The sequence below is a fragment of the Lithobates pipiens genome, unplaced genomic scaffold, assembly GCF_037356315.1.
Source record: "Lithobates pipiens isolate NorthernLeopardFrog02 unplaced genomic scaffold, aLitPip1_a1.2 Scaffold_13, whole genome shotgun sequence".
Taxonomy (NCBI): domain Eukaryota; kingdom Metazoa; phylum Chordata; class Amphibia; order Anura; family Ranidae; genus Lithobates; species Lithobates pipiens.
The window spans coordinates 340,718,953-340,863,131 of record NW_027507718.1 but is presented as its reverse complement, the minus strand read 5'-3'; positions in this window follow the sequence as shown (position 1 = coordinate 340,863,131).

Below are 144,179 nucleotides of genomic sequence, written 5' to 3'. Positions count from 1 at the left end.
GTAACACTGATCCTCCTCCCGGCCAATCAGGAAGCGGATTTTGACTCCAGTCACCCGATTGGCTGAAAGGACAGGCAATCTTATTGGAACCCTAGGAGGAGGAGGGAAGGAGCTGGAAGCCGCCATGGCATAGAGGACACGGAGCCGAGGTGCTGCACAATGCTACCTGCCACCCACCATGATGGGGTAAGTGCCAGACTAACCAAAAAACAGCGGGGATGACTGCCACGTGAGGGGGGCAGTGGATGTTTGCTGCCCGCTCCAAAAAAAACCCCCACCAGCCGCCAATGGTTTAATGACGGATTACAAGCTACTTAGGACTAAGATGCAGAGTTGATAGGTTGACTGAGTTCCGGTGCCATGCCATGGTTTCGGCTAGTGAGAATCTGCATCTCAGGCTGGTTAGGCAAAGGTTGGAGGATCTACACATCACCACTGATCTTGCCTTCAGGTCTCCAACACAAAGATGGGTGACACATTGTAATCATCCTCAGGATCTCATGCAACTTTTCTGCAACTGGAAATGTTTTTATTAATAACTACTGTATATGTGCACAATTCCACCAGGACTCTTGTTGGGCCCTTTGCTGAAAATACCTGTTTGTACATTGTATGTATTATTAGTAATGTTTTCTTAGATAACCCTAATTTCCAAGGGAGAGAATCCCCTCTGTTCAGGGGTCCTGTTCTGGGTGTCAACTTTATTATCAAACCCACTCTTCCAGTTAGCAAAGATTTTGGTTCTCTTATTAACCTACAGGTTTAGCGCAATATCCTGTTTGATGAGTGCCATTTCTCATAACCTCCCCACCTCCTAAATTAGGGCTACACTATTTAACAATAACTCTGCATAGAGGCCATTGTAAGCTATTTATTGCTCCCTCTCTCCTGTCACAGCTCTCTTTCAATCCTCAAACAGCAGGTAGGTCATAGCTTGAGTGTATCATAGTTGTTGGTTTCTCTGCCTAACAGAGAGACAGTAGGTAAACGTATGTGCTGTCTTCTCAACAGAGGCTTTGATTGTTAGGCTGGATTCCCACCTATGCAGTTTTAGTGCTTTCTGCATTTTGCAGATTTGCACTACAGTCCATTTAACATGGTTTCCTATGGAACATGTGTAGTGCAAATCTGCAAAATGCAAAAAGCACTAAAACTGCATAGGTGTAAATCAAGCCGAAGGCTGGATTCACACCTATGCATTTTTTGTGCTTTTTACATTTTTCAGATTTGCACTACAGAACGTGTTCCATAGAAAACCATGTTAAATGGACTGTATTGCAAATATGCAAAAAGCACTAAAAATGCATAGGTGTGAATCCAGCCTTAGGCAGCGTCTGCTCAGTGTGCACTGTTGCTGCTCATGCTGTCTTATGCCGCGTACACACGAGCGGACTGTATGGCGTACTTAGTCCATCGAAACACATTTCAGCGGACAATCCGCTCGTGTGTGGGCTTCAGCGGACTTTTTCAGCGTGCAGTCTGGCGTACTAAGTATTTCGGTTTTTTCGAAATTCTGTCCGTCGTACTTTGGTTTCAGCGGACAGTACGGTCGTCAGTATGCTAGTTCGACGGACTAAGAATGGCGCATGCCCAGAAAGGATTTACACGGCGGAAGGGTGCTTTGCTGTGTCTTGGACTTCCTATTTCTAGTCCCGTCGTACGTGCTGTACACGTCATCGCGCAAGCTTTCGACGGACTGTTTGTGCATCCGTGTGTGGTCAAGTCCGTTCAGTGGAAAGTACGACGGACTGTCCTTCGGATTGTATGACAAACTAAGTATGCCATACAGTCCACTCGTGTGTACGCGGCATTAAAGTTTCACACTGGTCTAGCAGCTATGGAATGTGCTGGACAGTGGATGAAAACCATGCAGATGAGAGCATGAATATCCATATATCCCTAGCCAATTATTATTATTATTATTATTATTATTCAGGATTTATATAGCGCCAGCAATTTACGCAGCGCTTTACAATATAAAAAGGGAGACAATACAGTTACAATACAATTAAATACAAGAGGATTAAGAGGACCCTGCTCAGAAGAGCTTACAATCTAAAAGGGTGGGGCAGGTGGTACAGAAGGTTATAATTGTTGGGAATGAGTTTATGGAAGTGGTAGGAGATTAGTTTGAGACGTGATAGGCTTCCCTGAATAAATGAGTTTTCAGGGATCGTCTGAAGGTAGCAAGAGTAGGGGATAGCCGGACCGGTGGAGGTAGCGAGTTCCAGAGGATTGGAGAGGCTCTGGAGAAATCCTGGAGACGAGTGTGGGAGGAGGAGACAAGAGAGCTTGAGAGTAAAAGGGTAATTAAAAGGGTAAGGTGCTACTAACCATGCTGTGGGCCTGTATTTATATTTGATGAGCACATGGGCTCTGGGTCTACAGAGAGAGGTTCAGGTGGGGAGGGGGCCTGCTGCCCCTCCTCAGCATAGGCTCCCATGCGGTCTCAGGTGGGCAACCTGAGGGCCTAAAGCATTGAAGCTAAAACCCATGGTTTTCCTAAGGGCTTAGGCTGGATTCACACCTATGCATTTTTAGTGCTTTTTGCATTTTGTAGATTTGCACTACAGATAGTGTTCCATAGGAAACCATGGTCAATGGACCGTAGTGCAAATCTGCAAAATGCAAAAAGCACAAAAAATGCATAGATGTGAATCCACCCTTACTGAGGGAAGATGCCCACAGATCCTGTCTGGTATCAAGAAGGAAGGTGGCCTGTGGCCAGGGCCTTGCGAGTACAGACTCCTTAAAGGGATCCTAGATACTGGTGCTACTAATTCCCCCCCTGGGTGGTAAAAGTCAGGTACTGTGTTTAGCTAAAAGGGACTCCGGCTGGTGTCTTTAAAAAGCAAGGTCCACTAAATTCTTCCTACTACAAAGGGACTTGCTGTATTTTGTACAGCCTGCTGCATATTTCTAATGACAGTCTGCTTCACAGTTCCATTGAGAAAGCTGGCCTAACTTGTGAATAGTTAATTTCGGGTATCCTACAAAATCCTTTCTCCTATCCAAGTTCTCCAAATAAAACAAAAAACACATCCCCTAGACTGGTTATTGGAGACAATGAGCAGAAGAGTGCATACACCTGGCTGTGTGAAAAAAAAACTGTGCTTGTCTGTGGATTATACAGAGGGAGGCCCAGGCAAACAAAAATTCAAGTGGCTCCTGGGAGGGTAGAGCAACAGCAGCTATGAAACTCTGTGCAAAAACTGACTATACAGAGGTGTGCCCAGATACAATGACTCTTCTTTGCAATTTCCACTAATTAGGTCTAATGCACACTGAGCTTTTAGACCATGTGTGTCAAATCATTTAAGGGGCTTACTTATGCATTGGTTCAATTACGCAGGATAAAATAAGGATTAATAAACAATGGGAATTTAGCCCATGTCTGTCAAAACCAGGTGTTTTCGGGCACCTGGGAGGCAAGGTGCATCATATGTCCTTGAATGTAAGGTGACAACAACCCCCATGCACAGTTACTTTTAGATAAGATAGCAAAGGTAATAGCAAGGGTAATTTTTACACTTTACATCTGTAGTAATAACCAAGTTATTGGGGGGTTAAACTTTGGGAATGAACTCTCCTAGAATAGAAATGTAGAAACTATTAAGTTAAAGCCCCCGTAGACACTATCAGATTTTATGCTGAGCTTTTCCTTCAGATTTACCAAAACCATGTAGTAGAAGGGCCTGCCTGATTGCATACACATTGAAACTCCTAGGGTTTGACCTCATATTATATGGTTTTGGTAAATCTGAAGGAAAAACTCAGCAGAAAATCTGATCGTGTGTATGGGGCTTTAGAGTTAGGCTCCTTTCACATGGGCTTTTCGATCAGTCCAACCTGATGGGACACTCAATTCACCAGTATGGAGCAGCAGTGACATGTCCACTGACACCCGCTGCTATCCTAACTGATCCTGTCTGTGAAATTCAGATGGATGGTGACCCTATTTTCTATCCATCTGGTGGATTGGATCAGATGAAAACAGACAAACGGTGGTCTGTTTTCATCCGATCTCCCGATAGAGGAGAGCAGGGCTCTGACATGTCCGTCTTGGCACAGTGAGTAGAGAGGGGCCAATCATCCACCTGCGGGGATCAGTGGAGCAATCCCCTACTGAGCAAAGCGGAGTCCGCCTGTGTGAAAGGACCCTAAGGGACTTTTCTGATGTTAAGGAAGTTAAGATTCGGGATTTGAGTTTGAGTAGATTGTCTACACTAAGAAATGCATGCTTGATTATTGCCAAAGATAATGACTAGTGCCATGCATAATAGTAAAAGCCTATTCTATCTTTGCGACCATGTTTCATTAAACACCCATATTTGGGATGTAAAACATGGTTGCATTCCCCAACCTCCCTACCCTCATACTGCCCTTGTTACCTGAATCATGGGGTGCTTCTCCATGCTGCATCCAGGTCCATCCATTGCAGTGCAAAGTGTCAAGGTCCATACAGAGGTATTCCAATGCAAAAACTTGTACATAACATTGTACCCATGATGTACTGATTATTGTGGGTACCTTTTTTCAAAAGGTGGAATATCCATTAAAGAAAAAAAAATTGTATACAGTTTTTTTTTTTGTAAAAATCGATGTGCTGAAAAGTTTTGTATCTATGCTACCACACAAAAAACAACCTTTACAGGTTTTAGAAAAGGAAAATCATCATGCTACAGCTATATAAAGTAGTCTGAAATTGTGTGCTTGAAAGGTTTTATGGGCTGATAGTATTACTAGCTTGTTACTTACAGGGATGAAAGATTTACGTTATATCAAAAAATTTCAGAAACAGACAATATTTACTTTAGAAAAAAAAAAAAGCCTTAAGCCGCGTACACACGGGCGGACTGTCTGGCCAACTAAGTCCGTCAGACAATCCGACAGACAGTCCGTCCAACTTTTGAATGAACGAACTTGACCACACACGATGAACAGACAGTCCGCTGAAAGCTTGCACGATGACGTGTACAGCACGTACGACGGGACTAGAAATACGACGTCCAATACACTGCAATGCAACCTTCGGCCCTGTAAATCCTTTCTGAGCATGCGCCATACTTAGTCCGTCCAACTTGCCTACTCACGAGCGGACTGTCCGCTGAAACCAAAGTTGGACGGACAATATTACGGAAATTCCGAAAGACTTAGTCCGCCAGACTGTCCGCTGAAAAAGTCAGCTGAAGCCCACACACGAGCGGACTGTCCGCTGAAATGTGTTTCAGCGGACTAAGTTGGACAGACAGTCCGCCCGTGTGTACGCGGCCTTAGGGTATATAATACATACCGTATATACTCGAGTATAAGCCGAGATTTTCAGCCTCTTTTTTGAGGCTGAAAGTGCCCCCCTCGGCTTATACTCGAGTCATCGCTGTCTGCCCGCTCGATCAGCGTGTCGAGCAGACAGACAGCGGCCATTCTATTCAAAAGCCGCGCCTCCGGCTCCGCCTTCGCCTGTGATAGGCGGAACACTGAATTTCCCAGCAGCCTGTGTTCCGCCTATCACGGACATCGTATCATCCTCGTACTACGGACGAGGATGATACGACGTCAGTGATAGGCGGAACACAGGCTGCTGGGAAATTCAGTGTTCCGCCTATCACAGGCGAAGGAGGAGGCGCGGCTTTTGAATTTTACAATGGCCGCCGAAGAGGGCACGGGACGGAGGCAAGGCAAGGCAAGGCAAGGCACGGCACGGCACGGGACGGGACGGGATGGGACGGAGGCAAGGCAAGGCACGACACGACGGCAAGGCACGGCACGGCACGGGACGGCACGGGACGGAACGGAACGGAGGCAAGGAGGCAAGGCACGGGACGGAACGGAGGCAAGGAGGCAAGGCACGGGACGGAGGCTCGGGACAAAGGTAGGCTGGACACACACACACACACACACACACACACACACACACACACACACACACACACACACACACACACACACACACACACATGGATACACACACACACAGGGATGGGTGGATGGATGGAGACACACACAGGGATGGGTGGATGGATGGAGACACACACAGGGATGGATGGATGGATGGAGACACACACACACAGGGATGGATGGATGGATGGATGGAGACACACACACACAGGGATGGATGGATGGATGGACACACACACACACAGGGATGGATGGACGGACACACAGGGATGGATGGACGGACACACAGGGATGGACGGACACACAGGGATGGACGGACACACAGGGATGGACGGACACACAGGGATGGACGGACACACACACAGGGATGGACAGGCATGTCTCACCCTCGGCTTATACACGAGTCAATAAGTTTGCCAGTTTTTTTGGGGGTAAATTGGGGGCCTCGGCTTATATTCGGGTCGGCCTATACTCGAGTATATACGGTATAGTTGTCCCACTGAAAATGACAGGCGGTACTCACTTTCTTCTAAGACTTGCTGTAGTTTTTTTTTTTTTTTTCAATTCACTTTTAATTTCAATTTGTATGAAAAAATATTGGCAATTGGTCTCAAGAAGTTCAATACTTTCCCAAAATATGGAATCTTAAAACTAACAGAAGGCTAATTATTAAATTGTATTTAATTGTAAATTCACATACATACTAGATTTCCCCTAAAGTGTTCCTAACCAAACTTACTGATGTAAGGATATATTATTCTATAAACATCAAATCAAGAGGAAGGAAAAAAACATAGGCCTCTTTCACATGGGCATTCTGTTTGTCCATTTTTCATCAAACCGTTGATGGATAAAAAACAGACATCAATGCCTATTCCTATGGACAAACGAATATCAATGGATGCGCATCTGCTTACCTTCAGTTCAGGTTTTTCAAATTGAGCAGCCTGCGTCCAGATCCATTGAAGCAGAACAGAACGGATGAGTGGATGTAAACAGTCTGTTTGCATCCATTCCGAAAGATCTGTTTTTTGCCAGATATTTAGTTTTGACCAATTATTAATGATTTTATGAAAACAAAAGTCAACCTATGACCCATCAAAGGAAGTGACATGCACCTTATTTTTACCTTTGGAAACATGGCTTGAGATGTTCCTCATGAGACTCTCATCAACCTTGTGCATGCCAGGCCTGGCCTGTGTGACGACACGTAGAGAATACAGTGGCATGTTGGCAAAGCATTAGTTGCGGAATGAGATATTTGAAGCTGTGACACCAAATTGGGCAACCATAAAGCAGAGGCACTAGGATAAATGTGATAAGCTTTAAAAAGCATAGCATCATGTTATCTCACCTGTCATCGTTTTTGCATTTCTGTTATGTATTGTGACTTTATGGGGTTAGGGTTAGGATTATGGATAAGGTTATGCCGCGTACACACGACCAGACTTTTCAACAGCAAAGGTCTGATAGAATATGAATCACGGACCTTTGCTGTCCAAAAATCTGACGGACTTTAGAAATAGAACATGTTTCAAATTTTTCTGCCGGAACTCCGCTGGACTCAGTTCCTATGGAGAAATCCGCTCGTCTGTATGCTAGTCCGATGGATGAAAACCATCGGTAGGGCAGCTATTGGCTACTGGCTATTAACTTCCTTATTCTAGTCCGGTCGTACGTCATCACATTCAAATCCATCAGATTTAGGTGTGATTGTGTGTGGCCAAGTTTGTTCATTCGGAAAGTCCGTCTGAACTCCGCAGAAAGTCAGTTGGACCTAGTCTGCTGGAAAGTCTGGTCATGTGTACGCGGAATTAGGAGTAGGGATAGGAATAGGGTTAGTGGACTCCGTAGACATTATCAAATATACAGTAACGTTTTTATTTTGTTGTGATTTACAGTCAAAGAAATTCACACAATGGCGATCTGTACATGATTGCTTTCGAGACCTAATTTATGAGGCTATGGAGAGTCACAGTGGTGCAGGAAGTTCCATAAAAAGAAAAGCATATACCTTGAAATGCTGCCATTCTTAAAAAGGGTCATGGATTTGAGAGCGCAAGTTTCACACTCTGAAATCCAGCACAACCTGAACTAAATTTGTACGTTCTGTTGTGAAATGACCAAATTTGTATCCATCTATGGTCAACTTAACATATGGATATCATATATCTACCATTCTTTTTTTATAGTAACACATCAAACATCTCAGAAGGAGAGGAAGAACATGAAGAAGGCACTCAGCTAGAAGCAGTGGAGGGAGTTGGAAAATCTGTGGAGGAAGATGGTCAGTCTGTTCCAGCACAGCAGCAGGAACCCCGTGCAGGGAGTTCACAGGTAACAGGCATGGAAAGGCTTCAAGTGCAATTAAGAATTCTAGAAAACAAGCCTAGGTCTTGTTCCAAATTCCCCAAATTTGAAAAAACGTTTGGACAGTGCTGTTGGCATTGAGTACTTCAGAGGAGTTCTCCAGAAAAAAAAAATAGGAAGCCATAAACACAGTAGAAGGGAATTATTTCTGTGAAAGAGGGGGAGCAGTTGTTGTAAGCAAACTGGGCACAGGGTAAGGCTGATGATCATTGAAGTTGTTTGAATGAAACAATCAGCAGAGATATGCCTTTAGTGACTTGTATGTCTGCTTAGTCTGCCCATTAGTCTGAGGGTGGTGGTAAGAAGAAAGGGACAGGCTGGTGTTGATCATGGTACAACATGCTCTCTACAAAACCTTGATGCAAACTGTATTTCTCCATCGATTTGAGAGAAGTAACCTGCCGCAGTATCAAGTAACAATGGCATGCTTCCATCCCGGGTAAATTATATACAAAAAATTGGGCAAGTGGGACTTTAAATGAAGCATGTCAATTGAAAATAAAAATAATAAATACACGTGAGTAGATAAAATGATTTGGATTTAATTTATAATCAATAACCCCTAGGGGTAGTCCATGATCTGAATGCATACAATAGTAATACAGTAATATAAATACAGATATAAACTTAATATATTTGCATAATAATAATCACAAAATCTGGAGTACAGACAAATCAATGGACATACATGGATGCAGTTCATATCAGAAATACATAAATTACTATATCAAAATCATAAAATCACATGAATGAGTACAAACTCTATAGGACAAAATTGATATTATCAAGGATTAAAATAAGCTTAATTGGGCATCCTTAGTTTGAGAACCCAATGCGTTTCTTCACTTCTTGCCAGTCATCAGGAGTGGGATGCATGTTTTTACTAAAAAAGCAAATGAATATGACAAATATTAATATATGTGGAACCTCAGTTAAATAGAGAGAGAGTATCAAATTGATCCACTTAATTGAAAAAATTACTTTCAATATAGCCCAAAAATTGGGCAGAACTTCCAGCAATGGGAACTGTTAGAGCTGAGATATAACCGCCTCATCCGGGGTTGAGGCAGGGTTCCAGCCATCCCCCCAACAATGTCAGGGGGCAGGCCAGGGGAAACAGAAGCTGACCGACCCAGACGCCCTCAACACTAGTCCACTAGGTACTGAATGTATATGTATTACCCACATCTGTGAAAAATAATAAAGAGAAGTGTAATGTGTCACAAAAAAAACAATAAGTTCCCATTGCTGGAAGTTCTGCCCAATTTTGGGCTATATTGTAAGTCATTTTTATAATTAAGTGGATCAATTTGATACTCTCGCTCTATTTAACTGAGGTTCCACATGTATTAATATTTGTCATATTCATTTGCTTTTTTAATAAAAACATGCATTCCACCCCTGATGACTGGCAAGAAGCCAATAAACGCACCGGTTTCCAAACGAAGGATGCAGAATTAAGCTTATTTTAATCCTTGATAATATCAATTTTGTCCTATAGAGTTGGTACTCATTCATGCAATTTTATCATTTTGATTGGTAATTTATGTATTTTTGATATGAACTGCATCCATGTATGTCCATTGATTTGTCTGTACTCCAGATTTTCTGATTATTATTATAAAAATATATTACGTTTATATCTGTATTTATATTACTGTATCACTATTGTATGCATTCAGATCATGGACTACCCCTAGGGTTTATTGATTATAAATTAAATCCAAATCATTTTATCTACTCGTTATCCACATGTTTTGTATTATTTTTATTTTCAATTGACATGCTTCATTTAAAGTCCCACTTGCCCACTTTTTTTGTATTGTATTTCTCCACCCTAGACAATGTTATGGGGCACCCTGTAAAGTTAAAGTACCTTCCCCACAAACAGGCATTGCAGCAGCATAAATGAGGGAAGCTTAGCAAGTAAGTGCAATGAGCCATTTTACTTTAGCAATCAACAGTGATCCAGAAGACTATGTGTCAAAGATCCACAATAAAGTCCACAGCCACACAAGTCCAGGGGTACTTAGGCACAGGTAAAGAAACCAGTCCAGGGGTGCCAAAGATTGGAGTTGGCACAAGTCTTGCAGGTTTTGACATAAGAGAGTAAATATATCAAAAAGATATGGAGCAATATATGAATGTAAATGGTATAATCTCCCCAAAAAGTCCACATAATCATAAAGCCATGAAGTCCAAAATGTCCACAAGATAATCCATCAGCTGTCTGTACAGAATATAGGACCAAGAAAGCACATATAGTGGGCAACTCTACCAAAGAGACTGAAATCAATCTCTGAAATATAGTAGGACATAGGGGGCACCAGCTAAGTGCAGTAATAATAGTAAGCTTTAGTAAAATAGCAAAATGGGAACTCACATAAACCAGAGGTAATGCGCTTGTCAGTAGATGTAGAGAAATGTAACAGGGAACAATCAACTCGGGAAGACACTTCAGTAGTGGCTGGCGTGGTGGAGAAAACAGTGGGACCACTTAACAGCCAAAACTGGAAGTCTCTGAAACCAGTGTGGAGCATGGAACCAGAAGTGATGTCACATTGGGGGTTACAGTGTCCTCCATTGTGACTTGAGTTTGAAAAGGCTAAGATGATCTCCGAAGGCTAAAGAGCAGGGTTAGCTCCCTTTTTGTTTAGGGCAGTAATGGGCACAACTACGTATGATGGAATAATTTACTATAAAAGTTTGCAAAGCCCAGGAAGCATTGGAATGATTTTAGATCTTTAGCCCAGATAGCAAGCAATTGAGCTGTAAGTTTGAAAATGACTTGCTAAGCTGTTGCTAGACTTGCCGAGCCTCACAAATGTGTTTGCACAATTGCAGCAAGACTCCAGATCAACTTTCTTTGCAAACGTTCTGCTGCAAATTCTGGTTCAGTTAAGTTGTGCAATAATCATTCCACCACAGGGTTCACTGTGATTTGCAGAGCTCTTGCTGTAGACTCACCACTGCAACTTTGCTCTTGCTAGAGACTTGCCACGCACATTTTCTACAAATTGGAAAAGTGGCAACTAGAGCTTGTGCGAATGTCTACAAATGCTTATTGATGTTTTAAATAAGTTGAAAGTAGGACATATAAAATGATTACCTTTTTTATCATCACAGTGTGAAGGAATGTAATGTACATACTGATAATCAGAAAATGTCTATTTGCTTATGTGTATATATGTTTCTATGCAACTCCTTACTTATTATGTAGTATAAAGATTGGCTCTCTGTTTGGAACTAAAGATGGCGTCTACACCCTCATTCCCACGCATTAGAAGAATGCAGATGTGATGATAGAACCAGCTTCAATCAACCTTAACCACTTAAGGACCGCCGTATTGCCATTATACGTCATCAGAATGGCACAGGCAGGCACAAGCACGTAGATGTACGTGCCTGCCTTCCAGCGGGTGGGGGGTCTGGTCCCTTTCGGTGCGGGAGCGATCCGCGATGAGGGGATGGCCGTTGGTTTCTGGCCATCCCCTCTGGATCGCTCCTGGCCAGTGACGAACTTCCTCCCCTGTGAAAATGTAAACACAGGAGGAGGAAGTGATGTCACACTCCTCGTGGCGGTCTTTTTGAACCGGACAGCGAGGAGTGAAGACATCAAAATAAGTGCACCAACAGTCCACTGACACATAGGTACACATAGGCACACATTTCACCCCAGGCACCCGCCATTTATTACCTAATAAAGGTTTAACCCCCTGATCACCCGGCGGGTGATATAAATTTGGTTTTAGGGTCAGAAAGGGTCTGCGTCACCCCAGGCAGTGCTAGGTTAGTGCCAGTACCGCTAACACCCACGCGCAAAGCATACACCTCCCTTAGTGGTATAGTATCCGAACAGATCAATATCTGATCTGATCAGATCTATACTAGCGTGCCCAGCAATTTAGGGTTCTAAAAAAACGCATTGTTAGCAGGATCAATCCAGATACCTGCTAGCACCTGCGTTTTGCCCCTCTGCCCAGCCCAGCCCAGCCCAGCCCACCCAAGTGCAGAATCGATCGATAACTGTCACTTACAAAACAAAACACACATAACTGCAGCGTTCGCAGAGTCAGGCCTGATCCCTGCGATCGCTAACAGTTTTTTTTGTAGAGTTTTATACAGTCGCTGACAGGCTAGGTGCTTTTTTACCTGTGAGTCTCACTACTGTACCCCTAAATTTAGAGCCCAAAATGGCAAAGCGAAGGTACACTAGTGAAGAGGCCTACACGTTTCTGAGCATGACAGATAGTGAAGAGGAAGACACTGATCTGTCAGATTCAGGCTCAGAATACGAACCTGTAGAGGACAGCGCCTCCATGTCAGATAGCTCTGACGACGAAGAAGAGGTCCCTGCTAACGTCAGGCGTACCCGACCCCGATTTTCTGATGTTGTTGAGGTGCAGGAACCGCAAGTCCCTCGTATGGAGTATAGAGCCAGTACTAGCGCCGCTCATCCTTTTGGTGAACTGGCAAGCACCAGCGGCCTAGTACACCCTGGACGTACATCCAGCACTGCAGTATCACGTGGTGACGTGGCGAGTCCCATAAGTGCAGTTCAAGCTGGCGAGGTGGCAAGCACAAGTAGTGTCCCGCTGCCACCAAGAAGACGAAGACAGGCCCGTCGTTCCCATAGTGCCCTTCCTGCAGAATTCGCCAATCCTGATTGGGTGCCCACCACTTCTGCAGCACCAGTACTTCCCCCATTCACTGCCCAACCAGGTATTCAGGTGGATACAGATGATTTTACGCCACTCGATTTTTATTCTCTGTATTTCACGGAAGATCTCTATAGATCTATTGTGGACCAAACCAATTTATATGCTGGTCAACACATCGCCGCTAATCCCCAGTTGCCGTCTCTTGCCAGAGATTGGAAACCAGTTACGGTTTCTGAATTTAAGACCTTTCTGGGCCTTTCCCTCAACATGGGCACACATAAATTCATGTGGATGCGGGCTTATTGGTCCACGCATCCGGCTGACCACATGCCCGTGTTCTCTAACTCCATGTCCAGGAAACAATACGAGCAGATCTTGCAGTTCTTGCACTTCAGTGACAATAAACTTTGTCGTCCACGTGGAGACCCTGAATACGATCGGCTCTTCAAAATTCGACCCCTCATAAACCACTTCAACCAACGTTTTGCAGACTTGTTTACTCCCCAAAAAGTTGTCTGCGTTGATGAGTCCCTGGTTAAGTTTACTGGTCGCTTGTCATTCAAACAGTACATTCCCAACAAGCGTACCAGATACGGGGTCAAGCCCTATAAGTGCTGTGACAGGGCCACAGGCTATGCATGGAGCTTTATGGTTTATGAGGGTAAAGATAGTTACGTAGAGCCGGAGAACTGCCCTGATTACATAGGAAGCGCTGGCAAGATAGTGTGGAAATTGGTGTCACCCTTATTCGGAAAGGGGTACCACTTGTACGTGGGCAACTATTACACCAGCGTGCCACTGTTTAGTCATTTATTTGATCATCAGATTGGAGCATGTGGCACCGTGCGACCTAATCGCCGGGGCTTTCCCCAGCGGCTTGTAGATTCCCGTCTTAGGCTGGGGGAGAGAGCCTGCTATCGGTGTAATAATTTGCTCGCTATGAAGTGGAGGGATAATAAGAATGTTTTCCTTCTTACCTCCCTTCATGCAGACACGACGGTCCAAATTTCTACGGCGACTGGTATTGTGGAGAAACCCCTCTGTGTCCACGAATATAACAAAAATATGGGAGGGGTGGACCTCAATGACCAGATGTTGGCGCCGTATCTAGCCAGACGCTGGTACAAAAAAGTGTCTGCCTACTTATTTCAATTGGCTTTGCTGAATGCTTTTGTGCTATACAAAACTTCAGGCGGGACATTAACCTTTCTTTTCTTCCAAAGAGAGGTTGTCACAGAGCTTCTGTATCCAGAGGGTTCTGCACCTCACCATTCCCAACCAAATGCAGTAAGCCGGCTGCATGAGAGGCATTATTCTTATGTCCTCCCGAGTACCCCTACCCAACGAACCCCCCAAAAAAGATGTCGTGTCTGTACCAATCGCGGATTTAGGCGTGACACCTGTTCTTATTGTCCACGCTGTCCTGGCAATCCTGGTCTTTGTCAGGGTGAGTGTTTTGAACGCTACCACACACTAGTGAAGTATTAGCGTAAGGTACAGCATTTCACAGGCTAGGCACACTAACACAGAGTCTCCCAAGATGCCATCGCATTTTGAGAGACCCGAACCGTTACAGTTTACAGTTAAAAAAAAAGTGTATAAAAAAAAAGTCAAATAAAAAAACCAAAAAAAATATGAAATATAAAAACCAAAAATAGTTGTCGTTTTATTGTTCTCTCTCTCTCTCTCTCTCTCTTCTCTCTAATTTTTTATACCTTACTGTTTACTGTGTTATTGTTAACCATTTTTCATGTTTTCAGGTACGCCATTCAGCTGCAGCGTGGATTTATTTATCTTGACAGCAACAGCGTTTGCTCCCACGATACAGGTTGTGTTAAAAAATGTTTTATTTTTTACTGTTTTTTTTTGGCAATTGCTTTGCAGGTATGGTATGGTAAGATTTTACTGTTATACTGGGATGTTACTTTGTTTTAACGTTAACCATAATTTGCTTAGCAGGTACGCCATTCAGCTGCAGCGTGGATTTATTTATCTTATTTAACAGCAACAGCGTTTGCTCCCACGATACATAAAGCCGTGACTCCAGTGCTGTAAGCGGTGATTTCACCACCACAGTTAAAAAAGAGCATATATGCCGAAGCATGGGGGCATAAGGGGTGGAGGAGCGATTTTGCTCCTAATGCCACGTACATATGGTCAAAATTCCGACGGAGGGCTTGCCCGTGGAAAAGTTTGAACGTATGTACGCGGCATAACTTTTTTGCGGGAGGATGCCCCCATGCTTCGGCATATATATATTTTAGGCACAGGTTGTGTTAAAAAATGTTTTATTTTTTACTGTTTTTTTTGGCATTTGCTTTGCAGGTATGGTATGGTAAGGTTTTCCTGTGATGTTACTTTGTTTTAACGTTAACCATAATTTGCTTAGCAGGTACGCCATTCAGCTGCAGCGCGGATTTATTTATCTTGACAGCAACAGCGTTTGCTCCCACGATACATAAAGCCGTGACTCCAGTGCTGTAGGAGGTGATTTCACCACCACAGTTAAAAAAGAGCATATATGCCGAAGCATGGGGGCATAAGGGGTGGAGGAGCGATTTTGCTCCTAATGCCGCGTACATACGGTCAAAATTCCAACGGAGGGCTTGCCCATGGAAAAGTTTGAACGTATGTACGCGGCATAACTTTTTTGCGGGAGGATGCCCCCATGCTTCGGCATATATAAATGGTGCATGTATGCCCATCATTAGAAGTGGGTGGATGAAGGGAGGTATCTAATGGTGGGCATACCCACCGATCAATCTCTTTTTTTTCGTTCAGACAACATGACTCTCAGTAAATAGCTTGGGGTGTCTACTTTCCAAAATGGGGTAATTTGGGGGGGGGGGTTGTGCTATTTTGGCATTTTATGGCCTGCGAAACTGTAATAGGTAGTGAGGAGTGAAATAAAAAATGTGCGCCCTTAGAAATCCAGAAGGTGGCGATTGGTTTTTGGGGCCCCGTACGCAGCTAGGCTCCCAAAAAGTCCCACACATGTGGTATCCCCGTACTCAGGAGAAGCAGCAAAATGTATTTTGGGGTGCAATTCCACATATAACCATGGCATGTGTGAGCAATATATAATTTAGTGACAACTTTTTGTAAAAAAAAAAAAATATTTTTATTTTTTGTCATTATTCAATCCCTTGGAACAAAAAAAAAAAATATTCAATGGTCTCAACATGCCACTCAGCAAATAGCTTGGGGTGTCTACTTTCCAAAATGGGGTCATTTGGGGGGGTTTTGTGCCATCTTGGCATTTTATGGCCTTCAAAACTGTGATAGGTAGTGAGGAGTGAAATAAAAAAAGTAATGCCCTTAGAAATCCTGAAGGCGGTGCTTGGATTTCGGGGTCCCGTACGCGGCTAGGCTCCCAAAAAGTCCCACACATGTGGTATCCCTGTACTCAGGAGAAGCAGCAGAATGTATTTTGGGGTGTCATTTCACATATGCCCATAGCATGTGTGAGCAATATATCATTTAGTGACAACTTTGTGCAAAAAAAAAAGTTTGTAATATTCCCGCAACTTGTGGCAAAATATAAAATATTCCATGGACTCAACATGCCTCTCAGTAAATAGCTTGGGGTGTCTACTTTCCAAAATGGGGTCATTTTGGGGGGTTTTGTGCTATTTTGGCTTTTTATGGCCTTCGAAACTGTGATAGGTAGTGAGGGGTGAAATCAAAAATTTGCACCCTTAGAAATCCTGAAGGTGGTGATTGGTTTTCGGGGTGCCGTACGCGACTAGACTCCCAAAAAGTCCCACACATGTGGTATCCCCATACTCGGGAGAAGTGGCTGAATATATTTTGGGGTGCAATTCCACATATAACCATGGCATGTGTGAGCAATATATCATTTAGTGACAACTTTTTGTAAAAAAAAATTTTTATTTTTTTTTGTCATTATTCAATCCCTTGGGACAAAAAAAAAATATTCAATAGTCTCAAGATGGCCCTCGGCAAATAGCTTGGGGTGTCTACTTTCCAAAATGGGGTCATTTGGGGGGGTTTTGTGCCATCTTGGCATTTTATGGCCGTCAAAACTGTGATAGGTAGTGATAGGTAGTGAGGAGTAAAATAAAAAAATTATGCCCTTAGAAATCCTGAAGGTGGTGCTTGGATTTCGGGGTCCCGTACGCGGCTAGGCTCCCAAAAAGTCCCACACATGTGGTATCCCTGTACTCAGGAGAAGCAGCAGAATGTATTTTGGGGTGTCATTTCACATATGCCCATAGCATGTGTGAGCAATATATCATTTAGTGACAACTTTGTGCAAAAAAAAAAAGTTTGTAATATTCCCGCAACTTGTGGCAAAATATAAAATATTCCATGGACTCAACATGCCTCTCAGTAAATAGCTTGGGGTGTCTACTTTCCAAAATGGGGTCATTTTGGGGGGTTTTGTGCTATTTTGGCATTTTATGGCCTTCGAAACTGTGATAGGTAGTGAGGGGTGAAATCAAAAATTTGCACCCTTAGAAATCCTGAAGGTGGTGATTGGTTTTCGGGGTGCCGTGCGCGACTAGACTCCCAAAAAGTCCCACACATGTGGTATCCCTGTACTCGGGAGAAGTAGCGGAATATATTTTGGGGTTCAATTCCACATATAACTATGGCATGTGTGAGCAATATATCATTTAGTGACAACTTTTTGTAATTTTTTTTTGTCATTATTCAATCCCTTAGGACAAAAAAAAAAAATATTCAATGGGCTCAACATACCCATCAGCAGTTTCCTTGGGGTGTCTACTTTCCAAAATGGGGTCATTTGGGGGGGGTTTGTACTGCCCTGCCATTTTAGCACCTCAAGAAATGAGATAGGCAGTCATAAATTAAAAGCTGTTTAATTTCCACAAAATGTACTCTAGTTTGTAGACGCTATAACTTTTGCGCAAACCAAAAAATATATGCTTATTGACATTTTTTTTACTAAAGACATGTGGCTGAATACATTTTGCCCTCAATGTATGACTAAAATTTTGTTTATTCGATTTTTCTTATAACAAAAAGAAGAAAATATAATTTTTTTTCAAAATTTTCGCTCTTTTTCCATTTATATCGCAAAAAATAAAAATCGAAGAGGCAATCAAATACCATCAAAAGAAAGCTCTATTTGTGGGAAGAAAAGGACGCAAATTTCATTTGGGTACAATATTGCATGACTGCGCAATTACCAGTTAAAGCAGCGCAGTGCAAAATTGTAAAAAGACCTCTGGTCCTAAAGGTGTTTATTGGTCCGAGGCTGAAGTGGTTAAAGCATCAAGTTTCTCCATTTCTCTTGTATTTCAACCAATGAGATGTATCTATTAGACTGACATAGCAATGACGTATCTTTGTGTATAAAACATTAACACCGCCCAGGAATAAACCAGAAGTGTAAGAAGTAACCGATCTGAACGCTATGTCAGTGAGGTTTGCTTCTAGAATGCATGCATGTACACACTTTTTAATTAGAAACAGCAGCAGATAACCTTGAACTAGATTGTAGTTCTTATTTATTACAACAGGAACATCTGCAATAACACATTTGGCTTATATGTATGAGTTTATATACACTTTAATATTATGGCAAACATCAAGAGGACGTGTAGTGTGGATATGTGATTCAACCTAATCTTTGACAGATGTCTTGTAAGGCATACAGGTAAACCATTTTTGTCAGTGATATATGATTGAATCAAATGTACTAACTGATTATTCCACTTTACTAAACCTGACAAAAACATCTGTTATTGTCACACTTAGACTGTCTATATCTGTCACATTGCTGAAGCATCTAAATAGCTTATTCAAAAAAATAAATAATAATAATGTATTTTTAATGGCAACAGATGTTATTTTCTTATACCAGCTTGGGTTCCATTGATTATACACAGTCAACGTTCATTAAACAATTCCCTACAGAAACTCCATTTATGTCACCACCTATTGGCTTAATCCTGAGTTATATTGTCCTTCTGTGTTTCTCTGTCACACATTGTTGCTGAGACTTCACGTTCCAAGGTGGGCAAGGGAAAATACAGTAAATATTTTTGAGCTGTATGCATGACAGCAACTGGCCTGTTTGTTAACTGCATTAGGTACTATATAGCTTGGCAACTATCCCACTTGCAAATATGGCACATATGAGAAAAATTAGATCATGGTGTTATTTTGACGTGGCAGTGCTATGATTGTCCACCATACTATCATAGCACATATTCAATTACAAATACCAGATTCTTAGATCTGTACTGTCCTGGCCATTAAAATGGCCATTTTACGATGTACCCATAAAACACTGGGGGATGATACTGGTTATGTAGAATGGTATGGAATCTAGATTGATAGCAAGGAAATGCAGAATAAACCTATTAGTGTTTCTAATGCTGTAGAGAAGCCTAAATATCCGCACCTTAGACTTTACTTGCTTGTATTCCAAAAATATTGAATATGTCCTCAGGCAAGAAATGCCCACATAAAAAGATGCCCATGCCCATGCTTTTTGGGGATAAATACAGTATATAGATCATAAAAAGTTCATCTAATTCAACAAAAGCCCCTCCTGTGATATTTCCTTTTTGCCACCTTGAACCAGTAGCCAAGCTAAGAAAATCATGAGAAAATTGAACTTTGAAAAAAAATTTGAAGAATTTGTGACATACAATTAGTAAATGATTCTGTTGTAGATTTGATGCTGATATAATGAAGTGGCAAGCCCCCCAGGCTTATAAATAGACACTCACCAGACACTTTATTAAGTACACCTTGCTAGTACCAAGTTTGACCCCCTTTTGCCTTCAGAATTGCCTTAATTCTTCATGGCATAGATTCAACAATGTGTTGGAAATATTCCTTAGAGATTTTGATCCATATTGACATGATACCATCAGACAGCATCTGCAGATTTGTCAGCTGCACATCCATTATGCAAATTTCCCATTCCACCATATCCCAAAAATGTTCTGGTGACCGTGGAGGCCATTGTAATACAATAAACTCATTGGGGCTGATTTTCTAACATGAATGCGCTGCGCCGGTTCATACCTCCATTTGTGTGCCAGATAAATTATCAAGTGAGCGTATGAACCGGGCACGCATAAGCACAACACATAATTTGCCAGCGCAATTGATAATAGTGCACGCCGTATCATTAACGGTCTATTCACACAGGGGCAACACGACTTCTAGTGCGACTTTGGGAGGCAACTTGGACACAACTTGAGTGTGAATCACAGCGTGACTTGGGGCGACTTACAACACGACTTGAAATCGCCCCCAGGCCAGGCAATTTTAATTTAAAAAAAAAAAAAAAACGCAAGGGTTCCCCTCCAAGAGCATACCAGGCCCTTAAGGTCTGGTATGGATATTAAGGGGAACCCCTCGCCAAAAAAAAAAAAAAATGGCGCAGGGGTCCCCCTCAAAATCCATACCAGGCCTTTCAGGTCTGGTATGGATTTTAAGGGGAACCCCGCACCAAAAAAAATGGCATGGGGGTCCCCCTCAAAATCCATACTAGACCCTTATCCGAGCACGCAACCTGGCCGGCCACAGGAAAAGAGGGGGGACGAGAGAGCACCCCCTCTCCTGAACCATACCAGGCCACATGCCCTCAACATTGGGAGGATGCTTTGGGGTCCCCTCAAAGCACCTTGTCCCCATGTTGATGAGGACCACCCTGGCCGGTGGTTGTGGGGGTCTGCGGGCGGGGGGCTTATCAGAATCTGGAAGCCCCCTTTAACAAGGGGACCCCCAGATCCTGGCCTCCTCCCCTGTGTGAAAGGGTAAGGAGTACCCCTACCATTTCATCAAAAAAGTGACAAAAGTTTTAAAAATGACAAGAGACAATTTTTGATAATTCCTTTATTAAAGTCTTCTTCTTTCATCTTCTTTCTTCTGGTCTTCTTCCTTCTTCCTTTCTTCATCCTTCGGTTTCTTCCTCCATCTTCTTCTTCCTCCGATCAGCTTCTTCTTGCTCCGGTGTTCTCGTCCGGCATCTTCCTCCACGGCGTCTCTTCTTTGTTCTCGGCCGCTACGCGCAATGGGAGGCTCCCGCTGTGTGACACTTCTCTTCTTCTGACAGGTCTATATAATGAAGGGCGGGGCCATCTGGTGACCCTGCCCCCTCTGACGCACGGTTCTGTTATATAAGTGTGTGTGCAAATAGCCTTAAAAAAAACATAGAAGTGAACCAGAGCAAAAAAAAGTCAAGTTGAAAGGTGCGCCTGTTCAACTTATGCAAATGATTTGTGAATACGAAAACGGCCGTTGCACGTCAGCGTGCGCCACAACTCATGTCGCAAACTTTTTGTAAATCAGCCCCTTTGTCATGTTCAAGAAACCAGTTTGAGATGATTTGAGCTTTGCTACATGCTGGCTACTTCCTGTTGTACCCATCAGAAAATGGGTACACTGTAGTCATAAAGGGATGGATATGATCAGCAACAATACTCAGGTAGGCCATGGCATTTAAACAATGCTCAATAGGTACTAAGGGACCCAATGTGTGTCAAAAACATATCTCCCACACCATTACACCACCACCAGCCTGAACGGTTGATAAAAGGCAGGATGGATCCATGCTTTCATGTTTACGACAAATTCTGACCCTACCATCTGAATGTCGCAACTGAAATCGAGACTCATCAGACCAGTCAACATTTTTCCAATCTTCTATTGCCCATTTTTGGTGAGCCTGTGTGACTTGTAGCCTCAGTTTCCTGTTCTTAGCTGACAGGAGTGGCACCCAGTGTGGTCTTCTGCTGCTGTAGCCCATCTGCTTCAAGGTTTGCTGTGTTGTGCATTCAGAGATGGTATTCTGCATTCCTTAGTTGTAACAAGTGGCTATTTGAATTTCTGTTGCCTATCATCTCGAACCAGTCTGCTAATTTGGGATGAGCTCGATTTTCGTCAATTAGCGAACATTATGGGAAATTCGAGTGCCGCAGAATGCCCTATAATGCACTGCGAGATCGCAGTGCATTAGCATTTGATGATTGGCCAAAACATGCACCTGACTCAATAATGGCTCAGGAGGGCTAAGTCCACTCCCTACACTACATAAGGCTGCTTATATAGCGGCTGTATGTAGTTTTGTTGGTGTGGACAGAGAGATAGCCTGAGCTAGATTAGGCAGGCAGGTTATTTAGTTAGTGGCAGTGTATTTGATATATATATTCACACAGTATCTCAGAAAAGTGAGTACACCCCTCACATTTTTATAAATATTTTATTACATCTTTTCATGTGAAAACACTGAAGAAATGACACTTTGCTACAATGTAAAGTAGTGAGTGTACAGCTTGTATAACAGTGTAAATTTGCTGTCCCCTCAAAATAACTCAACACACAGCTATTAATGTCTAAACCACTGGCAACAAAAGTGAGTACACCCTTAAGTGAAAATCTCCAAATTGGGCCATAATGTGTCAATATTTTGTCTGGCCACCATTATTTTCCAGCACTGCTTTAACCCTCTTGTTTTCTAATGGGGGCCATGTTGAGCTCCTGTGGAGACGGGGGTGATTTTTGCTGGTCGGGTTTTTGGGTGGCACCGCCGACTGGGATCCAGCCCTGCCCTTTTATGCCCTGGGGTCTGTGTGCGGGCATTGAGGATCATATGGCACATTGCCATGGCTCTCGACACCTCCCTGTGGGTGTGCCCCTCACAGAGTTGTCGCATCCCTGGTTCCCTGCCTGCTTCCAGTGGTGTGGAGCAATGGTTGCCTCCCACTTCCACAGCCTCATCCTACAGCATCCGATTGGCGTCTGGGCGACGTAACTTCATGCATCGCGCTCGCCAACACATCTGGAAGGAGTATAAATAGCTCCACGCAGCATTGAAGAAGCTGCTGGAGTTTCTGGGAGACATGATGTCCACACAGCTGCATACAGGTACAATCTTATCCAGGGAGCTTATTGATGTTATGCATTGGTCCAACCTAAAGAGGTACTATGTCTCAGTTCTTTTTATTTTTGGAGGGTAATGTTTTTACTCTATCATTTGTGTGTATTTGCAAATTAGATCATCTTGGTCACCCTAGTGCTCTGTCTTGCCTAAGACTTCTCAACATACGTACTTGATAAACACTTACAGGCCAGCAATTTTTCTTTTACCTAGGCTGGGTCAGCACAAACAAGCCCCCCCCCCCCCCCCGTTTTTGCAAATTATATGTAGATTACTCTTCATATCTTTGCAGAACAATTGGCGTAGATTTCTTAAACCTGGATGTAGTCACACAGTTGCAGCTGTGTGTTTTGGTTGGACACCTAGGCTCCCAGATTGTTCATTTAAAAGTAATCCTTCATGTAAGCCTATCCTATATATTATATTTTATATGTGCTAATGAGTTGTTTATATACTTAGACTTAGTCATTAAGTCTATTTAATGACATGTATTGTCATCGACATACCATAAATCATTATGTTTTGATCACCCTTGGGTAATAATAATTTACAACAGTATTCAAGTCAACCAATGATACTCCTCTCAGTGGGTCAACAGGCATTGATTGGTGTTTCTTCCCGAGAGGATTTTGGTGCCCAATGGTCTGCCTTGACATCACTCAGTATAGCATGATTTATGATTCTCCTAAACATTGGAGTCCACCCGCAGAGAGTTTTAAGCCACACTTCCTGGATGCACCTCTGTATATATTTATGTTACATAGTTACATAGTTAGTCAGGTTGAAAAAAGACACATCCAGTTCAACCACAAAAAATAAATAAAAAAATAATAATAATATCATACAATCCCATATACCCAATAGGAATGGCCGAACGGTTCGCCCGGCGGTCGTTTCGGCTGTTCGCGGTCCGCCCGATCGGCGGACTATTGCCGCCGTTCGCCCGGCGGACTTCCGTGTTTACTGTGTAAAAGAATTTTGACCTATGATGACACATCCATCATGGGGTACAGGACAGCCAATTGAGACATTACAGCAGATGGACACTTGGACATTCCCCCTAACTTATAAATAGACCCAATCCGGCGGCCATTTTACATTCTTTCGTATGTCACTATAGGGAGAGGTTGCTGTTTGGAGCAGGGAGAGACTGCAGTGACCCAAATCGCTAGCTATTAGGTCCACAAAAGTTCTTTTCAGGACTGGTATGGTATAGGTGTTAGGTGTAGTTCAGGATAAAGGTTTGAGGCACTGCTGTGCTAGTGATTGTTGCAGCAGCCTGTCTTTTGTCAGTGTAGAGAGAGGAACAGGACACTGTGTGCAGCAGGGACAGTCAGTTTAATCATTAGCTGTTACTATTAGGTCCACAAAAGTCCTTTTCAGGACTGGTATGGTAAAGTAGTAAAGGATATAGTTTTCAGTGCTATTCAAGTTATTGTTCCAGCAGCCTGTGTTTTGTCAGTTTAAATAGGGACAGGCAGGAAGCTGTGTGTGGCAGTGAGGGACAGTCAGTTTAATCAGTAGCTGTTACTATTAGGTCCACAAAGGTTCTTTTCAGGACGGGTATGGTAATAGGCTTGTACACGTATAATATTCTTTCTTCCAAATATAGAAAGAATATTATACTTGACTGCTGCCCTTTTGCTGCAGTAGTCCTTTATGAGCATAGGGACTGAGGTACAGTCTGCTAATCATTCACAACCTGCTAGTTCCACAAAGGTCCTTATAAGGACTGGTAAGGTATAGGGTACTACAGTACATGGGGTTGAGTGAGGTACAGTCTGCTATTCCTTAAGGACTGGTATAGGTCCACAATATATAGGGTTGAGCTGCACTACTGTTGACTGCTGCCCTATACTGCAGCAGTCCTTTATCAGTATAGGGACTGAGGTACAGTCTGCTAATCATTCTCAACCTACTAGTTCCACAAAGGTCCTTATAAGGACTGGTAAGGTATAGGGTACTACAGTACATAGGGTTGAGTGAGGTACAGTCTGCTATTCCTTAAGGACTGGTATAGGTCCACAATATATAGGGTTGAGGTGCACTACTGCTGACTGCTGCCCTATACTGCAGCAGTCCTTTATCAGTATAGGGACTGAGGTACAGTCTGCTAATCATTTACAACCTACTAGTTCCACAAAGGTCCTTATAAGGACTGGTAAGGTATAGTGTACTACAGTACATAGGGTTGAGTGTGGTACAGTCTGCTATTCCTTAAGGACTGGTATAGGTCCACAATATATAGGGTTGAGGTGCACTACTGCTGACTGCTGCCCTATACTGCAGCAGTCCTTTATCAGTATAGGGACTGAGGTACAGTCTGCTAATCACAACCTACTAGTTCCACAAAGGTCCTTATAAGGACTGGTAAGGTATAGTGTACTACAGTACGTAGGGTTGAGTGAGGTACAGTCTGCTATTCCTTAAGGACTGGTATAGGTCCACAATATATAGGGTTGAGGTGCACTACTGCTGACTGCTGCCCTTCTGCTGCAGTAATCCTTTATGAGTATAGGGACTGAGGTACAGTCTGCTAATCATTCACAACCTACTAGTTCCACAAAGGTCCTTATAAGGACGGGTAAGGTATAGTGTACTACAGTACATAGGGTTGAGTGAGGTACAGTCTGCTATTCCTTAAGGACTGGTATAGGTCCACAATATATAGGGTTGAGGTGCACTACTGCTGACTGCTGCCCTTCTGCTGCAGTAGTCCTTTATGAGTATAGGGACTGAGGTAGAGTCTGCTAATCATTCACAACCTACTAGTTCCACAAAGGTCCTTATGAGGACTGGTAAGGTATAGGGTACTACAGTACATAGGGTTGAGTGTGGTACAGTCTGCTATTCTTTAAGGACTGGTATAGGTCCACAATATATAGGGTTGAGGTGCACTACTGCTGACTGCTGCCCTATACTGCAGCAGTCCTTTAAGAGTATAGGGACTGAGGTACAGTCTGCTAATCATTCACAACCTACTAGTTCCACAAAGGTCCTTATAAGGACTGGTAAGGTATAGGGTACTACAGTACATAGGGTTAAATGAGGTACAGTCTGCTATTCCTTAACCACTTCCCACCCGGCCAATGTATATATACGGCGGGTGGGAGCCGCCTGCTCCTGATAGGACGTTCAGGAACGTCATTCAGGAGCAGCGGGATCGCGCGCGCGCGCGCCCGCGCAGCGGCGCGATCCCGATGTGCTCGTGTCACCCGGACACGGCACATCTCAGATCGGCAGGAGGGCTCTGTGATTGGCCCTCCTGATCACATGACGGCCGTGTCCAATCACGGCCGTCATGTGATGTAAACAAACAGCCGGTTGCTAGGCAATCGGCTCTCCTCTCCTCACACGGAAGTCACCGCTGAGAAGAGGAGAGCAGAACGCTGCAGCCGGCTGATGATCAGTGAGTATGGGCTGCTTTTCACAGCTTTTTACTCACTGATCATCAGTGTAGTGTAAACACACAACACACCACACAGTGAAAACACAGTCCCCACATATGTCCCCAAAACACACATGTCCCCAAAACATACATGTCCCCAAATAATAAAAACACATGTCCCTAATAATAAAAACATGTCCCCCACATATGTCCCACTAAAATCACATGTCCCAATGATTATCTGCACACATATGTACGTGATCACCTGCACACATATGTACATGATCATTTGCGTACATATGTCCGTGATCACACAAACCAATTATTATACACTTAACGGAATTTTTTTTACCAAAAACATGTAGCAGAATACATTTTGGCTTAAATTTATGACAAAATTAGATTTTATTGGATTTCTTTTCAAATAGAAAAAAGAAAATATTGTTTTTTTCCCAAATTTCCGCTTTTTTTGCGCTTATATCGCAAAAAAAAAAAACGGAGTCGTGAATAAATAACACCAAAATAAAGCTCTATTTGTGCGAACAAAATGATAACAATTTCATTTGGGTACAGTGTAGCATGACCGCGCAATTGTCACTGAAAGCGCTAGAGCGCTGAAAGCTGAAAATTGGGCTGGGAAGGAAGGGGGTGAAAGTGCCCTGTATTGAAGTGGTTAAGGACTGGTATAGGTCCACAATATATAGGGTTTAGGTGCACTACTGCTGACTGCTGCCCTATACAGCAGCAGTCCTTTATCAGTATAGGGACTGAGAGTTTTGTCACAGGGTCATTTAAAAAATGACAGGCAGAGGAAGAGGCAGGCCCTTCCGCAGGGGTGGTAGGGGTAGGGCAGGAGCAACAGGCTTGAGCCAAAGTGGGAAGTTGCAGAAGGTGCGTTCAATTACTTTAAAGGACGCACCAGACTTGTTTGAGTGGCTCACTCAGCCTTACTCTTCTGCACCCTCCTCATCCTCTCGATCTGCACCCTCTTCTTCACTCTCTGCTATGTGCACCCCCAAAGACACTACCACCAACAATACCACCACCACCACCACCACATACCTTCCGCTGGAGTCACTGGACTTATTTTCCGATCCATATCAAGACATTTCTGATGCGCAGCCACTCTTGGCATTGGATCAGGAAGAGGATGTAGCAAGAACCGCCACTCAGCAGTCTGACGACAGTACCCAGATCAGCCCAAGGAGGAGGTTGGTCCCAGGTGTTGCTGCCTACTCCGAGATCTCTACTTATAGCGGTGGGGAAGGTGACGCTGATGATGACGTGTCTAGTGATGTCACGTGGATGCCCACAAGAGAGGAAGAGGAGGGGAGTTCAGAGGGAGATATGGACCAGCAAATAGGGAGGAGAAGCAGGAATAACTTACATTGCACAGGAGGGACAAAGCAGACTGCTAATGTATCAGGAGCGAGGCATCGACCATGTACGGTCATATCTGGCGCTCCCAGGACGCCGGCACATGGCTCCACAGTGTGGGCTTTTTTTAACGTGTCCGCTGCTGACAATAGTGTTGCCATCTGCAATCTTTGCAGTCAACGCATTAGTCGCGGTAAGCCCAACACTCACCTAGGGACGACCGCCTTAAGAAGGCACATGAGCAGCCATCACCGAGCCCAGTGGGAGCAATGGAACACACAAAGCCACACTCCAGGCTCTCATCGTCCAGCCTCGTCTTCTACTTCTCCTTCTCCTCTCTCCTCACAATTGTCCTCCACTCCACCTTCCATCACGCCAAGCTCACGTTTTTCTGCAAAAAGGCAGGCTTCCGTGGGCCTAATGTTCGAGCGTAAAAAAATTATGACGCCGGATAACCCTCTTGCCCAACGGTTGACGGCTGGCTTGTCAGAACTGATAGCCCGCCAACTACTGCCATATAAACTGGTGGAATCGGAGTCCTTTCGCAAATTTGTGGCCATTGGAACACCACAATGGAAAGTCCCAGGAAGGAAGTATTTCTCAGAGAAGGGCATCCCAGAGCTACAGTGCCTTGCGAAAGTATTCGGCCCCCTTGCATTAATACTTTGTAGAGCCACCTTTTGCTGCGATTACAGCTGCAAGTCGCTTGGGGTATGTCTCTATCAGTTTTGCACATCAAGAGACTGAAATTCTTGCCCATTCTTCCTTGCAAAACAGCTCTAGCTCAGTGAGGTTGGATGGAGAGCGTTTGTGAACAGCAGTTTTCAGCTCTTTCCACAGATTCTCAATTGGATTCAGATCTGGACTTTGACTTGGCCATTCTAACACCTGGATACATTTATTTGTGAACCATTCCTCTGTAGATTTTGCTGTATGTTTGGAATCATTGTCTTGTTGGAAGATAAATCTCCGTCCCAGTTTCAGGTCTTTTGCAGACTCCAACAGGTTTTCATCCAGAATGGTCCTGTATTTGGCTGCATCCATCTTCCCCTCAATTTTAACCATCTTCCCTGTCCCTGCTGAAGAAAAGCAGGCCCAAACCATGATGCTGCCACCACCATGTTTGACAGTGGGAATGGTGTGTTGAGGGTGATGAGCTGTGTTGCTTTTACGCCAAACATATAGTTTTGCATTGTGGGCAAAAAGTTCGATTTTGGTTTCATCTGACCAGAGCACCTTCTTCCACATGTTTGGTGTGTCTCCCAGGTGACTTGTGGCAAACTTTAGACGAGTCTTTTTATGGATATCTTTGAGAACTGACTTTCTTCTTGCCACTCTTCCATACAGGCCAGATTTGTGCAGTGTACGACTGATTGTTGTCCTATGGACAGATTCTCCCACCCCAGCTGTAGTTCTCTGCAGTTCATCCAGAGTGATCATGGGCCTCTTGGCTGCATCTCTGATCAGTCTTCTCCTTGTCTGAGCTGAAAGTTTAGAGGGACGGCCAGGTCTTGGTAGATTTGCAGTGGTCTGATACTCTTTCCAATTCAAAATGATCGCTTGCACAGTGCTTCTTGGGATGTTTAAAGCTTGGGAAATCTTTTTGTATCCAAATCCGGCTTTAAACTTCTCCACAACAGTATTACGGACCTGCCTGGTGTGTTCCTTGATCTTCATGATGCTCTCTGCGCTTTCAACAGAACCCTGAGACTATCACAGAGCAGGTGCATTTATACAGACTCTTGATTACACACAGGTGGATTCTATTTATCACCATCAGTCATTTAGGACAACATTGGCTCATTCAGATATCCTCGCTGAACTTCTGGAGTGAGTTTGCTGCACTGAAAGTAAAGGGGCCGAATAATTTTGCACGCACCACTTTTCAGTTTTTTATTTGCTAAAAAAGTTTAAATTAGATTTCGTTCCACTACACAATTGTGTCCCACTTGTTGGTGATTCTTCACAAAAAATTTAAATTTTATATCTTTATGTTTGAAGCCTGAAATGTGGCAAAAGGTTGAAAAGTATAAGGGGGCCGAATACTTTCGCAAGGCACTGTATATGGCCATGTTCAGCGGCAAGTGAATGTATCTCTGGCACACAGTGTCGGTGCCAAGATACATCTGACCACAGCCACGTGGTCTAGCAAACACGGGCAGGGAAGGTATATCACTTTTACTGCCCACTGGGTGAACCTTCTGACGGCCGTCAAGCATGTAACCCGTGGCACCCGTGTAGATTTGGTTTTACCGCCATGGATTGCATGCAGGCCTGGCTCTTCTTCTCCTCCTCCTCCTACTCCATCCTCCTCCCTCTCCTCCTCGGCTGACTCCTCCTTTTCCGCTGCTAGTGTCTCTTCCACTGCGCCGCCCAAGCTCCCCAGAACCTATTTGACATGCCAGGTGAGACGTTGCCATGCCGTGCTGCGTCTGTTTTGCCTGGAAGCCAAGAGCCACACTGGCCCTGCACTCCTTTCAGCTTTGCGTTCACAGGCAGATCAGTGGCTAAAACCGCTCAATTTGACAGTTGGTAAAGTGGTGTGTGACAACGGTGCCAATCTGCTTAGCGCATTGAAACATGGCAAAATTACGCACGTGCCATGCATGGCACAGGTCTTAAACTTGGTCGTGCAGCGATTCGTTGTCAAATACCCTGGGGTCCAGGACATCTTGAGGCAGGCAAGGAAAATAGCGGCCCATTTCAGAAGATCTTACACGGCCATGGCTCGCCTTGCTGACATTCAGCAGCGGCACAATCTGCCGGTCAGACATCTTATTTGCGATTGCCTGACGCATTTGAACTCAACCTTCTATATGCTTGATAGGCTTCTCCAGCAGAAACGTGCAGTTAACGTCTACCTGTATGAACTCTGCGGCAGAACAGGTTCTGGGGAGCTGGCTTTTTTCTCACCGCGCCAGTGGCTGCTCATGCGCGACGCATGCAGACTTCTGCGGCCATTTGAGGAGATCACCAAACTGGTCAGTCGCAGCCATGGCGCCATCAGTGACATGGTACCTTATGCCTTCTTTATGGAGCGGGCATTGCGTTGTGTCATTGATCAAGCTGTGGAGGAGCAGGAGCGGGAAGATGAGGAAGTCGCAATGCTGGATGAATTCCCAGGGGGGGCTACTCAATCTGAGACAAGTGAACAACAGGAGTCTGAAGAGGAGTCAGAAGAGGATGTTGCCGGGGCGGATGAGGAGGAGCAAGAAGAGCATGCTTTAAACCTTTCTGGGATCCCTGTTGTTGTGCGTGGATGGGGAGAGGAGAATGAAGAGGACGACATTATCCTGGATGATGAGCAGGAGCCAGGCAACCACACCGATTCCAGTTTAGTGCAAATGGGGGCCTTCATGCTCCAGTGTTTTAATAGGGACCCCCGTATAAAAAGCATAAGGGTCAAGGACCAGTACTGGCTACGTACTTAGACCCCCGGTACAAACACAAAATGGTGGAAATGTTACCGCCGTCACAGAGGGCTGTCAGAATGGAACACTTCTAGGCCTTGCTTCGAGAAATGCTGCATTCTGCTTTTGCGTGCGCCGGCAGAGGAGCAATTCCCACTCCCAGAGAAGGAGTTGCGGGTACCAATCCAACAGCGCCTGCAAGAAGAGGCCGGTTTGAAGATGTGTTGGTGACTTCGGATATGAGGTCATTCTTTCAGCCGACCCATCGACAGGTGTTATCCGGATCCAGCATCAGGGAATGCCTAGACCGTCAGGTGTCCGACTACATCGGGTTAACGGCCGATGTGGATGCTCTGAGGAGTGATGAACCCCTGGACTATTGGGTGGGCATGCTTGACCTCTGGCCAGAGCTTGCCCAATTTGCAATCGAACTGTTGGCTTGCCCCTCGTCCAGTGTCCTGTCCGAAAGGACGTTCAGCGCAGCAGGGGGGGTCGTGACCGATAAGCGTACTCGCCTAGCTCACGACAGTGTTAACTACCTCACATTTATAAAAATGAATGAGGCATGGATCTCGGAGGAATTCAACACATGTGACCAGTAGACCATGTATATGTCTAGAAACAATTTTTTTAATCGAGCACATAGACCTTCTTTCTTCATTTGGCTCACTTCCTTGTCCAAAAAAAGCACACCGTACTATATGCCCGTACCCTCCTGTTTGAAGAGGTTGAGCGGTGTCATATTTCTAATGGGGCTGCTTATTATGAGGGGCTCCCACCATCCCTGTGCTGTGCTGACTTCCTCCTGGGGCTGCTTATTATGAGGGGCTCCCACTATCCCTGTGCTGTGCTGACTTCCTCCTGGGGCTGTACCTCTGCTGTGCATATTATGAGGGGCTCCCACCATCCCTGTGCTATGCTCATTATGAGGGGCTCCCACCATCTCTGTGCTGTGTTGACTTCCTCCTGGGGCTGCTTATTATGAGGGGCTCCCACCATCCCTGTGCTATGCTGACATCCTCCTGGGGCTGCTTATTATGAGGGGCTCCCACCATCCCTGTGCTGTGCTTACTTCCTCCTGGGGCTGCTTATTATGAGGGGCTCCCACCATCCCTGTGCTATGCTGACATCCTTCTGGGGCTGCTTATTATGAGGGGCTCCCACCATCCCTGTGCTGTGCTGACTTCCATCTGGGGCTGCTTATTATGAGGGGCTCCCACCATCTTTATGCTATGCTGACATCCTCCTGGGGCTGCTTATTATGAGGGGCTCCCACCATCCCTGTGCTATGCTGACATCCTCCTGGGGCTGCTTATTATGAGGGGCTCCCACCATCCCTGTGCTGTGCTGACTTCCTCCTGGGGCTGCTTATTATGAGGGGCTCCCACCATCCCTGTGCTATGCTGACATCCTTCTGGGGCTGCTTATTATGAGGGGCTCCCACCATCCCTGTGCTGTGCTGACTTCCTCCTGGGGCTGCTTATTATGAGGGGCTCCCACCATCCCTGTGCTATGCTGACATCCTCCTGGGGCTGCTTATTATGAGGGACTCCCACCATCCCTGTGCTATGCTGACATCCTCCCGGGGCTGCTTATTATGAGGGGCTCCCACCATCCCTGTGCTGTGCTGACTTCCTCCTGGGGCTGTACCTCTGCTGTGCATATTATGAGGGGCTCCCACCATCCCTGTGCTATGCTCATTATGAGGGGCTCCCACCATCCCAGTGCTATGCTGACTTCCTCCTGGGGCTGCTTACGGCGCAGGTGTCAGTGCTGTATATCACGGTGCTGGTGTCAGTGCTGTATATCATGGTGCTGGTGTCAGTGCTTTATGTCACGCTGCTGATGTCAGTGCTCTCTATCACGGTGCTGGTGTCAGATCACTCTATCATGGTGCAGGTGTCATCGCTGTATGTCACGCTGCTGATGTCAGTGCTCTCTATCACGGTGCTGGTGTCAGATCACTCTATCACGGTGCAGGTGTCATTGCTGTATGTCACGCTGCTGATGTCAGTGCTGTATATCACGGTGCTGGTGTCAGTGCTGTATATCACGGTGCTGGTGTCAGTGCTTTATGTCACGCTCCTGATGTCAGTGCTCTCTATCACGGTGCTGGTGTCAGATCACTCTATCACGGTGCAGGTGTCATTGCTGTATGTCACGCTGCTGATGTCAGTGCTCTCTATCACAGTGCTGGTGTCAGATCACTCTATCGCGGTGCAGGTGTCATTGCTGTATGTCACGCTGCTGATGTCAGTGCTGTATATCACGGTGCTGGTGTCAGTGCTTTATGTCACGCTGCTGATGTCAGTGCTCTCTATCATGGTGCTGGTGTCAGATCACTCTATCACGGTGCAGGTGTCATTGCTGTATGTCACGCTGCTGATGTCAGTGCTCTATATCACGGTGCTGGTGTCAGATCACTATCACGGTGCAGGTGCCATTGCTGTATGTCACGCTGCTGATGTCAGTGCTCTCTATCACAGTGCTGGTGTCAGTGCTGTATATCACGGTGCTGGTGTCAGTGCTTTATGTCACGCTGCTGATGTCAGTGCTCTCTATCACGGTGCTGGTGTCAGATCACTCTATCACGGTGCAGGTGTCATTGCTGTATGTCACGCTGCTGATGTCAGTGCTCTCTATCACGGTGCTGGTGTCAGATCACTCTATCACAGTGCAGGTGACATTGCTGTATGTCACGCTGCTGGTGATCATCTCCTGCACCCTCTTCTTTGCCTAACCTGACCTTCCCTCTCCTCCATTGCCTTCATGCGCTCCACAGTCCTGAATTGTCACAATTTCACATATAAAAAAAGAATGCTTGTAGTTGTCGATCCCAGATTCACCTCATACATGTGTTATGTCATTGGCCATGTGGTGGGACTATGTTTGCACAGCTAGTAATTATTTTGTGGCTGCAAATTTGACCTGTAGGTTTGCAAAGTTCGCCTCCCATTGAAGTCAATGGGGCCCGCCACGAACGTTACGGTTCGCGAACTATCGGCCGCGTTCGCGGTCCACGTTAGCGAAATGTCCCGTCGGAAGTTCGTCCATCACTAATACCCAATTCTATACCCACAGTTGATCCAGAGGAAGGCAAAAAACCCCAGCAGAGCATGATCCAATTGGCTAAAGCAGGGGAAAAAATTCCTTCCTGATCCCCCCGAGAGGCAATCGGATTTTTCCCAGATCAACTTTACCTATAAATGTTAGTACCCAGTTATATTATGTACACTTAGGAAATAATCCAGGCCCTTCTTAAAGCAATCCACTGAGCTGGCCAGAACCACCTCTGCAGGGAGTCTATTCCACATTTTCACATCTCTTACTGTGAAGAAACCTTTCCGTATTTGGAGATGAAATCTCTTTTCCTCTAGACATAAAGAGTGCCCCCTTTCCTCTTTGTTGACTGTAAAGTGAATAACTCGACACCAAGTTCACTATATGGACCCCTTATATATTTGTACATGTTGATCATATCCCCCCTTAATCTCCTCTTATCAAGAGTGAATAAATTCAGTTCCTCTAATCTTTCCTCATAGCTGAGCTCCTCCATGCCTCTTATCAGTTTGGTTGCCCATCTCTGCACTTTCTCCAGTTCCCCCATATCCTTTTTGAGAACTGGTGCCTAAAACTGAACTGCATATTCCAGATGACCACTGTGATTGTCTCCCTTTTTCATGTTGTTGTAATAAAAAAAATGTTTTCCTACTTTGTCATACTTTGTTACAGTATATATATATATATATATATATATATATATATATATATATATATATATATACTCTGCATTTAACGTACACTATATATTCAGTGTATAGTCTATATTCAGTCAGTGCAGGCAGTGTATTTGAGAATATATATATATATATTCTGCATTCAGTGTAGCCTATATATACAGTGCTTTTGGGGGTGTACAGTTTCTAATACACTTCAGGTGATGTACACAGTATATAATACAGTGTGTACAGTTTCTAATACACTTCAGATGGTGTACACAGTATAAAATACAGTGCAGCTGGTGTACAGTTTCAAATACAGTGCAGGCGGGGTACATAGTATATAACACAGTGTAGTGCAGTGTTAAAAAAAAAACATCATATCCATAAAGCCACCATGGAGAGGCAGACGCTCACAGGCCATTAAAAGAGGGCAAGCAGCCTCTGTGTCTACAGTCAACAGTGCTGGTCATGGACATGGTGCATCCTCTGCAGGTGGCCGTGAGACACGCTTGTCCTTTTTTTCTGCTGCTGGCCATGTTATTGAGCCACAACATGCAGAGGAGTTGATGGAGTGGTTAACAAAGCCGTCCTCATCCTCCTCATCTTCTGTCACCCAGGCTCATAGTAATTTTCCTTCCAGCACAACTGCCAAAGCAGACTATTCCACCGGCTCCTTGTTCCCAGTTACTCCTTCCATAGCCCCACCATCAAGCACGAAGGAGTCACCAGAATTATTTGACCATAGTGTCGGTTACATGCTGCTGGAATTTGAAGGCTTCCATGTTGGTTCCCAGGTTGAGGAAGGGAGTAACATGAGTTACTAGAGGGGGGGTGCCATAGAAGGACCAGAAACTGGCAGTCATGTTCCCCCAGCTATAGCATTCTGCCAAGTTTGCCTATAGTCTTCTTGCTGGAGCATGCGCTTCGTGGAATCAGGGACTGGACACTCGAGGCAGAAATGTGGGAGGAAGAGGAGGACTTCCTTTCTTCTCAAGGCCCCCTTTATGCAGATAGCAATCCTGCTGCCAAACACACAGAAAGAAGAGGAGGAGGAGGGAGATTGTGTCAAAATGGATGTAGAGGACAGCAGTCTTTAAGGGATGGTTTTCAGTTTCCAGAAACCCAAGGAGTTGTACGTGGCTGGGAGGAGTTAGTTCCGGATAATGTCATCCTTAGTGACCCAGAGGACTCAAAATTCAATGCTTCTGCAAACTTACACTGTATGGTCTCCCTGATTCTGCAAAGCTTGTGAAAGGACCCTAGGATTTGTGGTATCAAGGAGAGAGATCATTACTGTCTGGCAACCCTTCTTGATCCACATTACAAGGGTAAAATTGCAGAACTCGGGGTGTGGTCTGGACATGGCTGAGTAGAGACGTGCCTGCACAGAGCTCCCGGCTACCTTCCACCTAACCTGGCACAAACTGCTCCTTTCATACAGAATGCTCTTGGCCAAGAAGAGAAATTACAGGCGGAACAAAAAGAGAACTAGCCCTGCCACTAACACTAACAAAAGACCATGCTGAGTCAGCGGTGGCGCTCCAATTGTACATGGAAGAAATGGAGGATTGGAGTCGGAGGAACAACCTGCGCCTCCGGGGCCTTGCGGAGGCTACATGTCCAACAGATCTTCTGGACACAGTCACTGACATATTCAAGAGAGTGGCGGGGGAACAGCTACCGGAGCAAATAGAAGTGGATCAGATCCCTGGGCCCTTTATCACCCAACCCTTCCAGGCCCCAGGATGTGATCTGCCGGCTGCATCATTACATATATAAAGAAGCCATAGCCAATAGAGCCTGGGAAGTGGGCGAACTGGAGTTTGATGGTGCAACGATGAAGCTCCTACCGGATATCTCCAGATCTACATGGCAACACCGTGCCATCTTGAAACCGCTTCTGGATCTGGCAAGGAGATGTAACACAACTTACCGCTGGGGTTTCCCCCTCTTGGTTACCTTCCACAAGGACCAGAGGTAATTTCTGCTGAGATCACCAGAGTCCCTGCGTGCTCTCTTTACCTTTATGAAGAGGACCCGATTGTCATCCCCAACTGGCTGGGCTACTTGCCGCGTGCTCCGAGTAGACCGAGTATACCAAGAGCTAATGTTCCTCAACCACAGAGGCCGCAAAGAAATGGTCACCAGCCCCGCACTTTGTCCCAGGACAAGGCCCGGGAAGTGTGAGTATCTCTGCTTTCCCCTTGAGCACAGCTTTATTGACTCTTGTTGACATGTTTGCCCCACCCTGCCCCCGGCTCCTCCTCCTGTCATACTAATGTTGCCTGGTGACTGTCATCCTTCTGCTGCATTCTGACACTGTAGGCCCCCCACAGCCTCTCATACCTGAGTCAGCTTATCTCAATCTCTGATCAACATTCCCGAGGCCACAAGCCCCCTGTGAGGCAGGACTGGACCACAATGCAGTGGATCGGAGTCTATTCTCCCACTCATGCCTGCGGGTGGCGGTTCACAGACAGGCTGTACTGATGGTACAAGTGACTTGAGGAGCACTACTGTGACTGTACATTGCATTGTCTATTGAGCTCCTTAATAAGATGGTCATGGGGGAGGTAACAGAGGGATCAAAGTGCCCCATTGATGCTTTACACTGCCTAGGTTGGAAGGGAGGGTACATGAACCTGACGCTGAGCGGGGTAAAGAGTAGAGACCAAAACATGATCCTACCCAACAGTGAAAAATGACTCAGTATTTTACCTTGGGGGGGGGGGGAGACTCCAGTTACTTGGAGGGCCCGTGGGAGTCCTCCGCCTGCGGGGGGCTGTGAGGTCTCTGAGCACATGGAGGAGGTGACACGGGTCGGGGGTAGCCCCCATTCACCAGTGGCCCTGTGAGCCTGGAAATCTAATCTAGGGAGAAACCCACCTGTTGATCTACAAAACTTATATATGTTCATTGATGTGTAAGAACAATCCCTTCACCCTTATTTTCCACACTGGGGCCCTGGCTGGGGATTTTCCTCTCCTCGCTGGCCTCAGAGTTTGTCGCCGAAGCACTCTATGCTGCAGATGTTATATCATGGTGGGAGCGGAGGAGGGGGATGGCTTGCCATTTGAAAGAGTTAATGATGTTTTCAGTCAGTGCTCCGTGCTTTTGGGGTGCGAACCAAGGGCTCAGTGTGCTGTACAGAGCACCCTGAGAATGTTCTGTCTGATGGGGAAGAAATGTATACTGTATACTGCTTAGCTGGAGGATTACATGTTCATTTAGTTATGCTGTGTTTTTTCTTGCTTCTGAAAAATTTTATTTGTTATTTTTCTTTATATGCTGCCAGGTTGGGTGGGAAGCCTGGGTCAGCTCTTACCGGTTATTGTCCACTCATACCGGATATTGCCTTCATACAGGAGACACATTTTAAAAACGACAGACTTCCTTTGCTCCAGAATAGATCCTTCCCTCGAGTATATCATTCTACTAACCTAACAAACAAGTCTAGGGGGGTATCCATACTGATTTCCGGAAGATTGCAATGGCAGTGTCAGATGGTGTCAGCTGACCCAGAGGGGTGCTACTTATTCCTCAAAGGGCTAGTAGGTGGGAACCACTTCACACTAGCAACACTATACGCTCCTAACGAACATCAAGACAGATTTCTCAGACAGATATTGGACAAGATGATAGAATACAGGGAAGGCCAACTGATTCTAGGGGGAAACTTTAATATTCCACTGATCCCCTCCTCTAACCCTCTTCGGGTAGCTCCTTGGTACCCCCGCACACAGAAAACGGATTGTGCAAACCCTTCACAATTATCAGCTGGTTGATGTGCGGCGCCACTCAGGTGAGAAGGATTACACCTTCTATCCCCCCCCCACACAGGTTATATTCTAGGATAGACCTTTTTCTGATACCCCATGACCAACTACACCTTGTGAGTTCCACCACAATTGGTCAAATCACATGGTCCGACCATGCTCCTATCTCCCTTACATACACTCTCACCGAGAGACCCTCACCCAGATCCCTATTTTGGCATCTGAACGAGAGCCTTCTCAAAATTCCAGAAGTACTAGCAGATGTGACCAGGGAATTAGAACTTTACTTTCAAGAAAACGACACGCAGAATTGTGATCCAGGTATTCTGTGGGAGGCCCACAAATATGTTGTCCGAGGGGTCCTTATTAAACATGGGGCGATCATCAAAAGGAAAAGAAACAAGCAACTCACCAGTTTACTCCAAACTAGCCTCAGTAGAAGCCCAACACAAACATGACCCCTCACTTGACTCTAGAGACAGAGTTGAGGATGTTACACAGACAAATAACGGATGTGTTACATTACAAAGCCAAGGCGGCTCTGCAATTTTGTCTCAAGATGACTTATGAATCAGGAGACAAGTGTGGGAAAATGCTAGCCAGGTTGGTTAGAGAAATCAAATCTGCATCATACATCCCACAGATATCCTGCCCAGATGGCCAAAAGGCTTCAACCCTGACGCAAATATCACAAAGATTTGGCAATTTCTACTCAGATCTTTACAATCTCCCGAGCTGCTCCTTCAGCCAGATGAATATAGACAACTATATCTCAGACTTTCAACTTCCATCCCTTCCATTAGAGACTCAGGAAATGTTAGGGGAACCGATCACTATAGAGGAATTGCAAATTGAGGTTGGCTCTATGAAAGTAGGTAAAGCCCCAGGCACAGACGGTTTCACCACCCAATATTAAAAGACCTTCCTTCCAATCTTAGGCCCACGTTTTGTAACATTCTTCAATGCCCTGGGATCAGAAACCACCTTTCTTAGGGATTTTCTGAGAGCCCATATCTCTCTGATACCCAAAGAGGGGAAGGACCCAAGTCTTTGCGGACACTATCCGCCCATCTCTCTCTTAAACACGGACTTGAAGCTGTTTTCGAAAATAATAGGCTAGACTAGACCTAGACCTAGACTGGCACAACATCTCCAGGCCCTAATTCATCTGGACCAGGTCGGGTTTATACCTTCTAGAGAGGCAAGAAACAATAACATTAAAGTACTCAACTTCCTCCAAGCAGCAAACTCCACTAAGTCCCCCTGTGTATTTGTGAACACTGACGCCGAAAAGGCTTTTGACAGGGTGAACTGGAACTACATGTTCCCCGTTCTCCGCCATATCAGTCTAGGAGATAAAATGCTGAAGTAGATAGGCAACATATATTCAAATCCCTCGGCCCAGGTAAAGGTGAACGGGGTGGTCTCAAACGCATTCCCTATTAGAAATGGAACAAGGCAGGGGTGTCCATTATCCCCCCTCCTCTTTGCCCTTTCCCTAGAGCCATTCCTTTGCACAATCAGATTAAACCCTGATATAGTGGGCTTTACGGTGGGGAATTCTTGCTGTAAAATATCTGCATATGCAGATGACCTTTTGTTCTCCCTAACTCTAGAATCACTTTACCAAACCTCCTTCGAGAATTTAAGTAATATGGGACAATCTACCATCTTAAGATACATTTCTCAAAGTCTGAAGCTATGGGAGTAGCAATCCACCCACACACCCTGCGTGACCTACAGGACAGCTTTAGTTTTAAATGGACTACCACAGCCCTAAAATATTTAGGCACGAAGATTCCACCCGACATATCAAGCACGTTTGACCTCAATTTCCCCCTCTATTGACCAAGACTCGCATTCTTCTAGCGAGGTAGCATTCAAGTTTGCATTCCTGGTTTGGAAGATGCAACCTCATTAAAATTAGCATGTTACTCAAATTCATTTACCTCATTCAAGCCCTGCCTATCCAGATCCCACCATCCTTTTTCAAGTGCATAACGCCCTCTTCACCAGATTCGTGTGGGCGCATAAAAAATCCAGACTGCGTTGATCACAAATTACACTCCTTAAACATTGTGGGGGTCTAGCATTACCCGATATACGGCAATACTATTTAGTCTCTCACCTGGGGCATATTGTTGACTGAAAACAGAATAAGACGTACAAATTATGGGTACAAGTTGAACAGTCCCAAACCCACATACCATTAAAAAGCGCATTGTGGTGCTATGGAGATTTACCTTCAGAACTAAAATCACACCCGCTAATGGGCACTACTCTGAGGCATAGCCACCTAGTCTCCATCCACGCATCCCTCACGTCTAAAAACTCCCCACTGTTCCCAATACTTGGCATTTTAGTTGACACAACTGGCGCTCACTGTATAGTTTCTCTTTTTCGGACCATCTTCTGTAAACCCTAGGGATGGTTGTATGCGAAAATACCAGTAGATCAGCAGTTTTTGAAATACTCAGACCAGCCAGTCTGGCACCAACAACCATGCCACGTTCAAAGTCATGTAAATCCCTTTTGCTCCCCATTCTGATGCTTGTTTTGAATTTCAGCAAGTCGTCATCATGTCTACATGCCTAAATGTATTGAGTTACTGCCATGTTATTGGCTGATTAGCACTTTGTGTTACCAAACAATTGAACGGGTGTAATATGTACACACACGCAAACTTTTGTACTGTAAATATCCATTTCTTGTTTTTTTTCTCCACTTTGGCTACTTTATAAACATATACATATACAGAAATACAAGACTCTTGCATTTATATTATGAGTAAAAATATTTAAATGCTTGCAAGACTTTTACACACTAACATTGCTTTTTTTCAGGTCATTGTTTTGTTTGTTGCTGATTGAAATAACAGTTTTAATTATTGCTATTCAATAAGTGTTCGCTGTCTGCTCAATTGACATTACTCGGTTGAGTACACTGCCTGCATACCAATAGTTGTAAAGCAAACAACTATCAGACTCAAACCCTGCTGTTTTAAAGGCCTCATCAAGAGCTACTGATATTTCCTTTTTGATGGTCTCCCCTCAGGTATAGCTATAAAGCTCTTTCAAATATCCATGATGCCTAAATCATGTCAGCTACAGTATTCATAAAGCCATTTAGGTAATTTCATTTTGGAGATTTTTTTTTCTATTTTTATATCTGGTATATGTTGATAGCTGGTAAAGAAACCAGAAGTTTATAAAAAAATTAGCACAGGGCTCCTAATCCTCCCTGTCTTCCTTGTTTTATTTAAATACATTTATTTTTGCTGGATAGACTGAATCTCCTTAACTGTATTGAAATAGTAATAAGAACAATTCACATGGCATTATCAATAATTTTGTGCCTACTCACCTTTCTAACATCTTAATAGGCATTTTGTTTATCTGGAATGAAATATATAACATAATTTCCTTTATATTTATATGCTGCTGATAAACAAATTTAAAGTCCAGCTTCAGACAATTTTTTTATTTCTTTTTTGGGGATAAACCAGGAAAGGGTAAGAGCATCCGTCAAATTTTTGCTGCTATGTAGATCCATTTCGGAGTAATTTTTCTTCCACCTCATGTCAGGATAGGAGGTGATGAGAAATGTTTCTAGTTGGGACACAGACAGAAATGCATTTTTAACAAAGTGAGTAAAGCATAGTACACATGGGGTGAATCTTAGGTGGCATTGGCCGGTTCAATAGAAACCAGAAAACAATCGACATATGTATGGAAGCCAGCCCGACATTAGCCATTCAACCAGCTCCTGACGAAAGGGCATGACTGAAGCAATTCTGCCGATCAGCTTCCAATCAGCGCCAATGGCTAAGAGTGCTGGCCGAGTGTCAGAATACAATAGAACAGCAAGGGAGAACCATGTGTACCAAGTTTAAGAGTTTTCACTTTGACAATGTTTTTATTCTTTGCAGTTCCTCCTTGTCCCTGTAACACCCACACTGCACATTTTTTATGTGATTTCACAAGGATAGTAAGTAGGGAAACACCTCCAAAATGGGGGCACAGAAAGTAGCAAGAGCCTAAAAGAAATTTTTAACTTCTTCCAACTGTAACGGGAACTAGAGCAACAGCCCTCAGCAGGGATACAACATGTCTGGATGGCTGTGAGTTCAACGTCTACTGCCACAAGTTTTCTAGATCCCTTAGAAAAACGGCAATGGCATACAGTATGCAAACATCATTTATTTCAATTGACAGGTTGTACTGGAGATTACCTGTCTGACTGACTAAATGTGATCCTCACTGAAAGGCCTGCATGGTCAGCGTACTGTATAGTGGACAGCTATAATAGCAAAAATAAGTGCATGGATAATAACCACATAAATATTTTGGGTGTTAGATTTTTGGTGTTGTACTAAAAACACGCTGAAAATGAATCATGAAGAACATAATTCTAACAATATAATTTCCAGTTTAACTTTCAATATCTTGTCCTCAGTCAAAAACAGTTCCTTACAAAGGCCCAGTCTAAAACTGGTTATAGATTGATTGATATTCAGCCATTCAGCAGGGACTGGCTGAATTTTGATCCATCTATGGCCGTTCCAGTTCATGAAATATCAATCTAAAGATCGAATTCTCTTGAACGGGCTTGTTGGAAAATTCTGCTTCAGTCCATTGGCTGCAGCACTGATCACTGTATTCTGACAGTGGGGGAATACAATGACACAGCAGGGAGTATCGCTTCATCCACCTCAAATGTGTTGATGGGAGAATCAATTCCATTTTTTTTTCATTCAGCCTGCTGTGTGAAATACTTCTTAGCTACAATAAATTACATTTTTGTTTGTTGAGTTTAGATATCTTTTAAAGATGTATGTGATGTTATAGAAGAGCATGATTTTTATGGACAGTGTAATTGACAGAATAAACTGGCAAGACATATTTGGCCATTAAGTTGATTTTATTTTTGGCTTTTACGCTTAGCTAAATTTACATACAGATTATTTTTATCTTAAAAAAAGGCATGTTTTAAGTACCTTTAGTAGCAACACATACTTCTTTATCAAGCAGTAATAGGCCCAATAGGCCCAATTTGGCAAGGATTGATAAGTAGTTTGCCAAGGCTGTCCTTGTTCTCGCTGTTGCAAAACTGACCGGTTGCTTGGGCAGACCTTAAAACCTCCATGGGTCCACTTCGTAGCATTTGTCTGGCCCCGATGCTGTTCTCCTTGGAAATCTGGAGGAAATGCCTAAAGTTGTTTCCTCTGGCTTCCCAATGCCCTCCTTTGCTAAACATACTGTTTAATCCAGATATCCCAGACAGCCTAGCATATGATAGAGTGATTCCGTGGTCTGAAGCTGGTTTGTTTCAACTCCGCAATATAGTGCACCCGCTCACCAGGAGGCTTCTATCATTCGCGGACTTGCAGAAACAGCACCAAATTCCCAAACAACTCTTCCACTCCTATCTGCAAATCAGACACTACTTTGCTTCTAAATCCCCCACTCTCTGTCTTGATAAGCCAACTCCATTTGAATTTTTATGTGCTCAGGGCCCATACCAGGCCCATTTAATCACTGACATTTATAGAATACTCCATGAATCGGTGCCCATTACGGAATCTTCTCATTCATATATGCGTAAGTGGTCGCAAGTGTTAGAACATCCCATCCTACTCCCACAATGGCAGAGAATCTGGGAGGCCGTCTCTAAGACATCCCGCTGTGTGGAACAGAAGGAAACGGCTTACAAGATTCTGCTCTTTTGGTATAGAACGCCTGAAATTTTAAATAAATATGATCCCAAGACCCCTGCGATGTGCTGGAGATGTCGGGGAGATATAGGTTCCCATTTCCATATCTTCTGGGCATGCCCATTGATCCGTCCATTTTGGATTACAATACAATCCTTCGTCCAAGACTTGTTGGAGATTTCCCTCCCATTAGACCCTCTGTATTTCTTACTAGGGTTTCCGATTCCTGGACTCTCTAGACATGCTCAGAAGCTTGCCACCTTTATTTTGTTAGCAGCTAAGAGAGCTATCCCTATACGGTGGCTATCACGTACCCCGCCCACTTTCCCCCAAGTCTTGCAGAACCTAGAACATATCGGCCGTATGGAAAAGCTTACAGCCATAGTCCATGACACTATGCCTCAGTTCTCAATGATTTGGGATCTGTGGTATCGCTCTAAACTATATACTGCTACTTAATATAGTCTTCTGAGTTTGGACCTCCTACGCTGAGTTTAAGGCTCAAATTGCACGTTCACACTGTTCCATGCCCTTCTAAAGGAATGAAGTTTCCACATTTCCTGCTCACTGTCCTATGCCTATTTGATTGTGACGATTGCTGTTTTGTACCACAAATAATTGTTAATTTATGTGAGGATATACTGAATGTGCTGAAATATCCTACCCCCCCCCCTCCTCTTTCTTCCCTCCCCTCTCCTCCCTCCCCTCTCCTCCCTCCCCCCTCTCTGTTTCTGATTTGTTTTATATGATGGACTTACTGTTTACCTGTGCATTTATGCAAACACTTTGTCATTGTTATCTTTATATTTTCAATAAAAATACAATTTAAAAAAAAAACTGACCGGTTGCTGGCCAATTTCTATCCTACTCTCATCAAGAATTGTGAGACTGCAGATAATATCACAGTGTAAAATTGGCCAGCAGCAGGAAAAAGTCAGGGATAACGGTCTGAAATGTACTAGAGACAAAAACTACAGGCAAAGGTTTTATTACAAGGATTAAGATACTGCAAAGAATACAGAACAAACAGCAAACATAACTAAGACAAAATCTATAACACTAGAACACATCCCCTAAAAACTTGGTATGCTCGGACCACCTATGCAGTTTGAATCATATCTGCTTCACTGGTTAAACCTCAGAATCTAGCTCACTATGAAGATAGATTCCCTCTCAGACCTTAGTTACCTGTGAGATTTCTGACTAGTGCAACAAGTATTCAAAGTTCCGTTACCTAGGAATGGTTGAATTGTTGTACTGATATTTACCAGTCATCTACAGAGTCTGCATTTGTAGATGGGGCTTCCACCCATATGTCCCACATTTTATGAAATTTCTTAGCACATCCTTTGAATGAGTAAGTGGCCTTATACAACGGATGGGCAGAATTAATCAGCCATTTCCAGATATTGACAGATGGTGCAGTAAAAGATTTCCACCAGAGTACAATGGCCTTGCATGCATAGTAAACTAATAATCCCAGGAGGGTTCTGACTGCTCGACTATGAGCCAGTTGGTCGACAATACCCATCAGGCACACCTCCACTGGCAGTGGGATCTGGATAGTAGCGACAGTGGAGATAACGTATCTACCTCCCTCCAAAAATGTTTAATTTGAGGACAGGTCAAAAATACATGAATAAAACCCACCGCCAGCATGAAGCTGGGATAGATGGGTATATTTTATGTAGACGTGAGGGTGTGTGATACTCTCTATGCATGATCTTAAATTGGATTGCAGTTCCACATGGTACACCCATAGCTGGTGCAATGCTCCATCATGTCAAATCTGACTCTTCTTTGTCATCATCTGTTTCTCATTCAGCAGGCTCTTGATCCATGGACCATTCCACCTATAAATCTGCACGTAAACGCAATCGTCACAGAGGCGGCACTTCTCCTGCAGCCCCCAGTAACGGTAAAAATACATCCACTAGGCGCAAATCAGCACATGTAGTGGGAGATCCATCTCCTCCATCTTCACAACCGGCTGGTGCAGCCGGATCTTCCACATTACACAGCGTTATCTCCAAGGTTCTTGGGACGATGTCTGGCAATTAAAAAAAACCTTTGATTGATATTGATTTTTTAGACCTAACTTCACCAGATCTAAGGAAACAACAACAGACCAAACCAGACGCATTCGTCTGGAAACCTCCTCCCACTCCCCTACCCAGCACCTCCAGTCAACACACCTAAACATTATTAACTTGGCATTGTGCCCTTTATCTCCAGAGGAGTCATTTGTTTTACAATTGGGTTTGGGCTTTTGTCCACTCAAATTTATACACGTCACGGAAACTATCAAAGACCTTTACTTATTTGCGAGAAACGTAACTTTTAAATATGTTTTTGATACTAATCGCCAAAATGCTAATTTGGAGCGAGAGCTCATTGAACGAACAAGACATTTTTCAATGGATGAATTTCGTGCGCTGTGCGATTAAATGCTTCTATATGATGAAGGTATGATGGGTGATGCTACGGATTCACAAACTGAGCCATTGTTGGTCCCCCCTGATACCTCCACACTCTCAACTACGGTTGTGTCCACACCTTGTAAATTCAAAGTCAAGTCGCAGAAATTTCCTGATCTTATGACGTGCCCATCAATTTGGGCCTTTCTTCATCAGTGTATAAAAGACTTGAAAAGTAAAAGTTGTCAGGAATCCACACCCGATTTAACTCCTAATCAACAGCGAGCTCTTAAATGCCTAAAGAAACGTGGTGACATTGTCATCAAACCATCAGACAAGGGCGGGAACATCATGCCAAGTGCACTTTACTCGAGCTTCCCCCACGAGAGGGGTTTTGCGATGGCCAGAATGTTCCTGATGGAACAGGAACATACATCCTGGCCACTTAATGAGTTCATCCTCAAGTTATTAACCTTTATTCTCACACGCAACATCTTTGTAGATCGACACTACTTACAAACACAAGGCGTTGCCATGGGCAATGCATGTGAGCCATCTTATGCAAATCTTTACCTTGGAGCATGGGAAAGATACATCTTTTCCAATGACTAATACTTGCCTTACCTTGATCCTTTGTTGCTATAGGTTTATTTATGATCTATTTGTGGTGTGGACCCATTTCTTTGTTGAATCAGTTCATTGAGGCTATTAATTTGAATGACATGAATCTCCTCTTTACTGTAACATCAGATCAAGCGCAGATTTCCTTTCTTGATGTGCTTATTGTTAAAAACCCGGGTGGCTCCCTTTGTACCGATTTATATCGTAAATCAATGGCTGGCAACACATTATTGCATGCCTCTAGTACTCACCCGAAGCCCCTAGTGCACAGTATCCCTTATGCGCAATACCTTCGACTCCGCCGGAACTGTGCACTGGATGAGGATTTTTATACACAATCTGCTGCCCTTCCTGAACAACTTCTTCTGAGGGGTTATTCCAAAACCAATCTACGCAAGACCTTTAATAAATCTTTGGGCCGCACCAGAACTTCCTTGCCCACGGGCCTCCAATACCAACACGGTGAAAATCATTACACAGTACTCGGCCCACCATGGCCAACTCAGAAATATACTGGCCAAGCATTGGCATCTTCTCATTGTTCATCACATATTAACACACTATGTACGTAATACACCCGAAGTAGTCTTTCGCATGGCTAGATCCTTAAGGGACTGCCTCACCAGCAGTCATTACAGAGCTGAAACGACAAATTCACTGAATCGCAGGGGTACATTCCCCTGTGGCCAATTCCCCCTTTGTCCCTGGATCCTCTCTGGCACCACTGTTAAACTCCCAAGCGGGGAGCTCTATACACCTCACTTTTCAGCTAACTGTGGCACCGCGGGTGTTGTTTACCCGATGCTCTGCAGTTGCGGAGCATTCTACGTGGGCAAGACCATTAGAGAGCTCAGACAGAGAGTGGGCGATCAGGTATATTATTCTACAAGTGGGAAACTGACCACCATTGGCTGACACATTGGCCTTTACCACAAATTTACCACAAATTTGACCTACAGACGGTCAAGTTTGTGGTATTAGAAATGGTGCCACCTGACGTCAGGGGAGGTAACCGAGACAAAATTATATTACAAAGGGAAGCCCTTTGGATTGAAAGGTTAGATGCTTTGATGCCACCTGGCCTCAACAAGACTAATTCTTTCAAATCCTTTTTATAAACTCAATACCTCTCTGTCTGGGCTACCTATCGTCTTGCCCACGCTCTTCAAGTTAAAATTATATTTATACTTGTCAGTTCTTTTGACCTGATGGGTTGGCTCGAGGTATAACCTTGGTTTTAATCCTGAGATAATTTTCTAGAATGTGAGGTTTTGTAGGATGTTCAGTTCATCCATAGAATTCTATCTTTTTTTAAAAGATAGAATGTAAAATCATTCTTATACAGTTTATATTATTTGCAACATGTATTTAATTATTGATGTATACAATGTCTCCTTTAATTTTGTGCCTTCATTGTTTCCAGGCTCGTGGGGATTACCTTTGCGGCAATTGGTAGGGTCCCTGGGGGATAAGGAGACATCGATATGCTTTCAATAGGGGTGGTGTCTCCCCTGCCCTTGCACACATCCTGGCTGAGGTTCCCTTGGCTGTGGGACCTGTGCGCAGGTGCGTGCATGTTGGTTCCGCTCATGCACACGGTGGGTCCCCATATGCGCAGGCGCGTGTCTGGTGTGTCACCGCGTGCGCTCTATGGGACCCTTGACCCGGTGACGCGGCACCAGCGTTCATTAGCGGGGTTGGGAGGTATTTATAAGCAGGCTTCTCCCGCTTCTCAGACAGGTCTGTGGTGACCCGGGGGACATCTATGATAGCCTGTGGTAGAAGGTAAGCCTTGTGCTATTGCCTTGCTACTTCTTATCGGATTGTGACCTAATTATGGAGCATCCATTTAGCTAGATATTAAAACAGCATTTGTATGTATTACTATTTCAGGCTGCAACTCTTATTACCAATTTTTTCTGTGCCTTGGCTTTTGGACTACCAGTCCTGTGTATGACCCAGGCTATTGGGTTTAGATTTTATCCAATACCTCTTGGGATACTCTCATTAACTCTCTCCTCCGAGTCCAAGTTTTACTTATACCATCTTTGCCCAATAGATATGTTTTATTTATATTGACCCACATAGGTTGGCCTTATCTCTTTCACTCATCACCATTGCACCATTAATATTTCTCTCATTCTACACCTTTCCTGCACGTTTGTAGCTTTGTTTTTATTGTTCACTATCTGCACTATGTTTTTGGTTTGATTCTATTGTGGATCTATAATACTCTTTTGTCACCATTCACATACCCACACTATGACACTTTTTTCTTTTTTCAGATTTGATTCTTATCTTATATTTTCACTATCTTTTTCTCCTTTCCCTCCCCCTCTTTCCCCCCCTCTCCCCCTTTCCTTCCCCCTCACCTCCTGTCCCCCCCCTCCTCCCTCTCCCCTGTTTTCCCCTCCCCTTCCCTCCCCTTCCCCCTTCCCCCCTCCCATCTTGGTTTTCCCCGCCCCCTTCCTCTTTCCATCCTTTTTTTTCCCATCCTGTTTCCTTTTTCCCTTTTTTCCCTCTTTTCCCCTTCCCTTCTCTTTCCTCTCCTTCTTCCCTCTTTCTCTTCTCCCCCCCCCCCCTCCCCTCCCCTTCTGCCACCTTATTCTCTTTCCTTCTCAGAATTCTCATGTCACCTTGCTCTGGTCACTCAAATTCTTTTTCACCCTTCACTGATTATTATCCTTATTCACGTTTTCTTTACCCTAAGGGGTGTATGTCTTGCAACTAGGTTTGTTCTGCACATTTTTAATCTAATCTTACACATGTGGTTCATAGCCAGTTATGGCGTTTGGATCCTGCCACTTAGCATCTCGGCGGGACCTATGGTCAATTTATTACTCCTTGTTTTCTAAGGAAAGTCAATATATTATCTTTTTATACAGACACTGGCCTGTTGTTTAGTGAATATCTCCCCCAATCGCCGGGGGAGGCCCTCCCGGATGTCCTGTATAACTTGATGGTACTATAAGTGGGGTAAGAACCTATGGCTTATGAATTGTGTTAACCTTCCCCCCTTCTCCCTTTCTCCATGTTCATTTAATAAATATATGTCTTTCTCTATGTTATTATTTGTTTATATTTTTTTCAGATGTATATATTTCCTGAAGAAGCTAAGATATAGCGAAACTAGTTTAAATAGTTCACCACTTGTACCTGTTCTTTATTGTCAATTGATTTTATTGTATAAATAAATTGATGTATATTTTTTATATAATTGTGTACCTAATCATTTCTACTTTATTTTTAACATGTACTGTGATAGTTCACTAGCTCCCGTTTCTCTGGTGGTCCTGGTCGGGGACCAGACTTCCAAATTGCTATCCTGAAATCGGATTAGTCTGTCTCTTGCTGAGACCAATTGCATGAAGGACCATTCCCATGCCCCTTCCCAATCCTCCGTGTCCATTTCAGGGAAGTAGTCCACCCACTTGGCCCTAAGAGTTTCAAGTCCTGTGTGTATATTAGGTGACAAAGTTTTGTATATGTTGGATAGAGGCTTGGTTATAGATCTGTCTCTGAGTAGATTTTCCAGAGATTAAATATTTAAAGCCACTTGAGAATTTTCGAATTGAGCATTAAAAGCATGCCTAAGCTGAAAGAACCTACACAAGTATGAGTTAGGCAGTTCGTATATCCTTATCAATCCATCAAAGGTAAGCAGTCAACCCCCAGTACAAATCTGATCCACGTATTTAATTCCCTTAATTGCCCAGATATTGGGATCCGGAATTGACATAAACTCCAACAGTGACGGATTAAACCAAAGGGGAGTATGTGGTGATATATGTCCAGAAGGCATGGGGCACAGAGAAAGAGCTGCTGACCACGTCCTCAGGACAGTTCACATAGCCACTGTCAGGTGAAAAGGTGCAGAGGATCCACGGTAGATTAGGTTCCGCAACGCCTCATAAGAGCCCAGACATGCTGCCTCCAGAACCACTGCCGCGTTGGACTCATCAGAGACTAACCAATTGTGTGTGTGTGACAATTGAGCTGCCAATAAGTATTTATGTAGGTTGGGATAAGCCAATCCCCCCTCCTTCCAAGGTCTCTGCAACACCGCCAACTTAAATCTTGGCTGGCCTGTGCCCCAGAGAAAAGCAAGCAGGGTAGTATTCATTAGACAGAACACCTTCTTGGGTATCCACACTGAGAATGCCTAAGAACATAGAGAAAAGCAGGCAAGAGCTTCATCTTGAAAACATTAATTCACCCAATCAGTGAGAGGGGGAGCTTAGCCCAGGCTTTCAGTTTAGCCTTCATCTTTTGTATCAACTGAGCTATGTTTAATGTATAATAGTCAGCAGTAGATTAGGAAATGTAGATACCCAGTGTCAGAAACCATGAATCAGACTGAGACAGAAGTACAATTAAATCACACTTGTTCATTAATAAAAATAAAAAGGAAAATAGAAAAAGTGTAGTCAAGCATAGCCAGAGTCCAGTAACCAGATCAGGTAGTCAGCCAGGCCAGAAGTCAGGGATCCAAGTAGGGCAACATCAAGCAGGATAAGGAGCCAGAAGGGATGTCAACAAGCCTGTCTTTAAACAAACCGCAGGAGATGATTTCTAGTGACGTGAACAAGGCGAAGGCCGAGGTGAAGTGAGCTGGAAGGGTTTAAGTAGGCAGGTCAGACGAGCATCATCAGGAACATGGTAACTGTGGAGAGAGAAGAGAGCTGGCAATTAGCCGCCAGCTGAGCAGCCAGCCCAGAGAAAGAAGAGCTAAGCCAGCCCTGACAGTACCCCCTCAGCACCCAGATACTTAATTTTGTTGGCCCATATTAATGGGAGATTAGGGTCTTGTAAAGATTTTTCTGCAGTGTCAATCAGCAATATTTGGGATTTGTCCAAGTTGATTTTGAGCCCTGAGCAGTCAGTGAAACTGGAGAGGATGCTTAGAGCCACTTGAGGGGAAGGATCTGGGTCATTTAGGAATAAAATGAGATCGTCCACATACATGGCTAGTTTTTCATGTATGGAGCCGGCCTGTATGCCCCTAACCATGTTTGCTTGTCTAAGGGCTGAGGCAAGTGGCTCCATCACCAGAGAAAAGAGTGCCGGTGATAAGGGGCAACCCTACCTTGTACCTCTGCCTGTTGTGAAGGAGGGCAAGAGTGCCCCACCTAGCTTCACCCGTGCTGTCGGGCACCTATATAGAATCTCAATCCACCTGCAGCATTCAATCCCAAATCCCATGACCTCCAGAACTGAGGACATATATGACCAAGCCACAGAGTGAAATGCCTTCTCTATAACCAATGTTACTATGAACCTAGTGGAGTTTTCAGATGGCGCTAATTGCAAGTGGGTGAAGACTCTGCGCAAGTTTCTGTCCGTCGATTTCCCTGGTATAAACCCAGTTTGATCTATGTTGACCAGAGATGGGAGAATCATCTGTAATCGAGTTGCCAACATTTTGGTTAATATCGTTAAGCCATAATTCAGTAAAGAGATCGGCCTGTATGAGGTACATTGGGTACTTGTCCTTACCTGGTTTAGGAAGTAAGACAATATAAGCTTGGTACATAGTAGGGGATTTTTACACACAGCGAATACCTGTAACAGTTTAAGTGCAATTAATACGTCATATGTTTTTTACCAATTACCAGGAAGGCCGTCTGGGCCCGGAGTTATGTTGCCTGGGAGGGATGAGCTTCGTATTCGAGTCGAACATACGTTCGACTCGAACATCGGCTGTTCGCCCGTTTGGCGAATTCCAAACGTTATGGCCCGTTCGCGCCAAATTCGTGTGGCGCTCACGGCCCACAATGCACTGCGCCATCGCAGTGCATTGCTGGCTCATGATTGGCCAAGCATGCACTGTGACCCCGCATGCTTGGCCAATCACAGCGCCGGCAGCGAGGAGAGCCATGATTGGCCACAGGCAGGATGCCTGTGGCCAATCATAGCTCAGGCTGTGTAGTACATGCCCCACACTATATAAGGCCGCCAGCGCGGCGGCCTTGTGTAGTGTGTTCGCGTCTGTAGGAGTTAGTGGGTGTTCTGTGTACCTTCAACACAGTATACACAGATTGTTATCGGCCGATTTTTCATTCTTGCTCTTCTGTAGTGGTTGTTGTCTGCGTGCTCTGAACCCAGTATACACCGCTATATCCACCTATATAGCTAGCTATCTTGCTCGTTTTAAATAGAGCTTGCAGTCAGTGGTAGGAGATTGTGCGTGCTGTCTGCGTGCTCTGAACCCAGTATACACCTCTATATCCATCTATATAGCTAGCTATCTTGCTCATTTTAAATAGAGCTTGCAGTCAGTGGTAGGAGATTGTGCGTGCTGTCTGCATGCTCTGAACCCAGTATACACCACTATATCCATCTATATAGCTAGCTATCTTGCTCGTTTTAAATAGAGCTTGCAGTCAGTGGTAGGAGATTGTGCGTGCTGTCTGCGTGCTCTGAACCCAGTATACACCGCTATATCCAGCTATATAGCTAACTATCTTGCTCGTTTTAAATAGAGCTTGCAGTCAGTGGTAGGAGATTGTACGTGCTGTCTGCGTGCTCTGAACCCAGTATACACCGTTATATCCACCTACATAGCTCTTCTCTAATTGAGCCATCTGCCATCTGCAAGAGTTAGTGGATGTTGTGTGTGCCTCCAGCACAATATACACTACCCAATTGCTGGTTTTCCCAACTCCCTTCAGGCCATTACCATGTCTGGAAGGCCAGCAAGGAGAGGCAGACAGGCGCGAGCCGATAAAAGAGGGCAAGCAGGCTCTGTGTCTAGAGACAACAGTGCTGGTCGTGGACGCGGTGCATCGTGATCATCAGCACGTGGCCATGGGACACGCTTGTCCTTCTTTTCGGCAGCTGGACATGTTGAGCCGCAACATGCCAACGACTTGGTAGAGTGGATGACCAAGCCCTCTTCATCCTCCTCATCCTCTCTAACCCAGGCTCAGGGTACTAGCAAAGCAGCTGCCAACGCATCGTCTTCCCTCCTCTCAATGTCATCATCAGTGACTCCTTCCCTAGACCAACCACGTCCTCCTGAGGAGTCTCCTGAACTCTTTGAGCACAGTGTTGGGTACATGCTCCAGGAGGATGCCCAGTGTTTTGTAGGCTCTGATGATGATACTCAGCTAGAGGAAGGCAGTAGCGTGAATGCAGAGAGAGGGGATGCTCAAGAAGGACAGCAATCTGGCAGTCATGTTCCACAAGCTGCAGCATACTGCCAGGTTTGCTCCAGCGATGAAGAGGGAGGGGATGATGAGGGCACTGACTCCACGTGGGTGCCTGGTAGGAGAGAGGAGGAGGAGGAGGCACATGTCCAACGAGGCAGGATGCCCTCCGGGGGCCAGCTTAGGGGCAGCACACCGACTGAATCACACCGAAGAGCTCCGCCTGTGCAGGCAAAACAATGCCATGCCGTGCTTGCGCTGGTTTGTTTGGGGGACAGGAGCCACACTGTTGAACTTGCCCAAGAACCGCCTTATATGTGACATGCCCACCAGGTGGAACTCAACGTTGGCCATGCTGCAGTGGCTGCACACGCAGCAGAGGGCCATCAATGAGTACCTGTGCGACTACGGCACCAGGACAGGGTCAGGGGAGCTCGGTTTTTTCTCACAACGCCAGTGGGGCATGATCAGGGATGCATGCACTGTCCTGTCACCGTTTGAGGAGGCCACAAGGATGGTGAGCAGTGACAGTGCATGCATCAGTGACACTGTACCTCTTGTCCACCTCTTGGAGCATATGCTGCGTGGAATAATGGACAGGGCACTTGAGGCAGAACAGAGGCAGGAAGAGGGGGACTTCCTTGCCTCTCAAGGCCCCCTTTATCCAGACAGTGTTCCTGCTGTACCACCCATCACACAGGAACAGGAGGAGGAGGAGGAGGAGGAGGAGGATGATTGTGTCAGCATGGAGGTGGAGGCTGGCACTCAGCATCAGCAGCAGCAGCAGTCTTGTAGGGATGATTTACAGTCCCAAGAAACCCGTGGACTTGTACGTGGCTGGGAGGAGGTAGCTGCGGATCATGTTGTCCTTAGTGACCCAGAGGACTCCGGACCGAATGCCTCAGCTAACCTACGCTGCATGGCCTCCCTGATCCTGCAAAGCCTGCGGAAGGATCCTCGTATTCTTCGGATCAAGGAGAGGGACCATTACTGGCTGGCCACTCTCCTTGATCCACGGTACAAGGGTAAGGTTGCCGACCTTATCTTGCCGTCACAGAGGGAGCAGAGGATGAGACATCCCCGGGAGGCCTTGCAGAAAGGTCTGTGCAACGCGTTCCCAGAGACTGGGAGGTTACAAACTCCTGGTCCTGGACAACGTGTTGCTGAGGCATTGGTCAGAAGGAGCAGTGGAGAAGGTGGCCGTCTGACCGATGCTTTCAGCCAATTTTTTAGTCCGCAGCCCCAAGGTATGATCGGTTCCAGCAACCATCGCCAGCATCTGATTTACATGGTGTAGGAATACCTAGGGGCAAGGTCAAACTTGGACATCTTTCCCACCAAAAATCCTCTGGCTTACTGGGTCTTGTGGATGGATCACTGGCCAGAGCTTGCACAGTATGCAATTGAGCTACTGGCCTGTCCTGCATCCAGCGTTCTTTCGGAACGCACCTTCAGTGCTGCTGGTGGCTTTGTTACCGATCACAGGGTGCCCCTGTTCACCGAATCAGTTGATCGACTGACCTTCATCGAGATGAATCAGTCTTGGATCACCCACAGCTACCAAGCACCTGAAGCTGATGTAACCGAATATTTTTTTTTTAAATATCACATCCCTTCAAGACTGCCTATGCTGATGCTGAGTGACTGTCCTGTTATGTTGATTGTCTATCCTCTTCCTCCTCCGCTGATGTATTGGAAGAACATTTTTGGTTCTGGGTGATGCCATCAGCCCAATGTTTCTGCCCCTGTTTAACAGGGGCGTTTAATTAAAATTTTTGATGCAATGCTTTGCAGGGCTAATTCCTGCATTAAAACTAGAGTATATGGGAGAGGTTGCAGTGTCGTGGCACCAGCACCAGTGCCTAAGGCCCAATTTTTCTGCCCCTGTTTAACAGGGACATGTAATTACAATTCTTGATATAATATTTCACAGGAGGGCCCGTTCCTTTGCCCACCCAGAGTAACTGTGAGGACTTATAGTGTTGTGGCACCAGCACCACAACCACCAAAGGTCAATTTTTCTACCACTGTTCAACAATGGCATGTAATTACAATTCTTGATATAATCGTTCACAGCAGGGCGCTCCAGCGCCCACCAAGAGTCACTTTGAGGGCTTACAATGTTGTGGCAAAACCAACACCTTGTTCCGCCATTTCTGCAGAGCATATAGGGCAGGCCCCTACTTTCAAACATCCAACTTACAAACATCTCCTACTTGCAAACAGAAGGAGACAACAGCAAGTGAGATGAAAAAAGACGGACGGCAAAACAAATTATACAGGGGTGAGAACCCTTCCCTATGTTTTCCAAAAAGCTTAAAAATAGTTTTTTTGACTGGAGCTACACTTTAAAAATGTACCCGTTGAAAATTACAAACAGATTCAACTTAACACAAAAAATCTACACAGTCCCTGTCTTGTTTGCACCGCCTGTATACTGCTGTTCTGAGTATATAGGGCCTGGGGGCCACACATATTTCCTTTCTTTAATATGGGACGTTTTTAAAACTTTTTTTTGCATTGACCCATGTCCCCTGGGGCAGGAGCCAGGTCCCCAAACCCTTTTTAGGACAGTATCTTGCATATTAGCCATTAAAATTAGCACTTTTAATTTCGAACGTTCGAGTCCCATAGATTTCAATGGGGTTCTAATGTTCGTACAAATTTGGGGTCTGTTCGAAAGTTCTGGTGCGAACCGAACCGGGGGGGGGTGTTTGGCTCATCCCTATTGCCTGGGAAAGAGCGAATCGCTACTTTTACTTCCTCAACAGTATACTTCCTATGCAGAGATGCACAGTCCTCCTGTGACAGAATGGGTAAACTTAAGGACTGTAGATAGTCCGTAATCTGCTCAGCTGGCCAATTAGGGGGTGCTGTGTATAGATTTTCACAAAAAACTTTACATTAATTCAGGATTTGATCGGAATCAGAAACGACTCTGCCATCTGGACAACAAATCTTGGACACTAATGTTTGCATTTTAGATTCGGCAACCAGATTTACTAGAAGCTTGCTATTCTTGTCTCCGGACTCAAAGATCCTTCCAGCCAGAGAACCTAGGTCTAGGTGTGTGGCCAAAGTCAGATGAAGAGACTAGGCTCTCTCGTCTCTGCCAATTGGCTGAAGTGATCAGGAGTCGGAGAGTCGGAAAAAGCCTTGGCAGCCTCAGTTTCTCTGGACTCAAGCTTCTGCAATTGAGAGGACATTTCAGATCTGACTGTCTTGATAGCTGAGATGTACTCTCCCCTAGTGTTGGCCTTAAAATCCTCCCAGGCCACATGAGTTGAGGCGAAGCCCTTATTAAGGTCCCAGTATTGTTTTAGTTTAGGGGACACCATCTCCTCAACCTTAGGATTCTGCAACCATTTAGAAGACAGACGCCAGCATCTCTCTCTCTTGTTCTCCGATTAACATCAGCTTAATTTCCAAAGGGGCATGGTCAGAGAGGCCCACAGGTAGGTATGAGACCTCCCCCATCACTGGCAAAGCACAGGTGCGTCTAAAGATGGGTCTAAAGTGAAATGAAAGTCTCCTGCTATATAGAGTCTGAATTGCAGTGTGGACATTTTTTCGTATACTTTGTACAAGACCCGCTAGTTGAAAGGAGGGGGAACATGTATGTTGGCCAGAGCATATACCATCGCCTTAATTTCCAGTAAGATAATAATATATCGCTCCTCCTGGTCAGTGATCAACTGAATAACCTTATATGCAAGGGGCTTGGCCACTGATATAGCCAATCCCCTCGCATAGCTAGAGTACGCATGAAATAACTGCTGCACCCAGGGCTACAGAATTTATGTTGCCCAGGAGATGCGTCTCCTGTAGAAACAAAACCTGCAGTTTGTGAGGATTTATGAATTTGAATATCAAAGATCTCTTAATCTTATCATTTACACCCCGTTTAACATTCCAAGATATCAGTTTTAGTTCCTTAGCCATCTAGGTCAATTTACCTGTAAACGTATTCAGAACCCCCTACTGGCCGGAACCCCAACAAAATATCCAGTCAGTTTTATACCCTGAATTCAACTTAAACTATGGCTATTATAAAGTCCCTCCAGGTGACTGGAGAATAGCAGTTCAATAACTTCTCAAAATTCTTGGGGTGACCCTAGCTCGTGTTCAACTTATAACAGTAGGCAAAGGTGGGGGGACATGCATCTCATCACAGTGAAAAGGACTGGGCAGTCTGGAACTGTAGTGTAATTTTTCCAGCTGTTGGAGGACCTCCAAGAATATGGAGAGCACCAGGGCTATCTCTTCTCAGAAAACTGTGAGGGTAAAATGTGAGTTACATGTAGAAGTACATTTGGGGTGGTTCCAGTATTTGCTGAAGGTTGAGTAGGATGAAGCAAACAAGGATATGTATGATCCGTGCATCAGGTAGATTTGTAAGAAGAATCCTTTATTGTAGGGTGATCAGCCAGTCTTCCACAAGGTTGTCAAAAAACTGATTGCCCCATTATGTTGGACCCGCAGGTGGCTGGGGTAAAGCATGCTGTATTTAATGATCTTATCTATGAGTCGTTTGCGAACATCATTGATGGTTTTCTTCTTTCTCTACAAATCAGCCAAAAAGTCAGGGAAAAGAAGAACCATTGCCGTATCTGAGAGTGGGATGTTTCCAGGCTTCAGAAAGGATCCTGTGCCTATAGTGGAGGAAGTGAACCAGAAATGGGCGGGGATGATTCCCTGGGATGGCACGGCCCATGGGCACCCGATGAGCCCTTTCAACCATGTAAGTCGGGGGGACATCTGTAAGGCCCAGGAGAGTTTTAAAGAACTCCTCCACAAACTCAGCAGGGCAATCCCCCTCTTCTGTCTCAGGCAGGTCCAGGACTCTGATATTATTGCGCCTCAGTCTGTTTTCAGCATCGTCAGATTTTGCAACAAGGGACTGTACTGTGTGCTGCAACTCAGCAATGGAGGCGGCATGGGTGGCTGTAAGATCTTCAGTGGCTGACACTCTGGTCTAAGTTTCAGGCATTCTCCCCCTTATTTTTCTAGGTCGTTCTGTATTAAGTTGCACTCCTTAGCAAGATGGTCTATGCGCACCAGCAGCGAGGTCCTACTTTGCTCAATTGCAACAATGATTATGGCTGTTCTGTCTTGAGACTGTGAGGCTAATGCTTCTGCCATCTGAGTTTCTCTAGGCTCCATTTTGAGATCGGCCAGCAGGGCCCGAAGCTGGCCGATCAGAATGGGATCCGTTTGCAGCGAAGCGGGCGCTGACGGCTGGACCAAAGTGTTGTTCTTATTGGTTTTAGATTACCTCTTCCCCTTTTTGGAGGAGGAGGACATCTGGTATTTCACCCATGGAGACCCCTATAGAGAACGATCGTTCGTGCCCACAGGGATATCCAGTGGGTGGCTAGATGTGGCCCAAGCTGGCCTTGGGTCTCAAGTTCCAGGCGTTCACAAGGTGGACAGCCAGTCAGTGCTCACCAGCAGCCTCCCCCCTCACAGCAGATACACAGGCAGGGGCAAGGTAGTGAGGATGAGGGGCTGGGAGTGCCAGTGTGGGGAAGGCCCAGAGCAGTGTGTCAGAGGCAGCAGCAGACTGGGGACACTAGGCTACGCAATTACCCAGCTCATACAGGCTGTACTTAGCAGCACATAAGACCATGGCAGGGACTTGGAGGGGTGACAGGGCGGATGCAGAGAGGAGACCCGCACCTCTGAGGTTGGGCCGGACCAGCCGTAGTGCACTCCAGTGGGACAGCAGCCTCAGGAAACAGCGGGGATTCTCAGGCCGCAGTAGGGTGGACCAGGCTGGATGCCCCCAAGACTCAGCCCGGCGTCCGGACTGCACCAGACAGGTGGATGTGTGGCAGGTGGGGACGGATGATGATCCTTTACCTCCAAATCTGTTAGGATAAAGTCTCCCCAGGAGGTCTCAGGCTGGCAAGAGGGCGGTGGCCGTGGGTGTCTAGAGGCAATGTTTACGGGTATCCACGGGCAGAACCGCTCCGAAATAGTGGCACAGGACACTGCAGGGGACTGAGTTGAGCAGGTTGGCAGGTTTTCAGCTCTTTATTGGTAAGTAGATGCATGGATGGCGGCGGATTCGATTCAGGATTCCTGGAGATCCTTGCAAAATGTCCGCCACGGATCACATCAGGACACACCCTGAAAAAATACACTTTAAAGAATTTTAGTGCACACAAACAAAATATAATAGCCATTTTTTGTAAAATGTAAAAGAGTGTGTATGCAAGACAAGTTTGAGCCAACATCCGTCAGAAAAAATCCATGAATTTTGTTGTCGGAATGTGTGATCGTGTGTACGCGGCATAAGGGTGGAAGGTAAAAATGAAAAGACGGGGGCGTGGCTTGCCGCGAGTGAAGATGGCAGCATAACTCCTGAGCTCCTTCACACCACAGCCTATAATCAGCCCTACGAGAGCAAACAACTCTTTTACTATCACTTCGGATGATGGGTACTGCATCCAGGGGCACTTCTACCTCCAGATCGAGATCCCCGAGGGAGACAAACAGCCGAGGAACACGGAACATCTCTGAATTGTTCAGAACACAGAGAACAAACATGGCGACAACTACCTCAGCTTCCTCACAAGACGGGATACTACTAACCCCCAATCCTTCACCTCCCTCAACTGCCACAACCCCGCCGGAGGCTCTGCAATCACCAAGCCTGCTAGATCTACGCACAGTAGCGGCTGACATTAAAGATACGCTTTTCGCAGCCATCACAGATCTTAGACATGAGGTACAAGCCATAGCGGGAAGAGTACATGAAGTAGAGAAAACTACCGCCATTCATCAAGCGGCAATCTCCACGATGCACTGCTCTATAGACACCCACACTGCCCAGTTGTGGGACGTTCAGAGACACGTCGAGGACCTGGACAAAAGGGGAAGGAGACATAACCTTCGGGTGAGAGGACTCCCCGAAAGTGTTGACAACGATCACCTCACTCCAGTGATTACAGCACTCTTCAATGAGCTCCTCGACAAACCCAGTCAATCAAACATAGCGCTGGAACGCATCCATCATGCACTCAGACCCCGCGGCCGTGATACAGACCCACCCAGAGATGTTGTTTGCTGTCAAAGAAATGATTCTGAAGCAGGCCAGACTCAAAAGAAATCTACAATACGAGGGTCAACACATCTCTATTTACCAGGATCTCTCAGCCATAACACTCCGTAATAGGAGGGATTTGCGCCTCCTCTTAGAAGTCTTAAAAAGCAATGGTATCCCTTACCGCTGGAGATTTCCATTTGGACTCCCGGCCACTCATCAAGGACGATCGGCCATCTTGAGAGTTCCTGAGGAGCTGAAAGCGCTCTGTCGCACACTGGACATACCCTTGGTATCACTCCCCGACTGGTATGCGAAATTCGCTGGATCTTCATCCCGATCTGGCCAAAGATCTAATGACCAGATGGAAACTCAGCCTTCACCATACCGGAGACAACGCTCCCCGTCGCTCCGACGACTCTCTCCGGGGTCCTATGATCTGCATCATCTGCACAGCCCCACGGCTGCACCAACCTCTCGCAGAGCCCGCCATGACCGTTAAAGAAGAACCTCTGCTACAACCACCGGGCTGATCTTCTTCATTGCCAGCCACCCGTCGGTTCAATGGATATTTCTCCTCTTCCCCCCTCCCCCCATCACTTACCCCGTATTTTCCCTAACACCCTTTCTTGAGCTTTATCCCGCAACCACTCTGCATATTATCTGACCACAGGTTTGCGCTACCCTCGCACCGACTGCACTGTCCTGGAAGACTCTACCGGCGAGGATAACGGACTCAGCACCTACCATCGGACCCTGCACACCAGAATCTTCTTTCCACTCCGCTCCGCAGTCTTTCACGTTTAATATTGTATTGTTCCAGGTATGTTCCACAATCTACTGACTCACTGACTCTTAACTCTTTAATAGTTCAAACCTCTTCTTGTATGAATCTCCCTATTTCAGAGTGGATACTGTGATACTGTTCCCCTATCTAATGATCCCTCATCTCTCCTCATTGACTCACTAGCTACTATACCTCTCATTTGAGAAGCTGAACTGTATTTTACAACCCGACTACTATGATCCTAGCACGGACTGCATACTCTCTCTACCACTGATTCGCTTGCTACCTCTATAGAGATCTCTCTATAGCAAGGCAATCAGATAACGCTGTGGACTTTCGCATCGAACCCTCCCTTATAGACGTTGCCGCTCCATTACCTGAGCAATTACTTCTTAGGCCGCGTACACACGGGCGGACTGTTCGCCCAACTTTGTCCGCTGAACAGTGTTTCAGCGGACAGTCCGCTCGTGTGTGGGCTTCAGCGGACAGTTTCAGCGGACAGTCTGACGAACAAAGTTTTTCGGAATTTCCGTAAGACAGTCCGCTGAAACTTGGTTTGAGCGGACAGTCCGCTCGTGTGTAGGCTTGTTCGTCAAACTAAGTTCCGCGCATGCTCAGAAAGGATTTACAGGGCGGACAGGGCGGAAGCGCTCGGTCTTGTAAAACTAGTGTTCGTATTGAAGCTAGCATATTCGTCATGCTGCTAATTTTGTGGTTTTTTAATATAGCCCGTTCTTTTCTTCTTCGTAATGCAAGAAAAGTGAAGTAGCTTTGCTGCTTATATTCACACAGAGTTATACCACATGTTTTTATTCATCCTCATCCTATGATTAATCTTCCAATTATAGAAAAAATTTATTAAATTTTTTTTTTTTTTTTTTTTAAACCCCCAAAAAAAAAAAATTATATATATATATATATATATATATATATATATATATATATGTATATATATATATATATATATATATATATCTTAAAAAAATAAAAAAATAACCCCCCCCAAAAAAAAAATATATATATATATATATATATATATATATGTATATATATATATGTATATATATATATATATATGTGTATATATATATATATATATATATATATATATATATATATATATTTTTTTTTATTAAAAAAAAATATATAGAATTTATCTACTACTATATATTTTTGGAACTACTATTGTCATTTTTTTTTTTTTTTTTTTTTGTGGGGGGGGGGGGGGGGGGGGGGGGGTTGAAACAAGATGGACTTGCATTTTTTTTGGCCAAGCAGGACTATGCAAGTAGAGATAGATAGATAGATAGATAGATAGATAGATAGATAGATAGATAGATAGATAGATAGATAGATAGATAGATAGATAGATAGATACCCAAACCAGCATTTTAGCTTACACATGATTGCATGTTCAAAATCAGCAGAGCTTCCCCTCATTTCAAATGTTAAGCCTCAAATTTACAGCGACTGCACTTCCAAGTGCACTTGCAGTGCTTTAAAAATTGCACTTGAAGTTAGCATATTTACATGAACGTGTGTTTTGTAAATAACCCCCAGAGTCTTTTGACATGTATCTGCCTACTCACAAATAAACTTTGTTTTTTAAGCCAAAATTAAAAAACAAAATAAAAAAAATAAAAAAAAAACATACAAGATTTTTTGGAAATAATAAATTTTTATTTTTCCTCAGAACCAAAATAAATCAAGAGGGAGGCAACACTGGAGACAATTTTGACGTTTGTGAAGCCTTTTGTCCCCCAGGCACACATCAAGTGAGTGGACACCAAAATTCCGAACCTGCGTAGCATGTACATAGGGAGCACAACCAGGTCCTAGAATCCCAAAGACCAGGAACAGCAGCAGATGAGATCTATGTCCCCAGACTGTGGTACTACAACAGCCTGCGTCTTCTTTCAGAGCAGACTGAAGCCAGGCAGTCACTTGCGACTCTTCCGTCTAGCCTTCCCTCCACGCGTCGCTGGAGGCTGTGCCTCTGGTGGTGGACATGTGGTAGGAGGAGGAGGAGGAGGAGGAGGAGGAGGAGGAGCAGTAGGGTCTGCGTTATAAAGCTTGGTGGTGGGTGTGAGCTCACCCTTCAGACCCCGTTGGATGGCATCAAAAAATATTGCTTCACACAAGTTTCGCTGTGGTTTGTCCATTTCAAGTAGCTTACTAGCCAGATAAGTGGCATAGGCCTCCTCCGGATTGGGGGGTTTGGACAGAACTTGTGTGGCTTGGTGTATAAGCGCCAAGGACTCCTCCTCTGTACGGGTCATCCTCCTGGGCCTTTTGCTGGCTAGGCGGAGGGGAGACCTGGCTTTCAGTCCGACTCCTGCTGGGCCCAGCTAGCTCTTGTGTGTGGCTGGTCCCGGCCTCCTCCTCCATACCACTGGTCCCGGCCTCCTCCTGGGTGAGCTCATCCTGTGTAAAAAACAAAGAAATCAATAAATAAAATATGTCTATATTTTGAAATCATCAATCACTAACTATTTTACAGTTCTCACTTGCAAATACATTTGTCTTGAAATACAAAAGGCTATCATTTTGACACCATCATTTTTCCATCAGTTCACCAAGATTTGAGCCACATTTGTGTAAACTACTGTATCCTTCTATCTAATTTAATTTGTGATGAAATCCTAGATTTGGAAGCAATTCAAACATTGAACTTTACATCATTAATATTTGAGCAATCCAAACTTTAGAAAATAAAATATACCTGGCTCCAGCTGGGCGCATCAACTTCGTCCAGCAAGGAAGGGTCTGGATCTTCCAGGGATGGCTCACCTGAGGCGGAGGGAAGGGTGGAGGGACGGGTAGACGGAAGAGTCGAAAGTGACTGCCTGGCTTCTGACGTGTCATCCAGAAAACGCAGCCTGTCATAATACCACAGCTTAGGTACATAGACCTGACCTGCTGCTGATCCTGATGTTTGGGACTCTAGGATCTTTCTGCGCTCCCGCCTATACACGCTACGCAGGTTCTTAATTTTGGCGTTCACAAAGTCAGTGTCTGCCTGGGGGAGTCGGGTTTTCACAAACGCCAAAACTGTCTCCAGTGTCTTCTTCCGGGCAGCACGGCTTGAATATTGGGGGTGTTTTGAATCCCAAAGACTACTGTGCGACTCAATTAAGTCCAGAAATGTTGAGAGGAAGGCCTCCTCCTTAAAGGGATCTGGGGTATACCTTTGCATTTTCTGAAAAACAAAAACAAAAACAAAAACAAAAAGTCAGACCAAATGCACACTATATTGTGACAATGTAGGCGAGACACACACTACCACACACGCTACCCCCCCACACACACACTACCCCTCCCACACACACAAACACTACCCCCCCCACACACACACGCTACCCCCCCCCACACACACACACGCTACCCCCCCCCCCCCCCCCCACACACACACACACACACACACACACACACACACACTACCCCTCCCACACACACAAACACTACCCCCCCACACACACACACTACACACACTACTGCCCCATACACATACACACACACACACACACACACACACACACACACTACCCCTCCCACACACACAAACACTACCCCCACACACACACTACCCCTCCCACACACACAAACACTACCCCCCCCCCCCCCCACACACACACACACACACTACACACACTACTGCCCCATACACATACACACACACACACACACACACACACACACACACACACACACTACACACACTACTGCCCCATACACATACACACACACACACACACACACACACACACTACCCCTCCCACACACACAAACACTACCCCCCCCCCCACACACACACACACACACGCTACCCCCCTCACAAACACACACACTACCCCCCACACACACACACACACTACCCCTCTCACACACTTACAAACACTACCACCCCCCCCCCCCCCCACACACACACACACACACTACCCCCACCCCCCTATACACCCACCTCCACCCCCACACTACCACACAAAACACCAACCCCACTCAACCACCAACCCACATAAAAATCAATTAAATATCAATAAGATTAAATTTCAATATGCACATTCCTAACGCAGGCTTTAAATTAAACGAAAATAAAACGATAACTATCTTACCGTCGCGTGTAGAACTCGCTGCTTCCGTTCGGACAAGCGTACGGCCTCGCGGTAACGCTTTATATACAGCGCATGCGCTCAGGCTCCGCCTGCGTCGCCCGCCCCTGACGTTCCTTGTGACCGTATTTCCCCGCCCCTTTTACCCTCGTTCCGCTGTGGGTGAATGGTAGGTGAAAATGGCGGACGCAAATTCAATTAGCAGCGTGAGCAGCGCGGAGGAAAGCCATGGACCCCATGCTTCCGGAGCAAGGAGGAGATATAAGGCCACCAATATGGCCTTTGAAGAGATGGTGGAGATGGTGGCTATATTAAGAAGGGAGGACTATGATGGGGAACATGGCCCATACCCCAAACCTAATGTCCGGAAAAGCGCCATCTTGGATAAGGTCGTGACAACATTACAGAACAAATTTGGGGTACAACGAGGCAAGGACCAGCTCCGGAAACGATGGTCCGACATCAAGTCCAGGGAGCCGGACCAATATCACCGCATCAAAAAGGCCCTGAAAAAAAGTGAGTAAACTCAGCGTTTCTCGTGACTGTCGGACATAATCGTTCGTGTAGGTATTGTATGTAAATCTGGCGGATTTGTTCGTAATCGTTCGTGTAGGTATTGTATGTAAATCTGGCGGATTTGTTCGTAATCTTTCGTGTAGGTATTGTATGTAAATCTGGCGGATTTGTTCGTAATCGTTCGTGTAGGTATTGTATGTAAATCTGGCGGATTTGTTCGTAATCGTTCGTGTAGGTATTGTATGTAAATCTGGCGGAATTGTTCGTAATCGTTCGTGTTGTTTTATGTAAATCTGGCGGATTTGATCGTTCGTGTAGTTAATAGTTCATGTAATGAGCGCATATGGTTGTTTGTATATGTGGGCGTAAATAGCATGAATTTGTATATGGTGTAAATTTATCTGGTGTTGGATTAGATTTTAATTAGTTATTAATTTTTTTGTATTGTTCATGATAAACTGAATTGTCACGCTCAGTTTATAGGATATACATTTTTACTAAAGTTTCATAAATTTATTCAGTGCAATGTAGACTCAATTAAAAAAATGAGATAGATAGATAAAATGCTGGTTCAACATCTGGACTGGGAAACATTTAAGTGTAGTTTGGGACATCATAGAACATTTTTTGACATAATCACACACAGGTACTCCAGGGGATGATTCGAGTGTGTCCGTCTGTGAAACTTGGACAAAAGATATAAAGTATCACAGTTTGGTTAAAGGCTAGGTTCACATTGCTGCAATGTACGAGATCAAATGTGATTTGCACCGCACTGCAGTGCAAATCACATGTGATCTCTGTGTGATGCGATTTCAGCCATACATATAGTATGGCTGAATTCGCATCGCATCCGGCCCAAACTTGTACATGGCCCTTTTTTTAGTCCACAGCCGAATCGGATCACATGGGTGTTCACACCATGTGGTCCGATTCCTGTCCGAGTTTAAAGATTGCACTGTGATATGAGAAATAATTTGGAGGTGTCAATAAAACTTTACACTGATACTCCCAGCAGGTCACATAGGGCAGTGCGAACTGCGCATGCGATGCGTGAAACCACAGTAGATTTGCAGCGTTCGCACATCGCAGCAGTCTGAACACAGTCTAACTAAAAAAAAAGTCATTTTAAGGATGTAGTAAACTAGGATCTTGTAATAACCAGCTAATAATTGTACACCACTTCAAACCAATGTTTCATATTCAAATTTCTGAACTCAAATATCACTATGCTTAAAAGTATCTTTTATTTTATTTTTTTTATTTTTTTTTATTTTCATTCTCATAGGGGAACAAAGACTCAGACAAGAGGCGGAGCAGCCCAGGACCCCCCGACCTCACCAGCCTGATTGGGCACTTAGCCCCAGCCCTGCGTCGGTTTTGGAGCTGCCCAGCCCTGTGTCTGTGAGGAAGCAGCCAAGCTCTGTATCCTCCGCTGGACCAAGCTCCGTAGCTCCACTGGATGAGCCGAGCCCAGGGCTAGATGTGGAGGAGGAAGAGCAGGTGGAGTTACACACCCCACAAAGTGAGTGTCTGACAACCCAGCTTAAGGTAAACAATTAATGGCTGTATATTTTAACCAATTTTTTATCTACACATGTTTTTAGGTGATGATCTGGTTGTGGTAGAACAAGCCGCGGAGCCATTTACCACTGATAGTGCCCAGAGGATGATTGGTGACATCATGGCCTGGAATGGCCAGATTGATCGGATGGAGAACCAAATTCTAAACATCCAAAGAGAACTGGTCACTATGAGGCAGGGAATGAAGAACATGATCGATGTTTTAGGGAGAATCTAAGCCCCTTTTCCCTAAAACCCAATCGATCATGTTCTTCATTCCCTTTGAAAAAAGTTTTTAATGTTTTTACATCATTGTTTTTAGAGGCCAAATTTTGAAGATGCACACGGTGTGTCAACATGTGCTATGTGCCATCAGAGGATCGCAATGGACGCATTTGGTGTTTGCAAACCCTTCCTCATTCTAGTATGTGAGAGGAAGGGATTGCACACACCAAACACGTCCATTGATCACTCATGATGGTACATAGCACATGTTGACATTACCAATTTTTGGTGTGCACCTTCAAAATTTGGCTTTACCCCTTGTTTTATGTAAATAATTAAAAATATGCTTTTATTTTTTTATTTTTGTGATAATTGTATTTTAGATATATCTATATATTTCTATGTTTACAAAAAAAAAAAAAAAAACAATTAAAAAAAAATAAAAATAAAATAAACAATTTCAAAAAAAAAAAAAAAAATTCCAAAAAAAAAAAAAACACAAAAAAAAATATCTAAAACAGAGGCACTGGTTTGAATGTGCACTATTAAAAAATCAAAAAAAAGATGTGTGTGTGTGTGTGTGTGTGTGTGTGTGTCTACTTCTTTCAATACTCAATACCAGTTTGGGAAGTCATTTTGTGTTTTCTGTCACAAAGGGCCTTATTTCCTATTGTCAAAAACCACTTTGCTATACAAATGCACTAGGACAGGAATATGCAATTAGTGGAAATCCAGCTGTTGCAGAACTACAAGTCCCATGAAGCATAGCAAGACTGACAGCCACAAGCATGAGACCCAGAGGCATGATTGACTTGTAGTTTTGCACCAGCTGGAGGTTGGCCAATTGCATATCCCTGAATTAGGACAATGTAGGAGACAAGCAACGTGAAAAGCAAACAAGAACCAAACTTAAAAATTTGAACAGACAATACATATTTCAAGAAAAATACATTTTTATTGCTCAGCTGGCATTGGAATAGCCCCCCTACCATTAAAGTAGCTGACATAGCGGTCACGCACCTCACGTGCTGTTTGGGGGGCTAAGCCAGGAAGGGCATGATCCAGCCCTGTCAGTTCTGGAAATATGAGTCCGGCCTCAGGCCCAATAGGCTGCAGGTACTGGTTACCTGAAAATTTCCGTAGAAAATTGTGCAGAATGCAGCAGCACAGAATCACATAGTTCAGTTTATATTCTGCAAGGTTGATGGCTGTCAGTAACAGACGGAACCGGCTGGCCATAATGCCAAAGGCACTCTCCACAACCCTTCTTGCTCTGGCCAGCCGGTAATTAAAAACCCTCCTCTCCGGGGTGAGGGTCCTTTGGGGAAATGGTCTCATAAGATGTTCACTCAGACCGAACGCTTCATCAGCCAGAAAAACAAACGGTAGCCCCTTCACATTCTCGGCATCTGGTGGCAAGTCCAGGCCACCAGTGATAAGACGGTGGCAGAACTCGGTCTGCATAAAGACTCCTCCGTCAGACATCCGGCCGTTCTTCCCCACATCCACATAAAGAAAGTCACATTGTGCCGACACCACCGCCATTAGCACCACACTATGGAACCCCTTATAATTCCAATAGTAGGACCCCGAATGGGGTGGGGGCACAATCCTCACATGTTTCCCGTCGATCGCCCCTCCGCAGTTGGGGAAGTCCCAACGGGCAGCGAACTGGGAAGCCACAGTCTGCCATTCCTGTGGCGTGGAAGGACACTGGGGAGTCAAACACAGGAAAAAAAAATTAGTCATTGAATAAAAACAATTGATAAGAAATAAAACTCAAAAACATTTTGGAACAACAGTTAAACAGAAATATTGCAAATTTGTTTTCTGGCAAAAAAAAAAAAAAGTAGGCGGACCAATTCACAGATTAATCAGCCCTCTGATGGACCAGGGGACATAAATTAGGTGGGTAAGTGGGGTGGGGGGACTAATTAATGAGTATCCAACACCTGCAAGCAATTTGAGTGGGGTGGGGGGACTAATTAATAAGTATCCAACACCTGCAAGCAATTTGAGTGGGGTGGGGGGACTAATTAATAAGTATCCAACACCTGCAAGCAATTTGAGTGGGGTGGGGGGACTAATTAATAAGTATCCAACACCTGCAAGCAATTTGAGTGGGGTGGGGGGACTAATTAATGAGTATCCAACACCTGCAAACAATTTGAGTGGGGGGAATAATTAATGAGTTGACAATCCATATCTCTCTCTCTCTCTCTCTCTCTCTCTCTCTCTCTCTCTCTCTCTCTCTCTCTCTCTCTCTCTCACACACAGGGTGTATACAAAGAGTATACAAAGAGTATACAAAGGGTGGGGGGGGGGGGGCAAGTAAAATAGTACAATGGAGCTGACAATATGAATTATAGAGAAAAACAGTCTCGGCTGTGGGTGTATATGGGGCCCAGGATTGAATGCTGAGGACGTTAATGAAAGCAAATATGCATGTGGGACACAAAAAGGTAAAAAGCTAAAAAAAAATGACACAAAAAAAAACATAAAAAAACATAAAAAAAAAAAATGCATGCATTCATATAAAGGGGACATTCACATCATATTCCTGTCATGGATATTAAAAGTCATGATGAAATGAATACAAACATACAATGCATATAATGCATATAATGCAATATTAAAAGAACAAACTTACCTTCATATATTCCTTCTGCAGGACCCGAATAATGGCAGAACAGGTCTCTGGAATAATGATCCCCAGAGCCTGGGGGGAGATGCCTGTCAAGAACTTGAGGTCCTGAAGGCTTCTCCCTGTCGCCAAGTAGCGCAACGTGGCGACGAGCCTCTGCTCCGGAGTGATGGCTTGCCGCATGCAGGTATCCTGCCTGCTGATATAAGGGGTCAGCAAAGCCAGCAGACGGTGAAAAACGGGGTCCGTCATCCTGAGATAATTCCTGAAATCATCAGGATTATTCTCACGGATCTCACGGAGTAAAGGCATATGCGAGAATTGGTCACGCTGGCGCAACCAATTCTTTGTCCATGAACTCCTCCTCACCCTGTTCACAGACTGGGCTCGGGTCAAAGTATTAACCCCAACACCAAGCCCCAATATAGCACGAACTCGTTCCCGAGTACGTCCACACTCCATGGCTTTGAAACGGTCGGCTGGACAGACAAGCTCAACTGAACGCACTGAAGAACAGCCAGACCTATGAAGAACGACCTGAAACCCAGAAACGAGCGGACCAGAAGTGCCTAATAACAGGTACAACTGATCCACGCGTACCGAAAGACAGATACAAACCTCACAGGTAGACTGTGCCGCAGTGAACGGACAAATTAAGCTGAAGTCTGAAAAGCGCGAATCGTCTCTAACCAAACTTCTACTAACGGAAGTCAGCAGAAGGAGCCCAAAGGGTGCTTTGCTGTGTCTTGGACTTCCTATTTCTAGTCCCGTCGTACGTGACGTACGTCATCGCGCACGCTTTCAGCGGACTGTTCGTTCATCGTGTGTGGTCAAGTCCGTTCATGCTAATTTTGAGCGGACTGTTTGTCAAACTGTTTGACGAACAAAGTTGGGCGAACAGTCCGCCCGTGTGTACGCGGCCTTAGAGGTTATAGTGATTTATAGAATCCTGTAAAGAGTTCCCTGATATTGAGTTACTTTATAGATGTTAGATCGCTAAGTTTAAAAGACCTATCGAATATTGTACTGTATTCTACGATAAAGACGAGGGGAGTCGGTCTGACACTTCGATCGGGAACTTCCGCACCCCAGCCTACTGCTTAACCCACGTAGCAACACTAATTGGCGGATTGGCCCTCACGCAAGTGCTCATTCGATGAGCCCTCTCTAACCAACACAGGCCGTTCCGGCCTGATCGATGTGACAGCCCCGCCCTCCTCTCGTCCTCTGGCATCCTTCAATACAAGATGTTTTTCTATCAATCGCTCTGGCTCACGGGTTTGTTCCCTCTGCTTGAGGTTCTCAGAATACTGTTTATTGATCACTATGTTACACCACTGTTTTGCAAACACAATCATTCCATTAGATCTCCTCATCCCTAGTCAATCTGCACAAGAGAAGTACGTACCACTGTTATAACTGAAGACATGCTCCTCCCCTAACATTCGTACACAAACACTTTTACCCACAAACTATTGATTAAAAGAAACAAAAATATTGAAATGATGGTAAGCCCCCATTAAACTCTCTGTGTTCATAAAACGGAGCTGTTGGTGTGATGGATATCACACATCGAATCTTTGACTTCCAACGACCACCTCCCACTCAGTGGCTTGTAGGACTGTCCTGTGATTTGTGCGCAGGACATAAACTACAGGCTTCTATTCTACTCCGGCTCCCATTCCCTTATTACAGACGCAGGTGAGCAGGTACTTACCTGCTGCCGGATTATCGTTAACCCCTCCCCCTCCCTTTTTTTTTTTTTTTCCACTCCCTCCCAATCTCCCACTCGCATATCCTATCCCCAGACGTATCTGTACTTACGTTCTAACCTTACCATCATGCCCACTACGGAGGTTGCAACCAATCTTGACCATCTCAAAATCATATCCTTAAACACTAAGGGTTTAAATATCCCGGAAAAATGTTCACAACTCTTATTAGCCATGCAAAAAAACGGGGCCAACGTAATATTTTTACAGGAGACCCATTTCCGCTCAACTAACATACCGAAACTCCAATGCAAATATTACCCTATGGCCTACCACTCCACCACTGCCTCAGCAAAAACAAAAGGTGTTTCTATTTTAATATCCCGACACTGCCCCCTCCAGATTACTGATACTTTATCTGATAACAATGGCAGGTTTCTATTCCTAAAAGGCACCCTCAAGAACAAAACAATAACCCTTGCAAACATATATGCACCTAACACACTCCAAGTAACGTTCTTCAAAGAAACTATATCTAAGCTGACCACATTCCAGGAAGGTACACTCATTTTGGGAGGAGACTTCAATGTTCCTCTGAACCCCATACTCTATACATCTAACGGGGCTTCGTCCCTTACCTATGCCACCCTACGATCGATCAAAACTCAACTACAAACCTTACTTTTACATGACACTTGGCGAACCCTCTACCCGGATACGAAGGACTTTACTTTTTACTCGGCGCCGCACGGGAAATACTCCAGAATTGATTTCCTCTTCATCTCCCAAGAAGCCCTACCTTATCTTACACACGCATCCATCAACCCTATGTTTCTTTCTGACCACAACCCGGTTTCAATCACGCTCTTTATTCCCTCATCTAGCCCACGCGCACGTTCCTGGAAACTGGACCCTTCCCTTTTATCTGACCCGACTATAGCATCGGAAGTGGAACAAACACTAAAGCATTATTTTACGGACAATAAAGCCGCAGATACGTCCCCCCTCATTAATTGGGAAGCACACAAATGTGTTGTATGGGGAATTCTCATAGCAGCGGCAGCTAGAAAAAGAAAAGAGTATAAAACCCACTTCAATGACTTAGCCACCAAAATTAGACGCTTAGAACGCGCACATAATCTAAAAAGCACCGCTACACTGCTTGCCACCCTTACTCAATCGAGAAAAGAAATGTTAGAATTACTAGGAAAACAGACCAGACACAAGTACATACTCTCCCAAAAAACATTCTATGAATACGGCAACAAATCTGGAAAAATATTAGCAAAAGCACTCCAATCCAAAAAGGCAATAACAACTATTCATAATATCACTGACTCAGCAGGCAAAAAATTGTCCACAACACCCGATATTGCAGCCCAATTTGTACAATATTATTCAAATTTATACAACCTGACCACATCAACCACTGCACCTAAAGCCGCGTACACACGGGCGGACTGTATGGCCTACTTAGTCCGTCATACAATCCGACGGACAGTCCGTCCTACTTTCGAATGAACGGACTTGACCACACACGGATGCACAAACAGTCCGTCGAAAGCTTGCGCAATGACGTGTACAGCACGTACGACGGGACTAGAAATAGGAAGTCCTATACACAGCAATGCAACCTTTCGCCGTGCAAATCCTTTCTGAGCATGCGCCATTCTTAGTCCGTCGAACTAGCCTACTGACGAGCGGATTGTCCGCTGAAACCAAAGTATGACGGACAGAATTTTGAAAAATCCGAAATACTTAGTACGCCAGACTGCACGCTGAAAAAGTCCGCTGAAGCCCACACACGAGCGGACTGTCCTCTGAAATGTGTTTCGACGGAATAAGTAGGCCATACAGTCCGCCCGTGTGTACGCGGCCTAAGACTCCTACCCAGCAGCAGGGAAAAATTATATCCAAATTTTTAAATAAATATTTCCCGACCCCTATCTCCGCCTCAGCATACTGAATGCTTGATACTCCGCTGACCCCAGCTCGAATAGCTCTTACAGCCATGCACGCAGGTAAAAGTCCGGGTCCCGATGGCTTGACGGCGGATATTATAGAACCTTTGAACTAATTTTACTACCCCATTTCCTATCCTCTTTTAACACATGTGCATCACCATGTTCTGCTCCGCGAGACATGTTATCTGCGCATATAGCTGTAATCCCAAAGCCAAATAAAGACGTCACACAGGTAACCAACTATAGGCCTATCTCCCTCCTAAATGTTGACCTTAAGTGGTATGCAAAAATTTTATCTAACAGACTCCTGCCCCTACTCCCAGACCTCGTCCACCCTGACCAGGTGGGCTTCATACCTGGCAGGGAGGCGAGAGATAATACTCTCAAACCGCTCAACATTCACCATTGGCTTTCATCCCAAAACCAAAAAGGATTCTTCTTTTCCTTAGACGCAGAGAAGGCATTCGACAGGGTGGCCTGGGATTATATGTCAGCGACTTTAAAGGCCATTGGACTGCCAAATAGAATGCTTAATTTTATCAATATGCTGTACTCAGGACCAACGGCGAGAGTGAAAGTCAATGGCCACCTGTCGAATGCCTTCTCTATCACCAATGGCACACGTCAAGGGTGCCCACTATTCCCGATAATATTTATCCTCACTCTTGAACCATTGTTAAGACAAATTAGAGAAAACCCAGATATTAAAGGTGTAGATGTTAGGGGGAGAACGTTCAAGACCGCTGCATTTGCGGAGGACGTCCTTCTATTTTTGACAGAGCCCCTAACGTCTATCCCTAACTTACTCAAACTCCTTGACCAATTTCATACAATATCTAACTTAAAAATTAACTTTAAAAAATCCCTTGCACTAAATATTTCTCTGACTGAAAAACAATGTTCCCAATGTCAAACAAATTTCCCCTTTAAATGGAGTCCTACCAGCATACCCTACTTAGGAATACAACTCCCAAAATCCCTAGCTAATCTATACACTCTCAACTTCCAACCACTACTACACACAATATCCGCTGATCTTCAGAGGTGGTCAAAAGGCTTATTCTCCTGGTTTGGCAGAGCAGCTATTATAAAAATGAATATTCTACCACAAATTTTATATCTACTTCAAACTATACCTGTTTCACTCCCCCAAGCATTCTTTGCTTCCTTTCGAAAACTCTGCTCGACTTTTGTCTGGGGTGCCAAAAGACCCAGACTGAGTTATGCAAGACTTGTTGCACCAAAGACGCAGGGAGGTATAGGCTTGCCAGACATCCATAAATATTATTTAGCATGCCACCTCACCAGAATAATTGATTGGAACGTTCACCTAAGTACCAAAGATTGGGTTCAACTTGAAACGTCCCTAGATCAGATTCCGGTAGCACAAACCCCATGGTTACTTCCCACACATGTCCCTCGTAGCTACTCTTCCCACCCTTTGATCGCCACATCACTCGCTGCATTTCAATATGCTTGCAATAAATTCCAGATATCCTCGGTCACTGGCCCACTGACACCACTGAAACTTAACCCGGCCTTTCCACCTGGTTTGCATCCCTCTTTTCTAAAAGGGCTGTGGCCCCACCCCAAAATTCTGTCCAAGGACTTCTATGCTCGTAAGCACCTTCTATCCTTTACAGACCTATCAAGAAACATGCTCAAAAGCGGATTATCTCTCTGGACATATAACCAGATGCAACATTTTCTGACCTCAAAACCATACGCCCTAGAAGGAGCTCGAACCTTAACCCCTTTCGAGCACACGTGCACACTTGTTGAACCGCAAAGACACCTTATCTCCTTTTCTTATAACCTATTGTTTCCACACCAAATTGGTAATGAACACTGGTCTACTAAAGCCTGGAATAGAAACCTGCCAACGACCCTCACTCCCAAAGATTGGGAATTTGTATACTCTGTTGCACACAAAGGCTCCCGAAATGTTTGCGTTCAGGAAAACGCGTTCAAATTGCTCTCCAGGTGGTACAATACGCCTCTCAAACTACATCATATCTACCCGTCTGTTTCTCCTCAATGTTGGAGATGTCAGGCAAATCTTGGTACCCTAGAACACATTTGGTGGTCATGCCCCATTATCCAGCCATTTTGGCAGGAAGTTCACAGAATCACCCAAAAATTTTCTACTCGCCCACTGAAGTTTTCCCCTGCACAATTTCTCTTCCATGTGTCGGCTCGCCCTAAAAAAGCTTACATAGGATCTCTACCCATGCATATGATTATGGCAGTGAATATGTGCATCCCCGCCAAATGGAAAACAAAACACTCCCCCTCGTTACTGGAATGGTTCAACCGTATAAATAAAACAGCCGAGATGGAGGAACTGATACATCAGGCGAACGACACTCCTTCTACTTTTACCTGCATATGGTCAAGTTGGTTACATTTCCGTACATCCCCAGATTATTGTTCACTGATTCCCTGACTCGCCGAATATGTCTGTCAATTGCATACGGACTGGCTGGACCAGATCGTTTTTCCTTAACAAGCCTCCTTAAGTGCTATGCACATTAGTTTTCTATATTAGCGGACAACACTCTGTAAAATTTTTGATCTTCCACTCGCATATCATTACCATCACAACCACTTCCTCAACGACGACTATACCTGATAAGCTATTATAGCATTGCATATGATTTCGTACAGTTAAAATAAGCAAAGTGCCTGCTCTGATTATATAACACCTTTTATTCATTGTTGGTTACGATACTTACAACTGTGCTTTTCGGAAAGCCTCTCTATCCACCATCTTTCATCCACACAAGGCTGCTTTCTAGATCTTATTGTGTCAGGCTCTGCATTTACCTTTTGCAGCATTGTAACACTTTGTAATGTCCCTTTACAAATGGCTTTGTATTTGTACTTGTTATTGGATTGTCGTTTGTGTTCTTCTCAAAACTTCAATAAAATGTCTTTAAACAAAAATGAAAAGACCACAAAAATACCTCCTGAAAAAAATAGCCAACTTTTTTTGGTAATCCTTTCTGAAAATAGGAGTTTGACCAAAAAATAAATGCCTTATAAATATAAAATAATATATACCCTCAAAACAAATGAAAACCCCAAAATACTACCCTCTGAAAAACAAACAGCAACTTCATCACTGTACTGTGACTGCTCTGGGCCCCGACCCTACTTGACCCTTTTGTTTCTGTCAGCCATAGTTTAAAGGCCATCCAGGGCATTATGCTTTTTTAAAAATTCTCTGGGTGAATTTGCACATAAAGTAGCCTGTACGGCAAATCTTAAACCTGCTGCAGGATTTACTTTACCTGGAAACCATGGTAAGAATGAACTGAAACATCCATAGTGATGAATGATAATAATGACATGGTACTGAAAACACAATAGGTCCCAATGCACTGTGGATAATGATGCCACTGAGCAGAATTGATAAAAAAGTGTGCATTCATATCAAATAGGCTGTTCACCTTGCAAGGGAAGTTACACTCTGCAAGGAAGTTTGCCCCAGAGGATATTGAATGTGGTAACTTTTCACCTTCAAAGGAATATCACATGCAAGGAGAATTAAAATAAATAAATACAAAAAATCAGCAATTTTGCTTGCACATGGATGATGGAAGTCAGCAGAGTTTCACCTCATTCACTAAGCACTAGTAAAATTCTCTTAAGTGCTACTTCCCTTGCAAGGTGAACAGCCTATATGTCCAAATGAGATATTCTAGGGATTAATAATCACACTCCACTTTAGCAGAATCGATTATAGCCTGAGTTTTGTGTAGTGCCACATCCTATTTGCCTTTATTAAATGTGGCTGTAAATCATCTGCTCTTTTGAGTGACCTTTTCTGAAATTTGATGTACACTGTTTCCTTTCTCTTTGTAATAGTTTGGAAAACTTTAATAAAAAATACAATGATAAAAATAAAATATATCCAGGGGTCAAGTCCTGGGGAAAAAAGTGCGGGAACTCCCACCCAAGATCCACTCCCCCACCAAAAAAATAAATAAATAAATGATACGCTCATATGCACGAACACTTCAAAAGTGGTATTTTTCATCCAATTTTCTTATTGTATAGTGTATGAAGCTCAACTGTTAGTACATAAAAAAAACCAATCCTCAATAAACATAAATACGGTAATTCTCTGAATAATCAGCATTCATTCAATTGTGCTTCCATGCAAATGTGAACATCATGTTCTGATCTTTATTGGGGAATTTTATTTTGTATATAGAGTGTTTATGTGGTGAGTTTACACTTTTCATTGAACAGAGTTTAGATAACACAGGGTTAAACGGAAAGGTCATAAATGACCTGCACATTATCTGGACAGAATGCTTGGGGAGATAGTGATGTGTTCCTGCTTAGGATATGTATGTTAGCTTGGGGGGGGGGGGGGGCTGCAAACTCTGCAGGGCTCCAACACACACTCGCTGCTATTCCAACCCTTCACATATGTTCACATAAACTTCCATCCTGGCATTAAACTTTGCCAGGTATTGTGCCCAGCTTACCACCCCAAACTGATGTTCCTCCCTCAGCTCACCTCTCTCCCTGCATGTCCTGTGAGCAGAATAGCTGTGCTCCTCCTCTGGGTTCTCTCATCATATGGCACTGAAGATAGAGGAAGGGGGGATTCAGCGGGACACACAGAGCAAGTATGCAGGAGACGGGGGGGGAGGATGAGGAGACAGAAAATCAGGAGGGGCCGGCGGGGAGGAGCGCATCACGAGAGGTCTGACTAAATACAATCTCTTAGAAGCAGGTACCTGATCTACCCATCAGCTGTGATTGACAGGTAGATCAAAGAGGAAGCTGTCATGGGGTCCCCTACTGGCAATGCCTGAATGGTCAGTCCACCCCTCGTGTGCGGCACTTACTATAGCGAGCTGTGTCATGGCTGCTGGTGTAGCACCTGCCACACAGCTTGCATACTTCAAAGTCTTGCAGGACACGGCTGCTAATGGGAACTGAGTTCCTGTTTTGTAAAAAGTACAGGAACTCCGTTCCAATGCGTTCCCGCAGGACTTGAGCCCTGAATATATCTGTTCTGTAGATGAAGCAAATGGTCAGCTGTACAATTTAACCACTTGCCGACCGCCTTCTGCCTATATACTGCAGCAAGGTGGCCCAGCTGCGTAAACCAATGTACCTGTACATTGGTCTGTGCATGTGGTATTGTGGGCGCACACCCGCCCTGCGCTTTGGAAGTTCTACCGCGGGTCAGGCAGGCTTGATGTACTCCAGCCACCTGCAACCACAGAGAAGACCAAGGGGTATCCCTGTTCTGACAAGGGACAACTCAGAGATCTGCTGTTCCTAGTGATCAGGAACAGCGATCTCTGTGTTGTCCCAACAAGTTCATAACCCACACAGTTAGAAAACACCCAGGGAATACAGTTAAACCCTTGATCAACCTTTAGTGTTAACCCCTTCCCTGCCAGTGTCATTTACTGTATACATTGATCAGTGCATTTTTTTTAGCACTGATCACTGTAATAATGTCACTGGTCCCCAAAAAGTGTCACTTGGGGTCAGATTTGTCTGTTGCAGTACTGCTAAAAATCGCAAATCGCCACCCCTATTCCCCTATTTTGTAGACGCTATAACTTTTGCGCAAACCAATCAATAAACGCTTATTGTGATTTATTTATTTTACCAAAAATATGTAGCAGAATATATATTGGCCTAAAGTGATGAATAAATTAGTTTTTTTATATATTTTTTTGGGATATGTGTTATAGCAAAAAGTTAAAAATATATATCTTTTTTTTTTCAAAATTGTTAGTCTTTTATTGTTTATAGCACAAAAAATAAAAAAACTGCAGAGGTGATCAAATACAGAAAGCTCTATTTGTGGGGAAAAAAGGACATACATTTTGTTCGGTACATGCGGCACACGACCGCGCAAAATTGTTAGTTAAAGCAGCGCGGCGACATATCGCAAAAAATGGCCTGTCATGAAGGGGGTAAATCATTCCGGGGGTGAACTGGTTAAGGATGATTTACCTATATAAAAAGAGTCAGAGGGATTAAATGTTTACTCTTGATTAAAAAAATAAATAAACTTTAGAAGTGGTGTCAACAGATTTTTTATTTTTGAGTCTACAAAATGGGTAAATTTGTATTTGTGCAACAGTCTCACTGTATGTCATACAGTAGATTTATAGAATACTTTTGTGTACACTTGCAAGTGCTACAGATTAAGACAGCAACTTTCAGATGTGGCTCATTTCAAAATTAAAGCATATGCATAATTTAGTAAGTGAGTCAGATTGCATTAGAATTCTTAATTTATTGCAAAGCTCAATGATTTCATCCCTACTCACTTCCCACCTGCAGGCAAGCAATACCGAATACAGAAGTCCCATAATCATTGTGAGAGTAACCTTGAGGCTATATTAACTTCAAACTAAGGTAGACTCTACTAAGTAAACTAAATGAATTAGTAACATCACCACATGTAGGAATTTAATGAAGCTTTGTTCTGTCAAGTTCAATCACCAAAAAAATGAAAAGATGATGATTGTTGTTTTTGTTGCACCCTTATGGTTTATATTTGTATGTTGTGTTTTTATTTTCATAATTATTCATTTGCTCACATGATAAAAAGAGAGTCTGGAAATAGCTCTGAACTATACTAAACAATAATTGACATCATTAAACAAGGCATATTTCTATGTTGCAGCCTTTCAAGTTGCCCCATAAAAAAAAAAAAAAAAAAACTTTGAGGATAGCTTCCATGTGTGACTTGATTTTTAAAGGATAACTCCACTTTTGTGGGGGGGGGGGGGCAAATAATAATAATAAAATAAAAAATAGCATATACGATTGCTACACAAACTATATTGTGATTCAATGTTGTAAAAAACCTGTACCTGTTGTTTTAACTTCTGCACTGCTGTACATTTCTGTAAAATTCAATGCAATATGGCAACCTAAAGGCATACCATACATCATTGGTTTATGGAAATTTTAATTTTAATGTAATTTCCTGCTTGTGTGATTGGCTCACTGATTTTCCCAGAAGTCTGTATAAAAGATACAAGTCAGATTTTAGGCGTTCTCTGCAACAAAAAATTACATTTTTGGGGAGATACTCCTAAAGAGTTGAACACTTCTAAAAGAATGCAGACCCTGCATTTTCCTAATTAGAACAATGCTTGTGCATCAGCTGGTTAATAATTAAAAAGTCACTCCCACTTATATTCATTCTGCAGACAACAAACAGCTTTTTCTACAGAGCCGAAACAGATAGGATTGTGCAGCACTATTTGTTAAAATCCTTGCAATGTACATTGATCTCCTAGAGGAGATTGTTTTTTTCTCAACAAAAGTGGAGTTACTCTTTAAACTACTTTAAAGACAGTAATCCTGTAGAATCTGTGTGGCCCACCGGCAGCTACCACTTCAGAAGTCTCCTGTCCTGGCTGTGCTTCATCTTGTGCAATGCAACTCCACTCATTCCTAAGGTAAAGCCTTTCATTATTGAGATGAACAATGGTTGGTTCATATTCACCAGGGATCAGTGCCAAGTAATCCTCAGCTACATCCTGTGGCCTGCCCTGCCACTCATTTTCTCTTTTTTAATCCAAAAGAGTTTTTATCAGAAAATGAAAATGGGCATAAAGTAACAACATTAATGCTGACAAAGTCACGCACCTATATTGTACATATATATACTATATTCTACATACAGTATTCAGTTAAGGGACAAGATAAAAATAAGGTCTCTGTAATAAAGCATAAACAGAATGAATGTATTACATAGACAGTAAGTTACTAAATTGATGAAGACAAATTACATTAGAGACCTAATCAAAGACTGTTCAAAGGAATAAAAGAATATAGCAAAGCCTATAAAAGTAAAGTATAAACAGCGGAGAAATGATAACAAAAAGTCCAAATGTTGTGTGCAATCCTAAATATAGGAATGTTTGGAACTTAATAGTATCCTTAGACATAGCAAATCACAAATAAGTATAGTACTGTGAACCTAAACACACAGGAGCCACTGTTCAAGTAAGAGCTGCATTTAATGGGCAGCAAGTAAAAGATTCTGCCTGCCTCATATCCCAAATTTTCTTAGATTGTTTTTGTACTATTAATCTCCGTGGTCCATAGTAAGGTAGGCACCCCAGCTTGGATCCACACCTTAGCTTTCAGTTTGTTAGCGGTAAGCAACACCTCGTGCAAATAGGGGCACAGATAAATGTTTATTGCTAAAGATAAGGTTCTAAATGTTCAGGGGAATCCATGATGTCATACAGAAATATTATTATTTGCATCCAGAATGCTTGTATCTGTTGGCAGGACCAGAGCACATGGAAAAATGATCCAGGCACTAATGAAATATGAGATGGTTTTTACCTTACTGACCCATATTGACATCAAATGGATATGATGAAGTATACAGTGCCTTGAAAAAGTATTCACACCCCTTGAAATTGTCCACATTTTGTCGTGTTATAACCAAAAATGTAAATTAATTTTATTGGGATTTTATGTGATAGACCAACACAAAGTGGCACATAATTGTAAAGTGGAAGGAAAATTATAAATGATTTTCAATTTTTTTTACAAATAAATATCTGAAAAGTGTGGCGTGCATTTGTATTCAGCCCCCCTGAGTCAATACTTTCTAGTACCACCTTTCGCTGCAATTACAGCTGCAAGTCTTTTGTGGATGTCTCTACCAGCTTTGCTCATCTATAGAGTGAACTTTTTTCCCATTCTTCTTTGCAAAATAGCTCAAGCTCTGTTAGGTTGGATGGAACAGCAATTTGCAAGTCTTGCCACAGATTCTCAATTGGATTCAGAGCTGAACTATGACTGGGTCATTCTAACATATGAATATGCTTTGATCTAAACCATTCCATTGTAGCTCTGGCTGTATGTTTAAGGTCGTTGTCCTGCTGAAAGGTGAACCTCTGCCCCAATCTCAAGTCTTTTTTAGACTCTAACATGTTTTCTTCTAAGATTGCCGTATATTTGGCTCCATCCATCTTCCCATCAACTCTGACCAGCTTCCCTGTCCCTGCTGAAGAAAAGCACCCCCACAACATGATGCTGCCACCACCACCATGTTTCACTTTGGGGATGGTGTCCTCAGGGTGTTGTGTAGAGATAGTGTAAAAAATAATTCCATGGTGCCCTTAGTAATGGCAGCTAGCACAACAATTAGATATAGTAAAGCATATAAGAAAACAAATAAGTTTTGTAATGTAATGAAAATAACTAAATATGATGCAAATCAGAATGGGTAATGTACCCAAATACACTTATAAATTATGAACATAAATAATAATCCGTGCAAATGAGTGATTAGATGTCTGTGAAAATCAAAAGTTCAAAACTTCTCTGTCTGTGGTCAAAGCGCCAGGCCACCCTATTGGATGTCTTGTGTTTAAGAAGAGAAGCAGAGAAGATATACGCTGGAGCGGAGGTCGCCGCTGCTGCGAGGAGCTGCTGCAGTGCTGCAGTAAGTCCCCTCAGCTCTGTCAGAGCCACACGCTGTCGGGGGTTGCTGCCAGAGCTGCAAACCCCACTAGTGGGGGGGTCAGTGGGCTCAGTGGCTGCATATACTGGGCACAGGTGGCTGCATTTGATGGTCAAATGGCTGCATATGATGGCCACAAGTGGCTACATTGGATGGGCACAGGTGGCTGCATATACTGAGCACAAGTTGCTGCATTTGATGGGCACAAGTGGCTGCATATGATGGGCACATGTGGCTGCATATGATCGGCACAGTGGCTAAATATGATGGGCACAAGTGGCTGCATTTGATGGGCACAGTGGCTTCATTTGATGGGCACATGTGGCTGCATATGATGGACACAAGTGGCTGCATAGGATGGGCACAGTGGCTGCATATGATGGGCAAAAGTGGCTGCAAATGATCGACACACATGGCTGCATATACTGGGCACAAGTGGCTGCATTTGATGGGTACCATTGGCTGCGTTTGATGGGCACAGTAGCTGCATTTTATGGGCACACTGAGGCTGCAATTGATGGGGGGGTTTAGTGTTTTTCAATGGCTGTGTTTGATAGGCACAATGGCTTCAATTGATGGGCCCACGTGGCTGCATATGATGGGCACAATAGATGCATATGATGGGCACACGTGGCCGCATTTGATGGGCATAATGGCTGCATTTGATGGGCACAGTGAAGCTGCAATTAATGGGGATTTCAGTATTTTTCAGTTTGTTTGCGCCCCCCAAAAATGACACCAGAACACATACACCAGAAAATATAATATCAAATGATAGTAACACAATACAAAATCACATCAAACAACAAAAAACAGAATGAGAATTTAGAGGTTCGGTCTTCAGGTAAGGATGTGGGTATTTTTGAAAGTATTAGGTCAGAGTGTGAGACCGGGTGTAGATGAAACAGTCAGTGGCTCGACATGTTCCGCATAAAAGTACGCTTCTTCAGGAGCATTTGATTCAGCTATTTTTAGAAGCAGAGATAAACAGTTCACGTTAAAAACAGGGGTTTAGTTTGCACACATTTACAAATACATGCGTAAGCTGCAGAGGCCGTGATAAGTCACCCCATATATAATAATGGATAGACTGAGGGCAGCTATGCATGGAGGGAGCCCACCTCCTATTTGCTTGGTGTCCAGTGCACCACTATGCCCTTTAAAGAGAAGTGGGCTCTCTTCAGAACTGCAGATAATACTAGAGCACTTTGTCGTGGCCTATGCAGCTTACACATGTACTGTATATGCAAATGTGTGCAAACTAAACTCCTGTTTTTAATATGAACTGTAATGCAGCGTACACACGGCCGGAATTTCCGATGGAAACAGTCCGATGGGAGCTTTTAAGTGGATTTTCCACCGTGTGTATGCTTATCTGACTTTTTCTGTCTGCATTTACGATGGTCTTTAGATTGAGAGCCTGTTCTTAATTTTTCAGACGGAAAACCTTTCTATCAGATTTTTCGATCGTGTGTATGCAATTTCCGACACAAAAAATTCAGACGCATGCTCGGAAACAATTTGACGCATGCTTGGAAGCATTAAACTTCCCTTTTATAGTGCCGTAGAATGTGTTGTATGTCGTTGTGTTATTGACTGTCGGAATTTGGTGTGACCGTGTGTAGGCAAGACAGTTTGAACGAAATTCCGTCAGAATTCCGACGGAAAAACCATCAGAGCTTCTTCCGACGAGAATTCCGATCATGTGTACGTGGCATTAGACAGGACAATTCAATTTGTTGCAGGCTGGCTGGTAAGTTGAGCTGGGAATTTTTCTTTATTGTTGTTTGACATGCGTCACCCTTCCACGTGCTTCTTGTTATTAAGGCCAGTTTTATGTTGGGTCAGTTGCATTTGTGCTTTTCCACCTCTGCTGCCACCTATAGTTTCTTAATATTGTGATGTTTCATGAGTCGAGCAGCCAGCAAGCATCTACCACAATGGCATACAGGAGGGGAGAAAGAGCTACACTTGCCCCTCGTGAATGTTTACCCATTGACACAAGCTCTCGCCATGGGAGAGGCATAGAAAAGTTTTAGACATTTAAAATTGAAGACCAAACCCAAAGATGTGTAACCTTTGCCATATGTATCCCTATTCTACAAAATCAAATGCGTTTGCTGCATTTCAACTCACCACAATCCTAGTGTTAAAATAATAAAGAAACTTCTCATGTTAAGTGGAACATCTTTATCAGGCATAAAATCAGTTTGGTCCAAGTGAATAATGATTTGGATACCTTGATTTAGGCTGACCATACATTATACAATGTTCTTCTGCAATTTTGTTTTAGATGTACCAAAATCATATAATATGAGGTCAAACCTAAACACTTTTGATTTGTATGCAATCAGGCAGGCCCTTACACCACATAGTTTAAGGTAAAGCTAAAGGAAATTGAACAAGAATGTATGGTCAGCTTAAGCCAGAGGAAACAGATTTTCACTAAAAGTTAACATCAGTTTGCAGTAAAGATAAAGGTCTATAGCATGGCAGATCAAGAGGTTCTTGAATTTGCTTGGGGATAAGAATGATAAGCGAGTCACTCATAGAGTGTAAGATTTGATAAGATTTCTTCAGTTGTGTAAGTGGGCCATAAAATTGCTGGCAAAAGGAATCAAAAACTCAAAGCACCTTCTGCAGGTCCATAATAAGGGAGTCAATGGGACAGCTGAGAGCAAAACTGTGGGGGCTTAAATTCATAATTAACTAAATATGCCAGGAGCTTAACACAGCCTTGTCTGTGATCAAAAACCTTTTGCTGCTGAATTACGGTAACAGATTTTGGAGTATGATCAGACCAGGTTGTTGTATGTACAGCGTACCAGCTCGAGATTTCTTGTGAAAGTTGGAGATCCATAATAACAAGATATATCCTTGATTATGTAGCATAAAGGTATGAAAAGAAGGCAAAATCCTTCTCAGATGGATGGAAACATCTCCATACATCATAGAGACTTTCACTATGAAGAAGGGGTTGTAGGTATGCCTAGATACTGAAATAGGGGCAGAAGTGTTCATAGATTTACCAACCACTGTGTTAAAATCACCAAACACAAAGAGATATACTTTACTAATCCATTTAACTTTTTTCAAGGAATTTGACCTTAATTAGGTGCATAGAGATTAATTATAGTGTACAGTATAAAGACACTGTTCAGTTCAAAAACCAACACTATATATCTGCTATTTGGATCTATTAATTTGTCATACAGCATAAAAGAAACAAAGTCCCTAATTGCAATAAAAAATTGCTTCTTCTTGGGATCCGCATTAGTGAAAAGGATGTGTGCACACATTTTTGGTGGATTAGAAGCACAGAAGTATGAATCTTAAACACATAAAACATCACACATGGACCGTTTAGCGTCATTCCACAAAGCTTTATGCTTAGAAGGACTATTTAAGCCTTTGGCATCTATCAAAAAAAAAAAAAAAAATAACCAGTCATGGTGGTCCTAAATACAAACAACATACTGATGACAAGATACATTCAGATTCAAAGGAAGCACAATGTGGACCATGACAAAATGTTGAGGTCCAACCATTGGAAACGAGGAACATCTGAGGATGAGTTCATTGGAGGTAATCAGAAACATGCCAAAGCAGCTAAAGTTCAGTAGCTGGCATACTTTTAGTGTGGCTGAAAAAAATAAAATATTCAGAAAAACAAACAAACATAATTAAGTAATACGATAATGTGAAATCATATCATCTAAGGAGCTAATAGTAAAATTGTGCTCACCTGTGTTATGTTGAAAAGCCATGTGCAATCTTTTGGTCATCTGTGAGCTAACATTAGGGGACTCAGTGCCCTGTGAGTGATGGAAAGCAGAGGAGTAGCCACCCTGCGAGACGGTCATCTGTTTACGCTTGTGAGGAGAGTTGTTGGTGGAAGATGCTGGAGAGTGGGACCATTTTGGAGAGAGGAAGAGCTGGCAGAATTTAAGAAGTCGATTAACTTTGTGGGGGCCATCCTGCACCTTCCTTTTCCCCATGGCTGGATGCTTGAGCCTCTCCCGGTGTTCAGCAAGTGATGTGGTGGATTTTTGCTGCTGTAAGTGTCTGCAAGTAGCCTGTATGTGAAATATGCTCTGAGAGCTCTGTCAAGCTGCGGCCATCTTCCTCAGCTGCCAGCCACACCCCTCATGCAAGTCTTGACGAGTCAAAGGAATATCTAACTTAACTTCTTCTATCATAGTAATCAAAGTATTCTGGCAAATAGAAATAATACCCTTCGTGAGTACTTGTTCAGCCTGCCAGAGAGCCCAGAGGTACACTTTGGATGCAACATAAAGGGTCAAGAAGGCAGGGGATCACTCAGATGATCCAAGGTACTGCTCTTTGGAGCAGGATGAAAGACACTGTATTGTGCAGGCCAATGGGAAGAATCAATACTGTGAAGAGCTGCAGCTAGACACGTCTCACCCCATGCTGTTCTAGGCATTGCACAGCATATGATGAGTTGCATCTAGCTGCAGCTCTGCCCCCATTTCACCCTTTCCTTGTATTTCATTATAAAACTAGTTTTCTGTTGATGACCTGCTTTGGCCTCACCCACTCCTGACCTTGGTTTGGCCCTCATTACTATTGTTACTAACTGTGGCCTGTCCCTTCAACCTTCTTCTGCTTGCTGCACACTATCTCTTGCTCTCAACCTGTTGCTGACATTGCTGACATTGGCTGGGCCTTTTCTCCAACTATATACTTGTTTATCCCTGATTTGCCTACCACAACTGCTTTGCCTCAGTTCCCTCTCCACAGTTATGATGGCTCCTGATACTTGCAACAGGCATTACTGCTACTTTTATGAACTTAAATCATGCTACTCCATTTAGAAGTGCTGGGACTGGAGGTGCATCTCAGTCTCTGCCAGGTATGTGATACTTCTGTAGCACTGACCCCCGAAGGAGCTGCTGATATTTGATTGGGCCTGCACTCTGCTATTATACCCTCAACAACTTGGCTCAACACCCTTGACACAGCTGTGGTGCAGTGTTGGTGTGAAGCTAACAATAGAGGATGACCCAAAGATATACAATACAACAACAGTGTACCTTTACCTGTACCTGGGTATCCGTTGTTCCACCTGTAGGAAAAGGAACAACACTGCACACCAATAGTAATTAACCAGAACGTGTTTTTACTGAATATGGTATAAAACAGTAATTACAATATGCACACTGTCACACAAACTTAATGCAACAGTGCAGGAGATGTTCACCACAATTTTAACATATAAGGAATTATTGAGTAACCCTTGCATGCGTGTCTCCAAGTGGGACCAATGCTCATTTCCAGCACGCTGTGTTAAACACAGTTATGCAAAACCATCAACACTATACAATACAATTGCTAGAGAGCTCACCCTGCTTTATTATGCAGTCCCTTATTATAGTGATTGAATGTAAGGCCTTGCAGTAAAGATGTAGTCTTTAGTCTTCTGTCTTCTGCTAGCTATTGTGTTAAAGTAATTGTATTCCAAAGGGTTTAACAACAAAGAATGTGTAGCACACTTATATATGCTTCCGATGTAGTTATCTTCAAATCCCTTAGTGTCAGTTCTCAGTGGAGTGTAGGCTTAAGGCCTGCTTAAACTCAGTCTAATAGTGTGAAACCTCCGCTGCGGGACTACAGGTCCCAGTAACACTGTGATATGAGACTAAGCGTGTAAAAGTGAGTGAAGAATTATGGGCGGCAGCCCTCTCACCCAACCAGGCCTGGAAGAGTAGGAAACCTCTGCACCGGTTGTCTCAGTCCTGGTTTATGCCAGCCAGTGCTGTCAAACTTCTCCGCCCTGCAAGATGACCTGGACCCTCAGATGGTTCCGTCAGGTGTCTCTGGATCCTTCCCGATCTGGTCACACTGTCTCTCCAGCACACAGGTGTAAGGCAGAATCGCTGGTTGTTCACTCCGCCGGTGAGGTAGGCCACAGTTCTGTGGGACACACACACCCACAGCTCCTTGCAGGTGTCCAGAAGAGAAAGAAAATGGCCATGTGTGTCCTTATTTATCCTATCCAGCATGCATTTCAGTTCTATGTGTTCATGGGTAGGTCACTTGGCATTTTGGGTAGGTAGGTCACTTGTATAATGTAAATAAACAGTCACTTCCTGTAACATTTCTCCATGTTCTTGAAAAGGAAAATAAATTAAGTCTGTTTCATGTTTAGGCCACTAGGAGGTGCCAAATACCAATTTATAACACTGCCCATAGATTAACATTATATAGTAACAGTAACAGGCAAAAATACCAGCGCTACACTTCTCTTCTGGACATTAACAATGTCCTGGTAGAGGCAGTGTTATCTCACTAAAGGGAGGAAGTACCACTGGGTACGACAGTATACAAACAATTCCTTTCTTGACCATAAAAATGCATTTTCTTTCAGACAATTTTGAATTATCCAGCACTGTATTCTATAAACTTTGTAATCACCCCTCCCTCCATGCTGCATATACTAACTTTCCCTTTACTTTCCCAAGAAATCCCTTTACTTCTGGGAGCAAAAAAGAGGAATACATAATTCTTCTCTCTCTCTCTCTCTCTATATATATATATATATATATATATATATATATATATATATATATATATATATATATATACACACACAGACATACACCACTTTTAAGTATACAATGGGGTTTATTTACTATACCTGGAAAGTGCAAAATCTGGCTCACTTCTGCATAGAAACCAATGAGCTTCTAACCTCGGCTTGTTCAATTAAGCTTTGGTAATAAAACCTGGAAGCTCATTGGTTTCTATGCAGAAGTGAGCCTGATTTTGCACTTTCCAGCTTTAGTAAATTAACCCCATTGTGTACTTAAAAGTGGGGTATGCCTGAATATATATATAATGCTATGTTAATACTCATTACCTTTCATCTCACATAACAATTGGCACCAGAACTGGGGACATCAGCAGCTCACTCTATCACCCTGTAAAAATACCTATGAAATGAAGATAAAATTGAGCACCATCCATGACTAAAAGGCTTTAATCAGCCTTAACACCGTATCCAAGTGAAAACAGAATAGCAAGCAATGAATACATTTGTAACTGAACTGAAAGTTGGACCCAGGACATTTTCTCATTTATATTTTTCTCTTTGATTTCATAAGTAATCTCTTGTTGTCTGGTGTGAGCATCGAGTACACATACCTGCGTGGGCTGCTATGTCTGTGTGTTCAGGGTCATGTCCATCACGGCATGGATTTAGTTCAAACAAATTCAAATTTGCCAATGATTCTTGCCAAGTTGCCAAGTTAAAAAAAAACCCTCTAGCCAGCGCTTCTAAGACCATGAAGTCTCACAGTGGGATACTTGCATTTTATCTTTGTTCCTCTAGAGATGTTTGGAAGTGTTTGTGTTGTGGCCTGGCTTCTTAGTACTGCCTGCCAAGGATTATGGCCAACTTGAAAGTAGCTAACCTTATTAATCTTTTATTACACTGTACTTCCAATATGCTATAAAAAGAACTCTTATACGTATTTTTTTTAATTTTTTTTTTATTTCTGTGTTTTGAGAACTCACACAGTAAATCTTTAGCTTGGATTAAATCTATTTCTATTAGAAAATGAAAAAATAAATATCTAAAAACACTAGTTACATTAAAATAAAATTTAAAATATAGACACATTATCAGCACATATGTGGTTAGAAATCACAATACAATTTTTCTGATTTAACATATCAAGAAGGAAATACCTATTTTGTATGTCCTCATAGTGTTTGTTTTAGATGTACCAGATGTTTTAGATGTTCTTTCTCTTGTAGCATACCTGTACAACATGTTTTAAAACTAAATATAATCAGCAGAACAGCCGATCTGGCAGCTACAGCACATTGACAACCCAAAATGACCATGACTTGTCCTTACAACTTCTATAGCTCTTTTTTTTAAACAAGAAAAAAAGTAATACTTACTGTCACTTTAGAGGCATTGGGAAGATTTCAACGGTTTATACCGTCCACAGAGAGACAAGAGAACGTAAGTAGAAATATCCCACGAAAATAAAGACATTCTACTACTGCAAGTTATCACTGGAAAAAGTATACTCATGGCTAGATATACCTTATTTTGCTATTCCATTGATGGTTTCCCCCTCACTTTCTCTCCTGGTGTCACCAGAGAAAATATTGAGGATGGACCAACAGGGACACAGACAATAATAGAAACCCCTCTAAGGGTTCTAAGCATTCCCCACTGTATTCAGAATTAGAAAATGACATTTTGGCTTCAATTATATTTACATTTTTGGATACTATATGAGATTGAGATACAAACTATATAAATATTACTTATAGTTTTGTATTTTGGTGTGATGAAATATGATGTGATCAGCTTGACATTTAGCTTCTCTTATTTGTTTCCGTGCAGTCTTTTGAATATACAATTGAAAGAGTTTTCTTATATCTGCTCAATAAGGGCAAAATATCTGGATCCTTTCTAAAAATCAATGAGCTCATGCGCGTCTGGGTAAACTCTAATGCCCCGTACACACGGTCGGATTTTCTGTGACGCTTTTTGTTCGAAATTCCGACCATGTGTAGGCTCCATCGGGCATTTTCCAATTTCCATTTTACGTCACACAAAATTTGAGATCTGGAGAGATTCCGATCATGTCTACACAATTCCAAAGCACAAAGTTCCACGCATGCTCGGAATCAAGCAGAAGAGCCACACTGGCTATTGAACTTAATTTTTCTCGGCTCGTCGTATATGTTGCACGTCACTGCGTTCTTGATTTTGAGTTTGAAATTTCCGACCAACTTTGTGTGACCGTGTGTATGCAAGACAAGTTTGAGCCAACATCCATCAGAAAAAATCCATGGATTTTGTTGTCAGAATGTCCGATGAATGTCCGATCATGTGTACGCGGCATAATACTGTATATTACTGTAATACTGTATATTACATTTTAGTACGCGAGCAACCAGACACGAGCCAATCATTTCTTAATTAATACATCTCCTTTATAATTTTTTCAGAATAATTGCATTATAACAAAAAGCACACAGATAAGGGTTCACACATGAGAAGTCAGTGCTCTGTTGGCATAAGTGTTCCATTTGAAGTTAAAACATTGATATAATAAGAAATTACATTTTTTTTTTTGAAAAAAACATGTGTCCACTTGTGTGCCTACTAGACACTGGAAGCCTTCACTAGATGGCGGTTGTGGTCATTTTCCCCAACACCGCCTGCACATAGAAAGGACCATTTCTGTTATTCAGACAATCAAAACATTCAGCTTAACTCACAAAGCTAACACACCAGGATAAGTATGTCTATTTTACACCAAAAAAGTGACAGTTTTTTTTCAGTCCAAAGAGAGTTGAAAATTAAAAAAAAAAAAAAACAACAGAAAAAAATATATATATATTTTATTTTGTAGGACTACACATCAAAACTAATATTTAGATATATTTAATAACACTGAAAGTTGTAAAGTATAGTAACCTACACCACCCAATTATAGTTTTTTTTATTAAATTCAGACTAGTAAATTTTGGGCTAGCTGGATAGAGGCACAGGGCATTACTGTTTAGGTGTTGATAGCTCACTGTGTATAACTGAGGTTATCTATTGTACCTTGTATATAGTACCCTACCTACCTGCAGAACTTTTTTCCCACAGTATTCCTTCATTCCCACCTCTGTTCCCTTCCTTTATCCTCCCCTTCTCCTTCTCTTTCTCCCCTTCTTCCTTTTCCCTATACTTACCATATACCCCCCCCCCCCCCCCACCTATTCTCCTTGTCTCTCTTCTTTTAGCTCTGATCCAGTCTATGGTAATGTCGGATTCTTTGCTGCCATATTTCCTTAGGCTGTTTCTTAGACTAATCATGACATTTTGGATTAATGATTGCATCCTGAGACCATTTATCTATAGTGTTTATTTTGTTGTTTATTGACCACTTGATTTGGTTTATGTGTACCTTTAATTGTTCATGCTGTTATACATGTTTAATAAAGGCAACTGTTTAAAAATTCAGACCAGTAAAAGATGAATTGTGATTGGTTTACTTCACCTTTTTTATATTAGGTAAGAACTGTTTCATTTGATCCTACAGCCCCCTTCCAGATTCAGTTATTTTGTTGTCTGTCATTTTTCAGCACAGGGTTCAGTCTGCAACTGTGGGGGAAATAGGCTGCTGGTACAAAGCACCCCTTTGGGAACAGTTGGTGCTATAGCCTTTTAGGTCGGGCCCACAGATTTAACAAATTATTTTAACTAAGGCCAGCCATACATGGTTCAAAGTCCAAAATGATTTACTTTTGAAAATCTTTTCAAATAATTTTCATTCAAATTTCCCACCAATATTGGGCCACAACAATGGCCGACTTTCCTGCCGCCATCGAACATGAGTGATTAGGCATATTGGAAATTTTTTAAAAATTTGCGATTTTCTAATCAATTATGGGAGAATTGTGTGAGAAATATAAGTGAAAAAGAAATGCGCATGAGCACAAGAATAGAAAATTCCCAGAAAGAAATGAACTTTCCCAGCTATGAAAATTATTTTCTGTAGCAACATGAGCTGGGATTGAAGGCTTGGTTGGTCGAATTTCGAAATCAATGATGGCACCATCGGATTACAAAACGCATAAAATTTCTGATTTTTGAAAGAAAATTTGTTCGGAATTCGACCACGCATTAGTCATAGGTGTTTTTATTTATACCACTGGGATAATTAGAAACGCTATATACCACACATTTGTATTTCTTGACATTTGGTGATCCATTTACACTCATATTTTAGAGCTGATTGATATTCGGAGGAAGAGAAATAAGCTGTCTATAGCAACCTGAAATATGTTACTCTCTAATCTTATTGGAAAAAAACAAACCTTGACCCTTACCAGCAGCATTTCTTTTCTTAGTTTCAGGTAATAATCTCATGAACCTCTTTAGAAATCTCATAAACCTCCTTATGCCGTGTATACACGACCGGTTCTCTGAAGGTTTTTTTCGACGGAGTTCCTCTGAAACTGTCTTGCGTAAACATGATCACACCAAAGTCTGCTCGGCAAGAACGTGGTGACATACAGCATGTATGAAGGGACTAGAAAAAGGAAGTTCAATAGCCAGTAGCTGATAGCTTCTGTCTCGTACTTGCTTTAGAGCATGCATCGTTTTTGGTCCATTGGAACAGCATACAGACGAGCGGTTTTCGATAGGAATTGGTTCTGTCGGAAATATTTAAAACATGTTCTATTTCTAGGTCCGTCAGAATTTTCTAAAAAAAAAGTCAGATGAGGCATACACACGATCGGAATATACGATGAAAAGATTCTGTCTGACTTTTTCTGTCTGACATTCCGCTCGTGTGTACGCAGCATAGAGTTTGAGGATCACTGTTCTTCATGACAACTATTGCTCGCTATTGACATCACCTGCTGTCACCTGCTGTCACCTGCACACAAAGAAAGTGACACTTGCCATATTTTATTGACATGTCTATACAAGTTTTCTTTTCCTTAGAAACCTTATCTACTACAGCACATATGCTCAGTAATGTTTGAGCCCAGACACTGAATACCTGTGTGTGGTTCATTAAGACTGCCCATTGTCCTTTTTTTCTGGAGCTCAGAAATGTGTTGTTCTCAAGAGAACACTAAAGAATAAATGCAATACCGGTATTTCATAATATTGAAACCAGAAACAAATTGATTTTGAAATTAAGGTTGATATCAAAACCTATAGGTTGTGCATCTCTGATTCAGAAGAATCTTCTGACAGTTCAACCAGCCTCTGTGTGAGCTAAATTCTGTTCCGAGCCTTTTGTCTACAAGTTGAAATATAAAGTTTGTGCTGAGAACAATTACTTTGCCTATGGCTATGCAGCAAATGCAGAAGGAAATAAAATAAAAAATGCCAAATATTTATATACATTTCCATGCTCACAAATTCTGTATGGATTCAAATTATCATTTATTTTTGAGCTTGGTGACTAGGAACACACAGACTTTGCTATTCAAGCTATAAACTCTGATTAAATTCTATAGTTATTTATTATAAAATAAAGTCTTATCAGTGCACCCAATGGCACTAGCTGAAGCTAGCAGAACGAATATAATTCTCCCATTTGCTGAACAATAGAATGCTGAAAAGCCTGTCAGCATTAAAGGCTTAAAAAAAAAAACTTAGAAATAACACAAGCTAGTGAGAGTTATGTTTAATCAAGTTTATCAATTACCGCTGAGAGGCATTCTTCAGAAAGCAGATTAACAAATAACTATAGGTCTAAGAACAAAATTAAGATATTCTGTCTTCCATTGGTTGTGGATATCTTACATACAGTAAACTGCTTTTTAGATTACAGTCCTATTCAGACTATGGTTTGCGCTACTGCACTCACATTAACACAAATTGTTAAAGTGCATTAAAATACACTGCATTCATTTTGAACAGTCTAGCAGTGCTAAAAATCAGAACAGACCTTTTTTTTTTTTTTATATTATTTTTATTCAACTCCTGAGAGGTCGAAGCCCCCCAGTACACGTAGTAAAACATACATACAGAGCTATGGTTACAGAGATCAGTATGGCGTCAAAAAATAACAGGACCATAAACAGGTCATTGGGTAATAATTGAACATACAATCTGTCACTGCTCATGTAAAAATTAACAGCAGCCTTTTCAAAGCTCTTTTCAAAGCTCAGTCGGATAATACTGGGACAGGGGTCGACCCCTGCGCCCCCCTCTCTCAGTGAGAGGGGGGACGCCCAGAGCCATCAAAAAGGAGGGGGGGGGGGGCGAGGGGGGGACAGAGGACAAAAAGAAGAGGGGTGAAGCAGAGGGGTAGGGAAAGAGAAAGGGGGAAATTAAAGGGTAAAGAAAAGAATAAGAAAGACCAGAAGGGCAGACATGGACATGACGGTGGCCTAGACCACCATCCCTACATAGATGATGTGGAAGGGTCAGGTCACCAGTAGGCGTTGACCTTCAGCTGAGAACATGCACCAGATATCCCAGGTCTTTTTTAAAACCTCTTGTTTATGTTGTGCTGTGAGAATTAAATCCTCCAACTTCCGTACTTCTTCCACTTTCCACAGCCAATGTGTCATTCAGAACAGACCTTTTTAACCTCCATGGCGGTACGATTATTTCGGATTTTAGGTGCTGAAAGCGGTACAATTATTTTGCATGAAAATTTGGTGTTTTATATTGTAGTCCTGCAATTCTTAGGAATAACTCTCTTAAATCTGTTCAAACCAGAGTTTAGCAGACATCCCGGGTATGATAAAGTTTGAAAAATGAAATCATAAATTATAATATAATACATAACTATAAATAATTATACCAAATAATAATATAACAATAATAAAAATGATTCAATAATGTAATCAAATCAAAAACACTGAAATTTGCTCAGTTGCAGAATTGTCACTGTCATTACTTTTCAATATTTGATGATGGATCTCCCCACAAATCGCTATCGCTCAATTCTGCGAGTGATTACAATGTATTATCGCTATTTTCTAGCTGGTCTAAAATCATTTTTGATGTAAAGGGACAGTTTTGGTTGCTATGGACAATCTCCAGTTTCCAGACATAAAGAACAGTTTTTATAATAAAAAGCTGCATGCAGGACACTGGGCAGACCAATAGGGACAAAGGGGACGTGAAATGATTACATACAGCAATGTAATATGTACGATTACATTATACTGTATGTACACTATGTATAGTATTTTTACTTTTTGAATTTGGTGCCGATCTCTGTCCCCGTGCGTCGCAACGCTCGCAAGGAACGGAGATCGGCTCTGTGATAGATCCGGCAGAGGACAAGCCGCTCGTACAGGGGAGGGACATCGCTGGATCCAGGGGAGAAGGTAAGCAATCTCCTGCATTCAGCGATGTGGTCCCGAGTCTGGCTCGGGGTTACCGCTTTTGGTACAAAACTTCCCCCCGAGCCAGACTCGGGAATACCGCCAGGGGGGTTAAATAATGTAGCTGCTCAAGTGCCCTCTAACTAAAGTGGTTATGAAGGCTCAAGATTTTTAACCTTAATGCATTCTATTAAGGTAAAAACCTTCTGGGTGCCACTGCCTCCCTCCCCACCACCCTTTATACTTACCTGAGCCCCATCTCGATCCAGCGATGTTCATGAGAGCAGAGACTCTTTGGGGTCTCTCTCTCCTTATTGCTCACAGCAGCGAGAGCCATTGGCTCCTGCTACTGTTAATAATAGCTAGCGAGTCAATGAGGGGGGAGCAAGGAGCTGGGCCGAGCCACGCTTCCTGTGTGACTCACATGCCTGATGAAGGGGTCCTGTGTGGCCCCCAAAACGTTTCTATCTGCTGTAACTATGTGATCATTAATTAAAGCTTTGGACCCACTCTGGGAATCCTTGGTGTGCTGGTGACATTTTTTGCCCTGTGTCAATAGACACACAGAGTGCGGCTCAGGAGCAAGCCTGCTCAAGTGCCCCCATAGCAACTGCTTTTTAGATTAAAGTTCTATTCAGACTATGGTTTGTGCTACTACACTCACATTATTACAAATAATTAGAGTGCATTAAATTACACTGATTTCATTTTGAACAGTCTGGCAGCGCTAAAAATCAGAACAGACCTTTTAAAATAATGCAGCTGCATAGGTGCCTTCCTAACTAAAGGGGTTATAAAGGCTCAAGATTTTTTCCCTTAATGCATTCTATGCTCCCCCACCACCCCTTATACCTACCTGAGCCCCATCTTGATCCAGCAATGTACATGAGACCAGAGGCTCTCTAGGGTCTCTTTCTCCTCATTGGCTTACACAGCAACGAAAGCCATTAGCTCCTGCTGCTGTTAATAAAAGTTAGTGAGCCAATGAGTAGAGATTATGGAGCTGGGCTGAGCCGCACTCTCTGTGTGAATAGACAAACGAGTGTGGCTCAGGAGCGAGCCCACTCAAGTGCCCCCATACCAACTGCTTTTTAGATGTTGCTTTTTAGATTACAGTTCTATTCAGACTACGGTTTTCGCTACCATACTAACATTAATACAGCTCGTGAAAGTGCATTAAAATACACTGCAATCATTTTAAACATGCTGTCAGTGCTACAAATCAGAACAGACAGACCTTTTTAAACAATGCTGCCACATAAGTGCCTTCCTAATGACTGAGCTATGCTCCCTGCGTGAATGAGCACACAGTGTGCAGCTCAGGAGCAAGCCTGCTTGAATGTCCCCATAGCAAGTGGCTTGCTATTGGGGGGCACTTGGCAGGGGGAGGAGCCAGGACTACTGGCAGAGGACCCAAAAAGAAGTGGATCAGGGCTCCTCTGTGCAAAACCATTGCACAGAGAAGGTAAGTATACAATTTTTTTTTCTTTTAGAAACACTTTAATGACCTAATGACTTTTGTACCACCACCCCCTCCCTTTAGAATGCAAGCTCTACGGGCAGGGCCCTCCTGTACCTTTTTGTATTGAACTGTACTGTAATTGAGTTGACCCCCCTATACATTGTAAAGCGCTGCGTAAACTGTTGGCGCTATATAAATCGTGTATAATAATAGGAAAATATAATAACACTGTAATGCACCATAGTTTGCGTGTGTCACTGTGCACTGCAGTAGGGCATAGTAAAACGCATGTTTTACCATACATTACTGCAATGCAAAGATATAAATGAGTTTGAAGTGTGCAAATTATATAGAACATAACAAAGTGATATAATGTGTTAATTGCTCTTCTGTAAATGTGCCTTAGATAATAATAGCTCACAGCTAAAACACAAGACTATGCGATCTTCTCATGGTTTATACATTCTCCAAGCTCTCAAGTCCACCTCTACCACTCCCAACTTGATCAATTGTGAACAGAACATGCGTAATTAAAGGCCATTACATTTTATCAAGGAAAAGGGAATATAAAAAAAAATAAAACGAGACTTGTGTTGTGAAGGTACACAAACTCCACCAATCCCATCAATAAAATAGACAAACTCAGACTAAATGGTCTGTAAGGTAATACAATTCCAGATAAAACACACATTTTAGTCATATTGTTGTGCAAAAAAACTAATGTGCATTTTTATTTTTGGATACACTGTTTGGACAGAAAAATACACTTTCATATATACCGATTTCAAACACTTGATCAAGCTACACATTATAAATGGCCATTTAGATATTAAACATGTACTGTTACAAAGGTTACTAAGACAGCAATTTAGCTAAGGTTACCAACAACAATAAAAAGGCAAAGTTTTATTGTACAAATTACTAGTGACAATGTAAATAATTTTATAACAAATAGAACAGATCCTGCATGCCGTGTGCCTCCAGGTCAGCTTGTGCCCTTCACACATACAATATAAATGTCTTTAAATAACAGAAAGTCTAAAGGTGCAAAATGTTAGTGCTGATCAAGTTAAGCATCCAAGGGGCATGAACGGGCTGACTGCACATAATGAAACAATTGTTTTCCAGTATAATAGAAGGTGTCTTCCTAGGTATCACTATAAAGTAAAAACTGAGAAGAGAATTAACTTTGAAACTAACAGTAAAAGGTTCTGTTCTATGATTTCAAAATAATCAAAGCATTGTCTGTTCTTGAACAGATCTGATTGCCTATGGCAGTTCAGATAATCATTTCCCTTTTTCCTTATCACATATTTATTACAGATGATTTTAAATGTACATGTCCCCATTCTCCCTCCTCCTCTATTGGGAAAAGTTTTCTTACTGATTACACTAGGCATTATTTACTAAAGGAAAATCCACTTTGCACTGCAAGTGCACTTGGAAGTAAAGTCAATGTAGATTGGATGGGGACATGCAAGGAAAATAAAAAACAGCATTTTAGCTTGAACATGATTGGATGATAAAATCAGCAGAGCTTCCACTCATTTCAGATCTACCCCTTAGATTTAGAGTGACTGCACTTCCAAGTGCACTTGCAGTGCAAAGTGGATTTGCCTTTCGTAAATAACCTCCACTGTCTGTAACAGGATTTGTTAAAGGAAGGGAGAATCCTGTAATACTCACCCTATTCATTATGTTACAAGCAGTGTAATCAGTGAAGAAAGTAGCTAGACACCCCTGCAGTGAAGATTTCTCCATTAACCCAGCTACAGTACCTGCACAGCATGGGGTGTAATGCATTACAGGTAAGTGATGTGACAAAAGTTGTACTTTTTTGGGGGTAAGCTTTAGCCCACAGCAGGGGGGAAAGAAACAAAATTCCACTAGTCAACTCTACATCTCCCTTCTCTAAAGGTATGTAATACTCCTTCTCTATATACTAGATTCCACCAACCCTATATAAGAGAATCTGTCAGAAGGGCAGTTTTAAAGGCCACATCCTGTAAGGAGGGGCAGGGCTACTGTTAGAAATCACAGGGTAGGGCAGCCTACCTGACAGCCCTCCCCCCCCAAACATATCAAAACAATATTTTTGCACTAAAAATATACTAAAATCATTATTAACAGACACAAACATAACATAACTTACAACATGTCTGCTAAATGTAAAAGATAAAACTGTACCAAGTTAATAAAAGTTTTGTGTGTAAACAAGGTATTGGGATTCATTTACATGGGGGCTGTGGCCTGTACAGTGTGAATCAATGTTTTTTGTATTTTTTTGTCTGTGGGTATTGCTATGTGCAGGCATCCTACAGTAGGTTACACTATGAGGATACAGCAGCTGTATGAACACAGCCATAGGTCCTAATTTGACAGGCATGTGGATGGCCCCTGATCATTGACAGTGTGGATTCGGGGCCACTCACCCACGCCTGCACACCTATCAAATTAGGATCTGCCACTGTGTTCATACAGTCGCTGCATCCTCATGAAATAACAGATGGCTCATGCCACACATGGGCCAGAGAACCTGTGCGAATGAGGCCTTCCTTTTATGAAATAATTTTAAAACATTTTAACATTATTTTTAAAAACATTTTAAAATTATTATTATTATTTTTATTTCTTTTTACAAGTTTTACTTTTTTTTTTTTACAATTTAAAAAATATATATATATTTTGGTGGGATATCAAATATCTCATCTTTGAGACACGGAAAGTAATTGAGCACACAGATTCTTCAATTTCTTTCTCTGTAGCCTTAGATGAATGATCAGAAGACAGAGGCACCGTTCATAAACTGAAACATAGTGAATGCATTTTACTATGCTCAGTTTTTAATGGATACAGGAGTGATCAGTACCAATCATTCACTTTGCCCAGTCAAAAAGAAAGGGGACAGTAAATTACATATTTACCAGCCCCTTCCTCTGCTCTCCAACCTGACACATGCCCTGTACCCGTGGCAGCCGCTGGGAGAGGGAAGGTGGCAGTTCCATGAGAAGGGGTGGGGGAGGCACAGTGACAACGGGAATCTGAAGCAGGCAGAACAGGGAGGGGGATCAGTGCAGGGGAAGCAATTACCAGAACGATGCCCTGTGTCTGTGTCTCTCCCTGCAGCAGCTGAAAGCCGACGGGGGGGAGAGTAACCAGCCCCTATAGGCAGCCCTGTGTGTCACAGATGAGGCAGTTAGCAAGCAGCTAATGAGGGTGTTGCATTTCTGCCAGATTAGCCATGGCCAAAATGGCCAAACCCCTTCTGATCTGACAAAGAACCACCTGGAAGCCAAGCTATTTTACAATGAACCACTGCACCCCCAGATTGAGGACATGTGCCAGGCAAGGTATAGGTATGACTTTTCCCGGGTGAATGACAACCAGTTGTTTATCACACAAGACTTTGCCTGGCTTGTGATCAGCCACCTCTCTGGCTTTTGCAATCCAGGCACACAAACAAACTACAACACTGCATGGAAATATTTAACCAGGGACATTGCATTAATTCCAGGGTGATGGGTGGGTTGGGGTAATGATTCTGAGAAGTTGAAGGAGGAGGTCTGTTAGCAGAAAGAGGGGGAGCAGTTGACTGTGCTGTCACCTTTGAAACCACCAGGTCCAGCAGTGTGCCCTATCTTGCATCCTTTGTGTCCACCAGAAGGTTGACTCAGTGTGCCATGATAGATATGAAACCACATTGCCCATGCCTGGGCCATTTGTCTGTGGTCATGTATACCCTACCACTGACAATGAAGTCAGACCATAACAGTGATATAGACACATTACGTACATGCTTAGGAAGGAAGGGGATGGCCTTCTGGGTACCTGCCACTGTAGTGTAGCACAGAGAATAAACCTGAGAAAGGGGGCTAATTTTATCAGGTGGAATTAAAGCAGCTATAAAGCTTGCAGTTTTGTTAAGCAGACATTAGGACGCTGGGCATGGGAGGCAATATGGTGAAATTCTTTCTTACACTCCAGCAGCTGAGAAAGAGATACTTACCTTGAGAAAGATGCTGCTGGAGATGGCAGGTTGGGTGTAGAAGCATTCTGTGGAGATTCAAGCCTTAGCTTGACCCTCCTAAGAAGAGCTGGCGCTACCTGTATGCGAGGTAGGTGCTGGCCTAGAACACATTTAAGTCAGCGCCGGCAGGGGAGGACTGGGCCGGGGACACATGTATTTTCAGGGCCTGAAGCAGCTGGGCTGCTCCTTGTGCCAGCACCACTCACGTGGCCTCTCTGCACCAGCCCGAGTGTGCTGTGCTGCGGCCTGTTGCCTCCCCCTGAGCTGAGGTGTGTTCCTCCACAGCAGCTTATTGCCCCTACCCCCTGCCCCAGGAACCCTCTGGTCGGCCTGTTATGTGAAAATGGTGGACTGGGAGGGGCGATGCACAGTGCAGATGGTGGAGCATGGAAGTACAGCACCTGTTGGTGAACCAGCGGGGGATACCGAGGACCCCATTGCATTGACTGGGCAGTGCTTTCAAAGGGCCTTGGAAAGCGCTTGCAAAACTGGAGTTTTTACCCTTTTTATGGGATAAAAAACACCCAGCTAGTGGCCGAAATGTGGCGCAAAAGAGCAGCTAAAACAGCGACAAAGCTCCACAAAAATGAGTGGTTCTTTATCGCTAACGCATCGCAAGGCCAGTGTGAAAGAAATCTTAGTCTCAAAAACAATATGCTCAGCCAGAGGGGAAGGCTGCCAGTAGCTGCACAGTGCTCAGGTTCACAGCATGATGCTATTACAGAGGGAAAATAAGGGAGATAAGATAAGCTACTATTCTTGTAAGTTTAACTCTTTTTGTCTCCCTGGTGCCAGAGGTTGTCCTAAATCTACTTTTTTTCTCTCCCTAATCCTTTGGAACAGCCTGCGTCATTCCTGTTGCTCCCTCTACTTTCAGCAGCAGTACATTTTGAGGCTGTCAGCAGATCGGCCTCTAGTAACTCACTCCCTGTTCTTAGCATAATGCTGACAATAATGAAAAACCGATGCCGCGTACACACTCCCTGACTTTTCCGCAGGCTAGGTCAAACGGAATATCAGTTCGTTGGACAATCCGGTCGTGTGTGCTTATCCGATCGTTTTTCATCTAAAAAAATCAGATGGACTTAGAAATAGAACATGTTTCAAATCTGTCCGACGGACTCAACTCCTATCGGGAAAACTGTTCGTCTGTATGCTGGTCCGACAGGCCAAATATGACGCAAGGGAACCTATTGGCTACTGGCTATTGAACTTCCTTTTCTAGTCCCGTTGTACGTCATCACGTTCAAAACGAACAGGCTTTCGAATGGACTTTCGAATGGACTTAGTCCATTCGTGTGTGGCCAAGTCCGTTCCTTCAGAAAGTCAGACGGAACTCCGCCGAAAGTCTATCGGGAAGACCGTCGGAACTAGTCTTCCGGAAAGCCCAGTCGCGTGTACACAGCATGAGGCTACGCAGATCAAGGTAAGCCTCAGTAGATTTTAAACAGTAAAGGCACTTATTTTTAATGTTAATGTTTAATGTGTAAAGGGTCACACATACAATAATAGCATATTAAAAATGGCAGTTTATTTATTAGAATCACATAAATAATGAAGATAATAGTAAACAAATTGTAAATGACAATAGTAAACAAATAGTAAACTATTGTTACACCATGATAGATAGTATCATGCCCAAGCCAGTAATATGCTGTGGGAGACTGAAGGGGGTTAAAAGCAGCCAATTTTATAAACATACATAATTTTACCCCCTGGCACAGTCATAAATTGAACAGTTTGAGAGAAACTGGAAAAATGGGTCAGTGTGTGTCAAAACACATGTCAGCGTACAAAGGAAATATATGCTGATGCATGACAAGGCACTTGTCTAACGCTATGAAAAAATGTGTCTCTTCTACACACACACATAGATCTAAATGGGCCCTGTGAGTTTATTCTGTACAATTCTGTTATCATAACAGTAATTTAATCATTTCTATATCAATTGTATCATATCTTAAAGCGTTATAAACCCAAACTCAAAGATATAATATATTTCAGCTTACCAAGCATTAGATGTGGTGATGTGTCAGTTTTCTTTTTTTAGGCTTTTTACCCTCTGTTTTCACCTGGTCATCCAGCCAGTAATGCACCTCCCGTATTACAGTGCTCCCACTCTGGATAAATGAGCACAGGGGCGCACATTTGGACAGCAGCAATGTCAGGCTGAGGGGGAGGGTAGTGTTAAGGCCCATACACACGATCCGACTTTTCGACAACAACGGTCCGACGGACCTGTTTTATCGGACAATCCAAACGTCTGTATGCTCCATTGGACAATTGTTGTTGCTTTTTCAACGGACAAATGTTCGCTGTGCATGCTCTGAAACTTTTCGAAGACAAATGTCCTTTGGAGGATAATCCGATCGTGTGTACACAAGTCCATTGGACTAAAGTCCAAAGTAGAAACACGCATGCTCAGAACCAATGCTAAACATCAGCCAACAATAGCAGAAGTTGCTCAAAGGGTGGCTGAAAATGTTCTGTCGTGTGTATGCAGAACAAGTTCACGGCCAACGCCCATTCGGACAAAAATCCACGAAGAAGTCCCATGGAAGTCCGATCGTGTGTATGAGGCTTTAGATTTACTAACAGGTTTAAATGTACTAACAAACTGAGGCCAAACTCCAGCCAATATTATATAAGCAGTTACATCAAACCATTGTTTTTCCTTTTGGAATAAAGGTATTACATAAATAAATAATATCTGATCATTGTAAGCACCCTGCTAGTTTTAAATGGTTTGTCTCATTCTTGTAGCTGATACATTCTGCTGAAGAGCTTGTTCTTTAAAAAAAAAAAAAAAGGTCTTATTGGCTGGATCACCAGATGAAAATAGAAGAAAGCCTATAAAAGAAAATGAATGCAATCATCACATATAAGAATTGGTAAGCTGCAATATCATAAATGTTTGCTTTTGGATTTAATACCACTTTAACTCATTACTTAGTACATTTCTTTTGGTTAAATAATTTTGCAAAATTCTTTCCATTACCATTTAATATAGCCTGATTTATTTTTTTTAGACTTGCTGATTGCAACTGTAATTGCTATTACATGGGAATTAAGTGTGGGTGAAAGATAGGCAATCCAATAGTCTACAGTCGAGGATAAGAGACTGTGGGAGTATCAGTTTGATGTATGTGGTTACAGTCTAAATCATCTGATATCTTACAGAATTATGCTATCGTAAGCCTTTCGAGGATGCATTTTATTGTAAGCAAGCTAATAAATTATACAGTAGGAAAGAATCTGCTGGGTGCCTTATTTTAGAGCTCACTTGAGTTAGTGCACCATAGGGTGAGGTTTGAGGGGCTCTCATTCCCAGTGCTCTGTGCTGAGCCTCCTACTTAGGACTAGAGTGGACAATTATAGTCCATCCATGTAGTTTCATGATGCCACATCCTTTAAACTAGTACACAAAAATGGTCATAGTTGTTATTACAAATAACCCAGCATGTCAATACATATGTCCATCTCTCTAATTATTCAAATCTGCTTAAAGGCATACAAAGACTATATGAGTGAATTAGTCCCATTTTCATTAATATAGACTTTCTATGCCTTCATGCAGATTTGATGAATTTTATTGATGGACATATGTATTGACATGCTGGGTGATTTTTAATAACTACTATGACCATTGGTCTGCTTTTAAGAAGCTTTGTAAAAATAAAATTATGGAAAAATATTTTTTAAATACAAATCATTAGTTATTTCTTTATTTGTGCCCTAAAAATCGCATCAATTGTTTTGTCTTGTTTGTGTATTAGGACTAGAGTGGGATGCCCTTGTAGCACTTCTGTATGTAAGCCACTGATCTTGATTACAAATCTCCAAAAAAGAATCTGTCTTTGGAAAATTGCTGGTCTTTGGCTGCCTGGACTTTGTATTAGCTGGTATGGTCAAAATCCTGTTGAAATACTATGACTGGTTGGCTGACACATTTTAACTGGAGCAGAGAGAAAGGATATGCAGCAAGTGCAGCAAGAGCCGCCCCCTTTTACTTTTAAGGCAGAAATGAGAGTAACAGAGTAAGTAAAAGGCAACAAAGTGCCACTTTTATTGAGTCCACAATATGATACAAATTAGTGAACATAAACAATGACATTAAAATATACAAAGTATACCAATCAACCAATTATTAATACGTATGTATATATCAAACCCAAGGCACATAATCCAGGTACTGGCAGAGTCAAGCAGAGGTCAGTCCATGAAGATTTATAGCATGTAACCTAACATGTTTCGGAAATTTATTGGTATGCATTTTCCTTCATCAGAGTAGGTTTACATATGGGTGTCTTTGTCTTTATCTGTAACATAGATATAGTTACATAGTGTTTGCATTATAGTACATAAGATCAAGTAGATTTACATAATAAGCTATATAGTACTTAGCGGTACTTACATAAAGGGTTCACTGGGAGAACATGAGGAAATTATAAAAACAGTTACAGGGGATCCATGTTGTCTGAGAGAGTCCGCATGGACAGCATAGATGAACAAGCATGCAACCCCGGACTAGCCACTGATTCACATCCACAAGAAACGCTCTGATGGCTGCACCAGCAAAATAGTAATATTGTCTAAATGGCCAGAAAACAAAACAAAAGAAGATTAAAAAATGTATTGAGATTGGTGCACAGACACAACCGGTGTGCTGTGACATCAAAGCAGGGGCATATATTGCCCCAAGTTGCCTGTGTGCAAAAGTACTTTACCTTTCACTATACTGGTTAGAGCGCAGACATCACAGCAACCATGCTCGAACCGAGGCATGCCAGCTGTGTGTGAGCACTAGGAGTAGTCCATTGAGGGAGCAAATCCTTGCAGGGGATGGTGCTCGGTGTCCGGCCTCATTTGCGGCATAGAAAGCAGCTGAGGTCAGATTCAGAGTTGTTCTCTGAGATGAGATGGAGGCGCACGGAATAGCCCCACCCCTCATGGCATGATGACGTCACGCACCGGCGCGTCACTGGCAAAAAATAAATCCCCATCCATGTTGGAGACACAGCGGGGACAGGTAGAAGCTACTCCCTGCATATATGGCCTGATGTGGAGGCATGGAGGAACGTCTGTTATCCATCGACCATGCACAGGTGGTGTGAGAACAAGGCAGCTCATAGAGCACACAATGCGTCACCCAGTGGACCAAAAGGACAATGACAGCTGACATGTCTACAATATAGGAAAAGCATAATAACAAAAAACAAACCAAAAATTTAAAAAAGCATAACAAGTGAATACCATATAGACATAATTTACAATAAGATAAACAATCCATACTTACATACATGTACTTATAGAGATAATCATGCAGTCAAAAAGCTGTACTCTGAGATATATATATAATATACATGAATTATGGTGTCATTGATCGTAGTATCCCCACAATATCAGAAACGTACTCACATAGCTAATAGATCTTTGGAACCACTGTTCCATACTGTTTTGTGCTATATTTTCCTTACTAAATATAGCACAAAACAGTCTGCCTTAAAAGTCCAAGGGGGCGGTTATTGCATATCCTTTCTCTCTATGTTCAGGATGTTGGCAGTCTCGCACATTCAATTCCCATCAAATAATTTTGTTTTAACTGGAGTAGTATGCACTAAAAGGGGAAGCTCCTTCCGAGCCTGCCTATAGAAATAAATGGCCAGCAATTTTGATTCCTCTGATGCTGCAGAAAATTGAAACTCCATGGAAAGCTAGGTCAACAATGAAGGGTGGTAGATGCACAACTGGGATCCTTAAAAACTAGCTTAATTAGGTTTACTTATCCTTTAAAGAGGAAGCAAAATTCATCACAAATTCTCAATCCTTGTGGGAGAAACATGCTTATGTTGGCCTGTAGAGTAAGAGAGAGAAACACTGAGGTGGCAGAAAACAAAGTTTTGCAAACAAAGTTTTCAACGTATAGAGGAGCTTGACTATATAATAGGTTGAGGATAACACTAGACTGTGGTGGAAACACAATAAAGTTGGTTTTATCCTTTTTTTAAGCTTGTTGAATTTGACTGTATGTACAAAAAAACTATAAAACTATTATCAGTAGCACACTCTTATGCCCCGTACACACAGTCGAACTTTCCGACGACAAAATCCGTCATATTTTTTCCAACGGATTTTGGCCCAAACTTGTCTTGCATACACACGGTCCCACAAAGTTGTCGGAAAATCCGATAGTTTAGAACGAGGTGACGTACGACGGGACTATAAACAAGCCAGTAGCCAATAGCTTTCATCTCGTAATTTATTCTGAGCATGCATTGCACTTTGTCCGTCAGAATTGTCTATACACGATCAGAATTGAAACGATCGGATTTTGTTGTCGGAAAATTTTAGATCCAGCTCTCAAACTTTGTGTGTCGGAAATTCCAACGGAAAAAGTCAGATGGAGCCCGCACACGATCGGATTTTCCGACAACACGATCTGATCGCACATTTTCTGTCGAAAAGTCTGACCGTGTGTACAGGGCATTATTCTCTAAGCAGTGGACCTAAGGCAGATGACAACAGTTTATATATATAGTTAAACACAGATACTTGTATTAACAGTTACCATCACATAAGTCTGATTCATTTATTTCCCAAAATTATATAGTGTAGACATGTTACTAAAAATATACTAAACCATATTTGTTAGTCCACGAGAAGCTCAGAAACATGAACTGAAGAAATTCTTGAAACTACCACTGTACTTCATGTATGTTTCATGGGAAGCTGCCTACGAAAAACATTAATGTTAATGTGTCTGGATGGTTTCAGAACTAAGAAAAGCTGTATTTTTTATATAAGTAAAATGCATTTATTGAATAATACAGATACAGGATTTTTGCTCTTTAACCATTGGATTATCAAAAGCAGTCCAAATGAGGACAACATGGCAAACAAACAACAGGCCCCTGTAATAAATATCTTGCCAGACCCCTGTGCTTGTGGCACCTTATGGCCTAAATGGACTTTAGAGGAGGCCTGAACATTAAATACATGTGAACAGAAGACACCATGTTGCAGACATGCAAATCTGAGAAACAGATGCCTCATACAGAAAAGTACCTAAAAATGCATTTGCTTTATCTGATCAAGCATATGGAATTTAATGGCATCCCAATCTTAGTCAATAAGGTTCAATACTGAGTTGGCCCACCCTTTGCAGCTATAACAGCGTCAACTCTTCTGGGAAGGCTGTCTACAAGGTTTAGGAGCGTGTCTTTGGGAATGTTTGACCATTCTTCCAGAAGCCCATTTGTGAGGTCAGGCACTGATGTGGATGAGAATGCCTGGCTCACAGTCTCTGTTGTAAGCCCCATGGATAGCCTTCCCAGAAGAGTTAAAGCTGTTATAGCTGCAAAGGGTGGGTCAACTCCAACCTGCCATTCCCCAGATGACATCCTATTGTGACAAAATGCGTAGGGAGAGCCTGCGACAGTGATGTCATTACGTTTTTGGCTGGGCTAAGAAACGGACATAGGAAGTGAAGCATAGTTGATGGAGACACCACGACCTGTTTTGTATGATACACCTTATTGCTTATGATTGACTACAACATTGTAAGTGCGATTCTTTTTGGTTCTTAATAAATTACCTTTTATCTACATACTGCACTATGGAAGTTTTTCGTTTTATGTTCCGGTACTGTGCCTTGGGTTTTAGGGAGACCGGGCGAGACTGCTGTAATTGCAGTCATCAATTGCAGAGCTTCCACTCATTTCAGATCTACCCCTCAGATTTACAGCGACTGCACTTCCAAGTGCACTTTCAGTGCAATTGCAAGTGCACTTTGCACTTGTAGTTTGCATTTGTAGTCAAAAGTGCATTTGCCTTTTGTAAAAACCCCCAATATGTCCAAAGATTGAATCTCAACTACTCACACTAAATGTGAATGTGTGGAGTGAGATAAGGTTTAAATGTGTCATAAATACCATACCAAAAGAAACATAAATATAAAAACACATAAACTTTATTCTGTTACATAATAAAATCTAAAAGTTTTAAGTATTCAGCAACTAAGTGGGAACTATTAGCAACCAACTGCAGGTAACCAAAGAGGTCTATGAAGACAACACTCAGAAAAACCTACAGGGACAGTGTTACATAAGCAAAGAAAAGAAATATTTTAGGGTTTTTGCCACTTGTTCATTCGTTAGATAACCTGAAAATCTCACAAACAGCGAGTCAATCACCTATAAAGCTAAAAGTGTGCAAAAAATAAACAAGAAAACACTTGTATACAATATATATATATATATATATATATATATATATATATATATGTAGGAAGGCCAGTATGGTGGCCTGAATTTATGGGAGGAGCCCTGGGGGTATTTAACCAGCCCGCTCGCCTGTGATCTTTGTCGGTTCCTGTGCGTGGTACGACGTCACTAGGCCGACTCTTCGAAACTCATTAGCGTCCGTGAGTTATCGCTTCGTAGTTTTTCGAGGTTCTCGTTTCCGTTTGCAAATTCACGTACAACGCGTCGATTCGGCTGTCGCAGGTAGGGTTTTATCGGTTGACTTGTCATTTCATACATTGTTAAATGTCTCGTCACTAAACCTCGATATCAAACTTATGAATCATTTGTAAAACCCTGCACACAGCCACGACGTCTGTCTATTACTCGTAACGTTATCATACCAAAGATTTCTTCGTTTTTGTGTACCTAACACCGACGCAAAGACACTTCGTCCAGGGTGCCCCAGGTATTTTTCGGCCTCATTTCAGTACATGCTCCAGAGTCCCGTTCGTTGTCAGTCGCAATCGCGGCGCGGCCGATACGTGCCTCTGTCATGGCAAACTTTTTCACTCATTTCACAGTCACTTACCGCGCTCCGATTCGCATCCAGTCGCATCCGTGATGCACCGATTCGTTTGCGGTGTGCCCCAGTTGTTTACGGCCTCATTTCAGTACATAATCCAGAGTCAGGATTCATTGTCGGTTGCAGGTTTCGCTTCTCTGATTCATGTCTCTGTCATGGGAAATCATTTCACTGTCACGTATCACGCTCCGATACGAATCCAGTCGCATCATGCACTAATTCGTCTTGGCGCGCCCTAGGTATTTTAGCCACATTTCATTACATGCTCCAGAGCATGCACGATTAACGGTCAGTTGCAACAGCGGCATGATCGATTCGTGCCTCTGTCATGGCAATCAAAATAATTTCACCGCCACGTACCGCGCTCTGTTTAGAATCCAGTTGCATCCGTGATGCACCGATTCGTTACGGTGTGCCCCAGTGCTTTAGCCTCATTTCAGTGCATGCTCCAGAGTCCGGTTCATCGTCAGTCTCAGTCGCGGCACGACCAACTTATGCCTCTGCCATGACAGATATTTCATTAATTTGACTGTCATATACCGTGCCCCGATTCGAATTGGTCACATCCGAGATGCACCGATTCCTTCCGGTGTGCCCCAGTTGTTTTGTCCCCAATTGGCTCGGTCTCATTTCATTACATGCTCTACAATTCGACTCGTCACTTGTCATCTGACACGTCGGTTATCGCAGTCAGCCTATGTCACGGCAAAACATTTCACTCATTCACTTCACACACTTGTCACTTGAGTCTAATCCACTCATACCAACAATACATTGATTCGCACCCGTCATTTCAGCATTACAGGTATCGTTCGCATGTTGCCTGTCATTCCTCCAAGTCCGACAGTCACTACAGATCGAATCCTTCGTGCTTCGAATTTCAGCCAAGGGTCTTGATTCGTTCGTTAAAACCTTCTCTTCACTGCTACTCCCCCTGATAGTCGCACAATCCAATGCATGTTGGTTTCCTTTCATACACTTTACGACCGGTTCCTATCAGCATTCTTTACATACAGTTACAAAGATTTGTCTCAGTTTCATTTCATACACGGTACAGCCCGTTTCAATTCCAGTCGCCTCAGCGGCACATCGATTCATACTGGGTTCATTTCGTACTCTCCACGGTCTGATTTATATTAGATTAATTTCATACACTCTACAACCGGTTCTTATCAGATTAATTTCATGCGATCGATTCGTATAGGATTCGTTTCATACTTACGACCGATTCATATCGGATTCATTCCATATACACCCAAGAAACAACTTCTTGCAAATCGCTGCTAGCACGCATACAAGCATACACTCTCTGCAATCATTGCAAACACATATCCAGGCACAAACTTCTTGCAATCGTTGCAAGCACACATTCAAGCATAGACTTCTTGCAATCGTTGCAAGCACGCATTCAAGCATAGACTTCTTGCAATCGTTGCAAGCACCCATTCAAGCGTAGACTTCTTGCAATCGTTGCAAGCACGCATCCAAGCGTAGACTTCTTCCAATCGTTGCAAGCACGCATCCAAGCGTAGACTTCTTGCAATCGTTGCAAGCACGCATCCAAGCATAGACTTCTTGCAATCGTTGCAAGCACGCATCCAAGCATAGACCTCTCGCAATCATTGCAAGCACGCATTCGAGCATAGACTTCTTGCAATCATTGCAAGCAGATGTCCAGGCACAAACGTATTGCAATCATTGCTAGCAGGCAGTTCTGGCTAGCTCAATAGATTGCTTTAGGAAAAAGGCCTGGATACTTTCCTAAATGTACATAATATAACGGGGTACTTATATTCATAGGTAAAGTTGATCCAGGGAAAAATTCGATTGCCTCTCGAGGGATCAGGAAGGAATTTTTTCCCCTGCTGTAGCAAATTGGATTATGCTCTGCTGGGGTTTTTTATCTTCCTCTGGATCAGCTGTGGGTGTAGAATTAGGTATGTTGGGTTGTGCGATACTTTATTTATTTGATTTGTGGTTGGACTGGATGGACTTCTGTCTTTTTCGACCTGGCTAGCCATGTATCCTACCATAACTCCTTGCAATCGTTGCAAGCACGCATCCTGGCTTAACTCCTTGCAATCGTTGCAAGCACACATCCTGGCATAACTCCTTGCAATTGTTGCAAGCACGCATCCTACCATAACTCCTTGCAATCATTGCAAGCACGCATCCTAGCATAACATCTTGCAATCATTGCAAGCACGCATCTTGGTATAACATCTTGCAATCGTTGCAAGCACACATCCAAACACACATTCAAGCACAACTCCTGCAGTCTTCGCAAGCACATGCGGTAATACGAATTTCTCACAGTCACTACGAACACATCTCCAGTGACAAACTCCCGTGCAATTGTCGCAAGCACACGTTTAAGCACAACTTTTGCAATCATGCCAAGGCACATAACTTAGCATAACTTCTTGCAATCGTTCTTTTGCAAGCACATTCTCAGTGGCACATAAACTAGCTACACATCATTTTCAGGGGCACTTAATTGGCCACTTGTCTCCAGTGGCTTTTTCTTACAAGCCACTCACCGTTTCCTGTCTGTCATCTCTCCCTTAGGACAGTTGAGTTCAGCTTCCGTCCTGGACCAGGTATCGTGTTGACACACGCAACTGGCTTCTTCTTGTAACACTATCAGCCTATACCTAGCCAGCTTCCAGCATTTCTTATCCTTACAGGACCCGGAGAGCCATCTGTCTTTACGACCCATACAGTAAGATCCCCACTACAAGGCATCCAGAGCCATCAGCCCATAGCCAACGGCAAACGCTCGCCCATCACAACTGCCATCTTTAGGGACATATAAAATCCTCGCACATTCCCCAGTCTAGTCATCCAAGCGGCCATCTACCTGGTCCTTTATGGTTTTCTATGACCTAGCGAATTTATCATTAGTAGCACTGGCAGCCAGGTACTATACAGACACCACCTGACTTTTAAAGACCATTACTTCCTTCAGCTTATGGTCTCCACTCCTAGACTTCACACATACACTGGGGTGTACCAAGAAGCTGCTCCAGTCTCTCTTGAGAATGCTCAATTCTGCAATACGGGCCATTCCCCAGGGTCGATCTTTATGTCACGCCTCCTGATCTTCCTCTCACGGACACAGGACCCCTCTCAGATCCTTAATTTAGATGCCGTGGCAATAGCAGACCTATCAATGTCGGAAGGTTCCTTACTGCATGGATTGGTATAGCGATGTTTATACCATCTACGATGCCCCTGTCACCCCTGGTAGTGACAGATGCCGCAGCCTCCACAGGCTTTGCTGCAATTTTTGGCCACCACTGGTTTACAGGACCATGGCCTCAGGGATACTCCTAAACCCTGCATTTACATAGACTTCCTCCCTCTTCAAGCTATACCCGGTCATGACAGCCTCTCGACTCTGGGGTCATATCAGGACAGGACAGGCCGTGGCTTTCACCACCAACAACTGGGCCGAGGTCGATCTTGTTGCTGAAGCCAGGTCTGGATCGCTCTCAGTTATATCCTTCCTGCGCAGACTGCTGCGGTTATCTTAGCAGCACCAGTTTAATGTCCACTGTATGTTCATTCCAGGCTGCCATCTTCTGGGACAGGTCTACTATCTTTACTAGTTCACAATTTGGCCTTCTCCCCAGCCTGCTCATACAAACAGCCATTTACTTAGCCTACTACGGGTTCTGATGGCCTAGCAAGTTCACCTTCAGCAATCCCGCAGGCCAAGTTCTGCGTAGTTGTCACTTGGCTCGCTACCAACGCCATTTCATCCTCCACCTTGCAGTGTCTAAAACACAGCAATCTGGTTCCAGGATAGACGTCCATTTCTATAGAACAAACAATGCCTGGTGTCGAGTAACCATACTCGACCACCTACTGTTACTCCTACCGGAACGCTCAAGCTCTAGTCCCCTGTTGCCTTTTCGTGCTAGCACTTGAGTGCCTGCCAGTTTTCCAAACACATGGGGTTCTTCTACACAGCCTACACCTCGACCCAAGTCCGTACCATGGTCACTCTTTAGTATTGGAGCAGCCTTGGTAGCATCTTGGCATGGGTCCCAGGTCACGTCATTAAGAGACTAAGCAGTTGGAACTCTGCCTACCTTGCCCGGTACATCCCCAATCCTCGGGTGGAAATGGCACAAGCATTCACCAAACTTGCTCAACTAATTAAGCTAAAACAAATTAAACTACACCCCTACCTGAATGTTTTTGCCCCCTTATTTTGGTATACCGACCATCAGACCAGGGCACACTTCAGGTCTATTTCATGTTGTAAGTCTTATGGTAAATCTATCCGTATCGGCCATAGGGCTTCGACCATAAGTAGGAAGGCCAGTATGGTGGCCTGAATTTATGGGAGGAGCCCGGGGGGTATTTAACCAGCCCGCTCGCCTGTGGTCTTTGTCGGTTCCTGTGCACGGTACCCACCCTCCCATCCCCTTTTCAGGGCATTTCTCAAATTCATTTCTCTTCACAAATATTCATTTCTAATCTAGGGTATGCCCCCTTATTTTGGTATACCGACCATCAGACCAGGGCACACTTCAGGTCTATTTCATGTTGTAAGTCTTATGGTAAGTCTATTATATATATATATATATATATATATATATATATATATATATATATATATATATATATGCATATACATATACAGGATGTGTACTGCATCTTCATCGTATTTGCACTGGACACTCAGAGCTAATTGGAGGCCACATTTAGATGCTTGCTAAATCTGTCCCCGAAGGCCTTCCACTGTGTCTTGATGTTTTTGACTAAAAATTAAAAAAAATTGTTATATAAAAAAAGAGGAACAAGTAGCTTGGAAGGTGCATAGTGTTTTCATGTTGATAGATTTAGATGATAATATGGTCTATAGATTTTCCATAAAAGTATGCATGTCTTTCTTAATACCCTCTTTTGATGTTTGTACAGTTTAGTGATAATTTGCTGCCATGGAGCTATTTTGGCCATCAATATATAATATATTTGTTAGTACAGTAGTTTATATAGAGTTTAACTATATAGAGTTTAACTTAAGGCAACAGCACCAGAACAGGAGTTAGCTATTTTATGCTGCATTGGAGGTTATTTACTAAAGGGTAAGTCTATTATATATATATATATATATATATATATATATATATATATATATATATATATATATATATATATATATATATATATATATATATATATGCATATACATATACAGGATGTGTACTGCATCTTCATCGTATTTGCACTGGACACTCAGAGCTAATTGGAGGCCACATTTAGATGCTTGCTAAATCTGTCCCCGAAGGCCTTCCACTGTGTCTTGATGTTTTTGACTAAAAATTAAAAAAAATTGTTATATAAAAAAAGAGGAACAAGTAGCTTGGAAGGTGCATAGTGTTTTCATGTTGATAGATTTAGATGATAATATGGTCTATAGATTTTCCATAAAAGTATGCATGTCTTTCTTAATACCCTCTTTTGATGTTTGTACAGTTTAGTGATAATTTGCTGCCATGGAGCTATTTTGGCCATCAATATATAATATATTTGTTAGTACAGTAGTTTATATAGAGTTTAACTATATAGAGTTTAACTTAAGGCAACAGCACCAGAACAGGAGTTAGCTATTTTATGCTGCATTGGAGGTTATTTACTAAAGGCAAATCCACTTTGCGCTACAAGTGCATTGCAAGTGCACTTGGAAGTGCAATCGCTGTAAATCCGAGGGATAGATCTGAAATGAGGGGAAGCTCTGCTGATTTTATCATCCAATTATGTGCAAGATAATTTTTTTTTCCTTGAATGTCCCCCTCGGATCTACAGCGACTGCACTTCCAAGTGCACTACTAGTGCAAAGTGGATTTGCCTTTAGTAAATAACCCCCATAGACTCTACTGCCTTATATAATGTAATTAAATGCAATAATACAAGGGGTACAGTACATTATATAATAGATTATACATAAGGAACATTATCAGTATTCACTTTGCCTACCCTGCTCCTTTGAAGACATGCTCTCCTAATTCCAGGGACATATGCACCTGCAGATTTGCATACAAACCTTCTTACTATAGGCACCAATATACAGTAGCTCAGTATGGTGGGGTCATACAGGTCTTGGTGGTTTTCTAACTTTAGTATGAAGGCAGCAACATGTATTTCATCCATCTCTCCAACAAGGATACAGGATATGGCTGCAGTGTACATTCTATGATCCCCTCTATCATTTCAGTGGCGGCTAGTGTTTTTTTGTTTGGGGGAGAGGGGGGGGGGGGGACACCATTAAGTCTCTTTGCATATCCAATGCTCTTATAGTCTTATCTGAAAGCGTTTATATCTTGGTAAATCTGCCCATAGGGCTATCGTTTGGTATCACAGAGGCATAATCAGAGGGGACAGCGTAATTTAGTCATATACTAGAAAGGGCTTTGGCTCTTTTCTCACATGTACAGTAAATACTGAAGGGCTCAACTACCTGCCTAGAGCCCAATACATCAGTTTGCCAGAGAGAGCCCAATACATCTGCCCAGATTGCACTATTGTTTACTTCCCTCATAGATCAGATCATAGCTCATTTACCTGAGAAGAATAGAAGGTCCCCAATTTATTACTAAACTTTACTTTGATTCCCTGCAAAAGTAAAGCATAATGCACTACTATGCATCGCATAGTAGTCCATTATGTGTCACTTACCTGACACAGGAGCCAGCGAAGTCCCCGCTGTCCCCTGTAGTCCGGCGCATCCATCTTCTCGGTGGGTCTCGCTGCTCCACCGCTGTCATTCAGTGAAGCCGCGATGACGCCACTCCCGTGCGTGCGCACGGGAGCCGCCACTCGCCGCATATCGCCGTTGACTGCGGCGCCTGTCTTTCGGCAATTATCTCCTAAACTGTGTAGGTTTAGGAGATATTTCTTGGACCTACAGGTAAGCCTTAATCTAGGCTTACCTGTAGGTCAAAGTTGGTTGTAAGGGTTTACAACCACTTTAATGAGTGTCTTAAAATGTAATTTTGTTTTGCTGCACTATGATGCACACATTAAACAGTTTTTAAATGCATACAGTTCTGTCTGCTGTTTATTTAACCACTTGCCTACTGGGCACTTTTACCCCCTTCCTGCCCAGGCCAATTTTCACCTTTCAGTGCTGTCACACTTTGTATCACAATTGCACAGTCATGAAACAATGTACTCATATTATTTTTGGTGATATTTAATTGCCACTGGGTTTTTTATTTTTTGCTAAACAAATGAACAAAGACGTAAAAGTATGAACAAAAAAAACTTGTTTGTCTTCATTTCTGTTAAAATGTTAGCAAATAAGTCATTTTTCTCCTTCACTGATGTGCGCTGATGAGGCTGCACTGATGGACACTAATGAGGCAGCAGTGATAGGTTGCAATGATGGACACTAATGAGGCTGCACTGATGGCCACTGATGAGTCAGCACTAGAGGCTGCACTGATATGATGCACCGATGACATGTCCAACAGAATATACACGAAACAATACAATAATCAGAAGCTTTAAAAGTCCCTTTTAGCATACTAAGTTCTTCTGTTCATTTTTTGCAAGGTATACCAGTATATATATGTGCAATCTATACATGCACCTATGTGTCTTTCATGCAATGGCATACATTAATTTCCCCTAGGTCATTCCTTCCATCATCTTCTCATATCAGTTTAATCTTCCCTTTAATGTACAGATGAAATACCCTACCTGCAGATGTTGAAAATAACAAGTAAAGCGAACAATAATGTTTACAACCCTTATTTCCTAGGACAATGAACAATTAACATGAGGCTAGAGTGTTTTAATGGTACAGTTAATATTGGGCTTTTGAAATAAATTTGCATAGGAAGAGTCTGCCAATTCTATTCTATCAGTCCTGAGGATCTTCCTTTTAAAGTGTAAATATAGGTCTAGCTGTTACCCTATTGATATTTGTCTGTACATTTAAACATACAGTATCTTACAAAAGTACACAAGTACACCCGTCACATTTTTGTAAATATTTTATTATATCTTTTCATGTAACAACACTTTAGAAATTACACTTCGCTACAATGTAAAGTAGTGAGTGTACAGCTTGTATAACAGTGTAAATTTGCTGTCCCCTCAAAATAACTCAACACACAGCCATTAATGTCTAAACCGCTGGCAACAAATTGGGCCCAATTAGCCATTTTCCCTCCCTGGTGTCATGTGACTCATTAGTGTTACAGGGTCTCAGGTGTCAATGGGGAGCAGGTGTGTTAAATTTGATGTTATCGCTCTCACTCTCTCATACTGGTCATTGGAAGTTCAACATGCCACCTCATGGCAAAGGACTCTCTGAGGATCTGAAAAAAATAATTGTTACTTTACATAAAGTTGGCTTAGGCTATAAGAAGATTGCCAAGACCCTGAAGACTAGGGATGAGCTTCAACATTAGGTGTTCATTCGTTCACAGAACAGCGAACATTATGGAGCGTTTGCGGCAAATTCAAGCACTGTGTAATGCCCCACAATGCACTGCAAGATCGCAGTGCATTGCTGTATGATGATTGGCCAAAGCATGCACCTGACCTGCATGCTTTGGCCAATCATAGCACCCTCTGCTAAGAGAGCCAGGGTGCCTTTGGTCAATCATGGCTCAGGGGGGCTAAGCCCATTCACCACACAATATAATGCAGTTTACACTGCAGCCCTGTGTAGTGTTGTTGGTGTGACAGAGCGATAGCTTGAGTTGGATTAAGCAGGCAGGTTAAATAGTTAGAGGCAGTCTAGTTGATATATATATATATATATATATATATATATATATATATATATATATATATATTCTGCATTCAGTGTAGCCTATTTCTACAGTGCATTCTGTGGTGTACTGTTTCTAATACACTTCAGGCGGTGTACACAGTATCTAATACAGTGTGTAGAGTGTCTACTAAACTTCTGGTTGTGTACACAGTATAAAATACATTGCAGCCATAGTACAGATGCTAATTCAGTGCAGGGGGTGTACACCGTATCTAATACAGTGTGTACAGTTTCTACTACACGTCTGGTGGTGTACACAGTACACAATACAGTGCAGCCATAGTACAGTTGCTAATACAGTGCAGGCTGTGTACACAGTATCTAATACAGTGTGTACAGTTTCTACTACACGTTTGGTGGTGTACACAGTACACAATACAGTGCAGGTGTAGTTACGTTTCTAATACTTTCCTGGTGGTGTACACAGTATCTAATACAGTGTCTAGTTTTGTGTGTTACTGCCAGTTTAAAGCCATATAGTTTTGTGTTTTACTGCCAGTTTAACACCATATAGTTCTGTGTGCATTACTGTCACTTTAACGCCATATAGTTTTGTACATTACTGCCAGTTTAACGCCATATAGTTTTGCGTGTGTTACTGCCAGTTTAATGCCATATAGTTCTGTTTGCTTTACTGACAGTTTACTGCCATATAGTTTTGTGTGTATTATTGCCAGTTTAACGCCATTTAATTCTGTGTGCATTATTGCCAGTTTAACGTCATATCGTTTTGTGTGTATTACTGCCAGTTTAACGCCATATAGTTCTGTGTGCGTTACTGCCAGTTTAACGCCATATAGTTTTGCATGTGTTACTGTCAGTTTAATGCCATATAGTTATGTTTACTTTACTGACAGTTTAATGCCATATAGTTTTGTGTGTATTATTGCCAGTTTAACGCCATCTAATTCTGTGTGCATTATTGCCAGTTTAACGTCATATCGTTTAGTGTGTGTTACTGCCAGTTTAACGCCATATAGTTCTGTGTGCATTACTGACAGTTTAACACCATATAGTTCTATGTGCGTTACTGACAGTTTAACTCCATATTGTTTTGCGTGCATTACTGCCAGTATAATACCATATAGTTTTGTTTGCATTACTGGCAGTTTAACGCCATATCGTTTTGCGTGCATTACTGCTAGTATAATGCCATATCGTTTTGTGTGCATTACTGGCAGTTTAACGTCATATCGTTTTGCGTGCATTACTGCTAGTAAAATGCCATATCGTTTTGTGTGCATTACTGCCAGTTTAACGCCATATCGTTTTGCGTGCATTACTGGCAGTTTAACACCATATAGTTCTGTGTGCGATACTGCCAGTTTAACGCTATATGTTTTGTGTGTGTTACTGCCAGTTTAACACCATATAGTTCTGTGTGCATTACTGCTAGTTTAACACCATATCGTTTTGCTTGCGTTACTGACAGTTTAACACCATATCGTTTTGCGTGCATTACTGGCAGTTTAACTCCATATAGTTCTGTGTGCGTTACTGCCAGTTTAACGTCATATCGTTTTGCGTGCGTTACTGCCAGATTGCATAAATAAACCTGCCTCCTTATCCACATCTATTCCTGCCATAGCCCCAACATCAGCCATTAAGAAGTCAGCTGAGTTATTTGACCGCAGCATCAGCCACTTGCTTCTTGATGGTGCCCAGCCATTACTGTATTCAGTTGTTGTTTCTGAGGTTGAGGATGATAGGAACATGAGCCTAGAGAGTGGGAGGAACACTAATAGACAAATTGGCATTCATGTTCCCCAAGCAGCAGCATATTGACAAGTTGTCTCCAGTGGTAATGATTAAGATGAAGGAGATGGAGATGGTGATGATGATGATGATGATGATGAGGTCACTGATGCGACTTGGGTGCCAGATAGAGCAGAGGAGGAAATTTAAGGTGAGGTGGCACAACCTCAAAGAGGCCGACATCAAGAAAGAGTAGAGAGCAGCCATCCTATTCCAACACTGCAGCTGTTATCTCCCGGCTCACTCCCCAAAGCTCAGCTGTCTGGGCCTTTTTCAGCACTTCTGCAGCAGATCTCACTGTTGCTATCTGCAAACAGTGTCTCAGGCACATTAAACGCGGCAAAAAACACCAACCATTTGGGACCACATGCCTAACAAGGCATTTAACGTCCAAGCACTCAGCCCATTGGCAAGAGCACTTAAAAGCCACATAAAAGGGGCACAAATCCCTCCTCCTCCTTACCCACTTCAGTCTGCCCCTGCGATACCAAGTCATTTCCTTTCAGCAGCCTCCACTGACAGGGATGATGGTATAGCACAGGGTGTCCCAGGTCCTAGCAGCACATCTGCCAGCAGCACATCACCAGCTGTAGACTGTAGCCTGGCAATTACTCTGCTTCAGCGGAAAAAAAAATACAGCCCCTGCCACCCACATGCCCAGGATCTGAATGCAAGCTTGTCAAAGCTGTTGGCACTCCAACGTCTGCCTTTCAGCTTGGTGGATGTGCTGTACCACAATGGCCAGTTCCCAGTCGTCACTACTTTTCATCTCTCTACCATCACATGGAAGGGAATGTTCTGACATCTTTGGACAAGACAGTCAGCCATAAAATCCACCTTACTGCTGACATGTCGTCCAGCAAGCAAGGGCAGGGATGATATATTTAGTTCACAGCACACTGGGTAATTCTGCTTGCAACTCGAAAGGATGCAGGACAGGGCTCGGTGCTGGAGCTTGTTGTGCCCCCATGTCTCTATGCAGCTGGTGGTGATGATGCCAGGCCTGTGAGCTCTACCCGCTCCTCCTCTGCCACCTCCATGCCCTCCTCTGCAGAATTGCCCTATGAACATCAGGTACCCCCTAAACTTTTAAAGGGCTATTCCCAGAGCCAGGCTCAAAGGTGCCATGCAGTACTTCAGCTGGTGTGTTAGGGGACAGGAACCACATCAAAGCAGAGATTCTTGCAGCTGTGCAGGTAGAGGCCCAAAGGTGGTTCACACCATGCCAGCTGAAGCAAGGAATGGTGGTGTCAAATAATGGCTCAAACCTCCTGTCCGCCCTTAGACAGGGAAAGTTAACACATGTGTATGCCTGGCACATGTCCTCAATTTGGTGGGGCAGCATTTCCTAAGTACATACCCAGGGTTTCAAGATGTACAAAAACAGGCCAGAAGAGTCTGTAGCCATTTCAAGGGGTCATACACAGCCAGTACTCAGTTTGCTGAAATTCAGCAAGAATTCCACCTGCCCGTAAACCGCCTGATTTATGACATGTCCACCAGATGGAACTCAAATTTGGAATACTGCAGCGGCTATACATGCAACAGAGGGTTGTTAATGAGTATCTGCGTCAGTACAGTGTGATGACAGGCTCAGGTCGCCTTAGCTTTTTTCCCCACGCCAATGGGTCATCATTAAAGATTTGTGCACTGTATTGTTACCATTTGAGGAGGCCATAAGGATAGTGAGCAGTGACAGTGCATGCATCAGTGACGCAATCCCTGTTGTGTTCCTGCTGGAGCAGACTCTGCGTGGCATTATGGACAGGGCACTGGAGGCAGAGCAGCAGGAGGAAGAGGAGGACTTCCTCTCAAGGCCCACTTTATCCACATAGAGGATGCAGGAGAGAAAATCTCTTGAGGACACGTTAAAGGGGATTTTATTGAATGTTTTTCCTGACTCCAGTATGTTACAGTGTGGTGGAAATTGTCATTTTGAGTCTTCTGTTGGTCAAGAGAGGGGCGTTGAAGAAGACAACTGCCTAAGTGTATTATTTCGGAATTTTTTTAGTCCTCGCCGCCCAGGGCAGTCAGCTTCCACATTCCATCGGCAGCATCTGCATTGCTTGGTGGACGATTACCTATGGGCCAAAACGGAGATGGAGAGCTTTCCAGCTGATGATCCACTGACTTACTGGGTCTTGAGAATAGACCACTGGCCAAAACTTGCCCAGTATGCTATTGAGTTGTTGGGCTGCCCAGCATCCAGCATGCTTTCAGAACAGGCATTCAGTGCTGCAGGAGGTTTTGTTACTGATCATAGAACGTGCCTGTCCACAGACTCGTGGACTGTTTGACTTTTAACAAATTAATCCATCCTGGATTACCAGCTATGAAGCCCCTGATGCCTATATCACTGATTAAGTCTTTTTGGGATGTGGAATCTCTGCAGGACTTTGAAGCTGGCTAGCTTTAAGGGTGTTCAATCATTTCATCTCGAAGAATGTTTTTGGTATAGGTTTCATGGGCACAATTAACACCCAAAGACCAATTTTTCAGCACCTGTTTGACAGGTGTATATCATAGATTTTTTTACAGCAAGGCCAATTCTTGCTTTCATCAAGGTTACCTTTATACGGTTGCAGTGGGAAGGCGCCCCTGACACCTAAAGAGTAAATTTTCTGCACCTGTTTGAGAGGTGCATATCATCGCAATTTTTTACAGCAAGGCCAATTCTTGCTTTCATCAAGAGTATCTCTACAGGGTTACAGTGGGAAGGCACCACCGACACCCAAAGACCAATTTTTTGGCACCTCTTGGACAGGTGCATATCATTGCAATTTTTTACAGCGAGGCCAATTTTTGTTCAAGATTACCTCTATAGCGTTAGGGTGGGAAGGTGTCACCGACACCCAAAAAACAATTTTGAAGCACCCTTTGACTATCCAAAGTCAACGTGACACCCAAATGTATCCAAAAAATCTCTAATCTTGTTCCCAGTGCACTGAATTGTGGCCGCATCATACACACTGGCTCCCCAGCTGTTGTTGTGAAAAATAAAGGCAGCTTGCAGGGAAAATTGAATTTTTGTTTGGCTTTATAAATGCAATTATTGCTGCAGCAGATTCTAGACATGGCACATATCTGCCACTTTATAGACTAAGGGGACCCCCAGACACTATATTGGAATGATTTTTTGTTCTTATGCTTTCACTTTAAAAATCAAAAAAATCACTGCTCATTTAAAAATTACATTTTTCACAAACTTTTTTTTTATTGATACACGTCACCCAGGGCAAGACACTGACACCTATAACCATTGTATGCCCAATTACTTGCATATAAGCCTTCAAAATGGACACTTTTGATTTTTGGCTTTCGGGTCCCTTTGACTTTAAATGGGTCCGAACTTTCGCAGTGTTCAAAAGTTCTGGGGCAAACGGAACAGGGGTCCATTCGGTCCATCCCTACATGTTATTGGGGCTTTGTTCAGTCAGAGGAAGTGTGGTAGAGGAGGTGGCTCGGCTGACTGATGCCTTTAAACCATTTTTCAGTCCTCAGAGCCAATGTCTGGTCAGTTCAAGCAACCATCGCTAGCGTCTGCATTACATGGTGCAGGAATATCTAGGGGCAAGATAAGACTTGGAGACCTTTCCAGCAGAGCATCCACTGGGTTACTGGGTCTTGAGGATGGACCACTGGCCAGAACTTGTTCAATATGCAATTGAACTACTGGCCTGTCCTGCATCCAGCTTTCTTTCTGAACACACATTTAGTTCTGTTGGAGGGTTTGTAACGGATCATAGAGTGCGCCTGTCCACATACTCCGTTGATAGGCTTACGTTCATAAAAATGAATCAATATTGGATCAGCAGCTATCAAGCACCTGATGCTGATGTAACTGATTGAATTTTCTATGGATGTGGGATCCCTTGAAGACTGCCTATGCTGACTATCCTATTCCTCCTCAATCTTGATGATGCTAGCTTCCAACAATATTTTTGGTTTAGGGCATCAGCTCCCAAGGTCCATTTTTTTCTGCTCTTGTTTAACAGGGGCATGTAATTACAATTTTTGATCTAATATTTCAAAGCAGGGCCCATTCCTGTGCCAAACAAGAGTAACTGTGAGGGCTTACAGTGTTGTGCTACCACCACCACCAACCAAGACCGAATTTATGTGCCCCTGTTTAACAGGGGCTTGTAATTCAAATTTTTGATATAATATTTAAATGCAGGGCCCATTCCTGCGCCCAACATGAGTATCTGTGAGAGGTTACACTGTTGTGGAACCACCACCACCACCCAAGGCCCAATTTTTCTGGCTCAACAAAAGTTTAATTAGAATAGGGAACTTCTTTGCTTCTACAGGCCCCATTTCACTTGCATTCTGCATGAGCAAACCAGAGATGCACACTTTTGAAAGGTTCAGATATACACAAATAGTCAATTTTCTTCAATTGATTTGGCTCAAAAAGACAGAACCTCCTAGGGTCACGGCCTACGAATCATGGTGCTCTAACATCACGGATCGGGGGGGGGGGGGGGATATCCATCATTTACTCTTCTGGGAAAATTATTTCAATATGGAATGGGATCCAGATAAATGGAATGTTCCTTCTAAGATATACCGAATATTTCCTTGATTGAGTTACAAAATACTTACACGGTGGTATAGGGTTCCCTCTCTCCTCGCCAGAATCTACCCAGATGCTTCCCCGCTGTGTTTTAGAGACTGCCACCACATGGGCACAATGTTCCACATATGGTGGACCTGTCCACAAATGCAAAGCCTTTGGAATAAACTTTTCTCTCTAATACGCAAGATAACAAATACACAGGTTCCCCAAACCCCAGACATAGCACTCCTTAACCTCAAGGTGGAGAAAATAGATAAATATACACAAGCACTGATCTTCTTCATACAAGACAAAACCCATGTTTTCAAACTCATCTGGGAACCCTGGGCTAAATACTGTCATATACTTCTATACCCCGGAGACAACTCCTCATGATTATTTTACCTCTGGGTGACCCATCTGACCCACCTCACACCACCCCTTTTCTTTCCCCTCTTTCTAGAATTACATGTCCATCTTCTATTTCCTTCTGCCCACCCTCTTCTGGGAATAGCTATCTTTACACAACATGGCTGGTCGTAAATCATATACTGCATACTGGTTTACAAATGGAATATCTGTTTATGATCTCAGTTGCCCTGGACTATCTAACTGGACTCGTGTTTAACTGTACTTATGCTCTTGTTCCAGGTCTCAACACAGTTAATTGACTTGTTTTACATAGTAATAATGAATCGAATGAGGCCTTGTGATATGTATAAACCCGAAATACTTCCACCCTATTTTCATTAGACTGGGACCATGACAGTGTTAAATAGTCAAAGCAGTGGAGGATCTCCCATCCACGGCGTTCTCCCTTTTGGGGCAGCTAGAGGGTCCCTCTCCCATCTACTCGTCTTCCGTTTACTAAGAATTACTGTCCTGACTCCCCCACTTGGCTATAATTCAATGTTAAGACCTCCACAACAAAGCCTATCATATCAGGGCTAAGATCAAATACAGAGAGATGCATTTATTTAACCATTCATTGTACACTACCTACTATATTCCCAGAGTATGCAATCTGTTTTTCTGATGCTTTTCAGGCCATGTTGGCCCATACATATTTTTACTCTTCAAATGATATCTTTTTGATTGTATCTTGTAATCTTTCCTGTTAAAACCAATAAACATTATTGAAGGAAAACACCATACAATATCTGGTCTTGGTTCACGTTACCACACAAAAATTATACATATTAGTTTTTTTCAAAAGCATGCTGAGCTCCAGGACATAACTCTCATCCATCCACAGAGCAATGTATTGGATTTCTAATTGAAATGCATTTTAAAGCACTAAAATAAAAGCATTTATCACAGCAGAGGTATAAATGTGAACAGGACAATAAAGGAATTTGCAACAAATAATGGAAATCTACATGCCATAACAAGCATTCTGTGACCTTACACAGAATGGCCATATCATTTGCAAACACTGGGAAGTATACTATATGACAAGTGAAAATGAATGTGTTAGACAAATGTTTATTCATGTTTTGATGATAATAATCCTGAGTGTACAGATTTTACTGATGAGAGTCTGTGGATGTCATGAAGTGTCTAGAATTTTTATGTCTTCTCAGTGGGAGCACATTGGGAATACAGAACTGATACTTTATAATCAATTGCTAATTTGTTTTTTATTATCAACACTGTAAATGGTAGCATTTACCCAGTTGACTGTGATAATCCCCTGGTCCTGCCAACCTACTTTAGAGATTTGTAATGAGATAAAAGCCTCTTTTGCATTGATTATAACTTGGCCATGCATTGCTGGAATAGCATTGTAATGATTTATCTGGGGATTGTAAAACATAACCTAAAAACAAAGATGCCAATGAAAATTAAATAATTTTATTTACTTAAGCAGTTTTCGGTAGGTGTGGTTTACAAATGCAAATACCAGATTTTTTTTTATTTTGTATTATTATTTATCTGAGATGCTATGTTTTGGTTTTCAAAATGTTTCTAATTATCTCAATTGCGGTAATTCTTTTTTTATTCCTGGACTGGGATCTAGGCAAAAAGCAAAGAGACTAATAGTTTGTGTGCGTAGGCAGCAATGGATACAATTTGCATGAGGAGACACAGATCAGTATATTAAAAAGAAGCAAAGAGTGAAACTGCTGACTTTTAGGCCCCTTTCACGCGTTCAGGCCCGTCTGTCAGTTTTTTAGGCAGACCTGAACGAATGCTCCATACAGGTCTATTGAGCGACGGATGTCAGAGGTGACATGTCCGCTGACATGCAACTCGCTCCGATTCACTAAAGTGTGATGGATGGAAGCTCTACTTTTCCATCCATTTGGCGTATCGGATTGGATGAAAACAGACTCTATGGTCCATCTTTATCCGATCCCCCATAGAGGAGAGTGGCGCTCTGACAGGTCTGTCCCTGCACAGTGTGCAGAGACGGACCTGTATCTGCCTGCTCAGCAGGGATTGACGGAGCGATCCCCTGCTGAGCAAAGCGGAGCCCCTACACAGACACGTCTGTGTGAAAGGGCCCTTAGGCTGGGTTCACACTATTACGAATTGGGTTTCCCCGCATCCAATTCGCACAACAGGAGATTGTGATTTGCCCAGTGCATCTTTTGGGCTGTTTGGACCAAATACAGCAAAAAATTCAGGCTGAAATCAGACCTGAAACAGTGAACAGAGCCGCACCGGACTCCTGCTGTGAGCCGCTGCATGCTCATATGTGAACCCAGCCTTAAGAAACAGATACTTACCAGCCAATGGATATATAATAGAAACTGACCAGGGATCTGTAATTTAGCAGTGGTAGTAATACTGCTGCTAAATGACAGATGCCTGGCTCCAGTTAACAAACAAAATGGGGGGGCGTGGCTTGGTGCCTGAGGAAGATGGACGCTTGATCTTCACCTCCCGTTCCCAGAGGTCCAGCAACAGCCGTTACGACGCCCTATCTGACTAACAACATGGGGAGCACACAACACAATAACCCCCCGGTAAGCTCCCGTCCACCCCGGAGCCAAGACACACCGCTCAGCCAAAACGTACCCGAAATATTTCGGGCCCGATCCAGAGGCGCGGCGCCGGACCCACAGGCCGCAATCCACGAGGCCCCTCCAGCCAGCAGACTCGCGCACAGATCGCGAAGCCGCAGCCCTCAAGCCTCAGCTATGGATCCTCCGACACCTCCTGCCCTAAATATTGCGGACTTGCGGGCGGTTGCCGCGGACATCAAAAACACACTATCCGCAGCCATCTCTGAGCTCCGAGAGGACTTTCGCGCCATAACCCTGCGAATGGAGGAAGTTGAAGAAGTGCAGGCCCGCCATGACACAGCGCTTTGCCAAGTTCAGCAAATCGCGGAATCACACTCGATTCACCTCAGGGAGGTGAACCGCCATTTAGAGGATCTCGACAATCGCGGTCGCCGCCGCAATGTGCGGGTGAGAGGATTGCCTGAATCCATTGAACCGCAGCAATTGACCCAAACGGTGACGACGATCTTTAACGACCTGCTAGAGAGAGCTCCGGACACAGTGATCACCTTCGAGCGTATTCACAGGGCTCTTCGCCCTAGAGGGAGAGAGACGGATCCACCGAGAGATGTCATCTGTTGCCTCACAGATTTTATCGAAAAAGAAGAAGTTATGAGAAAGGCGAGAAGCAGGGGAAGAATACTACACCACGGGACGGAAATAAGAATCTTCCAAGATCTGTCATCTATCACCCTCCAAAGAAGAAGAGAGTTAAAGCCTCTTCTAGATGTCCTCCGTACGAGGGCTATCACCTATCGCTGGAAATATCCATTCTGCCTATCGGCCACAGCTAATGGCCACACAGTTAACTTACGAGTACCGGAGGACTTGGATCATTTTTGTACTGCCCTCAACCTGCCTCCAGTTGATGTACCGGATTGGTACAGTGACTTTCGCTTACCCACGTTGCACAGGGCTGAATCTATGGAGGGTATAGCAGAAGCAGGAAACTTCCACATTGGCCGCCGTCGCAGGTCACACCCGCCGCCTTCATCCCCGCGCCCATCGGGTACCCTGCGGAACCACAGCCCCACGGCGTCTCCGGACTACAGGAGACTAAGAAGATCCTAACTCGTCGTCTCTCACCTCCACATAAGGTACCAGTTTGAACTGTCCACTTTCTGGCATACACTGTATTGCTCATCGTTTGCTCTGATGTCTCCAACTAACCTTATTCTCCCCTCCGAATCCATCACCGATCGAGCTGTACCGGCGTGTAATACGCACGAACCTACCGCCACCACCGCCACCATGTCTCTTTCTACACTTCGAGACCCTAGACCTTGCACTGCAAGACCCCAAACACCCCATCGCAACTGATGAGTAACTTCGCCCCTCTTATCGAGAATCACTCACTCTCCTTCTCCGGGACGATATGTTATGTTCCCGGCTCCCCGCAAAACTGACTCTGTTTGCCCTGATGCTCATATCTTCCGATGAACATTGAACCGAGCGTTGATCCCGAGCGTTGATCCGAAGCCTCAGATCTTCGGGAAACCATGCACCTGCCGATCGTAGGTCACTTCGGAACAGTGCTTGCCGTCTCACCGACATGATTCCCGTTCCACTCTACGGTACTACAACCTACACGCAAACCTCGGTATCTTTAAAAACGAACTGGTTACCAAGTAGTTGTTATATGTTGGGCAACCGGTCTCCTCCCCCACGTCCAATGATTTCTTAATTATCCCATGTATGTTCCCGCACCCGTTCGGGCTCTCACTACACGACCCCTTTTTACACTTCAACATCCGAAGTTGAGCTCACCGACCCTATATGATAGTTCGAGATCTCTCCTGCTGAGAGTGGAACTCTAATCCACCGTTATCCTATATCAACGAAGAGACCGGTTGCCCTCATTTTTTTTTTTTTTTCTTCCACGCTTTAAGTAATATGTTTTATGTTTTATGTTTTATGCTTCATGACATATTTTCAGCACTATGCACTCCTGAGTGAGTTACGTTTTGATTGGCTGACTCTTGAAGTACATAATAGTAGACCTAGCGCTGTAGTACTGATGCTCCCATGATACGGTATACCGACATGGATGCATTAGTTAGTTATGCCACGTTTTCTGCTACCTGGTACAGAAGTATCTGAAAACGTTCGTAATGTGATGTTCCACCTTACTCGCATCCCTCTGTTTGTAGCTACTCCTGGGTTCGTTCGAATGGGGCACACCCACGAATCCTACGTTCAGAGGAAAGCACCATTACCCTCCTACTCCTACGAAAAAATAGTTTATGTACCATTGCCCCTTAATGCTCTGTGACCCCCCTCCACTCTACTGACAGGGTCCGAAGAGCTATCAGTTCTGCCTCCACTCCTAGGGCTCCGGATTCAGTCATGGACACTTTCAGATATAGACCTTCACCTCCTCTATCTCTCTCTCTCTCTCTCCTTAATTTCACCACATTGAGTCCATATTCCCCCCCCTCTTCTCACACCTAACTAAGGATGAAATCCCATCCTTACCTCCCCGTTACATACTCTATGTTGAACGGCCAGACGCATTCATTGGTAACCTGACCTCAAGGGACCTAGAATTCTACCTAATTTCGACCTCGACACCTACCACCCCCACTCACAGGGTTCTTTTTGCTCTCTTCTCTACGAGAGGAAAGAGATTTCCCTGATCCCTCACTGGACCAATATCATTGTCAAGAATTGGGAATTCTAAGGATATTGGGGCAGTTGCTGAGGCTGCTCCCTTGATATCCACACCCAAAAATGTTTGTTTAGGGGACTATTACTTTCACACTTGTTTCACTTATATCCTTTTTACCCTATTTTTTGTGGTGGTTTGCCCTTTTCCACATTTCTTTTTCCTTTTCTTCCTAATTTGGTCACATTTCTTTGGTAATTTTTTGCTTGCGTAGGACACCTTAGGATGCACAATTAAGCACTTCCTTTTTATAGGCTCTTTTTACAGCCCCTATACACAGTCTATTTTCCATCCCTTTTCACCTATATATCGCTCTTTAGGTGTGTATAGGTTAATGTCTCATCTCACTTTAACTCTCATATCATATATATCTGTTTAAATTTGAAGAGTCCTTTACAACCCCCCGCATCTGCCGTGGGAGGAAACCGATGGGTCCTGTGATCTACTGCTTCCTCCTTTGTGGGTGAGCTGATCCCCTCGCTATTTAAATTACTGTAACTCTTCTGTTATGTCATTATATGATTCGCTGCTATTTGATTATTTGCAAATATTTTTATTTACTCTGTAGACTATCCTCCTGAAGAAGCGGTTCGCCGCGAAACCGGTAGAGGAAACGTTTCTGTACCCCTCTTCAATAGAAACCTTACGGGCTTACCCGTCGGTAGTTTATTAAATTGTGGTGTATATGATTTTAGCAATATGAAAGTTTTGATGGATTTCATTTTTTTTTTTGTCTTTATTAAATTACTTGTAATTTTTTTATAACAAAGTCTTTTATGATTTATTTAGTACCGCAATAGTCCCCTCAACAAACATTTTTGGGTGTGGATATCAAGGGAGCAGCCTCAGCAACTGCCCCAATATCCTTAGAATTCCCAATTCTTGACAATTATCAATTGGGATGATGGTACTGTTATATGTATTACGTATATTTTGTATTCGAGGCTATACTCAGTCTATGGACCAATATCAGTCGGGTGTGAATTGCTAAGTCACTCCGACCCCAGTAGTTATACCACCGTCCAGGCCGTGTATATCCCCCCTTACACGACCGGAACTCCTTAAGCCCCATCTGCTCTATCCTCCCGTTCCCTCCTTCCTCTTCCATCCCTACCTCCCACCTGACCTCTACCCACCCCCCCCGGCCTCTCATCTGTCCTCCGTTGTTCTCCGACCACACGGTTCCCTATTGGATAGTGAACCTGACCACTTACAATGGCCTCATCTTGTACTACCTCCATCCACCCGACTCTAAAAATTGTCTCTCTAAACATTAAAGGACTGAATACTCCGGAAAAACGAAAACAAACTCTATCCCACATGAAAAGCATGAAAGCTGATGTTATATTCTTACAAGAGACACACTTTAGTTCCCAAAATACACCACGACTGTCCAACGACTATTTCCCGCATAGCTACCACGCAACCACGCCGGCCTCCAAGACTAAAGGCCAGTGGCGGCCCGCCCATAGGGGCGCCCGGGCGCCGCCCCCCCTCTCCCTAGGTGTAAAAAAAAAAAAAGTAAAAAAAAAAAAAAAAAAGTAAAAAAAAAACTAAAAAAAAAAACGGGCCCTTTAAGACATTTAAAAAAAAAAATAAAATGTCATTTAACAATTTAACATAGTGTACTGTGGCGCCGGTCACAGTGCACTATGAGAAGCGCCACGTCCATGCAATCACAAGATTGCATTCATGGCGCTTCATTTGCGGGTTAAAAACCCGCCTTGCGGCGCACTGCAGAACGCCGACTAGCTTCCGCCCGTAAAATCACTGTGATTCTACGGGCGGGAGCATTGTCATTCTTAGACAGGCAGTCACTTCCGGCTTTCGGCTGCTTCACGAAACCCGGAAGTGACGTAGGCAGCTCCGTTCCTTAGCCCGAGCGGAGCTGCCAGACAGTGAGAGGTGAGTCACCGCATAAAGGCTTTCTAGCCTCTACTTTGTGGAGAATGTTTGTGCATTTAGCTGAATGAATGCAAAAAGCTTTCACAGCCAGAAAGGTTTCCCCAGGCCAGGCGACTTTTGCCGTGGCCAATCAGAGAATGAGCTCTGAAGGGGGAACTCCACGCCAAATTTCTGAAAAAAAATTTGACGTGGGTTCCCCCTCCGAGAGCATACCAGGCCCTTAGGTCTGGTATGGATTCCAAGGGGAACCCCCTACGCCGAAAAAACGGCGTGGGGTTCCCCCCCAGATCCACACCAGACCCTTATCCGAGCACGCTACCTGGCCGGCCAGGAAAGGGGGTGGGGACGAGCGGGCGGCCCCCACCTCCTGAGCCGTACCAGGCCGCGTGCCCTCAACATGGGGGGGTGCCTTGGGGGAGGGGGGGCGTGCGGCCCCCCCCCACCCCAAAGCACCTTGTCCCCATGTTGATGAGGACAAGGGCCTCTTCCCGACAACCCTGGCCGTTGGTTGTCGGGGTCTGCGGGCGGGGGGCTTATCGGAATCCGGGAGCCCCCTTTAATAAGGGGGCCCCCGGATACCGGCCCCCCACCCTATGTGAATGAGTATGGGGTACAATGTACCCCTACCCATTCACCTGTGAAAAAAAGTACAAAAAAAAAACACAACACAGGGTTAAAATATTTTATTGCACAGCTCCGGGGGTCTTCCGTCTTCGGGGGTCTTCTCGCCGGACTCCTCCGCTATCTTCTTGTAGCTCTTTTGCTAGCGGAGGAGTCCGGCTTTCTTCCTCGCCGCCGGCCTCTTCTCCCGACTTCGGGGGTCTTGTCCCCCTCTTCGGTTCTTCTGCCGGGCCACCGCGCCTTCTTATAGCTCTTTTACAGGCGGTGGCCCGGTCTTCTGCTGCCGCCGCCGCCCGTTCTTCTTCTTCTTCTTCTTCTTCTTCTTCTTCTTCTTCTTCTCCAGGAGATGTTGCCTCGACGATCTCCCTGGCCGGAATGCCAGGGACGCGCTGCGCTGCTACTTATATAGGGACAATGGGGCGGTGTCACATGGGTTGATGTCACATGGGTTGGTCACATGGGTTGATGTCACAGTCGCCATGTGACATCAACCCATGTGACCAACCCATGTGACATCAACCCATGTGACACCGCCCCATTGTCCCTATATAAGTGGCAGCACAGCGCGTCCCTGGCATTCCGGCCAGGGAGATCGTCGAGGCAACATCTCCTGGAGAAGAAGGAGAAGAAGAAGAAGAAGAAGAAGAAGAAGAAGAAGAACGGGCGGCGGCGGCAGCAGAAGACCGGGCCACCGCCTGTAAAAGAGCTATAAGAAGGCGCGGTGGCCCGGCAGAAGAACCGAAGAGGGGGACAAGACCCCCGAAGTCGGGAGAAGAGGCCGGCGGCGAGGAAGAAAGCCGGACTCCTCCGCTAGCAAAAGAGCTACAAGAAGATAGCGGAGGAGTCCGGCGAGAAGACCCCCGAAGACGGAAGACCCCCGGAGCTGTGCAATAAAATATTTTAACCCTGTGTTGTGTTTTTTTTTTGTACTTTTTTTCACAGGTGAATGGGTAGGGGTACATTGTACCCCATACTCATTCACATAGGGTGGGGGGCCGGTATCCGGGGGCCCCCTTATTAAAGGGGGCTCCCGGATTCCGATAAGCCCCCCGCCCGCAGACCCCGACAACCAACGGCCAGGGTTGTCGGGAAGAGGCCCTTATCCTCATCAACATGGGGACAGGGTGCTTTGGGGTGGGGGGGCCGCACGCCCCCCCTCCCCCAAGGCACCCCCCCATGTTGAGGGCACGCGGCCTGGTACGGCTCAGGAGGGGGGGGGGCGCCCGCTCGTCCCCACCCCCTTTCCTGGCCGGCCAGGTAGCATGCTCGGATAAGGGTCTGGTGTGGATCTGGGGGAGAACCCCACGCCGTTTTTTCGGCGTAGGGGGTTCCCCTTGGAATTCATACCAGACCTAAGGGCCTGGTATGCTCTCGGAGGGGGAACCCACGTCAAATTTTTCTTCCGATTACATAAGGGGCGTGTTTTATGAGAAGTGGGAGGGGCCAAAATGGTGGGCGGGGTCATGATGGGCGGGGTCTGGCGCCCCCCCATCCAAAAACTTCACCAGCCGCCACTGCTAAAGGCGTATCGATTCTTCTATCCAAAAACGTTCCCATCCAAATTACGGACACACTGACTGACGACCACGGCAGATACATCTTCCTCAAAGGTTCATGGTGCGGCAAGCCTATAACTTTGGCTAATGTGTACAGCCCCAACAAAGCACAAGTACCCTTTTTTCGAGAGGTTTCCAATCAACTACTCGCATTTCAATCAGGCATGTTACTGCTAGGCGGAGACTTCAATGTCCCCTTACACCCTCTCACAGACACCTCGGCAGGTACCTCCCATCTCCCGTACAGAGCCCTACGTCAAATAAATCTGTCCCTCCAACAGCTCTCTCTACATGACACATGGCGCATCCTACACCCTAACGAAAAGGACTTTACTTTTTTCTCCAATCCCCACAACAGATACTCCCGTCTTGACTACCTTTTCCTAACCCAACCTGATCTCACCTACCTGACAACCGCGACTATAGAACCGATGACTTTATCCGACCACCACCCTATCACGGTAACGCTGACACTCCCCGAAAAGCAGGCCCGTACTCGAATATGGCGTTTGGACCCCACTCTCCTCACTGACACGAAACACACGTCAGAAATCAGGACCTGTTTGACCGACTACTTTAGAGAAAATGACACCCCGGAGACGTCCCCTATGACCCAGTGGGCTGCCCACAAATGTGTAATTAGAGGGAAAATGATTTCGCTATCCGCACAGAGGAATAAGGAAAAAAAGTTTCACCTCCGTCAATTATTCCAAAGACTTAGAACTTTGGAATCGGCTCATAAACATACTTTAGTCGCTCAAACCCTCCAAGAGCTGCTGGACATTAGACTGTCAATACAAACAGAACTAGGCAAAACCGTCAGGAAAAATTACATGCTCTCCCAAAAGCAATTCTATGAATTCGGAAATAAAAGCAGTCGCCTCATGGCAAGAGCCCTTCACTCCAAACGAACGAAACATACAGTGCATTCCCTAAGATCCCCCTTGGGTGCCACCTATACGAAAAATACCGAGATTGCTGAGGAATTTGAGAGATTTTATACCAAATTATACAACATAAATGAAACACATGATCCTCCTTGCCCTAACCAGACCAGGCTCCGTGATATGGAAGCATTCCTCCACAAATACTGCCCTAAAATTCAGACATCAGAACTTTTACAAGACTTAGACGGCCCTATCTCACAACAGGAGTGGGATACGGCACTCAAACAAACAAAACCCTGCAAAAGCCCAGGTCCGGATGGACTTACATCAGCGTATTACAAATCCTTCTCCGATATCCTTCAGAACCCGTTTAGGAAAGCTTTCAATTCCCTGACTGCCTCCAGTACCCCTGACACTGAAATGCTCACAGCCCACATCGTTGTCATTCCCAAAGAAGATAAAGATCACACGCAAGCCGCTAATTATCGACCCATATCCCTCTTAAATGTGGACATTAAAATCTTTGCAAAAGTATTAGCCAACAGACTTCTCCCCCTTTTACCAGCTTTAATTACAAAAGATCAAGTTGGGTTTGTCCCTGGCCACGAAGCCAGGGACAACACCATCAAGGCTATTAATATACACCACCTCACATCAAGATCCAAACAAAAGGGTTTTTTCCTATCCCTAGACGCGGAGAAGGCATTCGACAGGGTAGCTTGGGATTACATGCACACCGTTCTACAAACCATTGGACTCGGTCCAAGACTAACAACTTTCATCCAAACTCTTTACCAAAATCCGACTGCCCAGGTCAGAGTCAACAACACCCTGTCGAATGCCTTCCCCATACGCAATGGTACAAGACAGGGCTGCCCCTTATCTCCTATTCTCTTTGTACTTACACTAGAACCCTTTTTGAATAGTCTCCGTCAGAACCCTGACATAAAAGGGATCCGAACTGCCACTAAAGAATACAAACTTGCCGCCTTCGCGGACGACATTCTACTGTTCCTAACACAACCGCACACGACGATCCCTGTCCTCTTGAGTGAATTCCGCAAATTCAACCTGCTTTCCAATCTAAAAATAAACTTCACCAAGTCCTATGCCCTCAACATCTCCCTCCCCCCGGCCGATGTAACCCTCTGTAAAAACAACTTTCCCTTCCAATGGCGAGACGATCACATCACATACTTGGGTATCAAACTGACGACTAACCTGCAGGATCTGTATCCAAAGAATTACCTAACCCTGCTACAGACAATTGCTTCCGATCTCAAACGTTGGGACAAACCTACTTTCTCCTGGTTCGGTAGAGCCGCTATTCTGAAAATGAATATATTGCCGAGAATCCTTTACCTCCTCCAAACGATACCGATACATCTCCCCCAAGCCCTTTTCCGCTCTTATAGAAGTTTATGTTCCAAATTTTTATGGGGCTCCCGCAGACCCAGGATCAACTTTACTCTCCTATCCCGGCCCAAACACCTAGGCGGAATAGGGCTCCCGGACCTCCCCAATTACTACTCAGCAGTACATCTGACCAGAATCATAGATTGGAATGTCCATACGAATAACAAAGATTGGGTACTTCTAGAATCCTCGTTCACGACATTACCACTTGGATCCCTGCCTTGGATCCCGTCCTCCCCCTCTCAAACAGAAATCAAAGCACACCCACTTCTACTTCCAACACTACGATGTTTTCGTAAACTTTGCACGCAATCTTCCCTATCGACTGTCCCAGGTCCACTAACACCACTGCGAATGAATACCGACTTTCCTCCGGGGATGCACCATACCTTTCTTCAAAACCACTGGTCACACCCTCAAATCCTGTTACAACACTTCTACGAAAAGGGGCGCCCACAAACATCTGCCCAAATAGCTAACACCATGCAGAAACAGCCTATCCCTCCCTGGACGTTCCAACAGATTTCCCACTACTTACACTCGATAAAGAAAATAACTGACTGCTCCCGACATTTGACGCCCTTTGAGACCCTATGCTCCGCGACTACGCCCTTATCCCATCTCGTCTCCCAAACGCACACGCTCCTGTTCCAAGACTACAACCCCAATACCTCCAAATTTTGCACGACATGGGAAAGAGACCTGGACCTCACGCTCACAGAGGATGACTGGCAGAACATCTTTTTCAATATACATAAAGGCTCCATAAATGTATCCACCCAGGAGAATGGATACAAGATTTTGTCACATTGGTACCGAACACCGGATAGATTACACAGATGGAACCCATCTACCCCAGATAACTGTTGGCGATGCCTTCAGAGTAGAGGCACGATGCTCCACATCTGGTGGTCTTGCCCTTTACTCCAACCTTTCTGGCAATCTATACACAAACTGATCAAAGACATTACAACCTATGAATTACCTTTTGCCCCAGCTCAATTTCTCTTGCACCATACCACTTTGTCACAAACTTCCTATCGTAAAACCATCATAGTCCACATGATCAATGCAGCCAAACAATGTATACCAATACACTGGAAATCCCAGACAATCCCCTCTATTAAAGACTGGCTCCACAGGATGCACAGAATATCAGAAATGGAAGAATTAATACACATATCCAGAGACACCCCCGACAAATATAACATCAAATGGGCCTGCTGGAAATACTTCATAACTACAAACACATTGGAAAGACTGCAAAACACTCCGAGTAATTCTTGAACCCCCTAGTCAACCTCTGACAAATATGTAGAGCCGCACCACTTATGCCCTTATGACGGTGAACATAACCATCATCATGCGACTTTGGGACTTCTCAATGTTTCACGTCTCAACCTCTTTCTAGGGAATCCACCACTACGACCCGCATACACTAAGGAGTCACATCCTTTTCATGGAGAACAGCGGTGGACGGATCCCCAACTCCCCCCTACCCAGTTCCCGTTTTCCCTCTGTCTTCCCCTCCCCAGCCCTCTCCCGGCCACTGGCACAAGGTCATGTTCCACATCCTTATTAAGGCAATTCCCCCTCCCCCTCCCCCCCATTTCACCATCAGACGGATCCTGCCCCCTGAGCCCGGTTTATAGGGAGCCAGGTCCGAATAACCCGCTCACGTGCCTGTTCATACACTCCCCAATAGCAGGACCGTGCAAAGCGCACGTAGACATAGCCTCACTGTTTTATACCTCTACTGTTAATGTCACATTACTTCACATTGTCTTACGCATTATTGTGCATGTTTTATGTTTACGTGCCAAGCTAGCTGTAACAGTTGATTATTTTATGTTTTATGTTTCCTGTTATCAACCATTATACTCAATAAAATTTGTTTGGAAAAAAAAACAAAAAAAACAAACAAAATGTCCCTTTAAAAGGAATACATGTCAGCAACTTCACATGTAGCTTTAGGGCCTCCCCAAAAGCATGTTATTTAAAAGAAAAGAAAATGATTTTTTGGGTTCAGATCATACTTACCTCAGTGGATGCAGCATCATTCCGATGCTGTATCTGTCCCGGGCGCATCTACACTGAGAACCGTGCGATCAAACACCGCTGATCACTCGGTTTTCAGAGCTCCATGAACAGAGAGTTGTAAACTGTCAGTTACAGCTCTCTGCTCTGCTCCCTCCTCATTCATTGGATCTCATTCATTGGCTGGGCTGTGGAGGGGACACCAGCTCAGCGGCTCACTGAGAGGTTGAACCGGGTGTCAGTCCAGGCACCTGATGGATCCAGACTTCCATTGTCATGATGACGCGGTTCACAGGAATGATATCTGTGACATCCACAGAGAGTGGACTTCAGCCTGCTCTATGCTGAAAACGGGTCACAGGAACTACTCTCCTGTGATCCATAGGAGAGATACAGCCAAACAAGTTTTGGATCTACTTCTCCTTTAAAATATTTGTGAATTGTTTAATGTTGCCCTTTAAGCTGCATTAAAAATAACTTCTCTAACCTAAACAATATTTTAAAACTTTTTGTTGCATACACCACACTTTATGAATGGATGAGGGGAGAGAAAGGGGAGAATGAGGAACATGATCCTCTCACTGTGCTATCGCTGGAACCTTCATAGCCAGCTCCAGAAGATCGCACTGCTCAATTGTATCTGGCATGAATAAAACCATTATTATTACCTTACCCAGCTGACAGTCAGACCCACTATATACATCATTAGAGGTAACGCACCTGGACCAAGTAAAGGTGAGTAATTTGTTTCATTTTAGTTCCTCTTTAAAGTAATTAATAATGATATACTGTTTAACCACTTCAATACAGGGCACTTTCACCCCCTTCCTTCCCAGCCCAATTTTCAGCTTTCAGCGCTCTAGCGCTTTCAGTGACAATTGCGCGGTCATGCTACACTGTACCCAAATGAAATTGTTATCATTTTGTTCGCACAAATAGAGCTTTATTTTGGTGTTATTTATACACGACTCCGTTTTTTTTTTTTTGCGATATAAGCGCAAAAAAAGCGGAAATTTGGGTAAAAAGCAATATTTCCTTTTTTCTATTTGAAAAGAAATCCAATAAAATCAAATTTTGTCATAAATTTAAGCCAAAATGTATTCTGCTACATGTTTTTGGTAAAAAAAATTCCGTTAAGTGTATAATAATTGGTTTGTGTGATCACGGACATATGTACGCAAATGATCATGTACATATGTGTGCAGGTGATCACGTACATATGTGTGCAGATAATCATTGGGACATGTGATTTTAGTGGGACATATGTGGGGGACATGTTTTTATTATTAGGGACATGTGTTTTTATTATTTGGGGACATGTATGTTTTGGGGACATGTGTGTTTTGGGGACATATGTGGGGACTGTGTTTTCACTGTGTGGTGTGTTGTGTGTTTACACTACACTGATGATCAGTGAGTAAAAAGCTGTGAAAAGCAGCCCATACTCACTGATCATCAGCCGGCTGCAGCGTTCTGCTCTCCTCTTCTCAGCGGTGACTTCCGTGTGAGGAGAGGAGAGCCGATTGCCTAGCAACCGGCTGTTTGTTTACATCACATGACGGCCGTGATTGGACACGGCCGTCATGTGATCAGGAGGGCCAATCACAGAGCCCTCCTGCCGATCTGAGATGTGCCGTGTCCGGGTGACACGAGCACATCGGGATCGCGCCGCTGCGCGGGCGCGCGCGCGCGCGATCCCGCTGCTCCTGAATGACGTTCCTGAACGTCCTATCAGGAGCAGGCGGCTCCCACCCGGCCGTATATATACATTGGCCGGGTGGGAAGTGGTTAAGAAGTTTAACTTGCTATTAACAGTACAAATATGAGTTCAAATATTGCTCTATTGGTGCACCAGTTGTCTAATGCTTGTGAACGCGACACTCAGGTGTCTATTTATAAAAAGCTTTGGAAGATTAACATAGTTACAAAATATTAAACAAAATATGGTCATAATTTGTGAGGGCTGGGCGAATGCTTTTGACATTCATCCAGTGATTTTTTACATAAATAGACCCCTTAAAATGGAAAAGGTTGCTGATTTCTGCATCAAGGAAATACCAGCAGTAAAGGATAGAACAAGAGATATGAAGGCATTAAGAATAAAATGGGAAGAAATAGAATCAAGGGTGGGACTTTAAAGATGAGATTAAAAATTGAAAATTGAAAAATTTGAAATGAAAGGAAAATGCCTTTATTTAGTCAGTGGCGTGTCAGAGAAATGTTTTGACTTACCTGAAAAAATTATATATATAATAGTTTTATCTACAGTACACCTTAAACTAGCTAAAATACATGTAGAAACTTTCATAAAACAGTTTGGCACTAAGGTACCTAAGTCCTCGGTTAATTATACAGTCCAAAGAATT